At 40.2% G+C, this 144,179-nt stretch overlaps 1 protein-coding gene across 1 annotated transcript; it reads left to right on the top strand.

The window, feature by feature from the left end:
* Window positions 1–57,937: 57,937 nt before the first annotated feature.
* LOC134290339 (uncharacterized) lies at window positions 57,938–123,007 on the top strand. The gene is made up of 3 exons (XM_062857456.1): window positions 57,938–58,060; window positions 58,169–60,313; window positions 122,819–123,007. The coding sequence occupies exons 1-3, from the start codon at window positions 57,938–57,940 to the stop codon at window positions 123,005–123,007; spliced, it is 2,457 nt and encodes an 818-aa protein (XP_062713440.1).
* The last annotated feature ends 21,172 nt before the right edge of the window (window positions 123,008–144,179 follow it).

The following is a 144,179-nucleotide window of genomic DNA, read 5'->3' as shown; positions in this document are numbered from 1 at the left end:
CTTATAATCGGCATTGTGAAATGATTGACCTAAATATGACTAGAACGCAGTTGAAGAAACATTTTCAAAACATTCGAAATCGTAGAAGCTAAATAAAATAGCAGATAGATGTAGCCTTTATATGAAGAATGATAAAAAAAATGAACTAATAACAATTATAACTATAAAATATGTATAAATAGATATTAAGCATGAAATGTATTGAAACTGGTCTACGTTTGATTGACGACAATAAATAAATAAAAAATAAATAAATAAATATGGCAGATATATAAGTTAGGTTAAATATGTATTCTGGAATGCTGTTTAATCCTCTAAAGTTACGAAACCACACCCGGCGGCGCTTGATTGGTGAGGCTTGTTCCCAGATGGATCACGTGCTGGTCAATTATTTAATACACTGCGAAACTTAACCTCCAACATGTTTGACAGTTCTCAGGTCACTTTACATGATACTACGATACATAACATGACTCAAAAATTATTATTCGCAGTCCAAAAAATATGTGTTTATAGTACGAAATGAGACATGTATGTGGCTGAACACTAATATATTTCAATACATTAATATTTTTACCCACCAGATCATAAACGTCATCACAGTGCAAGGATCCACCCCCACATTTGCTTGCATCCTCCCTAGGCGAAGACAACTTGTTATTTACAATTTATCGACGGGAAAAATGTGACAGTTTTTGCTGCATTCTATAGCAGTGAAATCCATCATTGAAGTGTCACAGAGCTTTTGTGGGGGGTGAATTGAAAGTTGGTTTAAACAGTGAATCTGGCGAAGTGAAAATTGAACGGTGATTGGTGAGGATCAATAATTGAATTATTCGACTACCTGCTGCTTGCTCGTACGCAAAACGGGAAAAATTGTCAACTCGTAAGTGGAGTAAAATATAAACATAAAATTTAATTTGGTGTAAGTTTTAGATTTCCAGTGCTGGTTTTCGATAGTCTCCTTTTTTTTGTTTCCATCTAATGAAGCGCTGACAAAGGCAAGTCGGAATAGCTGTTATGATTAGCTTTTTTTCGTCTGATTTGACGAAAATTAGACCTATGACGAAGTAAACTGTTCCCGACTAGAAAGTACTAACAAAAATATAACATAATTATAACAAACCATGATATTTATAACTCATTGAGATATAATCATGTTCAACGGCCTTGGTGTTTTTCAAACACTATAACTCAATTATATCACATCTACATATATAAAAATGCAGTGGCATACGTGGGACCGCGCATAACTCACAAATGGAACGTCCAATCCAGGTCATCTTGGTTTTGTTCTGTTAGTTTACACCCAAGGAAGGTTTATAAGCCAAAAAACATAGAGATATAAAAAGTTTTTGAAAATCAACTTTTTATACGCTTTGCACAGGGGGAATTCGGACTTGAAACGTCAAACAACGCAGTAGGCAAGACAAAGTTTGCCGGGTACAGCAAGTTATGTTATAAATGTTGTTTGACGACTCATTGTAATATAATTTAGTTTTGATTTTTCGACATTTGGACAACAATGTTTCAAAATTGTATCAAATTTTGATAGAAACTAGAAATGATGAAGCTAATTTCCATAACATATTCTGTTATAATTTTGATCTGATTATAACAAAATAGGTTATTATCTTGATAAGACCAGTGGGGTTTTTGTTAAATTTTTAGTTATTTTCACGTCATCCTTCTTCTTCTTCTTTATCGCTCGACGTTCGCATTGGAACTTGGCCTGCCTCTCTTCAACTTAGTGTTCTTAGAGCACTTTCACAGTTATTAATTGAAGGGCTTTCTTTGCCTGCCATTGCATGAATTTGTATATTGTTAGGCAAGTACAATGATGATACATTATGCCCAGGGAGTCGAGAAAATTTTCCCGACTGGAACGGGAATCGAACCCGCCGTCTCCGGATTGGCGATCCATAGCCTTAACCACTAGGCTAACTGGAGACCACATCATCCTGCATCTAGTTTATAACACAATAAGTTAGGCCGTTACAAATGGGTGCTATGCCTTCCGGGTCGTTTGCTTGTGAGTCCGCCGGATGTTAAACCGCGTTTCCGAATGTTTTCCGTTACGTTCTGTGCTATGCATGGCAGCATTTTCAAGTGGCTGGTGACGTTACCGCTAGTGATTACGCCACCCGGGAAGTCAGTGTTGTTTTGTAGAAAGGAAAATTTCCCATTCGCCTTAAGCGATACGTTTCAAGTTTTGTTCGACTGAGGCTTCTTGTGATATATGTGTGAAAATGTTACTTATTTGGAAGAAAATCAAAACAAAGTGTTGTTTTATGACTACCGTTAAATGAAGATGGGGAAGATTGAAGTTTGTACCTGCTGAATTAAGGATTCGTCTTTCGATGCTGCGGCTGTAATTCATCGTTGAAACTCGGTGAGAATGTTCTTTTTGTCATATTACTTTCTGTTATGTACCCAATTCTGTGCGATAAATGCAATTTCAAATAGCTGTAAGCTGACTTTGTTAGTTTTACACATTAGTTTTTATCGAGTTCGGCTGATGCTTTTCAAGTCAAGCAGTTGCAGGAGACTTAACTTGACGAGCTCGTCCCAATTAAACGCCTTGTTTTGTTGCACTTCTTTGTGTATATTTCAAAACAACTACACTAAATTAATTTCATTACAATTCAGTCCCATAATTTAATCATACTCGACCTTTCCCGTACTAAAATCCCTTCTCCTTTCTATTTACGAGAGCGTTGTTGAGTCGCTGGCATCTCGATAAAATTGAAAGAGACGAACCAGCCAAGGGCTGAAAGTCTCTCTAATAAAGACAAATCAATCAATCAATCAAATCTCGATAAATAGATATCATCCCTTCCCTATTATCCCTTCCCATCCACATAACGTGTTTCTTATCGTTTCAGAGAGCGATCAATGGCGCTTAAGCCTAGGCTTGTTAGCCAGGACACATGGTCCAAATGCCTGTGCTCCATCCCGGAAGCAAAAAGGCCCATGGAGTGACAAATTTCTTAGCTATGTCACTCCCACTTACACTCACATCAACACATCTACATGATCAACTCAAATACACTTACACAATCTGAATCTTGCCGCATCACTCGCTTATAGTGAATCAACCCATTCCTAATATCCAACTCCTTGACACCTATGGGGGCGCCGGTGAGTCGCTGGCCTTTCATAAAGTAGGTGTCATATCATCACATCCTTTCCTTTCCACGTAACGGAGAAGATGGGCGTGGCCGGCAGTGAAAGTTTTCATGTCTTTTTTACTTCAACCTCTGATTGGATAGCTGTTTCTTCCTAAACAGCATTCCATAAGCAATTAGAATAGGAGTATTAAAGTTTTAACATGACAAGTTTCAGTATGCAATCTACGAATTACTCCGTTACAACGCAACGCAACGCAACGCAATAAGTTAGGCCGTTACAAATATTCCCTGGTCAAGTTCGCAGGGTTTGACGGTATCAAAGTGAAGAAGTTTTATTTTGATTATTGTAATGTAGTGTTCCTTAGTGAAACATATCACCTTTTTAACACTTTAATGCGCCTCCAACGGTTAATCACGAACCGGCCGCTGCAGATGGAGTATGGCTGATCATATGCAACAGACATGCTCGATAAACACGGAGGAACCGCTGGGGCGTAGTAGAGTCTATTCCCAAGCAATAGTTTAAAGTCGGTTGGATTTGAGAAGGTTTTGACGATCTTTGCAAATCCTAATAAAGGTATTATAGGATTTGTGACAGGTTTTGGAACCTTTTACAGCCAGCTGACTTCAAAATGTTGCTTGGGCTTCACGTTTCTTGGTTGATTTTGATTAGTAGTTTATTATTGTCATAGTCGCTTTTTCGGATTTTGACTATGTTGGTCATATTTTCTTTAAATAAAGCAATTAAAATCAACCGACGAATTAATAGTGGGAAGGAAATTTGCAGCACAAAGCTAACGTGCGAACACTTAAACGCATTGTTGACGTCAATGCGTTCGACGTGATATTTTGGACAAAAACTGACTGCTTTTTATTAACTGAACAACGTTACTTGTGTATGACTAGGTTGACATTTGCTAAGCTACGCTTGAGAAAATGACATGGCTTATCCAGGTAGGACCGATAGGACAATTGAACTAATTTGGAATGTTTTTCATAGTTTTTGTAGGGGGATTAAAACATAATAGTTGACAAGCAATCTTTATTGTTTTTAAATTTTATTGAAATCAGCTGATCAGCTTGGTGTATTTTTGTTTATCTCTTAGATGGTATTATGACACCAACAGAAACATATCAGGACTTTAGTTATATATTTCTGTGGGTCTTGGACCGATGACAATTTAAGAACATAAAAGATGATGAACACAGAGAAGTAGAAAACGATTAGCGAAATCAAGAAAACAATTTGACACAGGACCGACTATATTTTAACATACGGCACGGGGTTCGAATGGTTCGATAAAAAAAAGCAAACATACGACAATTGACTTAAAAAGCAGAAAAACATCTTGAACCATACCACAAAACCACACAAGAAGACAAATACAAACCGTGTGACCATAGCACCACATAGGCAAATCATGACTGACTGACCAATTGAAAACTTTCCAATCTTCTCCCGTAACTTTCTGAGTCAGTTTGCAACAGTGTCTTAATGGATATCATTTTCCGCGTACGTCTGGCAAACTGCTTCTGAAAGATTACGCACCCTTTCCTATCTTCAGGTCTAGTGTAGAGGTTTCAACTCTATTCAGAGTGCAGCTAGAAGCCTAGCGAAAAAAAATAAGTTAGGCCGTTACAAATATTTATTTCACTTTTTGGCCTACCAATCTTTGGTTGGTCGAGGGGGGGCATAAAAATAATAAAGTATTTAATTTGAAAAAAATATTAAAAACTCCTCGGATTTGTTAAAGAGTTTTTGCCAAGACCCGATATTTTGATAAATATTTTTCCATCTGCCCCCTCAAATTGCAAAATCCAGCCAAAAATATTCGAAGCCCAAAAAGTGAAAAAAAAAAATTGCATCAGCCTTATTGACAAATATTATAACATCATAACACAATATGATATATTTTGGCTTGCAGTCTAACAAATTGCGTTGATTAATTACATATCATCGCCGACGTTTCGGTCCGGCTATTGGACCACCTTCATAAAATTTCGTACAATTTGTAAACCGTGGGGTTGAAAAGGCTCACGCTGTCTGGTACACTTTTGGGCCATTCGTTCCGGTTGAGTTTGGGAATTCCCTAGCTGGTACACGGACACTACCTGCCGGTGCAGACTATCGCCTCTACTGATCAGCTGTTACTCAGAGTACCAGACCAGTAAAAGTGTACCAGACAGCGTGATCCTTTTCAACCCGACGGTTTACAAATTGTACGAAATTGTGTGACCTGTTGATTTGTGTATCGAGCCCTGAAGATGGTCCAATAGCCGGACCGAAACGTCGGTGATGATATGTAATTAATAAACGCAATTTGTTAGACTGCAAGCCAAAATATATCATATTGTGTTATGATGTTATAATAAGGCTGATACAAATTTTATTTTCACTTTTTGTCTCCCCCCCCCTTTAAATATTAAATTCTAGTTCAAATCAACCGATTTTTCAATTTACTATAGCGACAAACTGATTTCTAGTTTAAACTGAACTGTTCTATTCTTCATTACACCAACGAACCTAACCTCAAAATGACTGACAAATCTCAGGTAATTTTGACAGATGTAACATGAGCATGAAGAGGACGGCAACAAGATCGATAAAGTAGCAAATGTTATCCATCTTTTTCGTGCATGTGTGTGGTCTGTCAAAATGACCTGTGAATTGTCAAACATTTTCATGACTAGCTTTGTTGGTGTAATGAAGAATTGTTTGATAATACAAATATTTTTATTTGTTGAAATTTTTGACAGTTTGTTAAAACAAACAGAGATATGGTATATTCAATATGAATTAATGGATTGATTCAAACAACTGCACTTTTGCCACTAACAAACCCGGTATGTGATTGTGTTGGTGACAGCAGCAGCTGCGACAGTTCGGAAATTTATTTTTAGAGCGTCGGTAAGCGGATGGGGAGGAAAAAAAAGACAAAAAAAGCGAAACCGATAAACTTTTTGTGGATGCTGTCGTGAATACCTGCGCGTTATCTATCACGGCCAAAGCTGCAATTGGAAGTTGGCGTGATGGATTTGCTGCACCTTCTTCGTTGTGGCGATGTTGGGGTAAGCATTTTTTATAGATGTGTGAGTGCTTTCGGATTATGTTTATGGTTTTTATTTTGTTGATACAAATGAAATTTTTGACATTATATGAAATGATGGTAATCGGTTGTTTTTATCGATAAACTCTAAATGAAAACAATTAAATATAACTTTGGAATAAGTAAATTCTCAGTTTGAAAATCAACCATGCGTTTTATTGTTTTAAACAAGCGCCATTTTTCTGCGTGAAAAATAGGAAGCGCTAAGCGATGCCAATTCTTTATTGCACCAACGAACCTAACCTCAAAATGACTGACAACTCTCAGGTCATTTTGACAGATGTACGTACACTGTGGTGCATAATTGATCGGATAAACGCCGATTTTCATACAAATTGACCAAGTTTGAGATGCTGTAACTTTGGTTTGCGTTGATGGATTGAGCTCCATTTTTGACATGGACCTACTAATATGCTAAATTTTACGTATACGAAGTACAAAATGTTTTCGTTTACAGGTTTGGGCGTGGCAAGGCGTTCAAAATGTGCAAAAGTAAGCGGACAGCGGCACGCGTGCACTAGCGTGAGCAGTCTCTTTCTTTTCGGTCATTCTCTTCGATAAACACGAGAAAGAGCGAGATAAAAGAGGAGGCAAAATGCCCCCTCTTTTATCTTTCTCTTTCTTGTGTTTGTTTATGAGAGTGAGTGAGAAAAAAGAAAAGCTGCGCACGCTAGAGCACGCTTGTAAATCCAAAGGGTACCGCTGTCCTATCAATTTTGCACATTTTGAACGCCTTGCCACGCCCAAACCTGTAAACGAAAACATTTTGTATTTCGTATACGTAAAATTCAGCACATTAGTAGTTCCGTGTCAGAAATTGAGCTCAATCCATCAACGCAAATTAAAGTTACAGCATCTCAAACTTGGTCATTTTGTATGAAAATCGACGTTTGTCCGATCAATTATGCACCACAGTGTAACATGAGAATGAAAAGGACGGCAGCAAGATCGATAAAGTAGAATATATGATCCGTCTTTTTCGTGCATGTGTGTGGTCTGTCAAAATGACCTGAGAAGTGTCAAACAGGCAAGCTTTGTTGGCGCGATAAAGAATGTAAAATTCTGAGGTAATCCATGATGAAATCCAGGGAAAATATTCAAAATAATTTCCGGAAAAATCCCCGAAAAAAATCCCTTGAAGAATTCCTGAGGAATCCCGGAAGGAAATTCTGAAGGAATTCTGAAGAAAATCCTAAAAGAATCTCTGGTGGAACTCTTTGGAAATACCTCAACAAGAATCCTGAGTGAAATACCGGGAAAAAATCCTGGCAGGAATCCGCACAGATTTGAACCAGAAAGAAATCTGGGAGATCTGAGAACCCTAACCGTTTGAGGAAACTTGAGGAGCATCGACCAAAGATGGAACGTTTCTATACGATCGAATCTGGCGTATTTTGGCCCAGACAATGACCTGAATAAGTCTTTAATACTAAACTGGAAAACTTATCGTTAATCGGATCGAACGTGAAAAGTTGGAAATTTTACAAAAAAAATAAGCAGCGTCCTGCGTAACAATGAATTCCAAGTAAGGTACAGAGAAAAAAAAACTAGCACCCATGACGACCGCAGAAAACTTTGATAACTTCAGGAGAAGAGTCGACGGCAGCGATGAACAGCAAAAAGATATCGGACTGCACAAACTTTCGCAAATTATTTCCAACAAATTGCTGAATAATAACTCATAAGAAAGATGGTGGTGCTAGATACCAACTTCACCATCTCGATGCTTCCTGTGATGCTGTTGCCATTTGTTGTTGATTACGTTCGTAATGCCCAACAGACAAACAGTTGTGTGCCGTAGGTACCAACCTAGTGGAACAAAGACAGTCCTTTTGGTAGGTAGGTCCACAGTAGTGTGTCAGGAGGAAAACGAGTTTCCTGTTTCGGTTGCCATCGCATCGCAATGTTTTCCATTTCGAAGGAATGTTGCATCTTTTCCACTAGGAAGGAATAAACAACTGGAAAGTAAGTTTCCATTTCTTGCTTTTTTAATATTTTTTTTTTGCTGAATGTTTTTCCTCTAAGTAAATGAATGGTGTAGCAATGAGTCTAGAATTTGTAGTCTGAGCTTTTTCATGACTTTCGATGACATAAACTATTACGTTTGAATGAATACCTGTTTATTATTTCTGTTTGGATCGGGGACTGCGACCAGTAATTAGACCTATTCTAATATTACCTACCTGTAATCCTTAAATTAGTGCATGTTGCATTACTCCATTGCAAATAAAGGGTAATAAAATATCGATTTCGCTACAATTTTTGTTTTGTTTTCTTAAAACCTTCAGAAGCTATCAAATTTGATAATAGGGTCGCATTTTTTACACTAAGGAATTCCCGTATGTTTTCAGGGAGGAATTTCAGAAGAAATTCTAGGAGGAGCCTCCAAGAAACTCCTGGAGGAATCCATGAAGAAAATTCTGTACTAATCTCTGCAGAAAATGCTGTATGAAACCCTGAAAGAACTTCTGCAGGAATCTCTGGTAGTGCAAAAATCTCCCTTAGGGAGATCCCTACTCCTGCATAGACCTGTGCGCCGACTATATTTTGCTCGGCGCGGCGTGAGGGCCATTTTTGACCGGCGGCGGCGGCGTGAATCGGCGTGACCAAAATTTGACCATAATTTTAACATTGTCACTGCGTGATTAGACCTATTGCGACGTGCTTTTTTTTTTAATTTTCGTTTATTTGGAAGGCTCGGACGCCACATCCCAAGAAACGGAATTAGTTGAACAGCAGATTCTTAAACTAAAGTTTGCCCAAGAGTTACTGTACAGCAAAAATGTTTGTTGATATAGGCATAAATGAGCCGAAATGATTTGTACATTTTTGTTTTTACGTTGTTACATTTTTCAAAATTTTAACTGCCTTAATACTATATTAGTTTGGGAAGCCGAAGTACTCGCGGCTGTTTCGAGGTTAGGGATAACAAATGTTAATAATTGGAAAGGAATATTGAGACATTACCGGTATCCTTAGTGTAGTGAATGTTGCATTACTCCATTGCAAATGAAGGGCAATGAAATAATGATTTTGCTACAGTTTTATGTTTTGTTTTCTCAGAATCTTCAGAAGCTATCAAACTTGATAATAAAGTCATACTATTTACACTAAGGGATCCTCGAATGATTTCGAATGAATCTCAGAAGGAATCTTAGGAGCCTGAAAGAAACTCATAAAAAAATCCATGAAGAAAATTCTGGACTAATCTCTGCAAGAACTGCTGTATGAAACCCTGCAGAAATTTCTGCCGGAATCTCTTTCGGCTCAAGAATCTCTTTTAGAGATCTCTGCAAAAAATTCTGTAGAAATCCCTGATTGAAGTTTTCGAGAAATTTCCGAAGGAAATCCAGGACGAATCTACGAAAGAAATGCCAGGTGGATTCCTCAAATGAATTCAAGCAGGAATCCCAAGGGAATTACAGCAGGAATTTCCAAAGGAATTCCAGGAGGAATCCCCGATGGAATTCTAGCGGGAATTTCTAAAGAATTTCAAGAAGGAATTACCAAAGAATTTCAAGGAGGAATCAACGAAAAACAATGATAAGGAATCTCCGAAGGAATTCCAGAAGAAATTCCAGAGAGAGTGATAGGAGGAATTTCCGAAAGAATTCCATGAGGAATCCTCGAAGGAATTTCAGGAGGAATCCCATAAGGTATTCCAGCAGGAAATTCCGAAGGAATTCTAGGAAAAATCTTCGGAGGAATTCTAAGACGAATCCCCGAAGGAATTCTAAGCGGAATCCCTGGAGGAATTCTGTGAGGGCCCCCGATGGAATTGTAGAAGGAGTCTCCGAAGATATTCGAAAAGGAATCACCTGAGGAATTTCAAGATGGAATCCCGAATCCCTAAAGGAATTCCAGGAGGAATTCCCGACGGAAGTCCAGAAGAAATCGCCAAAAGATGTCCAGCAGGAATATCCGACGGGATTCCTGGAAGAATTTCTGGAGAAATCCCCGAAGAAATGGAAGGAGAAATCCCTGCTGGAATCCCGGGGGAACCCATAAAGAAAAACTGCAGGGTTTCCAAGCGCACTACTCGAGGATTTTCAAGAGGAATTCCCATAGGAAGTCCAGGAAAAATCTCCCAAGGAATTCCAGGAGGAATCCCTGAAGGTATTCCAGGAAGAATCCCTGAAGGAATTCCATGAGGAATCACTGAAGCAAATCCAGGAAGAATTTCCGAAGAAATTCTAAGAGCAGTCATCAAAGGCGGAAACCCCGAAGAAATTTCAGTGAAATCCACGTTAAAATATCGGGAGAAAGCCCCGATAGAATTTCAGGAGGAAACCATGAAGGATGTCTAGGAGGAATACCCGAAGAAATTTCAAAAAGAATCCCCAAAGGAATTCCAGAAGACATTCTAGAATGAATTCTAGGAGGAATCCCCGAAGGAAACCCAAGAGGAATCCCTAAATGAAGTGCAGGAGAAATCCCTGGAGGAATCCCATGAGGAATCCTGGTGGATTCTTCGAAAGAATTCTAAGAGGAACCACCAAAGAAATTCGACGGAATATTAGAAGGAATCCCCGAAAAAAAGTCAGGAGGAATCCTCAAAGGAAGAATCTCCGGAGGTATTCCAAGAGGAATCCCCGAAAGAATTCCAGGAAAAAGCCAGGAGGAATCCTCGAAGAAAGTTCAGGGGAACCCCTTTAGGAAATCTAGGAGGAACCCCCGATGAAATTACAGGAGAAACCCCGGCAGGGACTCCAGGGGAATGCTCGAAAGAATTTCGGTAAGAATATCCACAGGATTTCCAGGCGAAATCCTCGAAGGATTTTTAGCGGATCTTTCCGGGTATGGGGAAGGATTTGCAGGAGGTATTCTCTAAAGGATTCTCAGAAGGAAATCCTTGAGGAATTCTTGAAGCAGCTCCATGAAAGATCACTTAGAATATCCTGGAGATATGCCTGGTTATAATCCGAAGGGAATTATTGAAGAAACTCCTACAATATTCCCTGAAGGAACTCCTGTTGGAATTCCTAAATGAGCTTGTTGAGAAATCCCTGATGTTACTCCTGAAAGCATCCGTGAGTCTTCCTGAAAAAATCACAATCTCAATCTTCAATCTGAAAGAACCCCAGGAGCGATCCCGGGAAGAACTTCTCGAACAATCCCTTAAGGATATCCTGAAGAAATCTTGGAAGGAACTCTTGCATAGGAATCGTTGAAGAAACTTCTGGGGTATCCTTGGATCTTTGTATAAGATTCTCTGAAGGAACTTCTGTAATGATTTCTGATGAAACTTCTGTAGGAACCCCTATAGAAATTCAGCTGGAATCTCTGAAGAAACATCTGCAAGAATTCCTAAAACTCCTGGAGGAATCTCTGATGGAACTCCTGGAAAGAACTGCTGTAGGAATTATTATGATACTTCAGAAGGAATCCCTGCAGGAACTCCTAATCTAATTTCTTAAGACCTCCTGCGGGAATTCATGAAGAAACTTCTCACGGGATTCTTGATGGATCTTCAGGTGGCATTTATCCTCCTGAAAGAATATTTAAAGGGACTTCTGGAAGGATACCTGAACGAACTCCCGTTGAAATAGCTTGGGGAACTTCTGAAGGAATTCCTAATGAACAAATGGAGGCATCCTTGAATCCTCAGGGAGCTATTAGAGAAACCCCTGAGCGAACTCCTGGAGAGATCACCGAAGGAACTTCTGGGCAATCCTTGAAGAGCTCCTGAAAGAATCTCTGCAAATTTTCCTTGAAGCATCCCGAAGTAATTCCAACAGGAATCCCCAAAGGATTTTCAGGAGGCATTCTTGAACAAATTCTAGGAATTTCTGATGGATCTCCTGGAGGAATCTCTGAGGAAACTCCTGGACTAGATCCTAGAGAAACTCCTGTAGGAATTCCTGAAGAAACTCTCAGACTAATCTCTGAAGGACCTCCAATAAGAATTCCTGAAGGATCTTTAGGATGAATCTCTGATGTATCTCTAGTAGGCATCGCTGAATTCTCCTGAAATAATTTTTGAAGGTACTCCTGTCGAGATCTTCCTGAGAGCAATTCTGGAAAAAAATCATCCTGAAGCATCCCTGAAGATTTTTCTGGAGGAATCCCAGGTGGATCTCCAGAAGGCATCTCAAAAACATGTCATTTATTTAGGCCCATATCTCCGTCAATTTGCGTCCGATTTCAAAACCCTAGGTTTCATTTAGAAGATAATAAGTTATAGAAACTTTGAACAATAAATTTAAATTAAACTTTTCCAAAAATGTTTGCATGTAAACTTAAGCTAAAGATGCCAAATTTTCTAAAAAAAAATCAATATACAATTACGGCAGTGTCGCTGGAAATTGGGTCGACCAAATTTTAAGATGAGAGCGGTAATATAACCTATTTTCTATTAGCTTTCATTTTCGGCTTTTTGCCGAACTTGACTAAAAAATCTAGGAAAAAAGTTAATATGTAAATTAACTCTTGATGTCATCGACCAAAAGTTTGGGGTCACTCATCAGTATGACGTATCAGCCAAAAATTTGGGGTCACTATCGTAAAACATGGAAAAGGGATTTGGTGATATCTTCCATAAATTCTATTAAAATTTATTCCTGATATTTTTATGTCGATCTATAATTGATCCAAAAGTTTTTAGAGGATGTACTTCAATTTGGTAATAAAAGCTGTAGAGAAAATTGTGGAGTGATCATAAAACCGGAGGATCAGGCACTGTAGGAACTTTATTCCATAAAATTCTAACGAGTCCTTACTTTATTGGCAGTTTCATTGTAAATAACGTTTCAATTAAAATTGTACTAAAGTATATCACAGAAAACACAGTGACTTTCATTTCCTTTACCCGTTCTGACAGCTATCTTCCACTGCTTACGTTCCCTGCCAGTTCGTGATCAAAGAAACCAAAATCAGCTCCCTCAGATGACTGTAAAGCACCACGGCACCCCATATTTCACCCACACGACCGACGACGACTGATTTATAACGTTTCTGCTTCCCCTGCCCTGTTGCTTTGCGCAATGGAATGATTAAAGAATAAGGTGGGAGACGTTTGCCACAAATCCGACAAACTGCAGCGTGCAGCAATTCCTTATAATGAATCTTTGAAGAGCCGCCAATTCATCACTCGCTTTGCACTCGGCAAAGACGAACGACATCGGTGAACGATGATGACAACGACGACGACGACGACGACAACGCTCAAGTTGGCAATTTTGGACGACCCTTACCTAGAAACTGGAGCGCGAATCGTGACGATGTCGTCTAGCTGTACGGAAAGCATAATAATCACTCTGCTCCCAGACGGTACCGCATGTTTTCGTGGCTAACATTTGACCTGACCGAGTGCGCGCGCAAGCGGGAGCCGGATGATGGGAAGTCGTTAATTTGCAAACTTGGTTTGTTTGGTAGCGCAATCGACGACCACCACTCGAGAAGAAGACAGAGCGAGAGGGCTCCACGTTCACCTATTGTACGACGATGGACAGAAAAATGTCTTAATTAACTTTTTCGCAAACAACACTCGAGATTTACTGTCTGAATCAAAAGTGCGGTAGATACGCTGGTCGGGTCTACCGCAGAAACTGCCAAGAACTTGTTGTTCTAAGTTCTTGCGGTAGGTACGCAAAGCGGAATGAAGGATCGTCTAGATTTCATCACTTTTACGACATTTTAAGTGCCGGGAGCTTGTTCATGCATCGGACGAAGTTTTTTTTTCTCAACATCACCACCATCGAGGACCAGCCAGTCAATGAGTGTCCGGGTGAATCTTAATCGCGCTCGTTTGCTTCGTTTGACTGATTAACTTGTTAAGTAGATGCTGACCATAAAACTCGAACGGTGGCACACAGTGTGAACGAGAATGTTTTGAATAACAGATGGAGTAACATGATAAGCTGTGGCGTTGGAATTCGAACGACGAATTTAGACGAAGTGATAAAGTCCTGTTGATTGGGTACTTTACTACACTGGATTAACATACATACTCACTCTTATTTGTACTACACCCAGATTGTTACAACACATAATTTTCAATATCGCACAGACCATCCCACTCCCTCGTCAACTTATGTAAATGAATGGTTCGACGAGGAGTGCAGAGCGATTTTGGAGAAGAACGCAGCACGGGCGGTAATGCTGCAGCAAGGAACCCGGCAGAACGTGGAAAGTTATAAACAGAAGCGGACACAACAGACCCGCCTCTTTCAGGAAAAAACGCCGCCTGGAAGAAGCGGAGTTCGAGGAAATGCAACCGCTGTGTCGTTCCCAAGAAACACGGAAGTCCTACGAGAAGCTCAACGAATCCCGCAACGGTGAGGTGATCGAAAGGTGGAAGCAACACTTCGATCATCACCTGAATGGGGTGGAGAACATAGGCACGGGAGACCACGGCAACGAAGGATACGACGATGCCAGTGCAGCAGAGGACGGAAATGAACCAACTCCCACGCTGAGAGAAGTTAAGGGTGCCATTCACCAGCTCATAACCAACAAAGCAGCTGGTAAGGATGGTATCACAGCTGAAATCATCAAGATGGGCTCAGAAAAGTTGGACATCTGTCTGAACCGGTTGATAGTCAGGATCTGGGAAACCGAACGGCTACCGGAGGAGTGCAAGAAAGGGGTAATCTGCCTGCCCCATTCACAAGAAAGCGACCATTTGAAATGTGAGAACTTCAGAATGATCGCCATTTTGCAAGTGATCATCTTCCGTCGCCTATCACCTAAAACGAATAAGTTCGAGGGAAGTAATCAAGCCGGCTTCATCGACGGCCGGTCGACAACGAACGAGGTCTTCACCGTACTGCAAATCCTCCAGAAATTCCGTGAATACCAGGTGCCAACGCATCACTTGTTCATCGACTTCAAAGCATCACGACAGCATCGACCACACAGAGCTATGGAAAATCATAAACGGAAACGGCTTTTCTGGGAAGCAGACTAGACTGATAAAAGCGACATTGTGACGGACTCACAATCTTAACCTTTTAGTACTCGCGCCAATTTTTGTAACGCGAGCAGTCGCGCGTTGTACTTTGTACAACACCCATACATTCTGAAATATCTAAGGATCCTGATTGTTTAGAGGAGGACTGTCTTTGGCAAAGTTGTTGTAAATTTCTGGGCTACTTGATGCTGACAAAGTTGATTCGTAATACGTCCACTAGGCGGCGCTAGTGAGCAATATCATGTTATATCTTATATCTCAGGATCCTGATGTCTTAGTAAGATGGTGTCTTCGGCAAAGTTGTTTGGTAAGTCAACGGCTAACAGATTATTGGCCGTTTAATTGAAAATTCCACCACTAGGCGGCGCTAGTGAGCAAATAAACTTTATATCCTATGTATCTCGGGAACCTGATAACTTAGAAAGATGGTGTCTTCGACAAAGTTGTTTGGTAGGTCAAGTACTTACGGATGATTCGTAGTTTAATTTGAAATTTCATCACTTGGCGGCGCTAGTGACAACGTAAATATTATATATTACTAGCTGTCCCGGCAAACCTTGTCTTGCCAAGATGAGGGAGTTTGACAACTGTTGAGCTCATACCGTCACCGCACTCTAGATTGGTTTCATTTCGATCGTGTTGATTTCCTTCCCAGCTTACGAAAATCAGTACTTAATCAATTGTCTTACTTTTGTAGTTGATTTTCGTAACTTTTTGTACATATAAACACAGCCAACACGAATTCGAACCGGACCATGCGAGAGTCAAGCTGATCGGTTCATCCGTTCTTGAGTTTTGTTGCCTCAAAGGGACTTCAAACTCATTTTTATATATATAGATGTATCTCTGGACCCTTATTACTTAGAAAGATAGTGTCTTCGGCAAAGATGTTTGGTATAACAAGGGCTTATAGATGAGTGACAGTTGCGCTGGTGAGCATGTAAATTTTTAATCTCATGTAGCTCAGGATCCCGATTAAAAAGGCACGGGACACCGTCTTCAGCCAGAGGCTGTACAGACTGAACAGAACTTAACACTAGACCATGGACACGACATACATTACATGCATCAGTGGATAGCATGGTGCGGTTACACGCTTGGTAACGCTAACCGAAGGGCCACGAAGCTCCATTTTACTCAGAAAGATGGTGTCTTCGGCAAAGTTGTTTGGTAGATCAAAGACCAAATGGAAGAAAAGTTACCTCTCGTGCCGACCTTCTAAAAGATTGAAAACTTACAGATAGTTGTCCGTTTGAATCGTAATTTCACCACTAGATGACGCTAGTGAGCATAAAAAATGTATATGCAATAGTTCTAAGGATCCTGGTTACTAGAAGAGAGATGGTGGTTTCGGCAAAGTTGTCAAATAGGTTAAGTGCATTTGGTTGATGGGTCGTTGAAATCAATATTTCGCCAATAAGTGGTGCTAATGAGTATGCAAATTTTATATCTTATATATCTCCGAGTCTGATTACCTGGGAAGTTTATATCTTTGCAAAAGCATGAACGTGTTATTATTCATCTAGAAAAAAATCAACGAGCTGTAAATTTATATACTTCCGAAAGTTTTCAAAATTTGAAAATTACACAACTAGTTGATTATAATTTGTTTAAATTTGCACTTGATTGATTAATTTTACATGAAGTTAAAGCGCTTAGTAAAATATTCAATATCTGAGCGTCGTATTTCAATATACTCTATCTTAAGGTTGTCAATGTGACGGGATAAGTACATCCATCCTTTATCCATCAAACAACAATGTCGAAGACATCATCTTTCTAAGTAATCAGGATCTTGAGATATACGAGGTATAAAATGGGAATGCTCACTAGTGCCACCTGGATGTGAAATTGCACGTCATATTTGTCTTTATCAGTTAGTGTTTGATCTACTAAACAACTTTTCAGAAGACACCATTTTCTAAGTAATCAGGGTCCTGAGACAAATGAGTCATAAAATTTGAATACCCACTAGCGCCACCTAGATGTGGAGTTTCAAATCATACGGCTCTCCATCAGTTAGTGTTCGATCTACTAAACAACTTTGCTGAAGACATCATCTTTATAAGTAATCAGGATCTCGAGATATATGAGTTATAATATTTGAGTACTCACTTGCGCCACCTGGATGTGGAGTTCCACGTCATACTTGTCTTCATCAGTTAGTGTTTGATCTACTGAACAACTTTTCAGAAGACACCATCTTTCTAAGTAATCAGGGTCCTGAGACACATGAGTTATAAAATTTGAATACCCACTAGCGCCACCTAGATGTGGAGTTTCAAATCATACCCAACTAACAATTGCAAGTCACAAACAAGCAAGCTTGCTGAATTGTTGCTTAATAATGGTAATGAGAGCTGAACTAAAATAATGCTCTACACATTACTGTTTAAATGATTGTTCAATTGAAGAAATAGTCAATGTTCGACTTTCCTAATCGGTATCAACAATGATAAATTAAAACACTTTTCAAAAGTTTAACAAGAAATTTATTCGACAAGCATTGATTCCTTAACAAAATAGTTTAACAAAACATTTGTCTGCATCTTATTAAACTGATGTATCGATAAGCATGCTCCTGAACAATGTGCTTTTCACTTGTCAAATAAACGCCTTCAGCCCGTCATAGTTGGACTCGGAACTTTGTTCGGATAATGGGATAAATCATGGCTAAAACTGTTTAGACAACCAAGTTATCAATAAACCAAAATTTTAAACGAATCACATAAAATAAAACGGATAAGAATTATGTTGTTTAACATTGAGTGCCAAGAGACGTAATCAACGTAAAAATGAGGCATTTATTTATTAGTATTAGTCTGTAACATGATATCTTGTACCTTGATTATTATATATTTTTTATCTTCCGCAGCAGTTCGATTGTACGAGACGCTTGGATCGATGCATTTGACATTTCAGTGCTGTCGTGTTTACTGAATATTGTTCCCACATTTGTACATTTCAAGTATCCCTAAACATCCTTATGCTCTATTTATTGAACATAAATAATATCAAGGTTCCATGACAAAAACATCAATAAAAAATACCTCACCACATATTGTCATATATTTTTAAAGATCGATATTTATTAATAAAAATAAAAACATTTTCATATCGCAATTAGTTCATCTGGAAACAATATCTTCAATAAGGACCAACATTTTTTGGCCGCATTCGATACAAGTTTTCTCACCGTGCGATAAAAATATTGACAGCGAAATCAGAATGGAAAACACGTGTTTTGAGTTGAACAGCGGTTGAAGTATAAGGCGTTGTTCAGTTGATTACCACGTGCTGTGCTAATTCACCACTGCTGAACACAAGTTCAGGAGTGATCATTATTGAGTCATGGGAAGATTATGTTTTGTTTTGAGTGCTGCATCTCACCATCTCTAGGATGGTGCAGATAGGAAGGCATGCGGCTGGCAATCGACAGATCTCGAGTTCTAATCCGGATTTAGGTAATTTATATGTAATTCTTATTTCATAATAGGTGTTCTCAACATGAGAGCAAATTACTCGTGAGAGTTCAACATTTTTGCATTTTGTTTATTTTCAGTAATTTTTGCCAAAGCTGAATAACAACTTTCTTGTACATTTGTTAAACGCTTTGAACTACAAAAAATTAAGTTGCTGCACAACATGATGCTTTATAACTTCTCCAAATTTGTGTGAACAAAACCCGAACATAGGTTGTACGTGAAAATAATTCAAATGTTATTCAACAACATGCTGAATTAATTCGTCATAATGGTGCCTGTTAAATGAGTGATTGTTAGTTGGGTACGGCTCTCCATCAGTTAGTGTTCGATCTACTAAACAACTTTGCTGAAGACATCATCTTTCTAAGTAATCAGGGTCCTGAGATGTATGAGTTATAAAATTGCAATGCCCACTAGCGCCACCTAGATGTGGAGTTTCAAACCAAAGGTCAGTTAGTGTTTTTTTTTGTATTTGTATTAACGAGATTTTTAGCCCTGGGCTAGTTCATCTCGGGACCCACGCTTTACTTCCCTTCCGAAGGAAGAACTCACATTTTGTGAGTTTGTCGGGAGTGGGATTCGATCCCAGATCCTCGGCGTGATAGTCACGTGTTCTAACCATCCAACCACACAGTGTTCGAAATCAATGATTTTACGATCAAAATTAAATATATTTTTTTAGGTTCGTTCTAGAGGTTTGGCGTGTTCTACAAAGTTTTTCTGCATGTTAAAAGACGTCTTTTGATAAAATGTAATAAATGATTAATCCCCCTAGAAGTGAGATAAAAAAAATATTTTTTCGAAATATTTTTTTAGAAGTTTGACGTCTTCGGCAAAGTTGTAGCCCATAATAAGAGAACAAAAATCGTAGAACATGTCAAAGTTCCATCTCTTACGGTTTTTGAGATATGGAGCGTTTTGTGCGAAATACCCCTAAAACAAGTTTTTTCAATGTAGCTTCAACAGATAAAATCCTACAGTTTTGTGACCTTCTACAATCTTGTTCAGGACGACGAATTACACATTTCTTTTGAAGATGTCAAGTCATTATATCTTAAAACAAAGAAGTATTAGGTTAATTTATCATATTTTAAGGTGTACTTTCACCTTAAGTAACTATTTCCAGCGCAAAATGGCGCAGATGGCTCAGTCGGTAGTTGAAAGATTAGACTTTTTACTATCACTTGGGAGTGGAAACCCTCGTGGGCAATAGTGGGAAAGGTGGTTTAAATACATGACAAAAACTAATTATTTTGCCTGTAATACAAGAAAAATAAATAAAAATTAATCATTTAGCAGCCCACAGTAATTTTTACTGCATTGCGTTATTTCCAGCAATATTTTACAACATTTTTGAGCATGATTTATTTATTTATTTACTTAAATTAGCGACACTTTACACCAAAGTTGCATTCGTGTCGTTTTTGAGCATTGTTTTTACCAAACGGAATATTTTATTCATGATTTTGAATTCATATTGTTTACTATCAGATGGTCAGACAATTTCTGATAAAGTTACTTTCAAATTTCCTGTTTGAAGTTTTTTTTTTGGGGCAATATTCAAGTTAAGTAGCGCTAGAAATAGGAAGAAGGAAATATCAAACAGTTCAAGATGTGCTTCAAAACACATAGTAGATTTTTTTGTTATTTTTTCATGTATTTATATTTATATTTGTTGTTTGACTTTTCAACTACGGAATCAGTATCGGAAAACATCAGGAGAAGTTTTGATTCGTCCGATAGCAGATTTACAGCTTTTTCGGTAATCCACGAGTTTGACTTACAACTGGGAAGCAATAGAAATATATCAGATAAATCAATAAAATACAGGGGGTGCCGAGAAATAACGCGATAGTTTTTTTTTTAATTTCAAACATTATTTTTAATCTCTTGACGTTAACCAATTACATGTTACGTCCCATCGTCTGCATCGTGAGTTAATTGAAGTACTTTTCATATTTTTAACAGTACTTTTCACAAAAATCGGGTTGAAAATAAAATTTTATATCAAATTGATCATTTGATATAAAAGATTAACTTTATTTTCACCATTACAACTACCTTTATAAGAACTGCGAAGGTATTTATCAAAACGCATTTGATATTCTAACCACCGTAGCCATTCAGTTTTATGACTATCGAGTAGGTTGTCATTCATTTGGGCATAGATATGTTGTCATTATTTTGAAGAAATTCAATACTTTTATTTAGAACTAGCATTAGTTATAACTCTCGGGAACAATATTTTGTTCTGATGTTTTAATTTTTAGAGATAAAAACTCACTGGTTTTTGCAAAAACGTAGTAAAATATTGCCGTTAGTAACACAGTGCAGTAAAAATTACTGTGGGCTTCTTAATTTTTTTTTATTTTTTTTGCTTGTATTACAGGCAAAATAATTAGTTTTTGTCATGTATTTAAACCACCTTTCCCACTATTGCCCACGAGGGTTTCCACCCCCAAGTGATAGTAAAAAGTCTAATCTTTCAACTACCGACTGAGCCATCTGCGCCATTTTGCGCCGGAAATAGTTACTTAAGGTGAAAGTACACCTTAAAATATGATAAATTTGCCTATAACTTTTTTGTTTCAAGATATAATGACTTGACATCTTCAAAAGAAATGTGTAATTCGACGTCCTGAACAAGTTTGTAGAAGGTCACAAAACTGTAGGATTTTATCTGTTGAAGCTACACTGAAAAAACTAGTTTTAGGGGTACTTCGCACAAAACGCTCCATATCTTGAAAATCGTAAGAGATGGAACTTTGACAAGTTCTACGATTTTTGTTCTCTTATTATGGGCTACAACTTTGCCGAAGACGTCAAACCTCTAAAAAAATATTTCAAAAAAATAATTTTTTTATCTCACTTCTAGGGGGTTTAATCATTTATTCCATTTTATCAAAAGACGCCTTTTAACATGCAGAAAAACTTTGTGGAACACGCCAAACCTCTAGAACCAACCTAAAAAAAGTTATTTAATTTTGATCGTAAAATCTTCGATTTCAAACACTGTGAACCAGGTCCGCTCCACAGTTAGTGTTTAACCAACCAAAAAACTTTGCCGGAGACACCATCTTTCTAAGTACTCAGGATCCTGAGTTATATGGGATATAAAAATTACATGCTCACTAGCGCCGCCTATCGGTTGAAATCTGAATTTCTCAGATCACCTCGCGAAGGCCCTTGATATCCCAAGTAACTTTGCCGAAGACACCATATTTCTAGATCATTTAGATTTTGAAATACACTAATTCACATTCAACTGTCTATCTTATCTTAAATATAGTACGTTCTTCATATTGCGATTTTCAATTTTCCGCATTATAAGGAGTTATACTGTTTTCAAAAAAGGTCTTATAATATTCCAAATAAGATTCCTGTAGAATACATTTGGGGTTGACATCGATAGAAAAGATGGTTTCAAAGTAATAGTCGATAATTCTCATATGTTGTACACAGTACAACAGCGCGATTAACGGAAGGTTAAACAATCAAGCATTTCATGAATACTAGTTAAAATGTGAGGTTAGAAATCACTGTATTGATTCAGAAATGGCATTGCAGAGCTGGATTAAACATGTTTTGAAGTTTCGAGATATTTTTGCACAAGCCAAATATCAGCACTACTTTCAATACGTCATCTATATCTTCTTCATTTTTCGAATTTTACCAACAGAGAATTTCACTCTGATTCCGTGCATGATTGCAACAAAATTCTATTTACAATGCACACAATAACACTAGTTTACAAAATAAAACGAAAGTCGTGAACTTCTGTCAACGACCAAAATTTCTGGAGCATAATTTAGCGTTGATTTCGAAACCGTGCTTCAAAAAATTTTAAGTACATAGAACAGTTTTTGAGTTTTAGCTCAATATCAAGTTTTACAACTTTTTAAAATATGGAATTAATTAAAACTCAAATATCTTGCGTTTTGTTCAACCAATTTTAAATCTTTTTCCATAAATCAAAAGCTGAATATGATACCATTCGATCATCTGATTGCAGGTTTTGCGTCAGATTGATAAAATTCAAGATATTGGCGAGTTTTGGGAACGATCTCCTTAAACTTTAGCAAAATTTCCAAAAATATATGAAGAAATGTATTTTTTTCAATAAGAAAAAAACTATTTAAAAATTCTTTCTCAACGTTTTTTTGACATATCATATGTAGGCGAGATATAGTAAAAAATTCAGCTCAATCGGAGCATTGATTACGGAGAATGAGGTGTGTAAAGTGAGCGATTTTAATTAAAAATAGAACAAAAATCGATTTCAAATCATCAACCTTGTATGGAAAGTCGAAAAAATTTCCTCTCTACTGTATTTTTTTTCTTCGCGTTTTCGAACTCAGGGCATGATTCTGCACTTAAAACGATCATCTACATACCGAGTTCAAAAATGCTGTAAACTATTGTAATCATCATGGGTGGCTTAGAATGGATCACTTTAACTTACGAAATATGACCCACTGCACCGAAGCAAGATGTATCGTTCCTCACCGTCCCACACCGAACCAATGCAGAGAAAATAAAACAGCGATGATGTTGATAGAAAACAAATTTGTTTGTTTTTGACCGTCATGCTTTTAGAATCCATCAGCGGCCGTCAGCCAGCGCAGCGCGCAGCGTGGGTAGCTGTAGCTTGGGTACCCACCAGCTCACGTTTCGAAATGAGGTAGGTGGATAGCAGCTCGTGATGATACATCAGAGGAGTAGGGTATGGCCGCCGTGTGTTCCTTTCTTCTAATGGCAACATTGAACTTCCTTTGCGTTGTAAACGGATGGACGTCATGGTGGCGCTAGAAAACCACGCGATGATCTTTGACTTTTCCATTTTCCAGCTCCCGCTGACGAGGTGTTTTGTTTCTTCTTCTACTAAGACATAATGGATATCCAGTGGCGATGACGGCGCGGGATTTGGTTTTGAGTCGTCAGTTGAGCAACTTTTGATGAGGAAATTTAAAATACATATTCATTATTTTGCGTAACAATAATTCATAACAATTTTCAAAAGCCTTCATTCCGTTCCTTTTTCTGCTTACAGAAAGTTACAGCTAACTAGAGATGGACAAAACAGTTCAGACAACAGTTCAGACAGACTTATAGACTGTTTCAGAAATTATAAATACACTAACGATTAACTGCCATTTCAATTTGAGCATAATATCCAAAAAAGTTTTTTCTAGCTCTTAAAGTAAACATGCCAACGAAGCAAATAATACCAATTTTGTTGATGTTTCTGGTAAAAGTTAAAAAATAGGGCTCTGTAAACTAGATGATTAAAATTTGAAGTTGCACAAAGTGGTCAAAAAATGTAGCATAGTAGAAAAGAAAAAAATCTCACAGAGAAAATATTTAATTTCCAAACACAATAAAAATGGGTGTATTGATAATAAAAGATATTTCTCGATTGGTAAGAGTAATTTTTACTGGAATATATGATCAAGAACCACCAAAACGGGCCTTCGCAATACAATTTTTTTTTGTTTCAAATTTCTCAACAACACCAGTAGCAACAAACGTTAAGCAAACGAATGTTTTAATTACTGCTACTAATTCGTTTTTATGGTATGACAAGCTTTGCCATCTGAAGGATCGAAAAAGCTGAAAAAATAAGTTTGTTTAGATTAAATGTGTTCAGGAAAGCTAAGAAACTGTGTGGTAGTTTTTATGTTCCGTAGAAAACCTTAAAAAATAAGAAACTTGATCTCCGAAAAAATGTTGTGGGAATGCCTTTATCGATTTTTCCCAAATTTTGATCGAGGCATTATTTAGGCAACTTGTTGAGAAAGCGAATGTGATAAAAATTTAGATAATTTTTGGTATTTAGTGATAAATAATGTTGACATAATTAAAAAACACCTTTGTGCAAATGCAAATTTGAAAAATTAAGTTATTTGTTAGAGAACTCGACTGTTCTTTAAAATATCAAGACAATTGAAAGGAAATATGAAAATATGGAGTACAATATGCTATACTCTGAAACAAGTTGGTAAAAATCATTAGAACAGTCCATTTAATTGAATAAACAAAGTGTATTTATAATTTCTGAAACAGTATATAATAGCATCCCAAAATTGCCGCGTCAATTCTTTATTACACCAACGAACCTAACCTCAAAATGACTGACAGTTCTCAGGTCATTTTGACAGATGTAACATGAGCATGAAAAGGACAGCATACATACATACATTTATTTGTTCAACATCATTAAGACAAGACATAATCAACAATAGTACGCCACAATACTCGGTTTGTGGCTACCGCTCTCCTCGATCGCTAAGTGTAGAATTAGCATTTAAGTTAAAATACACGTTAATAAAAATGAAAAAAAAAAATCCTCGATCGCGCCCAATGCTCGCCAGATCACGCTCCACCTTGTCCTCCCATCGTGCTCTCTGCGCTCCACGACTTCTTGTGCCAACCGGATCAGTTGCAAACACCAGCTTTGCAGGGTTGTTGTCCGGCATTCTTGCAACATGCCCTGCCCACCGTATCCTTCCGGCTTTGGCCACCTTCTGGATGCTGGGTTCGCCGTAAAGTGCAGCGAGCTCGTGGTTCATTCTTCTCCGCCACACACCGTTCTCCTGCACACCGCCGAAGATCGTTCTTAGCACGCGTCGCTCGAAAACTCCGAGTGCTTGTAGGTCCTCCTCGAGCATGGTCCATGTCTCGTGCCCGTAGAGGATCACCGGTCTTATTAGCGTTTTGTACATGGTGCATTTGGTGCATGGGTGAATCTTTTTCGACCGCAGTTTCTTCTGGAGCCCGTAGTAGGCCCGACTGCTGCTGATGATGCTCCTCCGAATTTCACGGCTCACATTGTTGCCAGCCGTCAGTAAGGATCCGAGGTAGACGAATCCCTCCACCACCTCGAAAGTATCCCCGTCTATCGTAACATTACTACCCAGACGGATCCGGTCGTGTTCGGTTCCGCCTACCAGCATGTACTTTGTTTTTGAGGCATTCACCACCAGTCCGACCTTTGCTGCTTCGCGTTTTAGGCGGGTGAACAGCTCTGCCACCATTCCAAATGTTCAGGCAATAATGTCCATGTCGTCCGCAAAGCACACAAATTGACCGGATTTTGTGAAAATCATTCCTCGGCTGCTGACCCCGGCTCGTCGCATCACACCTTCCAGAGCGATGTTGAATAGTAGGCATGAGAGTCCATCACCTTGTCGCAGTCCCCGGCGAGATTCGAATGAACCCGGAACCTTTACGCAGTTTTGCACACCATCCATCGTTGCTTTAACCTTCCTACGGTGTTCGGGTCAATATGACCCGGATCGCACTTTTCATGCGCAATATCTTTTGATCCTGATTTGCTATAGCTTTGAAACTTTGTGACTTTAAATCTTTTGCCAAAAACTTATTTTTAAAATTTTGACCGATAATTTTGGCCGTTTCTGAAGGGCTGGACAAAAAAAGTTACGTTTAAGGTGTTCGGGTCATATTGACCCGGATTTGGTACAACGATTTCACAGTCATTTCTCAATAAAATAATAAAGTGTTTGTACTCAAAATTATCGTTAGGGCTTAAATTTTGTGGATCCGGCTCTAAACTAAGGTTCGGTTGGATGTGGCCACTTGGAACCGACGCCAGAGGGACCATGGTTTGGCCATTTTCGCAGGAGGGTATTTTTCGCAATAAGTTATGCGAAATGCAGCTGATTTGAATGTTTGGAGTGCTAAATGCACCGGAAAAAGCAGCATCAAACTGCCCCAACCACTAAGCTAACTGACCAGATGAGTTTTGGCTATCAGGTGGCCACGGGACTAAATCTTGAGGCCTCGGAACGGCTTCCCGGAGACCCCCGATAGGTGACCATTTTACAAATATGGTGAAACCATGCCGTGCGACATATCAAAAGTTGCAGAATTTTATGGAGAATACATCAGTGACCATGTCAGAAGCCAGAAGCAAGATTGGCCACTTGGTGGTCCCGGAACCGATTCCCGGGACCCCGGAAATGTGGCCAATTCTCGCAGTTTATATGAGCTTGCCGTATGGCACATCGAAATTCGCAGAATTTCATTGATAATTCACCAGTCATCAAACCAGCAACTGAAGACAACATTGTCCGCTTGGTGATCTCGGAACCGGTTCCCAGGGCCGGTTCCGAGGCCCCCGGAAATGTGGTCAATTCTCGATTTTTTTACTATGCCGTGCGACATATCTAAATTTGCAGAATTGTGTTGCGAATATATCAGTGGCCACATCAGATACGAAAAGCAGGATTGACCACTTAGTGGTCCTGGAACAGGTTCCCGGTAACCGGTTCCCAGGACTCCGAAAATGTGACCAATTCTCGCAGTTTGTATGACCTTACCGTATGGCACATCAAAATTCTCAGAACATCATGTGTAGGTAATTCATCAGTCATCAAACAAGCAACAGGAAACAACATTGTCCACTTGGTGGTCCCGGAGCCGGTTCCCAGGACCGGTTCCAAGGACCCCCAAAGTGAGATCAATTCTCGAATTTTTTAACCATGCCCTGCGAATTTTTCAGAATTTTGATGCGAATGTATCAGTGGCCACATCAGGCACGAAAAGCAGGATTGGCCACTTAGTGGTCCCGGAACAGGTTCCCGGGACTGGTTTTCAATTTTCTATAATCATGTTGTCTGATGCATCGAAATTTGCAGAATTTTGATGCGAATCCATCAGTGCTCACATCAGATATCAGAGGCAGGATTAGCCCTTTGGTGGTCCCGGAACCGGTTCCAGGACCCCGGAAATGTGGCCAATTCTCGCAGTTTGTATGACCTTGCTATATGGCACATCGAAATTTGCAGAATTTCATAGATAATTATTTAGTCATCAAACCAGCAACTGAAAACAACATTGTTCGCTAGGCGGTCCCGGAACCGGTTCCCAGGGCCGGTTCCGAGGACCCCGGAAATGAGGTGAATTTTCGTTTTTTTTTACCATGCCGTGCGATGCATCTACATTTGCAGAATTTTGTTGCGAATATATCAGTGGCCACTTCAGATACGAAAAGCAGGATAGGCCACTTGGAGGTCGCGGACCTGGTTCCGGAGGCTCCGGAAATGGTGCCAACTCTCACATTTTGTACGACCATCCCACGTGGCACATCAAAATTCGCAGAATTTCATAGATAATTCATCAGTTATCAAACCAGCAACTGAAGATAACGTTGTCAACCTGGTGGTTCCAGAACAGGTTCCCGGGACCTTTTTTCAAAATCCCGGAAATGTGATCAATTCATGCATTTTCTATGATCATGTTGTCTGATGTATCAAAATTTGCAGAATTTTGATGTTCACATCAGATATCAGAGGCAGGATTAGCCACTTGGTGGTCCCGGAACCGGTTCCCAGGACCCTGGAATTGTGGCCAATTTTCGCAGTTTGTATAACCTTACCGTATGGGACAACAAAATTTGCAGAATTTCAAAGATTATTCATCAGTTATCAAACCAGCAACTGGAACCAACATTGCCCACTTGGTGGTCCCGGAACCGGTTCCCTGTACCGGTTCCCGAGGCCCCGAAAATGTGACCAATTCCCTGATTTTGTATGACCCTGCTATGTGGCGCATCAAAATTCGTTGAATTTCATGGATAATTTTCCAGTTATCAAACCAGCGACTGAAGAGAACATTGTCCCCCAAGTGGACCCTGAACCGATTCCCTGGCCTCCTAGCATTATGCCAGTTCTCGCATTTTCAATAATCATGCCGTCCGATATACCACAATTTCCTGACTCTTTGGAGAATGCATAAGCTTTCGAGCCAGCTACGGGAAGCAACATTGTTCACTTGGTAGTCCCAGAATAAGAGGACCCCGGATATGTAATAAATTATTTTATTGACTATGGTAATACCACAGACAAATAGACGTAACACCTTGAACGATTTTCATGGAAATCCATCGCCCAGTTCACACTACCATCACCTGGTGGAAAAGTTGCACGAATCACTGTGTTGTGCAATATCGTCAACAGAAGGCGCTAATGTGAAACGTCAAACGCATAGAAAAACGATGCGCGAGCCTCTGGTTGTGAAAGCCACAACTATGAAAATTTGCCTATGTTCCCCTATGTTGTTTTGCCTATGTTCCCCTCGTTCTCCACATTGACCTGCAACCTGAGGCGCCATTCTCGCCAAAAACTAGGACCCTACCAACACTGAATATCCCGAGCAGCTATCTCATTGGTTCCTTGTGTGAGTGAAGCTGATTTGGCTATACTGGTGTAGCAACTGCTGGCGATTAATCAAGCTGAAGCTCATGGCACATCAAAATTTTCAGACTTTCATCAATATTCAGAATGTAAAAGAAAGTTAGCATGTTAGTACTACATGGAAATATTCGCCACCTAGCGGCGTAGGACCCAGTTTCCGGAAAGTTGGAAATGCAGCAAATTTGCACATTGCACATAAATGTGGGTTTCAGGTGAACTATCCATTCATTCAAATTTCGCTGGGAACTGCGACAAGGTGACGGACATTCGCCTGAAACACGAAGCAGCAAAGGTTGCAGTGGTAGTGAATGCGGCTCAAACAAAGTACATGCTGGTAGGCAGAACGGAACACGACCGGATCCGTCTAGACAGTAATGTAACGAAATACAGGGATACCTTCGAGGAGGTGGATAAATTCGTCTACATCGGATCTTTACTGACAGCTGTCAACAAAATTAGTCGAGCAATTCGAACGCGTACCATCAGTGTAAGTAGCTGCGGTCTAAAAGGTTCACTCACGCACCAAATGTACCCTGAACAAAACGCCAATAAGACCGGTGGTCCTCTATGGACACGAGACACGGACCATGCTTGAGTGGAACCTGGAAGTATTTGGAGTTTCGACCGTTGCGTACTAATCTTCGGCGGTGTGAAGTAGAAGGGTGAGTGGCGGTAAAGGATGAATCACGAGCTCGTTGCACTGTACGGCGAACCCAGCATTCAGAAGGTGGACAAAGCCGGAAGTATACGATGAGCAGGGCATATTGCAAGAATGCTGGACAACAACCCTGCAAATTTGGTGATCGGGTTAGCACAAAAATTGACAACATTTCTCCGAGAACCGGTTCCGGGACCATCAGGTGGACAATGATGTTTCCAGTTGTTCGATAATTGATGAACTATCTATGAAATTCTATGAATTTTGATAAGTCTCACGGCACATTCCAGGTGTCCAGGGAACCGGGTTTCGAACCATCTAGTGGCCAATCCTGTTTTTGGCATTCAACTTGGCCACTGATGTATTCGCATCAAAATTCTGCAACTCTTGATAGATCGGACAGCGTGATCAAAGACATTGCGGGAATTGAGCACTTTTCCGGGGTCCTGGTAATCGCTTCCGCGACTACTAGGTGAACAATGTTGTTTCCTGTAGTTGGCTTGAAAACTGATGAATTCATTATAAAATTCTGAGAATTTTGATGTGCCGCACGAGATGGTCATACAAAATGCGAGAATTGGCCACATTCTCGGGGTCCTGGGAACAGGTTCCCGGACCACCAAGTGGCTAATTCTGCCTCTGATACCTGATGTAAGCATCAAAATTCTGCACATTTCGATGCATCGGACAGCATGATCATAGAAAATGCGAGAATTGAGCTCATTGCCAAGGTCTTGAGAACCGATCCCGGGAACCTGTTCCGGAACCACCAGGTAGATAATGTTGTCTTCAGTTGCTGGTTTGATAACTGATGAATTATCTATGAAATTCTGCGAATTTTGATGTGCCACATGAGATGGTCATACACAATGCGAGAACTGGCCACATTTCCGGGGCCTCCGGATCCGGGACCTCCAAGTGGCCATTCCTGCTTTTCGTATCTGATGTGGCCACTGATATATTCGCATCAAAATTCTGAAAAATTCGCACGGCATGGTCAAAAAATTCGAGAATTGATCACACTTTGGGGGTCCTTGGAACCGGTCCTGGGAACCGGCTCCGGGACCACCAAGTGGACAATGTTGTTTCCTGTTGCTTGTTTGATGACTGATGAATTACCTACACATGATGTTCTGAGAATTTTGATGTGCCATACGGCAAGGTCATACAAACTGCGAGAATTGGTCACATTTTCGGAGTCCTGGGAACCGGTTACCGGGAACCTGTTCCAGGACCACTAAGTGGTCAATCCTGCTTTTCGTATCTGATGTGGCCACTGATATATTCGCAACACAATTCTGCACGGCATAGTAAAAAAAATCGAGAATTGACCACATTTCCGGGGGCCTCGGAACCGGCCCTGGGAACCGGTTCCGAGATCACCAAGCGGACAATGTTGTCTTCAGTTGCTGGTTTGATGACTGGTGAATTATCAATGAAATTCTGCGAATTTCGATGTGCCATACGGCAAGCTCATATAAACTGCGAGAATTGGCCACATTTCCGGGGTCCCGGGAATCGGTTCCGGGACCACCAAGTGGCCAATCTTGCTTCTGGCTTCTGACATGGTCACTGATGTATTCTCCATAAAATTCTGCAACTTTTGATATGTCGCACGGCATGGTTTCACCATATTTGTAAAATGGTCACCTATCGGGGGTCTCCGGGAAGCCGTTCCGAGGCCTCAAGATTTAGTCCCGTGGCCACCTGATAGCCAAAACTCATCTAGTCAGTTAGCTTAGTGGTTGGGGCAGTTTGATGCTGCTTTTTCCGGTGCATTTAGCACTCCAAACATTCAAATCAGCTGCATTTCGCATAACTTTTTGCGAAAAATACCCTCCTGCGAAAATGGCCAAACCATGGTCCCTCTGGCGTCGGTTCCAAGTGGCCACATCCAACTGAACCTTAGTTTAGAGCCGGATCCACAAAATTTAAGCCCTAACGATAATTTTGAGTACAAAAACTTTATTATTTTATTGAGAAATGACTGTGAAATCATTGTACCAAATCCGGGTCAATATGACCCGAACACCTTAAACGTAACTTTTTTTGAGCACCTTCGGAAGGTTAATCAGTCTAGTCAGCTTCCCAGGAAATCCGTTTTCGTCCATGATTCTCCATATCTCTGCGCGGTCGATACTATCGTATGCCGCTTTGAAGTCGATGAACAGGTGATGCGTTGGCACCTGGTATTCACGGCATTTCTGGAAGATTTGCCGTACGGTGAAGATCTGGTTCGTTGTCGACCGGCCGTCGATGAAGCCGGTTTGATTACTTCCCACGAAGTCATTTGTTTTAGGTGACAGACGACGGAAGATGATCTGGGATAGCACTTTGTAGGCAGCATTCAAAATAGTGATCGCCCTGAAGTTCTCACATTCCAAATGGTCGTCTTTCTTGTGAATGGGGCAGATTTTCTTCCTTCCACTTCTCCTGTCGCTGTTCGGTTTCCAAGATGCTGACTTTTAACCGATGCAGACAGGTGATCAATTTTTCTGGGCCCATTTGAGTTCAGCTGCGATACCATCCTTACCAGCTGCTTTGTTAGTTTGAGCTGATGAATGGCATCCTTAACTTCCCTCAGCGTGGGAGTTGATTCATTTCCGTCCTCCGCTGCACTGGCGTCGTCGTTTCCTCCGTTGCCATGGTCTCCCGTGCCTACGTTCTTCACGCCATTCAGGTGCTGATCGAAGTGCTGCTTCCAAATTTCGATCATCTCACGTCCGTACGTCCTTATCCCTGCATATTTCGGCTCGCGGCACGAAGCCGTTGCGGGTTGCGTTGAGCTTTTGGTAGAACTTCCGTGTTTCTTGGGAACAGCACAACAGTTCCATTTCTTCGCACTCCAATGTTATCCTATCTGTATCCAAGAAATAGTTTTCTCTAATGATAAAGAAACACAATTTAAAATGTGAAACGGCAACAACAAATGAATGAATTCTATGTTAGCGTACTGTGCTGTGAGCTTACTTTGTACCTACCGGAACAGGTGCAGTTGATGATCTGGTCTAATTAGAGAAAGGAAAGAATACATTTCGAGTGCTATTCAAACAGATGTGCACTGCGCAGTCATGACTGCAGCAATGCAATGCACCAAACGGATACCACTGCACAGTGTTGTTTTCAGCTTCTCAATTTTAAAACTGCTGAGCTCTGTTTTTTTCGGAAGATCGGCACATTTTCCGATTATGTAATAAATCCTGCACCAGCATCGTCATCATTTATCACAGGAGCAGAGTCATCAGCATTGCATATCCCGACTGCTTGCGATGATGCGGGTGCCAAAGTAAAACTTTGAAACTCCGATGATTGGGCAATGGAGGTGGGTCCTTCACGGTTCAAGGGACTGGCTGACTGGTTGTTCGTTCACACAAATGGAAATTAAGCCACGCTCAATGGGTCTTAATGGTTGCTTTCCTTGCCAAAAACAACATCCTCATGGTGACTCCCGAGAAGCGCACCATTCCGCTACATCGCCGAGCGAAACCTATCATTATCTTCCATTCAAGCTTGTTCATCATGTTTTAAAAGTCTAATGTCTTATTTTGGTGTTTCGCTTCCGACCGACCGACCGACCGACGACGTCGTCGTAGGGTGAAAGAACAACCATCATCGGAATGAATTGGGCGGCGGGCGGTGCCGGAAGTAATCCAAAAGCGATCATATCGCTTTTGCTGTATTTTAGGAGCCGCCTGCTCCCGCACGCGTTCTCATTCAGGCTTCTATTCTATTCACACACTGTGGCTGCGTTGATGATGGATGAATAACTGCCGAAAATTGGAAACAAATGGGCATGGCTATAGTCGCCCCTGACTGTCTGAGCTGGGAAACATCAGGGCGCCCGTCGCCCGATGCTGGCTTGAATGGGAACCTGAAACAAAAGAATTAGGCCGTATTCATACCTGGACTCCTTTTGTGCGTCAAGTGATACAATCTTTTTTGATGCTTTAAACGAAAGCATTACAAGTGAAAACATAACAATTAGTGGCGTATCACAACTACATCACAGTTTTTAATGATTTTTAGAATAAAAGCTAAAATGGTCCCGCTGTGCGGGAATCTGGAATGTAAAAACTACGGACCTAAAGATGAATTTATTAGTTGGTTTGATCACTTGAGCCCAATAGAGGCAGAAAGATATATTTCTTTGTGAATTTTCAAGAAACCCATTATGAAATTTCGATACAAATAGTTGATTACTATATTCACATTGAATTTGAATATGTAATTACAATCAATCTTCTACGCCAAAAAAAAAAACATCTAATCGTTGGCAATTTCCTATGGATCATCGACCGCCATGTGGACAAAGCAGCATAATTGTGTTGGTCCTATAGCTAGTCCATAGCTAGCCAGTATACCCGAAGAAAAGGAAGGTTTTTCTTAGCTTAAATTGCTTTCGTTAAGGTTTTTGTCATCAGAAACACAAAGTGCAGACACATTTTAAGCATATCATGCTTCTTCTACCTCATTCCCACCGGAACTTGGCCTGCCCCTCCTCAACTTAGTGTTCATTGAGCATTTCCACTGTTATGAATTGAAGAGTTTTCTGCCTGCCATTGCATAAATTTGTATATTGTGAGGCAAGGACAATGATACAGGGAGTCGAGAAAATTTTCCCGACCGAAACGGGAATCGAACCCGCCGTCTCCGGCTTGGCGATCCATAGCCTTAACCACTAGGATAACTGGAGACTCCTGGCGTATTAGTAACTTTCGTAGAATAAGTTTTAACTGAATTCAGCTCCGTTATGCCTATTGGCACATGAGCCTAAAATGAACGTTTATGTAAAAAAAAACTTCGTAAAATAATCAATTGGTTTCTAAGGAATTAGGCAACAATTTTTCCAATGTTGTCCTCAGCAAAGTACATGCATTACCCTAACGCGAAAACGCACTGGAACTCGGTCGTCGTGGCGCCTGTCAACCGGAAGCCAGTCTCCAATTTGAATCGCAAGACAGATTTCGGTGTCGGCCCCTGTCCGGGATAAAACGGTTTCGGAAGATCTTCCAGGGAGCTGATGAAACTGAAGAAGCTAAACAGCAGTTTTCCCAGCTGAAACGGTATGAAAAGAGGAAAAAGCCATCAACCACCACTATTCTGAAGAAGTTTTGGATAGATACGTCACCTACGAACGGCCTACCTAACAGCATCCGCCACCGATATGTACTGATAAGTTGATCTATTGGTCGTCACCAACGTCATTATTATTCAACTTTTCAGCAGAAACCGACAGTTTTTCAGATTCATACTCCTAAATTAGCTTGCAGATAAGATTTAGATGGCGCAAATGTCTTGTCTTCTGATACTGATCTCCCCAGAATTGCTCCGACAAGGAATGAAGGATGAACCACGAGCTCACTGCACTTTACGGCGAACCCAGCATCCACTCCTATAGTGGAGAACTGACACTGAGGAAGATTACAAGTGGTAGTCAAAATACGCGTATCTGTCAAAGGATAGGCAATTAGACCAAGCCCACTCGTGGGCTTCATACTACACACGCAACAGCACATCGTTAACGATTTTTAATTTCGTTATCCACCCATTTTCGCACCGGTCGTTCGTTTCCATGTGAGTAAAATAATGATCGGTCGCCTTTGCGCACCGGTGGTCTCTATTCTATCCGTACCATCAGTTTTTTGCACTTCTGTAAATCATCGCAATATTTTGTGTATTTCTATGGTGTTATTGCAAATCTTATTCAGTATGATAATCTGTGCTCACATTTTGAAAGAAGGGGTTTTGGATAAGACTGAAAACTGTTAGTAAAAATTGAACTCAAATAAATAATTCCCTTGGAGATTTGTACCAGTTTTGATGCGTTTAAAGATATTATTTTCTCAATAATGTATGATTGTATTTCAAGCAATCTTTTTTAAAATTATGTGTTTGTTGCTCACTGTATGACTTGTAGGTTGAATTTTGATCTAAAATAATATCCATCTCTTCGATATCCATGTTGCCTTTCTTGCAAGAAATTTATCTGAATTTGAGATTTTGAGCATCTTTTTAATAATTAGGTTTATTGAATAATTACATCCCTTGCATTTCCAACACATTTATAACGTAGTTGTCTCCTACTTCGCGTAGGTCAAGATTTTTGAATCCTGGTCATAGTAGAAGCTGTCTTCTAACAGTCTGCGATAAGTTTGCGCAATCTTTTTTCATTAACGTGTATTTTAACTTCAGCTTATTCTATACTCAGTCACAACCTTTTAGTTACAAAGCATCAATCGGAAATCTTAATATATATTGCGATCTTTTGGATGCTGGTATATGAATATTTTGTTGGAAGCAGATTCTATGCGCTTGAAGTAGACTGCGTATTTGTCAAAGTAAGGACTGTATCGGAAATTAACTATAAACATTCAAAATGCTCTATCTCGAAGCACGGTTGGTCTTTTTATTCCGGTTCTTCTCTGAAATCTTCAGAATATAGTTAAGTTTAGAACAGCTTGAAGAAATTTGGAAAATATTTAGTATTATTGAAAATATGGTTCTATGAGTATACCACACAAAATAACAATCTGTACAAACTGCATTTTTTTGATTTTTTTTTTTAACATTTCAATCATTTGCAGCGAAAAAAAATTGTACGGGGAAAAATCTGAAAAATAACGATTATTACTAGCAGTTATGTACACATAACATATCACTTAAAACCGATTTTTAAAATTCTTATTTTGGATAGAAAAACCTCCAACATTAAGAATACGGTCTTTCCCGAAAAACACCTACTTTTTGGTCGAACTTTGACGCTCTGTTTTAAATATCTTCAGAGGTTATAAAATTCCTTTCTCTGGTAAAACTACCTCTTCAATAGATATAAATACATACCCAATCGAAAAAAATGCAAATTTTCAACTTTACGTATTTTTTTATTTGCGTAATCGTTCTTTGAAGACGCATAAAAAAAGAGTTCCTCGAAAAATGGCCTTTTTTCATTTTTAAGAATTGCCCTAAATTGCGGAGGATTTTTTTCTTGATAAAAATAATTTTCCTATATTATAAGCATTCTGGAAAAGAATATATTTGCGCAAAAATGAGAGAAAAAATTGAATATTTTCCCACAGTTTTCGCCAGGGCTTGGCTGAATGAATCCGTGAACATGAACATACAATTATCGTTCCCAAAAACGTTCGTGAGTATACATGCCTCACGAGGAATAAATTTTACGGCACCCCGTGAATATTGATTCCTAACTGAACAGAGCAGCAGTGAACGAACCAAACGACGAACGAAAAATACAACACAAAGAAGTTGAAGATTGCTTGTCCCATGCCACAATGCTGCTGAGCTGCACCTATTTATTGGAAACGACGGCGTCGAATATTCTGGTGTGTGTTTGTTTATCGCCGTGAAGCAACACATGCGTTCTCGCTCTTACATGTGGCTTGGATATATCTGTCTCTGTTGCTGATAGTGTGTACGTTTGGTTCGTTCATTTCGCAACAAGCAAAGGAGAGTGGAACTGGCATTCCTCGCTTCGGCCAGCCCCGACGAGTGATAAACATTCATCGCCGCGGTTGGTCGTGAATATACTTCAGCATGAGGCATTCGCACCCACCGGTGGACTTGAGTGTTGTTTAGTTGCTTCTGCCGTTCTTCGTGAGGCAAGCGATGTGCGATGGTGTGCAGTCCAGGAGAGCGAACGAAAAATGTGATTCAAAGCAGCGTGAAAACTAGCAATTCGTTCATTTTTGAATGAATCTTCCAAGCTCTGGTTTTCGCAATTTTAAATTTTTAGGAGGTGTCCAAAATTTTAAAAACATATGTGCAATCTTTGAGATAAAAGTCCAAGTTAAATGATTATTTTTTGAAAATCACAACTGCCATTCTTTATTTAAGAGATTTATATAGTATCTCCAAAAATAAGGTAAGGTTTATTTCGAACAGATTATTTTTCAGGCAATTTTAAACGTTTATAGTTAATTTCCGATACAGTCCTTACATAATGAGCCCACTCTCCTTTTTGACACTTCATACAACAATTGATGTATTTTAACATCCAACACCTTGTCTTTTCTATAACGAGGAACCTACAATATGGCAGTCCTGCACACCACCTATTTTAATTGATGAAACTTGGCAGCTCGACTACATTTTTGTTAGATTATTATCGGTATGATTAAAGTTTGTTTTTACAAAAAAAAATACTGAAGTGTTTCTATGATATCTGAATTGAGTTAGGTACAGTCAAAGCATCTTCGAAAAATCGTAACTACTCTTATCTAATCTTATACATACGCAGCCAGTACGGAATCACCCTGGAATCACCCTGGAAAACAATCGTGTTACTTTTCTTGTCAATATTGATGCTTGCAGCATATCATAGATATGACACATGCATCAAAGCGGCCAGGTCGTTGTATTTACGCGCAAAAATGATTCTTCGAAATACTTGGAGTACAGAATATTTTCTTTTAGCAAGGTACCCAAGAAACAATTATTAATTTAAGAAAGGTTTCTCAAACCATTGTTATTAAACCATATGTGGAATAATATTTGGTTTACTGGAACTGAAACTTTTGTTCAACTCTTGTTAGCCCTGAAATGGCGAATCTGTTCAACAACGACCGTTGTATAAGCATTGAGAAATGCATGTTTTTTTTCAATGATTGTTCCCTGGTTATGCAACTGTTCAACGTCAAAATCATCAGCTATTTACAAAAATATTAGAAGCTTTTCTTCAACGTTGATTAAACCAAGTTGTATGATGTTTTTTTTGTATAATCGTCTAATAAAGATCATGGAAACCATTTTTACCATTTAGCTGCTAAGTTCATAAAAACAAGATTTCTACAACAATCATTCCATCACAATACAATCAAAACACGGATATCATGTCTATTTAAAGATTTGATAGAACAAATGCTGCAAACATGTTCGTTAAACGTTTCTTCAATATTACTGTACCAATTAATTGGAAAAAATGGCAATTTATTTTTCATTTTTTTTACATATAAAAACTTGAAACAACTTTAAATAACTTACAGCTGTGCATTTTAATTACATGTTTATGGAAAAATTTCAACAATGACAAGACTCGAACTCGGGACCTACTGATTCACTGTCATCTGCATCTGCTCTGCTACAATCCGGGATACAAGATTTGAAAAAAAAAATAGCAGTATTTAAATATTAGGTCGACGACGTTTCCTTTCATGCGTTGAATAAACATCGCTTGAGTAATATTATTCGACTAATTGTCTAGATCGACATCAATGTTTCATTAATCATTACCGCAACGTTTGTTCATGCTTATAAATCTTTTAGCATGGTTTGTTCATCTGCAGTGCTACTGGAGCTTAACAGTAGCTGTGTGTAGCTGATGTTGTTGTTTTGCAAAATTGCCAGCTGTCAAACACTTTTTAACCATTTTGAACATCCAGTCAATTGAGCTATACTTCTCGAATTTACAGGGGAGGAAGGATGCGTGGACATATTGTACCAAACGATCCAGATAACATGTTGATGAATATGTTTTAAATATATGAAAATGTGGATAAAAGAGCTGTGAATAAATGTGTAATATTGGAAAGATCTCCCCAATTGTTGGGTTGTTTATATAGATCTAATGTCGAACCTCCTATTCTGTATGATCGGTGTTATTCGCATGGGGTCTTCGCAGATTTTTTTTCTGCTTTGCCTTATTGTTTCTACAAGGGTGAAGTTACCCATTTCGCACACTTTCCTCCTAATGTCTCGTTTATTTAATTTGTATTTTTAAATTTATATTTAATAAACCACCCACTGATGACCACCATTTTCTAAAACAGCAATCAAACCAAAACTCCTTTGCCTTTTTCGAAATATTCACGACAAAACGAAAGGGGAGGCACAGCTCTTTCAAAGCGGGGGATCTCAGCCCGGAAAGTGAAGAAAGAAAACCTTGTGGTCACTTATTACCGTCAAATGGTATCTTTCCGGGTTCCGGGCAACCCCGGCTCAAACATGTACGTGTTAAAATATAGCAAAACTCACTGAATCACTATACATTTCTTCAAATATTAGTTTCGAAACGATTGGCCGAATCAAAAACTAAAGGTGTGATTATGAACAATCGTAACTATTTTTATAAGCAGATCAATACATTTTCGTTATGCATGATCCTAAAATTTGGCGAAGAAGGGAAAACTTTATTCATAACATACTTAAGCAAAGCTTGTCAATTTAAACCTATTATTTTTCTGCGTTTGTATTGTCATTCTATCACAATTGTATGTCAGACAATTTGTTGTGTTATTCGTGTAACGATTTATGATATTGTTTGGTTGAAAATTTCAAAGCAAGTAAAAATAAAAATTTTAATTATTTGATGCAAATTAAAATAAATTCCTACCTATACAAAACAAGAAAATCATTCTCTAGAAACTTTATACCTGGCAACAAATCCATACTCATGTTCTTTCGTCTCCTCTTTACGCTACCCAGAGAGCTAAACGCGAGAGAGCGCACGAGCCTACGGATAGAGACCGTACTTTGCGTGTCTCTATATTCTAAGCCCTGCTACGAACCGTACGTAAACTTTTCGCTTTCGAGCCCTACTTAGCAGCGACCGGTGCGGTTCGCTTCTTTGTTCGGGGCTCTACTTAACGTTAAAACGCTTGATTGAGCCCATGAGTGGGCTTGGTCTTAGGGCGGAAAAAAAAGGTACGAAACTTATTACACTCATTCGAAAAAAAAAACAAATCCTCTGACAGTTTCTCCAGTCATTTCTCCGAGAACTCCTCCTGGAAATTTTCCAGAATTTCTCAAAGAATTGCTTCGGGAGCTTCTCCAGGAATTCTTCCAAGAATTCCTCCGGGAATTTCTCCAAGAATCCCTCTTGGAATTCCTCCGAGATTTCACCAGGATTTCTTACAGGAATTCCCGCAAAAAAAATCCCGGGAAAATTCTTAGAGGAGTACTTGGAAAAATTCCCGGAGGAATTCAAGAGGGATTCCTGGAGAAATTCCCGGAGGAATTCTTGGAAGAATTCCTGGAGAAACTCTCGAAAGAATTCCTTGAGAAATTCTGGAGAATTTCCCGGAGAAGTTCTCGGAGGAATGTCTGGAGAAATTGTTAGAGGAATTCCTGAAGAAATTTCCAGAGAAATTCGTGAGGAAATTCTCGGTAGAATTGTGGAATAAGCTCTCGGAGGAATTCCTGGAGAAATCCCGAAGAAATCCCTGGGTGAATTCTTAGAGAAATTTCATATCGAATTCTTGGAGAAATTCCCGGAGCAATTGCAGGAGGACTCCCGGAGGACATACTGAAGGAATTCCAAGTGTAATTCCTGAAGAATCCTTAAGAAATTCCCGAATGAATTCCTGGAGAAGTTCCAGAAAGAATTCCTGGACAAATTCACGGAGGCGTTGCTGGAGAATCTTCCACACATTTCCGGAGGAATTCATAGAGAAATTCCCGGAGGAGAGAAATTTTCGAAGGAATTCATGAATAAATTTCCGGAAGAATTTCTGGAAAAAATCCAGGAGGAATTCCTGAAGAAATTTGCATAGGAATTCCTGGAAAATTGTCAGTCGATTTCCTGAAAAAAAAAATGCGGAGGAATTCTAGTAGAACATCCTGGAAAAATTCTCGGAAGAATTCCTGGAGAAATTTCTAGGAAAGTTCCCCGAATAATTCCTGGAGATATTCCCGAAGGAATTCCTGGAGGAATTTCTGCATAAATTGTCGGTGAAATGGTTTGGATAAATTCCCGGGAATGTTCACGGATAAATTTTCGAAGGAATTCCGGGAGAAACTCCCGGAGAAATATCTGGAAAAAATCCCGGAGGAATTCCTGAAGAAATTCCCCAGGAAACCTTGGAGAAATTTCCGGAAGAATTCCTGAAGAAATCCACAATATCTAGTGAAATTGTCGGGGGATTTCCTTGAGATATTTCCGCAGGAATTCTTGGAGAAAATCCTGGAGAAATTCTCGGATAAATTTCCAAATGAATTCCTGGAGAAATGCCTTGGACAATTACAGGAGAATTCCTAGAGAAATTCCAAAAGGAATTCCTGGAGGCATTGTCGGAATTGAACTGCAGAAATTACAGGTGGAATGGTTGGATAAATTTCCGGAGAAGTTCCTGGAGGAATACCCGGAAGAATTTGTGGAGAAATTCCTGGAGGAATTTCTGGAAAAATTCTTAGAGGAATTTCTGGAGAAATGTTCGATGTTATTCTTGGATAAATTTTCGGAGGAATTCCTGGAGAAATTTCCACAGGAATGCCGTGAGAAAGTCCGGAGGATTTCATAGTGAAATTCCCTGAGGATTTCCTGTTGAAAACCCCGGAGAAGTTCCTGGAGAAATTCCCGAAGGAATTCCTGGATAAATTACCGGAGGAATCCCTGGAGCAATACCGGAAGAATTTCCCGGAAGAATTTCCCGGAAGAATTTATTGACAATCTCCCGGAGGAGGTAAGACGGAGGAAATTCTGCAGAAATTCCTAGAGAAATTACCGGAGGAATTTCTGGAGAAATTCCCGGAGGAATTCCTGGAGGAATTCCCGGAAGAATTAAAAAAAATCCTGAAGAAATTCCGCAGGAAATGTAGAAGCAATTCCCGGAAGAATTCCTGGAGGAATTCCTTGAGAAAATCGTGAAGGATTCCTCGGAGGAATTACTGAAGAAATTCCCGGAAGAATTCATGAAAAAAAAAATCCTGAAGAAATTTCGCAGGAATTGTAGAAGCATTTCCCGGAAGCATTATGGAGAAATTCCTTGAGAAAATCGTGAAGGATTTCCCAGAGGAATTCCCATTTGAATACCTGGACCCGGAGGAATTCTTGGAGGATTTCCTGAAGAAATTCGCAGTGGAACTCCCGGACAAATTTCTGAAGAAATCCTTGGAGAAATTTCCGCCATTTAGCCTTGGTTTTATCATTATTATCATATATTCAATGATCTAAAAACTCACTTTTATTGGCGTTTCGGACATTTTTGTGTTCTACAATTTGTTTGAAGCTTAAAAATAGCTAAACCTGTGACTAGATTGCATTTATACTTCTCATGGTTCACTTGGCATCATACAACATGGTAATATATCTGCAAAAATGTCTGTCTGTCTCTAATAATTCACACAAAACAGTAAACTTTGAACGCTATTTAAAAAAAAATCATCAAATATCATGTCGGTGAAAAAAATTTACACGGAAGCTTATGTATTTTGTAGGTGATCGCCGATGAAAAAACTTGCCAGAACATGCCCGACTGCAAGAACGTCCTATATACATTTTGCGTGATTTTCAGGAACTTTTCATAAAAAATCAATGCATATTATGTGTTTTTTTTTTCATCTAATTTCTTTGATATATGTTTTATTTTAGTATTTTTCATTATTATTACTCGAAAACGGACATTAAATTTGTTCACAAACGTAGTTTATTGAAAAAACTCGATTTTTGGTAGGTATTTTATAAAACGACTAATATCTCAAGAACAGTAGGCTTTGGATATTTGACGTTTTCGGCAAACTTTTTAAGCATAAATAGCCGAACAACTTTGCCGAAGACACCATATCGCTAAAATGAAAGATGGCCAAAATGGCTTATAGGACTTTTATGCGAATAACGTGAGAAAAATATGCTACCGTTCAGAATATCGACCTTGTTCATAGAAATATTTTCTCTGAAGACACCAAGTGTGGATCTCGACATCTCAACGAGCTAGAGGTTTTTTCCGTGTATTTTCAATCCTGCCCCAGTGTGCGACGGTGATGAAATCGAGGCGGTTGAAGAACTCGTGCACTTGGGCTCACTGGTGACCGCCGACAACGACACCAGCAGAGAAATTCAGAAGTGCATTGTGGCAGGAAATCGTGCTTACTTTGGACTCCGCAGAACTCTACGATCGAATAAAGTTCGCCGTAACACGAAGTTGACTATCCACAAAACGCTGATTAGACCGGTATGGGCACGAAACATGGCCCCTACGTACAGAGGACCTACGCGCCGTTGGTGTTTTCGAACGGAAGGTGTTGCGTACCATCTATGGCGGAATGCAGATGGAAGACGGGACTTGGAGAAGGCGCAGCAGCTGCATCAGCTGCTGAGAGAACCAATCATTGTCCATTCCGCGAAAATCAGGCTGTTTGCGGTTGAAGAGGTCCTATGAGCGCTCAACGTCTAGTGGGACTGGACGTGATTGATCCAAGACGGAGTTCAATGGAGAAGGATGATTTATTTAGCGTAGATTCAGCGAAACAAATTATAACTCATCAAGCATTCGAATAAGTACACATTCAAAATTATTTTTTTTTCTAGGTAAGTCGACCTATCAAAAGACCCTCTTCAACCATTATGCAAAAAAACATATCTACCATCCAAGCGTTGGAATTCCCGATAACAACCATGTCTGTAGAAGACATTAGTTTGTTCAGTTAAGTTTGAAAAATGATATATTTTGAGTTATGCATGAAAATGATATATTTTGAGTTCAGCTTCAATTGAAACTTCCGGAAAGTTTGATACACAATATAACTTCTAATACTGATCCAACTTGAAACATGAAATGTATCGAATCGTAAAATTAAATTTCCACCCTCACTCCAGACTGACTGTCCTCCAAGTTTACGTCTGCCTTGAGAAAAGGTACGTAACTCTTACGCTCTCAATCCATCCCATGTGTGTACGTAGTATATCCCCAGAGCTCAAAGTTAACTCACCGAATCATCCTTCCCCATAAAGTGATGCGTGTGCCTTGTGTTCGTTGCTGATAAATTCCACACCCTAGTTTGACATATGTTCTTCGTAATTTACTCGAACCTTGCCGGAGTTATCTCTCGTAAACGTTTGGCGGCAGAAGGCAACGCCAACACACAAAGTCCAAATCCATCGTGCACAGGATCGCCCGTCACTCCGGAAGATGGGCCACAGGACGACGACGACGACATCACGACATCATGTCCCTGTAGTAGGAACCCTGGCTGCCGAGCTGAGTTATCGCATACGCCTGTCTTCGTGCACTCAGTCCTATGTCCTGGTTGACTTGTGGCATACAGTTGTGTTACGGATTGTGCGACGCGTTTCCTGGAATGTCGGAAACCTGGACAACTATTAAGAACTTTAAATAGCTTTTTTTTTTAATTTTCCGACTTTTAAGTCCACCACAAAGCTGCAATAAAAAAACCCAGATTAATCCACCTAGTGGTGATAGTGCCTTTCTCGTCGAATATGTACTCATAGACTTTTCTTCGACGTTAGCCAAAATGTTCCTGAATCCTGAAAACACTTTACATTAGCAACAATTTTTTACTTAATTAATGTAAACACTTTACATTAGCAACAAAGCCATCATCGATTTTCGAAACTTATTGATGATACATATTCCGATAATATGTTCAACAACAAAACAGAGCAGAAAAAGATCAGACCTCTCAGTTGACTGCTTGATCACCTTAACCCTAGTCGTGTATTGGGGTTATTGTGTCCCCATTCCATCCACTACGGCAGCGGGGTGAGCGTCAGCTAATGCTTGAAGAAGGTTAACTTTATTCACAATCACAGATCACTTTGTGATCTTCGCCAATGTTTATTTCAGCACACTTTAGGCTATATTTTATTATCATTGGTAACACGATTCATGTAAAATTTGACCTTCCTACGAGGAAAATGCAGAAAATGTAGATTTTCCATTCAAATTTCAATCACAATGAGAAGAATGAGGGCTCAACCAGCCGCACCCAAATTGTGAGCAGTAATTTTAGAAGCATAAGGAGATTGGAGATTGAAAAACTGTATAAGGTTGATGCGATTAAATTATATTTTTATATAAAACGTTGATCCATCCTACTATACATTTACACCGCAGGAATCTGAAATGGTGTGATTTGAAGAGATCGCTTTGGTCACGATTTCGTTTTCTCGCATATATGAAGACTTTGATCATTTCTTCATTTATAATCTTACCCAACGTTTACATGCTATCAAAAAAGCCACAATTTGATTTATCGCTTTGACATTTATTTTGTTAACCCATTTTAATTCCGCTATTTGATGTGCGGCTCGCATGGGTTTGGTTAAATTTTACGTTTGACTTCTTCCGGCGGGACACCTGGAACTGATTGCGGTTGTCTCAAATATGGTCTTAGACTATGTTTTTGTCAACTGTTCATCACGTGACCTGAAAAGCCGAAAATTGATGTGATTTGAGGCTATTTTCTTGCTAACCGTTCGGCAAATTTTTGAAAATGCCGCGATTTTATGTATCGCATGCATGGTTTTGGTTCACTTCTATCAAATCACACCCCCAACCGATTCCGAACTACTGTAGCCTGAGACTATTTTCTTGTTGACCGTTCATCAGATTATCAAAAACGCCGCTATGGTTTAGTTCCTTTCTATATTTTTGTAGCCGTTCGTAAACTATTCTTGAGGATTTTGTTAAAGCACGGTGGCTTAAGCGCCACTCTCAAAGAGAGACCACCGGTCGTGTTGAAATTTGCCCGACTTTGCAAGAGACTATTTCACTCAGGGACGGTTTTGAACGGCTCTTGGTAAACGGCAGAATTTCTTCGAATGCAAATTTAACTCCAACTCTTTCACAGGCTAAACGATACTTAGGGAAAACCGAAGGGATTCTTACTCATCCGAGCGAAGTAACGGGACTAAAACGTAACGTAAGGTAGTGAGTATGTTTATTTAATTAAGCGATGTGAAACGTAACGGAACTAAACGAAATTTAAAACTTTCTACTATTTATTCTAGGAATTCATTCGTGTTGGACGAAAGGTATTTGTACGGAATGGGAAAGAGCAAACATGGCCATGTATAAAAAAGCTCTTCACGTACCTGCGCAGGTTTTTCGGCGATCCGATGCTCGGTGACGGGACGTAGCTCGAAGATGGCGACGACTTCGACGTTCGGAGATGGCGGTCAATAATAGTGTTTGCCGGCGTGACCGTGCTGCGATTTGGCGCGCAGCGACGACGAAGGACCCGTGTGCGGTATGGCCGAATTACCGGTGCGGAGGGAGTGGCGGCTGGTTGGAAGCTTCCGATTGTCTACTCGAGAGGGAAACGGCGGAAGCCGCTTGTACCCGGGAGGATCCTCCTCCGGTCAATAGGAAGGCACTAAAGAGCCCAGCGACCCGGCTTCGCGTACTTAGATTCCAGCTATGACCGAGCGGGGAATAGTACGTTTCCTACTTTCCGGAATTGGATCGGATTCGTGGCGTGCTATTGACGACACGCTTCAGCGAATCGCCTCTCGTACTCCGGTCCACGGGGATTGACGGACGGGACCTTACCTTCGGCTTTTGGCGACCGACGGGAGTACCTCGCTACGATAATGGACGAGCGACTTCACTCACGCCTCCGTTTAACTGCCTACTGGAGGCGGGCCTTCGCTGGGCACACGGGTCGCGTTGATCCAAACGGAAATGACGGTACACTCCACCTGAAGTTCCCCGATTCGGCGATGACGATTGCCGAATGAAACTCACAAAAACCAGCCGTACGAAAAAAGCGCCACAGCGCTGGAATGTCCAACGCGAAATCACATTAAAACTTAGAAGTCGAGCTCATTTAATTATTTATAGTTACCTTTTTCGATATTTATACAAAAATACAATAAAACTGGCAGAATACGCGAATAAAAACGGACCTCAGTCCTCTATGTACAAAAAAAAACAAAAAGAAACGTTTAACACTATTTGCAATAAACTCACTCACTAAACTTTTTACCAAAACTGCAGAAATTCAACATAAAACTCAAACTCAAATCAAACGGAACTAAACTTTTTCTTAAATCGCGCACTTCTGCTCTCCAGCCGATCTCGCAGCAAAATGGCAGAGTCGAAGTTGCGCTTCGTCCAAGAAACTGCCTCTTTTCAACATGAATTCCATTCGATTAGTCAAGTATGGCCGCAAAGAATATTCCGCGCCATCAAAATATCTTATAAGCTACGTTTCTTATATATACGTTACATAACTTAGTCAGGACACAAACCATACACGAACGATATTCTCAAATGTTCAAATTCAAAGTTGAAGAAATTCCAATTGGATTTCACTTGAAAAGATAAAAACGTCAAAAGCTACAAATTAACAACAACTTTATTTTGCTTAAAAAGATAAAAAACGTCAAAACGTTACATTTTACCACTTCCGACGCGTTACTCGTCTTGTCACCAGTTCTGGAACACTACCGGTTCTCCCAAATATAGTCTGAGATTATTTGTTGGTTAACCGTTTATCTTGTTACTGAATAAGTCATCGATATGTCGCATGTATTGGTTCTCTTTTACATTTGATCATTTCTGTCGGGACACCCGTAATCAGTTCCGTAACACACTGATAGGGCTTGCGTCTATTTTCTTGCAACTGTTCATCATGTTACCTAAAAAGCCGTGATTTGAGGTATCGCATGCATGGGTTTGGTGTCACTTCCGGCCCGGAACCGGTTGCGAAACACTACCGATAGTCTCTTAAATAATCTGAGCCTATTTGCTTGCTAAAGTTTATTAGGTTATCAAAAAAGCCATGGGTTTGGTTCAATTTTATTTTTAGCCTCTTTCGGAGGGAACTAGTTTCGGCACTACTGACAGTCCATAATGTGGTCTTAGCCTACTTCCCTAATAACCGGTCATCAAGTTGTCGAAAACGAAGTGATTTGATTTGCCGCATGCAAGAGTTTTGTCAACTTTTATATACGGCCACTTCCGGCGGAACACCCGGAACCGGTTCTGAAACACTACCGGTTCATATAAGGTCTGAGACTGTTTTCTTGCTAACTGCTCATCAGGTTATCAGAAATGCCGTAGTTTGATGTGCCGCATGCATGGGTTTGGATCACTTTTATATATGACCACTTCCAGCGGGACATCCGGAACCGGTTTCCGATACACTGCCGGTTCAGATATGGTCTGAGTCTTTTTTTATGCCAACCTTTCATTGGGTTATCAAAAAAGTCGCGCTTTGATATATCGCATGCATGGATTTGGTTCACTTTTATATTTGGCCACTTCCTGCGGGACTCCCGGAACCAGTTCCGGAACACTACCGGTTCAGATATGGTCTGAGACTGTTTTCTTGCTGACTGTTCATCAGGTTATCCAAAATGCCGCAATATGATGTGTCGCATGCATGGATATGGTTCACTTTTATATTTGGCCACTTCCGGCGGGACTCCCGGAACCGGTTCCGGAACAGTACCGGTTCAGATATGGTCTGAGACTGTTTTCTTGCTGATTGTTCATCAGGTTATCCAAAATGCCGCAATTTGATGTATCGCATGCATGGATTTGGTTCACTTTTATATTTGGCCACTTCCGGTGGGACTCTCGGAACCGGTTCCGGAACACTACCGGTTCAGATATGGTCTGAGACTGTTTTCTTGCTGACTGTTCATCAGGTTATCCAAAATGCCGCAGTTTGATGTGTCGCATGTATGTGTTTGTTACATTTTTATGTATGGCCCCTTCCAAGGGTACTGGTCCGGAACACCTAAATGGCCATAACTCCGGAACGGCTGGACCGATCCGAACCATTTTCAATAGGAAACAATGGGACCAGATTCCGCGTCGAATGAACCGTCGGTCATTAAAATCGGTTGAGGTTTACTGCCAAAAAGTGATGTGAGTTTATTTGTACACACACATACACACACACACATACACACACACATACACACACACACATACACACACACAGACATCACCTCAATTCGTCGAGCTGAGTTGATTGGTATATGTGACTTGACTCTCCGAGCCTTCTATCAAAAAGTCGTTTTTGGAGTGAACATATAGCCTTTCCAGTACACCTAGTGTACGAGAAAGGCAAAACCATTCCACCTTTTCTCAAACCGATTTTTTTAACGCTCTAAGCAGAGTACCCTCTTCGAATGAGTGTAATTAGTTTGTACTTTTTAATTGCGCCCTATTTTGCTTATCATCTGACAGATATGCGTATTTCCACTACCACTTGTAATCTTTCTCAGTGGATAACTGACACTGAGGTAGATTACAAGTGGTAGTCGAAATACGCGTATCTGTCAAAAGACAAGCAAAATAGGGCGGAATTAAAAGGTATAATCGGATTACACTCATTTTAGTCTATTCGATAAGTGATGATTGAATAATCAATAATATTCTGACTTTTTTTCGGGCAGAAATATTCATAAGAATAAGCATTATTGAAGTGCCACCTGTATTCGTCACTTGGGGTATTTTCCATTTACTGGGCTCCTAGTCTCATACTCACTCATTCACTCACGGTTGAGCGGACTCAAAAATTGTAAAATTTGGTGATGTATGTACCTACTACCTACCTACGTATCGTTTTCCTCATGACTTTACGCTGACGAAGGATGCTTTTCTTTTTGCGTTCAGCTCCGGTTGGGCAGCGCTCTATCATGCCCTTGAATAGTGGAGGTTTTAGGTGTAGGTTAGATAGGTATGCGCCCCCAGGCATGCAGTGCATCCCTTTCGTTTGAGTAAGCCAAAGCGATGTGCTTTTTCGCGGTTATAAGTTTTTGTCCTTGTATTCATGGAACAAACAAACGAGTAAATGTGGCGTTTGGTTCATATGAAAGTCAAACCGTAGAAAAATTAAGCGGTGGTATCTGGCAGCCATTGTCTGATGTTTACAGACCATTGCTTTCGAATAGAACAGATTGCTGTAACTTATGATTATGGCAAGGGTAGATAACTTCTAGGAGGACCAATCCAAAATAATAATGTTTTTATTTGTTGGTATTAACGAGGACCCATATAACCGATCCGGTAAGCGCGCGGGTGTTCAGTAAGACTATGCTGAGAGTACGATTACCGGTCAGTCCAGGTGCTTTATGTAAATGGGATTTCTTATACACATGAAAAATGGTCATTGACAGTGGAAGCTCTCAGTCTCTGTTAATAACTGTGTAAGTGTCAAAGAATACTAAACTGAGAAGCAGGCAGTGTCCAGGTGCAAATCGATTGAGTGGGAACTTTATAACTTCGCTCCTTTCAAATCTCCTGGAGCAGATGGGATTTATCCTATTTTGCTTCAGAAGGGATTTGATTATTACAAACATATTTTGTTCCCGAAGAACGGCAATACGGTAGAACAGATTTCCGTTAATTTAAACAAACTAACCCTTTCACAAAATCAGAAACGGGTGTTTATTGTGGTTCGGCTTGTAATGTTCCTATTCCTGTTAATATAAATCATCATTCCTGTTAATATAAATCATCATTTTACACTTCTTCATCTTATACAGGGTGTTAGGTTCCTGAGTGCAAACTTTTTAAAGGGTGATAGAGGACCATAAATGATGTAATAGTAGTTTACGCAACAAGGTGCAGAATGAAGATTTTTACAGCACGAGTCGTACATTTATCCAACGAGGCTTGCCGAGTTGGATAATTACGACGAGTGCTGGAAAAATCGAGTTCTGCACCGAGTTGCGTACAACGTTTTTTGCAATTTCATAAATTACCGCTTGAGGATAGTTTTTAACAAAATTTTTCATCAAACTGTACACTGATGTTCATAGCCATGTTTAAGAAAGTGTGATCATAACAGGTTATACTGTGCATTTGTCTTTTGTCACATTTTTTCAGAGCTGCGTCCAGAAATCACCAAGAAGTTGATCAAAACTGAAAACAGTGCTGTAATGGTTCATTACGCAACGCAAATCAGTGCTGTAATGAACCATTACAGCACTGCTAATTTGGTGTGGGAAAGTAGGCCTTTTCCTGTCAGATTTGCGTGAGGTAAAACGGCCTATTACGATGAGAAATTGCAAAAAAAAATATTCTACGCATATGGTCAAATCTCAACCGTTACGTAGTTATTAAACTTCCCATGTTTTTGATTCTTATTGCCTTAACTGGTTATAACTTTAAAATGGTCAGACTTATTGCAGTGTTTTTTTACCCTTATTCGAAAGATTATTGAATTTTCTATCAAATGGCATCTTTGAATCGATTGGTTTAGTTAAATAACAAAGTTTTCTAGAGCAAATAGCTCAAAAGTAGCGTGTTTTAATTTGTTTTTGTCAATTATCTTTGAAAAATGCGTAATAAATTAAAATTCTTTCTTTGGCAAAGTGGTTGCCCCTGTTCTACTCTACAATTCGTTCTTTGGCATCAAACTTCTATCTCTTATAGCTTTCTTGCAATTTCGATTTAAACATCGCATTTTAGGTCATAAATTTGCAATCATCATGGTAAGCACTTTTTTGCGCACTGTGCCGCACATTTAAATCAAAATTGCAAGAAAACGATAAGAGATAGAAGTTAGGCGTCAAAGAACGAATTGTAGAGAAGAATAGGGACCACAACTTTGCCAAAGAGAGAATTTTAATTTATTACGCATGTTTCAAAAATTGACAAAAACTAATTAAAACACACTATTTTTAGCTATTTTGCTCTAGAAAACTTAGTTATTTAACTAAACCAACCGATTCAAGGATGCCATTTAATAAAAAATTCAATAATCTTTCGAATAAGGGTAAAACAACTGCGATAAGTTTGACCATTTTAAAGTTATAGCCAAATAAGGCAATAAGAGTCAAAAACATGGGGAGTTCAATAACTACGTAACGGTTGAGATTTGACCGTATGCGTAGAACAAGTTTTTTCACCATTTATGGTCCTCTATCACCCTTTAAAAGTTTGCACTTATGAACCTAACACCGTGTATAATCGTTTCATGTATACTTTTGATATCTACTTACGTTTAGTGTCTCTTTTGTTATTCCGTTACGTCCGGAAAGCGGTACCGTACGGTAGTTGAGATTCCTGCACATAGGTTTGTCACATACAATATCTGGTGACGTCGGGGCCCGTAGCGTAGTGGCTACACGTTCACTTCATAAGTGGATGGTAATGGGTTCGATCCCAGCCCCGGAAATTGCAATTTTTCGTCAGTTGCCCTTCCCCCCTAGAGCGGCTGGTACCTGACCCTGCTCCAACGGACCCGGAAACCTGGATATTGGCTAACGGGAACTCATAATGGACCCCCAATCTGACTGGAGCCACACATCAACATCATCTGCTCATCATTCTATCATAGACAGGGTAGAAAAGTGACAGCAGCGCAACGGCAACCAGTTCGATATAGTAGAATAAGAATAGAATACATTTAGGCGCTGTACAAGTAGTAAGTTCCAATTAGAGTCGCTCACGCAGTGCCCTAGTGGACAAAAAGAGCTGTAAATTAGGTTAAGTAATTGAAGAATAATAGAAAAAAAATATCTGGTGTGTTTCGAATGTAATCTATTATAGTTTACCTTAGAATACTGCCTGCTATGGTGAAATTGACCTCAACAACTACCAGCTGCGATTTCCAACTGTGATATGCTAACAGCAATCTTCTCCAATCTGATGTTTTCTTGAGTAAAATACTAATTTTGGTTATGGTATACTTCACCAATTATTTAAGTTCAAATTTCGATAATTGCTCACAGTATAGGAATGACTTTCAATCTAGCTATCAATTATGGTTTTGTTTTTCTCTGCTTTTTTATCGTTCCTATCACTTTTTCGATTTGACGTTTCTCCATCGCTGTGTTCTGCACTGCGCTGCGTCAGTGGCAGCGAGTCTCGGTGGGGGCACGTTGGTAACAGAGGCGCTTCCGCAGATTGTGGAACATGTTTTGAAAAAAAAATACTTGTTGCAGTTTTGCTACAGAGTATATTCCCAAATCTTGGCGGGATATTGACTGTGAAGTTAATTCCGAAACCGGGTCATGCGTCGTATGAAGAAGCAAAGAGTTTCAGACCCATCAATGTGACCTCTTTTCTTCTGAAATGCTTAGAACGCATTGTGGAACATCACATCCGTGATGTTCATCTGGCCAACGTGCCTCTTCATGTGAATCAACATGCCTACCAATCTGGAAAGCCCACTGAGACTCTTCTACACAAGGTTGTTTATGATATCGAGAAAGAATTCGCTCAAAAACAATCTTGTTTAGGTGTTTTCTTAGATATCGAGGATGCCTTTGACAATGTGCCTTTCGATCAATATTGGAAGCTGCACGGAGTCATGGTATATCTCTAATGATTTCCAATTTGATTCATCAAATGCTCAAAACCCGATATCTCTTCTCAACATTGCATCTAGCAGGGATTAGGAAATTGAGTGTTTGTGGATGCCCCCAAGGGGGAGTCTTATCACCGCTTTTGTGGAATCTCGTAGCAGATACGCTATTGAGGCAACTCAATAATAGCAGTTTCCCTACTTATGGTTTTGCCGATGACTATCTAACATTGTTAGTAGGTATGTGTATTAACACCCTTTTCGACCTGATGCAAAGCGCTCTTCAGGTAGTTGAGGGTTGGTGTTGCCAATATGGCCTTACGGTAAATCCGAGTAAAACATCTGTTGTTCTTTTACCGGAAAATCGAATCCGTAATGGATACATTCCACGCGTTACGTTTTGCGCGAGAATCAAACTTTTGCTTCCAATAATTGTAATGTTGGTCAATTCATGCTAACCAGCATATCAAACGATCAGATTTGAATAGAAGATTCAATTTAAGCTTTCTGTCTGTGAGGACCACCCTAAGCCACTCATCGTATCATTTGGTCAGCAGCAGTACTGCTATCTGCGTATCCCATTGTTCTGCTGATCGCTCTACTGCTGGCACAGGCCAGGTCAAGTGGATATCACTTTCGCTTTCGACCACGCTAGCGGTGACGTCATCGATGTTGATAAGAGAGGCGATTTGGAGAAACTGAGCGGGAGAATTGGATCACCCGAACTGCAGATAGCTGATTAATTTCACCACAGGGCTATTGGGGACTACGAAGCAAATTACCACAGTTGACCATGTGCGTGAAGCGCCGATTTTTTAACATGGGGAAGCATAGGAAGTCAATTTTAAAATGCTTCTAAAAAATTCAAAACATTATTTAATTAAAAACGGATTGATGTACGGGTTAAGAATATTCGTTTTCTACACAACCAGTACTTAATCTGGGAAAAAGCTTTTTAATCAAAATTATATGCTAAAAAGTTTGCTAATTGAATTTCTCATCACGTACACCAACCCACTTTTAATTAAATATTGTTTTGATTTTTTTAGAAGCATTTGAAAACTGGCTTCCTATGCTTCCCCATGCTAAAAAATCGATCCTTCACGCATACAGTAAACTTTTTCCAGGTGGCAGCAGCGTACCTTCGAATTCTCGAATTGGGATCAGAATAGGTTGTTTGTTGAGAGTAGGAATAATTTTAGTTAGTTAAGTAGAGAAGTCGGTCGAAGACGGTCCTGTGTGACCAATTTGCTAGTTTAAGATGTTTTGTTAGTGATAAGTGTCAATAAATGTAGAGTGTTAGAATCGTGTTTCCAATTAAATTGCGTGTTTAAATGAAATGTCGCGCGTTTTCAATTACCGTTGAAGAGCCCCAGTGTCGATCCAGCCCATCGAGTTCCACCAAGTTGTTCTTCGATTCAGGTATCCTACAAATTGGTCCTTCGAACCGGATACCTGAGGACCCTGCCAATGTTTAGACCGAATACTCGATTGGCGCCACAGGACGACGAAAACACGCCATCAATTGTTCCATTATGCCCCCACTGAAGAAAGGAGTGTCGCCATCATCTCGCGGGATAATTAGCGAGTGATAATTGTACCATCGCCATCATCAAGGAATCCTTTGTCAAGGAAATTACGCACCGCTTGGATAAGCGCCATCTGGATTCCGGACACTGCCTAAGGACTTCGGGACATTTGGAGTTTCGGAAAAGCTTTCGGTTTGGACTGGACACTAACGTCGGATCGGATTCCTGTTTCTCCAGGTAAATATACCTTTAGTGTATGTCCTACCGAAGCTTCACATACCGTGATTCTAACATTGCTTTTCGACCACTTTCTCTGGACATCAACTCTTCGATCACGAATTTTGGACCTCTGATGACCAACCGATCCTGGGAAGCCGGAATTCCCACGCTACTGTGCTACATCTGCAACAATTTCCGACAGCCGTCCCCACTCGAGCTGTGAATGAGATTTGAATCGGAGTATACAAACCACGGTCAACTGTATCCTGTATCGAGAGCATCGCCCGACCCAGATTCACGGCCAATTGAGCACCCGAGACAACTGAGGACTGAAGGAATCCACTAGAAGAGGAGGCGCCGTTGTATTTTGTCCAGGTTAGTGCAAGAACTAGCTATATGTCTGTCTAAGCTTGGACAGCAGAAATGCACGTTTTTGATTGAATTTTATCCTCTTCGTTTGTGTGGACGGTTACCTGATTTCCTACCGAGCATTTCGGTGAAATTTGACGATTTGATTGGAGTACTGGATTTCGCTGGGTCTGTACCGCTGTTGGTTTCTCTGGGTGAGTTGACCGCAGTATATGCCCGGCCGAAGCCGAATATATTTGATGCTACATTTGGATTTTCCCCTTTTTCTCATCCCATACCATAAATTGAGTGGAGTTTAACGACTGGCGATTTGAAACTGATGTTGCCGATTTTGAACTGTTGTATTTGGAGTTTAAGTTTTTCAACCGATTGGACTACAGTGAAGCTGTTGGTTCCTCTAGGTGAGCGCCTCAGTATATGTCCAGTCGGGATTGGACGAAATTTTGATTACTACATGCTGGTTTCCTTTCCTCTTCGTTCATCATTCCTACCAATGAGAATCGCCTGGCGTCAATCCTGAGAACTGCACCGCTGAAGCTAAACCATCTGGTATCGTTGAACATCTTCTTGATTTGCGAAGTCGTTCGTTGTGAAGGTCAGTTAATTTAGAATAGTGTATGTCCGTCGAAGCACACGGACTCCACGGAATACTACATCATCTCTCTTTCCGTCTCGCACTACTACCGCTGCATTGAGGAGAGATGGCGCCAACCAAGAAGTCGTCCGTTAAGAAGAAATCGAGTCTGAAGTTGCTGATGACCAAACTGAAGCAGATTGAAGCAGCCTTCAACGAATTCGTCGGTTTTCCGAGAAAATCCAGGAATCTACTTCAGCAACCCAAATTCTCCTTCGGTTGGAGAAAATCGACGACTTGTGGGAAAGGTATGGTGCAACTCTCGTTGAAATCCAATCCCACGAAGATTTCGACGATGATGACGAGGACGGTGATCTACTCGATAAGCAGAGGCAAGAGTTTAGTGACCGTTACTATGAGGTTAAGTCTATTTTAACTGATCAGGCTAGGAGTAGGCAGGAACCAGCTAATTTAAATCAATCCATTCGCGGTGATCCTCCGTTGCCAGCCACACTCGAACACGTCCGCCTTCCGCAGATTAAGCTCCAAACATTTAACGGGGAAATTGATGAATGGTTAAGTTTTCGGGATCTGTTTACTTCCCTGATCCATTGGAAGACAGATTTGCCCGACGTAGAGAAGTTTCATTACTTAAAGGGTTGTCTACAAGGGGAACCAAAAACAATGATCGATTCGCTCCAACTCACGGCTGCCAACTATCAGGTCGCTTGGGGAATGCTGACCAAACGGTATAACAACAGCAAGGTGTTGAAGAAGCGGCAAATCCAATCCCTCCTCAAGTTGCCTGCTCTTCCCAAGGAATCCGCCTCTGAGTTGCACGGTTTAGTAGAAGGCTTTGAGAAGATCGTGCAAACGTTAGACCAGGTTGTACAACCGGGGGACTATAAGGACCTACTACTCGTGAATTTGCTGACGTCTCGTTTGGATCCATCCACTCGTCGTAGCTGGGAAGAGTTCTCCTCCACCAAGGACCAGGACACGTTGAAGGAACTCATCGAATTTCTCCAGCGCCGGGTACGCATTTTGGAATCCCTACCATCCAAGGCTGCAGAGGTTACCAGATCGTCCATCCAACCTCCATCCAGGCAACGGAACCCTGCAGTGAAAAACAGCTTCAACACCGTTCAGTCTTCTGGAGGAAGCTGCTTTGCTTGTACTGGTAATCATCCGCTTTTCCAGTGCAGCACCTTTCAACGAATGTCAGTGACAGATAAGGATTCGTTGCTGCGGTCTCATTCGTTGTGCAGGAACTGCTTCAGACCGGGTCATCAAGCCAAGGAATGTCAGTCGAAGTATTCCTGCAGGAATTGCAAGGGTCGTCATCACTCGTTGGTTTGCTTCAAACCGGAAAGGGACTCTAATGCGAAGGCACCAGCTAAAACCAGCAACATGGCCAAGGAAGCGCCACAGTCCTCGAGTAATCCCACTCAATCGGCATCCAATCCCACTCCACAAGTAGCTAACTGGGCAGCTACTGACAGTTTGGTGGCAGGCACAGTTCACCAATGCTCGTCAAAGGTTTTGTTAGCAACCGCAGTTGTCGTTGTTGAGGATAATAACGGCAATAGGGTCCCAGCTCGTGCTCTTCTCGATTCTGGGTCGGAGAGTAACTTCATCACCGAGCGCCTCAGCCAGCGCATGAAGGTTTCTCGTAGCAAGGTGGATATTTCGGTTCTTGGAATTGGGCAGGCAGCAATCAACGTCAACCAAAGGATTGTAGTCACGATCCGTTCCCGGCTGTCAGAGTTCTCGCGCTAGATGGGTTTCCTGGTGCTTCCGAAGGTAACAGCCGATCTCCCCACGGCTAACATCGACATCTCCGGCTGGACCATACCGAAAGGAATCGAACTTGCTGATCCGTCGTTCTGCGTTTCGTCAGGAGTTGATCTCGTTCTTGGTATAGAATCGTTTTTCGACTTCTTCGACTCTGGTAGGAAGATTTCGCTTGGAGAGCGACTTCCGTCCTTACACGACTCCGTTTTTGGTTAGATCATTAGTGGAGGATTCGACGAAGGACTTCAAGGCTTGCAGATCAACTGTAATGTCTCTACTTCGGATCGTTTGGAGGATCTACTCACCCGGTTCTGGTCCATGGAGGAGGTGGATTCTACAAACTATTCTCCTGAAGAAACTCGCTGTGAAGCTATCTTTTCGAGTACTGTACAGCGAGGGGCGGACGGTCGCTATACCGTAGCACTTCCCAAGGAAGAAAACGTCATATCTCGGTTGGGCGAATCTAAGGAGATCGCATTCCGACGTTTTCTAGGCACCGAACGGAGGCTTACAAGGGACGCAAACCTTCGGAAACAATACGTCGACTTCATGGAGGAATATCTGCAGTTAGGTCACATGCGGAGAGTCGAAGAGGATCATGAACCCACCAAGCGGTGTTTCCTACCTCATCATCCGGTGGTCAAGGAGGCCAGCACCACCACCAAGGTCCGCGTGGTGTTTGACGCATCCTGCAAAACGGCTTCAGGATTGTCGTTGAACGATGCGTTGCTGGTAGGGCCTGTGATTCAACAGGATCTCCGCTCCATTATCCTTCGCTGCTGTACTAAGCAGATTATGTTGGTGGCTGACGTAGAAAAGATGTTTCGGCAGATTTTCATCCATCCAGAGGATAGGCCATTCCAATCGATTCTCTGGCGTTCATCTCCGGTGGAGGAGATAGGTGTGTATGAGCTGAATACGGTTACCTATGGAACCAAACCGGCTCCGTTCTTGGCAACTCGTACACTGAACCAATTAGCCATGGACGAAGGAGAAAGATTCCCGCTGGCAGTGAAAGCGATTACAGAAGACACGTACATGGACGATGTCATCACAGGCTGCAATAACTTGGAAGAGGCCAGGAAATTGCAAAATCAACTGGACGAAATGACAAGCAGTGGAGGTTTTCGGCTCAGGAAATGGTCATCCAACCGTGCAGAGGTCCTGCACGGTATTTCCGATGACAATTTGGCGATTCGTACGGCCGATGGGATCAATCTCGATCCTGATCCGTCTGTCAAGGCTCTAGGTTTGACCTGGCTACCCGGAAGTGATGTTTTCCGATTCCAATTCCATATTCCACCTGTCGATCCCGATGAAGTTCTTACGAAACGCAAGGTTTTGTCGATCATCGCTACGTTGTTCGATCCGCTGGGATTCATCGGCGCTACAACGACAGCTGCAAAGGTATTCATGCAGCTTTTATGGACTTTGGAGGATGAGAAGGGCAAGAAGTTAGACTGGGATCAACCGTTACCTTTGACGGTGGGTGAGTCCTGGAGAAAACTACATGTCCAGTTACCGATTCTCAACGAGATTCGTATAGATCGTTGCGTAATCCTTCCAAATGCAATCGAGGTGGAGCTACACTGCTTTTCGGATGCGTCGATGAAGGCATATGGGGCATGCCTCTACGTCCGCAGTCTAGACGAGGCTGGAAATGTAAGAGTTCAACTACTGTCGTCGAAATCGAAGGTCGCTCCCCTGAAAACCCAATCCATACCGAGGTTGGAGCTCTCTGGTGCCTTGCTTTCTGCACAACTCTGCGATAAGGTTCGCCAGGCTACCAATCTTCAAGTTCATACAACATTCTGGGTGGATTCTACGTGTGCTCTACGGTGGATCCAGGCTACTCCATCGACGTGGTCAGTATTCGTGGCAAACAGAGTAGCGAAAATCCAAGCGATCACGGAAGGTTGCGAGTGGAGACACGTGGCAGGGACAGACAATCCGGCTGACTTGGTTTCGAGGGGAATAGGACCGAAAGAGCTCATCAACAACGATTTCTGGTGGCGCGGGCCATGCTGGTTAACCGAAGCACGGAACAACTGGCCAACCTCAGAACTAGCCCCGTTAGAGGAAGGCGAGGAAGAAAGGAGGCGCACAGCAGTTGTCGTGACTGCAACATCGGCAGTTGCAGATTTCAACGAAAGATTTCTCTCCACGTCGAATTCCTACACGACGTTGATTCGTCGTGCCGCCATTTGGCAACGGTTGATACGATCACTTCAGGTACCAGAGAATCGTCCGAAAGGATTTTTGAAAGCAGAGGAATTGCGGAAGGCAGAGTTTGTGCTGATTCGAAAGGTGCAGGAAGAAGTGTTCCCGGATGAACTTCGAGCCATCCGCAAGAAGGAACCTGTCAGTAGAAGGTCACCACTACGTTGGTATCACCCCTATATTTGCGAAAACGAAATTCTACGAGTGGGCGGTCGTTTGCGGTATTCGGACGAAGCTGAAGACGCTAAACACCCTATGATTCTCCCAGCAAGGCACCGCCTAACCAGAATGGTTTTTGAGCATCAGCATCTTCGATTACTCCACGCTGGACCGCAACTTCTGTTGGGGACAGTGCGACAGCGTTATTGGCCTCTTGGAGGAAGGAACGTTGCAAGGCAGGTCGTTCATCAATGTTTGACGTGCTTCCGGTCGAAGCCACGGCAAATACAACAATTCATGGGAGAATTACCGAGTTCAAGGGTTTCAATCGCCCGTCCGTTTTCCAAGGCCGGCGTAGATTACTTTGGCCCAGTGTACTTACGACCAGCACCACGTAGAGCTGCCGTGAAGGCCTACGTAGCAATTTTTGTGTGCATGTGTACCAAGGCGGTGCACATGGAGCTGGTCTCCGACTTGTCCACGGAGAGGTTCTTGCAAGCACTTCGTCGATTTATCTCACGCAGAGGAAGATGTACCGATTTGTTTTCGGATAACGGTACAAATTTCGTTGGAGCCCGAAACCAACTGCAGGAACTGTTTCACCTTTGGAAGGAGTCTGAACATCGTCAGGGCGTCGCTAGATTTTGTGCCACTGAAGGAATAAATTGGCATTTTAACCCTCCTGGCTCCCCACATTTCGGAGGTTTGTGGGAAGCAGCCGTGCGTTCGGCAAAACACCACATACTTAGGGTTGTCGGCTCAAGCCCGGTGTCTCAGGAAGATATGTCTACGCTGCTGGTTCAAGTAGAGGGCTGTTTGAACTCCAGGCCACTGACTCAGATGTCAGAGGATCCAAACGACCTTGAGCCGCTTACCCCCGCTCATTTCCTGGTTGGTAGCTCTCTACAATCATTACCCGAACCTGATCTTCGATCGATACCCTCAAATCGTCTGAAGCAATATCAAGCGGTCCAGCAACAGCTTCAACATTTCTGGGATAGATGGAAGCGTGAATATCTGTGTCAATTACAGGGCAGGTTCAAGCGTTGGAAACCACCTGTCCAGTTTGAAATTGGAAGGATGGTAATAATTCAAGACAAAAATCAGCCGCCAATGCGTTGGCGTATGGGTCGTATTATTGATGTACACCCTGGTTCTGACAGTATCGTTAGAGTTGTAACGCTGAAAACAGCGACTGGAGTTCTAAAACGTGCAGTCGAGAACCTTTGCCTGTTGCCTGTTTCAGAATCAGATGCCTGTGATAAATGAATCCAGCTTCCCACCGTTCCCATCCCAATCGAAGAGGAGTTTGTTTAATTTCAGGTTCAGAAAGAAGATTTCTGGGTGGGTGAGAATGTCTGTGAGGACCACCCTAAGCCACTCATCGTATCATTTGGTCAGCAGCAGTACTGCTATCTGCGTATCCCATTGTTCTGCTGATCGCTCTACTGCTGGCACAGGCCAGGTCAAGTGGATATCACTTTCGCTTTCGACCACGCTAGCGGTGACGTCATCGATGTTGATAAGAGAGGCGATTTGGAGAAACTGAGCGGGAGAATTGGATCACCCGAACTGCAGATAGCTGATTAATTTCACCACAGGGCTATTGGGATCAGAATACGGTTGTTTGTTGAGAGTAGGAATAATTTTAGTTAGTTAAGTAGAGAAGTCGGTCGAAGACGGTCCTGTGTGACCAATTTGCTAGTTTAAGATGTTTTGTTAGTGATAAGTGTCAATAAATGTAGAGTGTTAGAATCGTGTTTCCAATTAAATTGCGTGTTTAAATGAAATGTCGCGCGTTTTCAATTACCGTTGAAGAGCCCCAGTGTCGATCCAGCCCATCGAGTTCCACCAAGTTGTTCTTCGATTCAGGTATCCTACAATTTTTTTTTTTTTTTTAACTGGCCTGGAATTGAAGCTTTTTAATTTGAAAGAAATCAAGAAATACAGCGACGACAAACGGCAACCGGACTCCTCCAACGACGACCCACAAAACAACAACCGTCACCGCGGACAGACAGAACGGACAGCCCCGCAAACAGGCCACACAAGACCCTTTTAAGCTCTCTATGTTTTGCATGTTTTCATTTTTGCCACACTTTGCAAAACAGAAATGCAAATGGGCATATCAAGTTAAGCAAGTTTAAGTAAGGTAACGTCGGTTGTTGGGAAACAACGAGCGACCTTGCTGAGACTGAGGGATGGCTGAGCTACAGTAACGGCCGCAATAAGCGGGTCGTTACACTTGCTCCAAGTGATCTTACAATTGCTTGTAATTTCCCTTATAGGACATTTTCCACGAAATTCCCTTCCCGAGAAGAGTGGACATCTGGATATCTGGAAAGAAGTATTTTAGACGGCATCGTACACTTTTGGCTCCCTTCTCGAAGGTCGGTGCTGGTGTTTATTCTCTTGAGCTAAGGCTGTATCAGTCTTACTCACTTGGTAGACACTGCACCGTGTTTCAAGCCGAAATATTTGTTCTTATATGAGGAGTGCAATCGACACTTCAACAGCACGTAATGGACAAAGTAATATACTTCTGTTCAAATAGCCAGGCTGCTATTAAAGCACTTACTTCGGCAAACTCTAGGTCGAAGGTAGTTATCGCTTGTCGAACTCAAAACGAGGAGCTGAATTCAGCAAACGCTGTTCACCTTGTATGGGTACCTGGCCATTCTTTCATCACTGGAAATGAATTGGCTGATGAGTTAGCTCGCACTGGAGCATCACTTGACTTCATTGGCCCTGAGCCAGCTATTCCGATATCGAAGTGTTGGGAAAAGCTTCAGATTCACACCTGGGCTGCCACTCAACACAGATAATATTGGAATAGTTTGGAGTCATGTCGTCTAACCAAATTATATTGTACTGAGCCATCTCCAATAATGGTGGCGAAGTATCTTACAAATCTATCAAAGCAGAACTGCAGCATTTTGGTCAAAGCATTGACTGGCCACTGCCGATTCAGCAATCACATGGCGCATATTCAGCAAGCTGATTCATTTGCATGTCATAGCTGTGAATCCGATTATGAACTTCGTATCACTTGATATGTAACTGTCCAGTGCGCAACTGCGTTTCCGAATATTCGGTAAACACTTATCAAGTGAAACTGACTTCAGAGACCTGAATATTCAGGATATTCTGTTGTTCTTAACCCGCTGTGGTAAAGAGCTATAGGCTCTCTTTCGCTTTATGCGTTATTACAGTGCCCTTTTCAGAGCGTTGTTTGAACACATTGTGGTACGCTTATGCGTTAGTATCCTTTTCCAGGGTTCTTTTTCTATTTCCCTACCTGCCCTTATCCCCATCCTTATCCTTATTTCCTTCTTTTTCCCTCAGGTAGATGATGAAATAGGCTATTATTACGGCGATGGCGCAAATGTCCCAAATGGAGGACAACGTGCCTCTTAGTCGGCTTCTGATACCTGATTGCTCGAGGCTTCTGAATCACTTTTTCTACTGTTCTAGTCTTAACTTCCCCTAGGTGAAAAATAAATACCACATGCGACAAAAATTTACATACCATTTCCCAATCAAGCAACCGCTACAGCTCCACGCTCTAATTGAGTTTTTAATAAAACCAACAAAACGAGGAAACTCAGCGGTAATTTATGGTTTTGATTAAATGACCGACACATTCCGGACAGTCTGGGCGGACTCATCCAACCAAGCTAAAAAATTCTACACGCGGAACCCCTTTTTTTCTGACGAGTACGATTCAACCACGCTTGTCCTGCCTTTCTGCCCATCTAGACAGAAGAAGGACTAGCAGCAAATATTCGTGATAATAAATTCTTCATTTGTCTCACACGTCACCTCCCTTTTCCTATTACCATCCGACCCGAAGTCCACCCTTCCAGTATGTACTTGATCCTGGCGAAAACGAATCGTGAATCCCGACCATTTCCGAAGTTAACTTTCTAATGCGACGTCGTTGAGAGCAAATGGTCACAAATTGGGTTCCATGGCGCACCTTGGCATGAATCAAGGCCGGCTGGTCCTCCGACCCATTTCGGGGTGTAGAACATGACTCGAGCGATGATTGATAAAGGACATGCTAGGTTTTCCACTTCGTTTCCCCGCAGTTTATCGCTAGGTTGCCATCAGTTTCGGACACCCCCTCTGCTAATGCTGCAGAATTTAATATTGTTCGTTTTTTCCGCGTTGATGAACATATTTCAAATTCAATGTCAGAACTTCTTTTGGTGACTGTATAACAAATGATACCTTTATTGCATGCCAGGAAGACATTCCCATTTCGGGACAGTTAGTTCACCACGCACGGGTATACTTCAAGTGTGACCATTATTGTATCACAAATTGAAAACAATAAGGCACAAATGAAATATGACATCATCTGCAGCGCCGGTGGGAGGTGAAACGGTGGAATGTGCCGTGCATGTGGTGCGTTACTATCCACCGAATGATTTCCGGTTTTTGTTTTCTGGCAGGGGAGAAAGGGATTGAACGCGTCTCTTTGCTTTTTACTATGGATAACATTTCAATACAGTACTAGGGGACATGCGTTTAGCTCAATCCGTATTTTCAATTGCTATTGTGGAATAATATTGTGCTAAAATAGCAAAGTTGTTTCAAAATTACTCAAAGCAATGAGTGACTTACATTTTATGTATTACAATCTCCCGACGCATTTTACCCCGCCATCACCTACGGGTGGATCTCTGGAAAACTTTCAAACATTATTACTAGAGCAGTAGGGCCCATATAGCCGAGGCGGTAAACGCACGGGTATTCAGCATGACCATGCTGAGGGTGACGGGTTCGATTCCCGGTCGGTCCAGGATCTTTTCGTGAAGGAAATTTCCTTGACTTCCTTGGGCATAGAGTATCTTCGTGCCTGCCACACGATATACACATGCAAAATGGTCATTGGCAGAGGAAGCTCTCAGTTAATAACTGTGGAAGTGCTCATAGAACACTAAGCTGAGAAGCAGGCTTTGTCCCAGTGAGGACGTTACGCCAAGAAGAGGAGGACTAGAGCAGCAGCATGGCGAAACTGTACATGGAAGCACCGGCTGGCTGGTCCAATATCAAACACGTGTTCACCTTTTATCGTGCCTTCCTGCCAGCAAAACTTCCTCGAATTCATTTTTATGTTGAAACCTACAGCTAAACCAAACACTACCGAAACTACACGATATGCCGGGTTGCCTGTGTTCGATGGTGGTCTTCTTGTCTATGATCCATCATCGTAGGCGCTTAGGTGGCAGCTGAGCTGCTCAGAGTATGAGGGTCGCAAGGTCGAAACTGTTGTTGGTGAGAGGAGCAGGACGGGCAGGAGATAGGGTCTTGTACCATTTGGGCAGGTGTACCTATTTTGGGCACTTGCCGCTATAACTAAGTCAATTTCAAACCAATTGATTTGAATTTTTGTACAGTGTTGGGCACGTACAGTATCTAACTACATACAAAAATTCAAATCAATCGGCTTGGAATTGATTTAGTTATAGCGGCAAGTGCCCAAAATAGGTACACCTGCCCAAATGGTACAAGACCCTAGATATCGAGTGGTTGGTAGGTAGCAGCGGCAGCAAACAGCAGTTGTTTGTATCGAATTAGGGCGAAAACAAAACAACAAGGGAAGTTGGACCAGCAGCTGTCGATAATAATAATATAATATTTCAGAATTTTTTTCTGTTGATCTGAGGAGAGAAAGGGGATGGGAGCATGTTTCCGAAATTCAGGTGTAGGAGAGAGTAACAATCAGTTACTATATTCTTGAAATTAACATATATGATTTCGCTCTGGAAGGTGTCGCGATGAACCATGCTCAAAAGGCTGGTCAATGCTGTTTTGGTAAAATCTGAGCTGGTTACACACACTTGTCTTGATTTTCGAAAATCAGTGCCCCTTACTGGTAAGCCACATAGGGATAACTTCAATATTATGCCTAATTAAGAATTATTCCGAGAAAACCACTCCATGGAGGAACAATTATGTAATTTTTGTGCGAGAGGCATTCTTGCAGCTATGAGTTCAGCAAAAAATCTTCTCAAGATTCTTCCAAAAAAACTGCTTAAGAATTTTCTCCATGATTACATCCAGGTTTGCCAACAGAAATTCCTTTACGGTTTCTTTTAAGATATCTAGACCAATGTAAAAAGGGCGGAACAAACATTTGCAAACACCTGCTTGTTCCGTTTCTCCTATGCGTATTTCAAATTATTTATCAGAACTTGTTCCGTTAACAGATAGAGAAGAGTAAGCTCTATCTACTACATGCTGGTAAGAGATTTCATGAAAAATTATCAATACGCCTAGTAGGGACGAAAGAAGCTGAAATTTGCAATGGCTATTACGTTATTTTCACATGTTAGTCTAGATGTATCATTTTTTCCGGATTGTGGTAAATATATCCAGTATTCCTGACAACACTTGTCATGCCATGCTGCTGCGATAAGCATTCGATGGAGTTGAATGTTTATGAACTGATCGAGTTTCGTCGTGCCAGCATTGCATGTGCGGTGCGGTCCCACGGTCTGGTCTGACCGCAGTTCTAAGACACATCGATCGTATGATCGTCCAAGCCCCTCCCCAATCCAACTTTGTATGTGTTAGTAATTAAGTAGGTCTAAGAAATATCATGAATAAAGCACAAGCCATTATTGTCAGAACCAACGTAGAGTGAAGTCCGATTCTTCAAGAGAACTCCTGTGGAAAACTTAATCTACCTCAGGATTGTTTGATAGTAAGAGGATTTATGCAGGATTTCTTAGAATCAATCAAGCAAGAATTGTCCCAAAGATTACTCCAGTATCCCTATAAAATGCACGATGCAGGGTCATTAGGCCGAATTGTCATCAGGATGAATCGCAATTAAGCAGGAAACTGGAAACGGATATGTTGTTTTTATCTTTTTCAAATATTGCCAAAAACTATTTTAATAATGAAACTAGAAAGAATAGCCTGTTTAAAAGAAGGAAAAAATTGTCGTTTAAATACACTAGTTTACAAAATAAAACAAAAGTCGTGAACTTCTGTCAACGACCAAAATTTTTGAAGCATAATTTAGCGCTGATTTCGAAACCGTGCTTCAAAAAATTTAAAGTGGAACAGTTTTTGAGTTTTAGCTCAATATCGAGTATTACAACTTTTTAAAATATGGAATTAAATAAAATTCAAATATCTTGCGTTTTGTTCAACCAATTTTGAATGTTTTTCCATAAATAAAAAGCTGAATGTATTACCATTAGTGTGAGACACGCTTGTATGAAAAATATAAATCCTCGCTCCAGTCGACTTTTTGGATCCCATTTAGGCCCCATATGAACTGTACAAAATTTCAGCGCAATCGGTGAAACTATAATTTAGCGCAAGCGGTTCAAAGTTTGCATAGGATTTACTATGGGAAAAGTTACACTTTCAAACAAAAAATCCCAGAGGTCGCCCTTTGTCTCCTTAATTCAAATCGGTCAATGCTTCTTGTAGAAATAACATTTACGAAACTTTCCTTCGAAGACCGCAAAACGATTGGATGCTTGTGGAAAAAGTTATTGATTTATTACCGATTAGTGATCCAACGAACGGCTTTTTGTTTTGTTTTATCAGCAGCACTGCTGCTGTCGTTGTTGCATGGGGTGGCGGGAGGCATCACCACCCCCAGAAACAGCAGCAGCCAAGGCAGCAGCTACAGTGCTGCTAATAAAACAAAACAAAAAGCCGTTCGTTGGATCACTAATCGGTAATAAATCTATAACTTTTTCCACAAGCATCCAATCGTTTTGCGGTCTTCGAAGGAAAGTTTCATAAATGATATTTCTACAAGAAGCATTGATCAATTTGAATTAATGGGACAAGGGGCGACCTCTGGGATTTTTAGTCTGAAAGTGTAACTTTTCCCATAGTAAATCCTATGAAAACTTTGAACCGCTTGCGCTAAATTATAGTTTCACCGATTGCGCTGAAATTTTGTACAGTTCATATGGGACCTAAATGGAATCAAAAAAGTCGACTGGAGCGAGAATTTGATGTTTGTCCCATACTAATTACCATTCGATCATCTGAATGCAGGTTTTGCGTCAGAGGGGCTGTCCATAAACCACGTGGTCATGAGGGGGGGGGGTTCGGCCAATGACCATTTTGTATGGACGAAAAAAAAAATTTGTATGGACTAATGACCACGGGGGGGGGGGGGGTTTGAAAAGTCCCAAAAAAATGACCACGTGGTTTATGGACAGCCCCAGATTGATAAAATTCAAGATATTGGCGAGTTTTGGGAACGATCTCCTTAAATTTCCAAAAATATATCAAGAAATGTATTTTTTTTTCAATAAGAAAAAAACAATTTAAAAATTCTTTCTTGACGTTTTTTTGACATATCATATGTAGGCGAGATACAGTAAAAAATTCAGCTCAATCGGCGCATTGATTACGGAGAATGAGGTGTGTGAAGTGAGCGACTTTGCTTAAAAATAGAACAAAAATCGATTTCAAATCATCAACCTTGTATGAAAAGTCGAAAAAATTTCCGCTCTACTGTAATTTTTATCCGTCGCGTTTTCGAACGCAAGGCATGATTCTACACCAAAAACGATCATTAGTTTACCGAGTTCAATAATGCTGTAAACTAGTGATATCAGCACTTTCAGCACCAAAAACTATTTTGGCAATTATACTAGAAAGGACGGCCTATCACGCAAAAACGGCTACGCTCAAAAATGTGTTCCGCCACATTTTTAGTAAACATCCATGCCGCACATGACTGTGTTGGAAACACACATTTTTTTAAAATTGCTAGTACGCTCACATGAACATGTATTTTGCAATAATTTCGACATGGCAACCTCACTGGGTTTATAAACCACCTTCAAATACCGAAAAATATTGATATTTTGCAAAAATGTGATCGTACGAGCAATTTTAAAAAATGTGTGTTTCCAACACAGTCCCTGTGCGGCATGGGTGTTAACCAAAAATGAGAGTTTTTATTTTAGAGAGATGTTTAAAAGAACGGAAAATTCATGCTGAGGATGAGAACTGAGTGAAATCTTTGGTCGATCCAGGAAATTTTTTGTAAAGGTTATAGTTTATCTTCGTGCCTGCCATACGATATACAACATGTATACAACATGGTCATTATCAAAGGAAGCCCTCAGCTTATAACTGTGGAAGTGCTCATAGAACACAAAGCTGAGAAGTAGGTTTTACCCAGTGGGAACGTAACGGCAAAAATAAGACTAAATGACAATTCGGCCTAACGACCTTCGGCCGAATGGCCATTAACCTAGTGACCTTCGACCGAATGCCCTGACACCAAAATTCATTCCTGTCCATGCATATCATTGATTTTTTTTCAGGGATATCTTTAGAATTTATTTCCGGAACTCTTTCTGGAATTTTCCTTGAGTCTTCTTCAGAAGTCTCTCAATTAAGTTTTTAAATATTCATCTTGAAACTAGTCCATGACTTCCTTTAGAGGATTGCTACGGAACTTCGTGAATGTGTTCTTTCAATTGTTTATTCAAACATTTCTGTAGGAATTGCCCCGAGAATATTATCAGAATTCATCCAGAAATTTCTCAAGCATTCTAGAAATTTCCCCAAGGGCTTCTCAAGGAGTTCCTTCAAAGATTTCTTCAAAAGAAGCAATTCGAGAAGACATTTTTTAAACATATATTTGGAAATAATTTCAGAGTTTCATCCAAAAATTCCTCTTAGGGGTTTCCTCTAGAAATGCAGATTTTTTTTCCAAAAACTTTTTCAGGAATTTCCCTTCAGGCCTTATTCCATATATTAAGTACAGCGGTTTTAAGATCGTGCACCGCGGTGCACTTGGTGCACCGCGAAGCCATGTCAAGTGCACCGCAACACTTCAGAAAAGTGCAAGTTTAGGTTTAAATTTAAATTGATTACCTATTTCATGAAAAATAATTCGTCTTAATTAGAAAAACTGAACTATTGTAAGGTGCTCCAAGGGTTTGAGAGTAATATTTTCATTATTCCAGCCGGTGAGTTAACCTTGAATCCAGCAAAAACTGTCTCAGATATTCGCGAAGAATCATGTAACAAGTCTGTCAAAGCTTTCGTAATAAATATCATATTTTTTCAAGTACTTACCCTACAAGGCATCTGCAATGTATCTTCTATTAATGCGCTAAAAAAATCTTGGAAGAAATCTTACTAATATTTCTGTGGCTTTGCTTAATACCAGAGAAGGAATCTATCACTGATCTCGAAATCACTGAACACACATCTCCTTCCGAATTGACAAGAGTGCATGGAAGGAATTTATCAAAAATATTGTCCGTATATGCCAAAGTACTGAAAAAAAAGCTGCCAAGTGTCTTGCTAGAAGTTTTTCACAAATCCAGTAAAAGTCTTGGAAAAACGTCTATCAAAAATTTTCTGGTGGCGATTTCCTAACCTCAAACCTACCTGTCCAACGAACGTAAATTCTTGAATTTTGTCATCAAATTAGCTCGTAGTATGTATAAAATAACGAGAATTGTTGTTTCCATCCATTTCCAGTTTGCTTCAGGTCCTAAATTCTCCGCAAATTCCAGTTTTAGAGTCGTTGAAGAGGTAAAAAGAGAGATTACGAAACGCTACTGCTAGAAATAATTCAGTAGTCTTGGAAGAACTTCACCGAGGTTCTTAAAAACAAAACACCACTAATTCCCCTTCTGGTGTGGAGTGTCGTTAATAAATAATAATAATAATAATAATAATAACCACTTATTCGGCTCAAGTTCATTCAATATTTATAAAGATCTTATCCAGAAACATTCTAAGCAAGAAATATTCTAAGACGAATAACTGTGTCACTCCACTATGCTCCGATAAGTGATGAAAAAACGTAAGACAGTGTCATGTCATAATTGGTGTTGGAAAAACTAATGACGAGTGTATGTATTGGAATTGTTTTTTTTTTAACAATAATGAGCATGTGCACCGCGGAGCGATTTATTTCCAAAAAGTGCACCGCGAGCCGAAATGTCTGAAAACCCCTGTATTAAGAGATTCCCTCAGGCATTTATTCAAAACTTTCTTCAAAAAAATTCAAGTGATTCTGAAAGTTCCTCAAGGGGTTTCTCCAGACGTTCCTCCAGGGATTGCTTAGGGTTTATTCAGACCTTACTTCAGGGATTCTTTCATATTTTTCCCGGAAGCTTCTCCAAAGAACCTCTAAGCAATTCCTGAAGAAATAACTCCAAAATCTATTTCTTGTCATTTTTTAAAAAAATTTATCAAGAAATCATTCTATGAATACTTACAGAGGCTTCTCCTTTTTTTCACGTATATTTCATAGATTATTTTAACCCTCCTTGTGCATTCCTAACCCAAATCGTGTATACTACGTCAGTGAGCTGTGGTCAACGTATTGCGTTAGGAACGTTAAAATTGTTTTTTTTATTCAGAAATTTATTCAGTAATTCTCTAAATATTTTTCAATATGTTTTTTTTTTGTTTCTGACGTATTTCCGTCAGAAAATTCTCTTTCAGGATTTTTTATGTAATACTCCCGGAAGAAATTGTTAAAGAAGTGAATTCTTCCAAAGATATCTCCGGGAGTACTTCTTAGGATTCCTTCAGAAATTCCTGCAGGGATCCCTCTAAAATTAATTGATGGATATATGCAAAAATTCGACAGTTCCTTTGTCTGCAATTTCTGCAGGAATTTTGGCAGACATTTCTAAGAGTTTCCTTCCAAGGTTTCCTTCACAAATTTCTCTACGGATTTCTGCTGAAAGCCTTCCATAAATATCTTAGGCAATTTTTCCTTGAAATTACTTTAAGATGTCTACAACAAGTTGCTCATGTTATTTCTTGAAATTAAAAAGGTATCTTGAAGAGCTTCTTCAGGTGCTTTCCCAAGAATGTTTGTCCAGGAATCATTTTAGAAAATTTTCATTAATTTCTACTTGGACTCTCCAAAGCTATATCAAGGAGTCTTTTAACCCGTAAAGGACCAGGACGAACCAAAAATTTTGAAACTGCTCGTTCTCAGCAGTGCATTGACCGATTATCAAAAACTTGGACTTTTATTCAAGGGGAATAGTTGTACTAACTTTAACTTTCGGTGCCGCCCCGCGGAACCCTTCCCCCCTTTCGGGGGAGGCAAATATGTCTGTGTTTTTTTCCTATTTTTCTGCTAGTTTGAGCAAATGATTCAGGTTTTTCAGTAATTTCGATAACCAGCATCCAAAATCCCACCGGAGAAGTATAATTTAGTTGCATGACAGCGTCCAACATTGTTGGGGACCATTTGGTTTCGATGTAAGAGTACCAGGCCCACCGGAAGATCCGGAACATCCGTAAAAATGGCCATTTGATGAAAATTCCTCTAGAGCTATGCGATTTTTTCCAATACAATCAAAATTCTTGGTCTAAGACCATAGTTGATGATTCGGTCCTCTTATGGATCACAGTGGCCACTTATTAGCCCATCGGAAGATCCGGAACATCCGTAAAAATGGCCATCTGATGAAAATTCCTCTAGAGCTATGCGGTTTTTTCCAATACAATCAAAATTCTTGGTCTAAGACCATAGTCAATGATTCGGTCCTTTTATGGATCACAGTGGCCACTTATTGGCCCGCCGGAAGATCCGGAACATCCGTAAAAATGGCCATTTGATGAAACTTCCGCTAGAGCTATGCGATTTTTTCCAATACAATCAAAATTCTTGGTCTAAGACCATAGTCGATGATTCGGTCCTCTTATGGATCACAGTGGCCACTTATTGGCCCACCGGAAGATCCGGAACATCCGTAAAAATGGCCATTTGATGAAACTTCCTCTAGAGCTATGCCATTTTTTCCAATAAAATCAAAATTCTTGGTCTAAGACCATAGTCACTGATTTGATACTCTTATGGACCACAGTGGCCACTTATTGGCCCACCGGAAGATCCGGAACATCCGTAAAAATGGCTATCTGATGAAAATTCCTCTAGCGCTATGCGATTTTTTCCAATACAATCAAAGTTCGTGATCTAAGACCATAGTCGATAATTCGGTCCTCTTATGGATCACAGTGGCCACTTATTGGCCCACCGGAAGAACCGGAACATCCGTAAAAATGGCCATTTGATGAAAATCCCTCTAGAGCTATGCGATTTTTCCAATACAATCAAAATTCTTGGTCTAAGACCATAGTCGATGATTCGGTCCTCCTATGGATCACAGTGGCCACTTATTGGCCCATCGGAAGATCCGGAACATCCGTAAAAATGGCTATCTGATGAAAATTCCTCTAGAGCTATGCGATTTTTTCCAATACAATCAAAATTCTTGGTCTAAGACCGTAGTCAATGATTCGGTCCTCTTATGGATCACAGTGGCCACTTATTGGCCCACCGGAAGATCCGGAACATCCGTAAAAATGGTCATTTGACGAAACTTCCTTTAGAGCTATGCGATTTTTTCCAACACAATCGAAATTCTTGGTCTAAGATCATAGTCAATGATTCGGTCCTCTTATGGACCAAAGCGGCCACTTATTGACCGGAAGATCCGCAACATCCGTAAAAATGGTTAGTTTATGAAAATTCATAAATGGATCAATGTGGTCACTTATTGGCCACTGGAAGATCCGGAACATCTGTAAAAAATTTCATATCATGAAAATTCATCTAGAACTATGCAATTTTTTTTCAATACAATCAAAATTGTTGGACTAAGACCGTAGTCAATAATTGGTTATAGACCGAAGTGGCCACTTATTGGCCCACTGGAAGATCCGGAACATCCGTAATGTTTATTTCATGAAAATTTCTCTGGAGCTATGCGATTTTTTTCCAATACAATAAAAATTCTTGTTGTGATACCATAGTCAATGGGTATGATCCAGAGTGCATGCACTGTGCAGCTTGTATTTTGCCAACAGGAAGAGCAGAGGAACTCGCTTAAGCTCATGCATTGGCCGTGTGTGCAACACATTTCCTCGAGAAGCTCTTTCTCAGATATTTTTTCATTGCTTCGGCAGATCATGTTCCGGGGGGCTTGTATTAGTTTTCTATATATTCCTGCCTGAAATCTCTGAAACTGAACGAATTTCAGTTCCGAAATTCCTCGTTATTCTACCAGGGATCACAAATTTGTTGTGTATTATTCTTGTGAAATTCCTTGAGAAGTGCCTCCAGAAATTGCTCCAGGAGTTGCTTGGGAAGTAGCTCGAAGCGCTCTTCCAGAATTATTTTCATTGATTAGTTCAGAGATTCCTCTAAATCGAAATTTGTGTAAGCTTAGAGAAAGCTTACTCATTCTGTGGGTCGAAGTTCCCATAGAAATTCCTCCAGATAATCCTTACTGCATTCCTACGGAAAATGCTCCTGAAATTCATTCACGAATTCCTCCTGAAATTCATAAAGGAATTCTTCAAGAAAACCACCAATAACACTAGTTTACAGCATTTTTGAACTCGGTAAGCTGATGATCGTTTTTGGTGTAGAATCATGCCCTGAGTTCGAAAACGCAAAGGAACGCAATATCTTGAATTTTATCAATCTGACACAAAACATGCATTCAGTTGATCGAATGGTATTATATTCAGCTTTCAATTTATGGAAAAAGATTTGAAATTGGTTGAACAAAACGCAAGATATTTGAACTTTATTAAATTCCATATTTTAAAAAGTTGTAAAACTCGATATTGAGCTTAAACTCAAAAACTGTTCTACTTAAAAAAATTTGAAGCACGGTTTCGAAATCAGTACTAAATTATGCTTCAAAAATGTTGGTCGTTGACAGAAGTTCACGACTTTCGTTTTATTTTGTAAACTAGTGTAATCCTTCCAGAAATCAATCCACAATTTCTTCCGGAAATTTGTCTATCAATTCTGACAGGAATTCGTACAGAGATTCTTCCAGAAATTCCTCCAGATATTCTTCGAAAAATCCTCCATAAACTCTTCCGGGAATTAATCCTGAAATTCCTCCGGGAATTTTTCTAGAAATTCCCCCAAAAAATCCTTTGAGAACTCCACCAGAATTTGTTCTGGAAACTCCTCCAGAAACTCCTCCGGTAATTTCTCCAGAAATTTCACGAGGGCTTCTTCCCGAAATTGTTCCTGCAATTAATTCAGAAATTTTTCCAGAAAATCTTCAGGGAATCGAGAAAGTTCTTTAGGAATTCCTCCAGAAATTTCTCCGGATATTTTTCCAAAAATTCTTCGTGAATTTCTTCTGGAATTCCTCAAGAAATTCCTGTGGGAATAATTCCAGAAATTACTTCGGGAATTCCTCCAGAAATTCCTTAAGAATTTTTTTTTTCTGATATTCCTCCTGAAATTTTTTCGTGAATTCCTCCAGACGTTTCTTCGGAAATTCCTCCAGAACTCCTTCAAGAATTTCTCCAGCATATCTTTTGAAAAATTCGCCAGAAATTCTTCAAGAAATTACTCCAGCCATTCCTCCAGAAATTAGTCTGGGTATTTTAGAAATTCATTTGGAGATCCATTTAGAAATAGCTTCGGAAATTCATCATATAATTACTCTGGAAATTCTTCAAGAAATATCTCCATGAGGTCCTCCAGGAATTCCTTTAAAATTCCTCCGGGGATTTTTCAAAAATTCCTTTTAGGATTTTTCAGCAGTTTCTCCAAAAATTCCTCGGATATTCCTTCTAGAGTTCCTGCACAAATTCCTCCGGTTACCCTTCCATAAATTACCCAGGAATTCTTTCAGAAGTTCTTCTGGAAGTTTGTCGGTAAATTGCACTGGAAATTCATTTAGAAATAGATTAGAGAATTCCTCAATAAATTCCTCTGGAAATTACTCCGAGAAATTTTCCAAGAATAGTAATAGTAATAGTAGAGTAATAGGGATTTCTCCAAAAATTTGGCATATATATCGACCGTATTTTAAATTCAAGTTATTGCTATGGCTCTATCATTTTCTACTCAGAATGTAAGGGAGTTGAGATCAAAGTGTATAATGAAATGATAGATATGATAGTATTTGCTAGGTTGCGAACAATTGTGAAAGATTATAGAAGGTGAAATTAGGTATGAAGGCAATGTATTGAAAGAATACAGAAATTTTGCTGGGAATATCTCCATAAAAAACATTATTGAATTCCTCCAGGAATACCTCCAGAAATATCACCAGAAATGCCATCGTGAATTCCCCCCAGAAATTTATTCCGGAAATTCCTCCGGACATTTCCCCAGGAATTCCTTCGAAATTTTCTATAAATTCCTCAGGGTATTCTTCGAGAAATTCCTCTGAAAATTCTTCAAAAAATTTCTCTAGATATTCCTCCGGAAATACCTCCAGAAGTGTCTCTGGAAATTCTAGTAATTCATTTGGGAATTAATCCAGAAATTTCTTAAAAAAAATCATAAAAGAATTATTCCAGGAATTTCTCTAGAAATTCCTCCGGGAATTCCTCAAGAAATACCTCCACAAGGTCCACCAGAAACTCCTTCGGGTATTCTTCCAAAAATTTCTCCGGGGAATCCTTCAAAAATTTTTCCGAGATTCCTCCAGAATTTTCTCCGGAAACTCTTTCAGAAATTCTTCCAGAAGTTACACATGAATTCCTCCATAAGTTCTTCTGGAAATTTCTCCAGAACTTCCTTTGGGAGTTCCTCCAGATATTGTTTCTCAAATTTCTTCAGAAACTCCTCCAAAAATTCCTTGGGGAATTCCTCCAGAATTTTTTTCAAGAATTTCTCTAGAAAAATTTCCTCGAGAATTCCTTTAGAAATTCCTCTAGAAATTCCTCCGGGAATTCCTCCAAAAACTTCTCTAGAAATTCTTCCAGATTTTTTTTCAAGCATTTCTCTAGAAAAATTTCCTTGAGAATTCCTTTAGAAATTCCTCCGGGAATTCCTCCAAAAAATCTCTAGAAATTCCTCCTGGAATTCCTCCAGAAACGGAAGTATATTTCTTATTCATTCTTCCGTCATGAACTTTGATAAAAAAAAAACATGGTGTTCTAAATTTTGATTAGACGGAAATTCTTACGAATGTTCCAATATTTAGAAAGGTATAACACCGGTTACTAAGATTCAGAAATATGATCACCATCGGGTCTTACTTTTGTTTTGTTCGTAGATCATGAATTCTTTATTACACCAACGTACCTAACCTCAAAATGACTGACAAATCTCAGGTCATTTTGACAGATGCAACATGAGCATGGAAAGTACAGCAACAAGATCGATAAAGTAGAATATATGATCAGTCTTTTTCGTGCATGTGGTCTGTCAAAATGACCTGAGAAGTGTCAAACATTTTCATGACTAGCTTTGTTGGTGTAATGAAGAATTCTGGCGGTCTTTGGAGAAACAAAACCACAGTATTCTAGATCAGTTTTCATAAGATGACTATTTTACGGATTTTGCTGGTCCTACGATAGGTCTATCGCACTTCCCAAGTAACACAACTTGTTATAATAATGTAAATAATACATGATCCATACAAACAACAATGTTTTGTTCCAAATATAGGAAACGTATTTTCGTACACTTATATCACCGAAAAAGCGCAAAAAATGGCGGCTTATAAAACATCTTCGATGTTACCAAAGATGTTTTTCAATACATAGTTATAACATAAAACTAGTATTGATTATGTTTTTTGCAAACATCGTAAATACTTACTTTTTACTTGCAGAGAAATCATAATTGTCCAAACTCACGCTGTGTAAATAAATATGTCACCTATTATGGTGCTATTTGAGCATAGCTCAAAATAAATATTAAGCCACTAATTTGATTTATTATTTACCATGTGGATGTTTGATTACTATGAACTATTTCATATGCCATTCAAAATTTATGGTGAAATAAACACATTCACTCTTCATTAATGCATGCGCTTTCCATCGGGATGGAAACAAGAAGAAAGATTTTTGCCATTTTCCTGGTTTGCTTGAGAATTTGGAACAAATTTTCAGGCATGCAACATGGTGGCTTCCTGACACAGTACCGTCAGGAAGTTTTGGAATGCTATTTTCATTTATCTATCTATATATATAAAAATGTGACGGGTTCGATTCCCGGTCGGTCCAGGATCTTTTCGTAAAGGAAATTTCCTTGACTTCCTTGGGCATAGAGTATCTTCGTGCCTGCCACACGATATACGCATGCAAAATGGTCATTGGCAGAGGAAGCTCTCAGTTAATAACTGTGGAAGTGCTCATAGAACAGAAGCTGAGAAGCAGGCTTTGTCCCAATGAGGACGTTACGCCAAGAAGAGAGAGAGAGATATATAAAAATGCAGTGGCATACGTGGGACCGCGCATAACTTGCGAACGGAAGGTCTGATTTTGGTCGTCCTAGTTTTGTTCTGTTAGTTTTCACCCAAGGAAGGTTTATGAGGCAAAAAACGTGGAAAAAATGAGAGTTTTGGAAAATTGTTCAAAATGTGTGGTATGACCGGGGACTTGGTCTTGGCTAGAAATTTGAAACGTCAAATAACGCAGTAGGCACGTCAACCTTTGCCGGGTATAGCTAGTGTTGTTTAAAATATAGATAAATCAGCAGCTGAAGTGTCAGTGTGAAACTTTTTAACAGGCACTGTAATTCATCTGTCCTGATAAAGAAAATTTCAAAATATTAGAAATACGTTCAAATTACATCTTATGGACATCTTAATAACATGTTTCTCGAATACCTTCAAAAATACATTGAAAAAATATCATTGCAACGTATTTTGAACAACCATTTGCACATAGTATACATGGATGCGATTTTAGTTTTGAATACCTATTTTGAACATTAGTATAACAATAACAAACTCAGTGTTCAATTTGCGAAGCCAGTATCAGTAAATTGATTATTAATATTTCGTGGGGTTAATTTAGTGGCTTTTCAGGGAGATTGAGCCGCAAGTAAGTATCTGAAGTGATTATCAGGAGACAGCAGAACTGATATTGTGGTGAAGTAAAAAGTGGTGGCTTTCCTCTTCGCCTATAGTGGTTTCCACAGTCGCCAACCGTTGTAAACAGTATTTCAATACCTCTGTTTACCTGTTGAGTAAATGGCAAAGCTAACAAGTGTGAATGTTGCATGCTATTATAGTATAATTTCTGGGTATTTTTTGTGTAAAAGATATTCAATGATCAAGACAGTGACGTTCAAGAAGAGACTGTGAAGTGATAAACAAATTACGTAATTAATACTTGAAAATAACGTTTTAGTAACACATTTGGGAGTAAAGGTTTTAACTATGTGCTGCTAATGTTTTACAAATCATCTTTAATTGAATCAGATGTTGATACAAAATCTTGTGTTATCAACGTTAAATTTACGTCCTTCTAACTTGTGATGGGTTGATTAGGCTGTGTACAAACTTGTTTTTGCCAAACATAAATAAAACACGATTTCAACACAAGATGTATTCAAATATGATTATAGTACTGCACTATAACATCTTTCTCAAACATTTTTTTCAAAGATGTTTTCTGTGTTACTTGGGTTTGCCCTTGGTTCAGAAAACATTTCAACCACTTTATTCGTTTTTGGATCTTGAATGAAAATAAACGAAGTATTCTAAGGAATCATTCATACAGTTCATTCATACAAGGGTAAATAAAATTGCAGCGATTTAGACTCATTTCTGAGATGATCTTTTTACACATGTACAGGATCAACCGTAGAGTCTTCCATTACTTATTCCATATAAGAATCGAACCATTGATTTCGTTGCTCGAACATGGATTAGAATAATCTTTGTAAAACCGGTTTGATGCAGTTTTCGTTAGATGACTATTTCCACGGATGTCCAGGTCTTCAGATAGGCCTATATGTGTCCACATTGGTACAGAGGAGAATAGATCGGATATTCCCGAGAACCAATATGTGGCCACTTTGGTCCATAACACGATCAAACCATTGAGTACGAATTAAGTACAAGAATTTTGATAATTTTGGAAAAAATCGCAGCGTTTTAGACGAATTTTCATGAAATGACCGTTTTTACGGATACATATTTTAGATTTTCGGTGAGCCAAAAAATAGCAATTTTGGTTCATAACAGGATTGAACCATTGACTAAGATTTTAGATAAGAAATTTGATGTTATTGAAAAAAATAACTTTCTAGGCGAATTTTTATCTAATGATAAGTTTTACGGATGTTCCGGATCTTCCGGTGGGGCATTATGCAGCTGCTTTGGTCCAGCCATTGACTGCGGTCTTAGATCAATAATTTTGATAGTTTTGGAAAAAATCGCACCGTTGCAGAGAAATTTTCATCAAATGACCATTTTACGTATGTTGCAGATTTTCTGGTAGGACAAAAAGTGACCACTTTGGTCCATAAGAGAATCAAATTATTGACTACGGTCTTAGATAAAAAAAAATCGCAAAGTTCTAAAGGAATTTTCATCAAATGACCTTTTTTACGGATGTTCTGGATCTTCCAGTGGGCTAATACGTGGCCACTTTGATCCATAAGAGTATTCAATCATTGACTACGGTCTTAGACCAAGAATTTTGATTGTATTGAAAAAAAAATCGCATAGCTCTAGAGAAATTTTCATGATATAACCATTTTTACGCATGTTTCGGATCTTCCTGTGGGTGAATAAGTGGCCATTTTGGTCCATAATAGTATCCAATCATCGACTACGGCTTTAGACCAAGATTTTTTGTTGTATTGGAAAAATCGAATAGTTCTAGATTATTTTTTTTATGAAATGACCATTTTTTACGGATGTTCCGGATCTTCCAGTGGACCAATAAGGAGCCACTGAATAAGAATTATAATTGTATAGGAAAAAATCGTCAAATGACCATTTTTATGGATATTCCGGATTTTCCGGTGGGTCAATAAGTGGCCACTTTGGTCCATAAGAATATCCAATCATTGACTACGGTTTTAGAGCAAGAATTTTGATTGTATTGGAAAAAACGCATAGCTCTAGAGGAAAGTTCGTCAAATGGCCATTTTACGGATGTGCCGGATCTTCCGATGGGCCAAGAAGTGGCCACTGTGATCCATAAGAGGACCGAATTATCGACTATGGTCTTAGACCAAGAATTTTGATTGTGTTGGAAAAAATCGCATAGCTCTAGCGGAAGTTTCATCAAATGGCCATTTTTACGGATGTTCCGGTTCTTCAGGTGGGCCAATAAGTGGCCACTGTGGTCCATAAGAAGATCAAATCAGTGACTATGGTCTTAGACCACGAATTTTGATTGTATTGGAAAAAATCGCATAGCTCTAGAGGAAGTTTCATCAAATGGCCATTTTTACGGATGTTCCGGATCTTCCGGTGGGCCAATAAGTGGTCACTGGGATCCATAAGAGGACCGAATCATTGACTATGGTTTTAGACCACGAAATTTGATTTGGAAAAAATCGCATAGCGCTAGAGGAATTTCCATCAGATAGCCATTTTTACGGATATTCCGGATCTTCCGGTGGGCCAATAAGTGGCCACTGTGATCCATAAGAGGACCGAATCATCGACTATGGTCTTAGACCAAGATTTTTGATTGTATTGGAACAAATCGCATAGCTCTAGCGGAAGTTTCATCAAATGGCCATTTTTACGGATGTTCCGGATCTTCCGGTGGGCCAATAAGTGGCCACTGTGGTCCATAAGAGTATCAAATCAGTGACTATGGTCTTAGACCAAGAATTTTGATTTTATTGGAAAAAATGGCATAGCTCTAGAGGAAGTTTCATCAAATGGCCATTTTTACGGATGTTCCGGATCTTCCGGTGGGCCAATAAGTGGCCACTGTGATCCATAAGAGGACCGAATCATCGACTATGGTCTTAGACCAAGAATTTTGATTGTATTGGAAAAAATCGCATAGCTCTAGCGGAAGTTTCATCAAATGGCCATTTTTACGGATGTTCCGGATCTTCCGGCGGGCCAATAAGTGGCCACTGTGATCCATAAAAGGACCGAATCATTGACTATGGTCTTAGACCAAGAATTTTGATTGTATTGGAAAAAACCGCATAGCTCTAGAGGAATTTTCATCAGATGGCCATTTTTACGGATGTTCCGGATCTTCCGATGGGCTAATAAGTGGCCACTGTGATCCATAAGAGGACCGAATCATCAACTATGGTCTTAGACCAAGAATTTTGATTGTATTGGAAAAAATCGCATAGCTCTAGAGGAATTTTCATCAAATGGCCATTTTTACGGATGTTCCGGATCTTCCGGTGGGCCTGGTACTCTTACATCGAAACCAAATGGTCCCCAACAATGTTGGACACTGTCATGCAACTAAATTATACTTCTCCGGTGGGATTTTGGATGCTGGTTATCGAAATTACTGAAAAACCTGAATCATTTGCTCAAACTAGCAGAAAAATAGGAAAAAAACACAGACATATTTGCCTCCCCCGAAAGGGGGGAGGGGTTCCGCGGGGCGGCACCGAAAGTTAAAGTTAGTACAACTATTCCCCTTGAATAAAAGTCCAAGTTTTTGAGAATCGGTCAATGCACTGCTGAGAACGAGCAGTTTCAAAATTTTTGGTTCGTCCTGGTCCTTTACGGGTTAAAGAAGGAATTTCTTTATTTTTCTTCGGGGACTCTTTCCAGAGTTCAAGCAGGCATTTTTTTTGCACAATTTATGGAAGAACTTCTTCCAACATAAATCTTTGAAGAAACCTCAGGAAATATCTCTGACCAAGCCACAGGAACAATTTCAAAAAAAAAAAAAATGTGTAGGAATTTCTAAAAGAGTCCCTAAAGGAATTTCTCGTGGAATTCTAGGAGGAATGCTTATAAGAAATTCCGATTTTTTTTAAAGTCATTTTTCGAATGCTTTTTTGTATAATTCCATGAAAGATTTGTCGAAGAAATCCGCCGCCAAAAATCCTGAAGAAATCCTTGTAACTTTTCTGAAAGAATCCATAATCAACAATCAGAATAAATCCGACCGGAAATTTCTAGGAGAATATCTGATTATATTTTTGTGTGAATCTCCTGTAAATTTCCTGTTAAAATCTCAGGAGGTATCAGTAGGTCAGCTCCAGAGGCACGTTCTTCTCCTTTTTCGAAATTAGTGCCAAAGGAGATCTCAGGAGGTACTTTCGAATTGATCTCTAGGGGAATTCTGAAAAAAAAACCTCTCGGAAATTCTTCAAGAAATCCCAGCAGGAAATTTTAAAAACTTTTTAGGGAAATACCTAGAGTTATTCCTCGGACAAGTCGTTGGCGAGTTTCATAGAAAAGACTTTCAAGTAATCTTTAAGAAAATTCCTGAAGAAATCCTCTAAAAATTCTAATTTACATATTTTTTGAAGTAATTCGTGGAGAAGTAGGAATATGTAGGAATTCTGAACTTTTGATTTGATAAAGGAATCGATGAGAACATTTATACTTCCTAAAGCAATTTGTGGACATATTTCCTAATCTTCCAAATCTTCTGTAAAGAATCCTTGAAAAAACTCTTGTGATAATTTTTTTTTTTTTTTTTTTTTTTTTTTTTTTTTTATAAATATAAACAAAAAAAATTCTAAACGAATCCCTGTAAGAGATTCAGGTAATTCGCGGAGAAACTTTTGGGACTGGAGAACTTTCTGGAATCGAAGCAGGCCTTGCTGTGGCCGGACGAGTTTTGCTTTGCTTGTCACTTTTTTTTCGAGCCCCAGTTTGTTTTTGTTTTGCGTTATGATTCGACTGGTGCTATGCATTCTGGATCGTTCGCTTGTGAGTTCGCCGGATGTTGAACCGCGGCTTCTGAATGTTTTCCGTCACGTTCTGTGCTATGCATGGCAGCAATTTACATGTATCATGGCATGTAACGTTTCTGCTGGTGGTTCGGTCGACGTCGTCAGTATTGTTTTGTGGAAAGAAAATTTGCTATTCTCTATCTGGGGAGAAATACCTGGAGGAAATCCGGAAGGAATCTCTGTATGAACTTCCGGGGAAATCTCTGAATGAATTCCTGCAAGATTTCCTGGATGAGTCCCTGTAGAAGTTCCAGGACACATTCTGGCAGGAATTTTCATTGGAATTCTTAGAAAAATTTCTGAACAAATCTCTGGTGAACCTCCTGAAGAAATCTTGTACAGTTTTTAATGAACCTCTGGTAGATTTTTCGACGAAACCACTGGTATAATTTTTGAAAGAATCATTGGAAGAATTTCTGTAGTTATCCTTAAAAACAATTCCTGAAGAAATTCTTGGAGAAATCATCGAAAGATTTCCTGAACGAATCCCTAGAAAAAAATCTGAAGTAATTCCTGGCGAATTTGCAGGAGCAGCTCATACAAATCCAGATAAAAGAATTTCTGGATGAATTTTTGAAGAAAATCTGAAGGAAACCTTCTGAAAAATCTATGAAGCAATTTTTAAAGCAATTCATGAAAGATTACTTGATGGAATCATTGGACGAATTTAATGTCATAAAGAGTTTCTGAAGAAACATCCAGTATAATTTATTAAGGAACCTCTGGAAAGATTTCTGAAGCAAACTCAGTAAGAATTCCTCAAGGAACCGATGGAAGAATTTCTAAAGAAATTCGTTCATGTATTTCTACTTTAAGTTAATTGAAAATCATCAATTGACAACACGGTTTTTTATAATATTATTTTCAGATCTTAACCTGCCTTAGACCCTAAGAAAAAAAAAAAACAAATTGGACCTTGGAGTGGCGTAGTATCATAACGTCCGAGGCCATAAAAACTTTATGGCGCATTTTTTCGGGGCATAACATCCGAACTTGCAGATACGCCACGAAGTCCAAGTAAAGAAGGCACATAGGATATTATAACGCATCCAAACTTTTGGACGTTATTTTGCAAAAAAAAACGCGACTTAATGTCTGGGACTGTATGGCCTCGGACGTTGTGATCTAGCCCCTCTTGGAGTAGTTTTCGACCCCAAACTTCGGAAGCTAGCAAAATTTAGTGGCTTGTTCGATTTTGGATCTTTTTGGTTCAAACTAATTTGGTCACTGAGGCCATCCGGAACATGCATCAACTGAAAGAAGTCGCTTTAGAGTCCATAACTTTGGCAAGTTTAACTTTGCAACCTAACAAGTAATTGGGACCGTTCAAGAGTCGTTGGGAAGGTATTCACGTAGACTTCGGTTAAATTCGGTTAAATAAACAGGCACCGGAGAAACCCGAATTGGGTTAATTATTTGTTTTTTTTTTCTGCGACAAAAATATATATTCAGTAGCTCATCATAGCATTAAGGAAGCATTCCAGAGATTGAAAAATGTGAATTTCAAATTAAAACACGTTATAAAACCACCACAGAAGAGGCATTTTTACAGGAGTTTTGCTGGGAGTACCTCCAGGAGTTTCTTCTCGAAGTTCCAACGGGAATTCCTTTAGGAATTCTACCGTTTATTCCTCTTAGAATTCCACAGGAAACTCTTCAAGAAATCCCACCGAAAATCTTTCTTACCTCACTCCACCGGGAATTCCTTTAACAATTTCACCGAAAGTTCTTCCAGGAGTTCTAATAGGGATTCCTTCATAAGTTTCACCGGAAATATTAGACATCTTATAATCTTACAAACAAATTCCACCGGAAATTCGTCCAGCAGTCCTACCAGGGATTTCTCTAAAAGCTCCCCATATAATAGGGTTTTAATTTTTTGAAATATTAAGTATTTTTTCAACTTCATACAAAAGAGCACTTTTTTTCTGAGCCACTATGTTTTTTTTTATAGATTTTAAGAACTTTATTTTGATATCTAAAATCATTTTCATTTTTTTTTTAAATTACTTTTTGACAGCTGTGCAACTGCTTCGCCCAGTACAAACACCAACGAGGGGTGATTCAACAAATCGCTCTCATAAAAACTTCAAACTGATTTTTAAGTAAGTTCCCGGGCACCTAAATTCATGAAAAATTGGATTTTGGCCCTGTATTCCGTGCAGATTCTTAATATGGAGTTTCAACATCGTAAAAGAAGCCAATTCTTCAGTCATTTCCACCAAAAATTACTCTAGGAGCACAAAATAGAATTTATCATGGAGTTCCACCGATAATTACTCTAGAAGCTCCATGGCACCACCAGAAATTCCTCTAGGAGTATCGTCGAAAGTTCCTCAAACAGTTCCATCAGGAATTTCTGTAGAGGAGATCTACTGGGAATTTCTCTTGGATTTCATCAGGGAATTCCAGTAGTAGTTCCATTTTCTCAAAGCCACAACGAATGCTATTTTAGAATAGATTTTTGTTTTGCTGAACAGGAACTGGAAAGTTCTCTAGAAGTGCCACTGTCTCTATGGATAACTGTAGGAGCTCTAACTGGGTCTCCAGTTAGCCTAGTGGTTAAGGCTATGGATCGCCAATTCGGAGACGGCGGGTTCGATTCCCGTTCCAGTCGGGAAAATTTTCTCGACTCTCTGGGCATAGTGTATCATTGTGCTTGCCCCACAATGTACAAATTCAATTAATAACAGTGGAAACGCTCAAAGAACACTAAGTTAAGTTGAAGAGAGGTAGGCCTAGTTCCAATGCGAACGTCGTGCTATAAAGAAAGAAAGAAGAAAGAAAGGAGCTCTACTGATCCACTGTGAATTTCTCGTACCGGGCCTTCTTCAGAGCTCGATAAAAACCGACTCGTCAACTTTCGATTTTTGGTGTAGCATATCATATATGGTTGTTGGATTACATCGTGGTCAGGTGGCTCTGTAAAGATGTGTTTAGTCGGACTAGGAATGGGTAACTCTCACTGAGACCGTCCCACTATTTACACCAGTGGTCACCAAACTGCGGCCCGCGGGCCGCATGCGGCCCTCGACCAGGTTTTGTGTGGCCCGCAAGCTGATTTTGAAATGTATTGGGAAGTTTTTTTTTGTATTTGTGAATTTTAACTTAATGCTAATTCTTCACACCGCATTTTTCTTCATTGGCTTACTCAGAAGATAACTTAAAAAAAAACTCCAGAAGTTCCACAACAGTATCTCCAGACAGTTTATGTGAATTCCGTCCGAGAACCCTGAAATCCCTACAAATTATTCTGAAATTTCTCAAAATCCACGAGAAGTCTTAAAAAACCTCACAGTTCCAAAATTGTTTTTTTTAATAAAGGGCTCGATATACTGTTCAGGAAATCCCTAAGCTGCAGAAAATTGTTTAGATCTTTAGATCTTATCTATTTTCAAAAAATCGACAAATGGATTTTGTGTTGAATCTTGAAAATTGTTGATAATAAACTCTTGAACGACTTGCGGCCCGCAGCCTCTATTAAAAATTCAATTTTGGCCCGCAAAGACAGTTAGGCTGAGGATCACTGATTTACACCATGTCTTCAAAAATGTTTAAGGTGGCGATTTTCTGAAAGTCCCCCCAAAAAAAGTAAGAAAAATGCATTTGGTTAATCAATTTGATGGACCCCCTGTTAGTTAGAGCCACAACCATTTTTGCGAACCCCTCGATTTTGATCCATTGTTGGTTCATTTAAACCATTATAACTCAAAAGTTTCTCCAAAAACCACCTTATAACAAAATGTTGTTGAAAAGAGGAAAGATAGGACTACTATTTACAGTTATAAAAAGTTGTGTCGGCCATATTGATTTTGGCCGCCATCTTGGTTTTTTATACCAAAACTGTTTTTTCACCATGTTGGCAACCACCGATTTTCAAAATGTTGGCGTCAATTTAAAGCGGGGACATTTTTACACAACATATCAAAAATTTGGAGATGTATCTTTTTCCTATCAAAGGTATCTGCACTTTCGGTAATCATGACACTTTAGCGCACTGGGCCAGGTGCCGGTTGTTTACATAAATGCAGCGTTATTTCACAGTGTTAACGAACATTTATTTAAAATCGGAATCCACTAATGAAAAGTTGAAAGTTTCAGCTTTTCAAAACACCGAAAAAGTTTAAAAAGCAATGTCCGCATCATTGAGAAACAGTTAAAAACGGCAACGAACCTCCAAATTTCCCTAATTTTCCTGCAGGTGCCGTTGTGTATACATGCAGGCGTATTCTCTGATGCTGTCGGGTATCCTTGCCGGTGCGCGTGGAAATGTATGAAGAAAACGTGTCATGATTAATAAAAGTGCAGATAACTTTTGATAGGAAAAAGATACATTTCTAAATTTTTGATATGTTGTGTAAAAATGTCCCCGCTTTAAATTGACGCCAACATTTTGAAAATCGGTGGTTGCCAACAAGGTGAAAAAACAGTTTTGGTATAAAAAACCAAGATGGCGGCCAAAATCAATATGGCCGACACAACTTTTTATAACTGTAAATAGTAGTCATATCTTTCCTCTTTTCAACAACATTTTGTTATTAGGTGGTTTTTGGAGAAACTTTTTAGTTATAACGGTTTAAATGAGCCAACAATGGATCAAAATCGAGGGGTCCGCAAAAATGGTTACCGTTGAGGCGAACCTAAGGACTCTAACGTTCAGGATGACTGGAAGCGATTGGCGCTAGACCAAGACCAGGCTTACCATTACGATTTGTAGCTCATCAAATTACGAAAGCAAGGAAACATATCTTACTAAAGCAACATTGTTCGAAGCTGAACTTCGGTACAAAATTGTTTGACATGTGGATGATTTTTGATGAATTTTGAGCAACTTTGTTGGTAAAATGCCGAAAATGCTGAGAATCACTGATCTACGAGCCACTCGTGATTCCGGATAACTGAAATGCCTGCTATTGTAGCTGACATTTCAGGTGTTTCTATATACGAACACCAGAAGCCTTCTTAGGAACTTACTTATTTGTATCAGTCATTACCAAGTATATCAATTTTCATTTCCAAAAAAACGATGTTTCTTTTCGACATCAGAATTTACAGTACACAACACCAGAGCTCGTCGGCAACGCAACAGTAAACACAATAACACTAAACAAATGTGCCGAAAAAAAAACACCCCTATTATTTCCATTTGGCAGTAAATTTCTCAATTCCATTCTTCGCGAAAGCGCCTTGTTAGTAATATTGTTATTTCCATCATCATCACCGTCTGGCAGCCAGAAGCAGATACCCAGCTAGTACCCACCCAACATGCACCCTTCCATGAAGGAACACGATTTTCAACCCAGTCCGGGGAGGACATCCTCATACATATTTCAACATAACACGAAAGCATTCTCGCGGCTCTCTAGCATTTCGCGCGTATACGCAACACCCGGCCCGGTCGGGGTGCGGTGTGTGGTGATTCCAATAATGGACTGAAATAATAACTTGGGTTTTCCGGCCCTCTTCATCTGGTTGTTGTCGGGATTTCGGCTTTCGGCTCTGGCACTTTTTATCAGCGCGTCGGCAAGGGGTGAAAGAAACTCATTTCTTGATTCCTTGATTAGGCACTCACCCCTGCCGCCTCTGGGTGGAGGAGAACGAAAAAACGGAGAGTGTTTTTTATTATTTGGTGTAGGATCCGAAAAGAAAACAGGAAAGAATTTCCCCTTGCGTGTTGTTGCGAAGAATGGTAGCGCACAGGTTTCATGGTGTAACTTCATGTAATTTATTCTTCTTATATGCAAGAAAAATGCTCGTTAGGAGTCGACGTGAGAAGTTTCCATCCTGGGCTGTGACCAGCAAACTCCAATCTAACACTTGTTAACAAGGACGGAGCCAGAAGATATTTCTTGAGGAATTCCTGGAGAAAATTTTAGAGGAATTTCAGAAGGAATCCTTAAAGGAATTCATAGAGAAATCTCTGCGGGAATTGCTGGAGGAATCCCTGGAGTAATTTTTGGGAAAATCTTTAGACAGAATCCTGAAGGAATGCCTGGAAAAAATTCTGAACAAATTCCTGGCGTAATTCCTGGAAGAACTCTTGAATGAGACCCAGCACGAATTCTTTAAGAAGTTTCTTGGACAAATTCTTGGAGCAATCCCTGGAAAAAAATCCTGGATCCAGAAATCTCTAGCGGTATTCTGGAGGGGTAATTACTGGAGAAATTTCTGAAAAAAATTATTTGAGAAATTGTAGGAGGAACTCCTGGAAGAACTCTTGGAGGAATCTCTGCGAATATCCCTGGGGAAATTCGTGGAGAAATCCCTGGAAGAATCCCTGAAGCAATTACTGGGCGAATCTCTGAAGGAATTCCTGAAAAATGCCTGATAGTATTCCTAGAGAATTTCCCGGAAGAATCTCTGAAGAAATTCCTAGAGGATTTCGTGAAAAAAAATCCTGAAGGAATTGCTGACAAAGTTTCTGGAGGATGTCCAGAAGCAATTCCTGGAAATTCTGAGGTATTTTCTGACAGAATTCCTGGAAAAAATCCAGGGGAAATCCCTGGATAAAATCCTGGAGGAATTCCTGTGGGAATTGTTGGAGGAACCTCTGGAGGAATTCTTGAAAGAATTACTGAATGAATTTCTAGAGGAATCTCCAGAGGAATTCTGGGAGATTTCTATTGCTATTTCTGTTATTTTTTTTTCTGAAAAATTCATTTAGAAATTCCTGGAGGAATTTCTGTAAGAATTCCAGGAGACATCCTCGAAGGAATTTCTTGAGGAATTCTTGAAATAATTTCTGGATACATTTCTAGAAGCATCTCTAGAGGAGTTCTGGGAGATTTTTATGTTTTTCTATTCCTGAAAAAAACTCTTAAGAAAATACTGGAGGCTTTCCTTGTGGAATTTCTGGAGGAATTCCTGTTGAAATCCTTGAAGAAAGTTCTAAAGCAATCCCTGGGGGAATCCTGCAAAAAAATTGTGATGAAATCCCTGGGAACATTCCTAGCGGAATCCCTGAAAAATTGCTAAATGTTTTCCTGGAGAATTTCCTGGAAGAATTTCTGAAAAAATCCCTATGGGATTTGCTGAAAGAATCCTTAGAGAAGCTTCTGGAGGAATCCCTGGGAAAATCCCTGGAGAAATCCCTGTAAAAATCCCTGAAGCAATTCATGAAGGAATCTCAGGAAAAATTTGTGGAGAAATTCCTAAAGAAGTTCCTTGAAGAATCTTTAGCAGTATTCCTAAAGGAATCCCTGCAGTTATTCTTGGAGGAAAATATGGAAGAATTTCTGAAGCAATTCCTGAAAAAAATTCTAGAAGGTATTCCTAGTGATCATCCTGGAAGAACTTTTGAGGAATTTCCTGGACGAATTGCTGGTGTAATTTATGATGGAATTCCTCGATTAATTCCTAGTGAAATTCCTGGAATAGTCCCTCAAGAATGAATTGAGGGGATTAGAAGCAAAGGGGTGTAAGTGACGAAAACCCACTTTCGAGTAAATGAGGTTTGAAGTTTTACGCAAATTTTTCATCCCAAACAAAATGTATGGAGTTGCAAAATCGACTCAATTTTCTCCGATTTATTGTATTTTTTCTAATCATCGTAAAAACAAACTTAGAAAGTTCCTGAAAGCTTGAAATTTGATGATTTTTTTATATGCTCAGCTCAAAATCGATAAAATGGTCACTTACACCCCTTTGCATCTGGGCCCCTGAATTATAAGAATTATAAGAATCACCCCAAGAAGAATTCCTAAAACAATCCCAGGAGAAACTCCTGTAGGAGTCCCTGAAGCAATTCCTGGAGGAATCTCTGCAAGAATCCAAGGAGGAATCCGTGGAAGAATGTCTGAAAAAATTCCTGAAAGAATGCCTAGGAGAATTCCTGGTGGAATTTTTAGGGGAGTTCCCGAAGTAATTCCTGGAGAAATCTTTGGAGGAATTCCTGTAGGAGTCTCTGGGAAAAATCCCTTGAAGATTTCCTGGATAAATTTCTATAGGAATTCCAAGTGGAATTCTTGGAAGAATGCCGGAAGCAATTATTGGAGGAATGCCTGGAGGAATGCCTGGAGGAAGTCCTGAAGGAATACATTGAGGAAGCCCCGAAGGATTTCTTGGAGGGATCCCTGGAAGATATACTAGAGAAATGCCTGTAGAAATTACTTAATTTTAGAGGAAATCTCTAGAGGAATTTCTGGGGGAATCTCTTGATGAATTCCTGAAGGAATTTTTAGAAAAACCCCTGAAAGAATTCCTGAAGAAATTCGTGGATTCTTAAGGAATTCGTAAAAAAATACCAGAAATAATTCCTGAAGAAATCGCAGATAGAATTGTTTGAGAAATTCTAGAGGAATCCTTAGAAGACTTCCCGAAAAAACTCCAGAAGTAATTTCAAGAGGAATTCCTAAAGGAACCCCTAAACAGTCTCTGAAGGAAGTACTAAACTAAGTTCTGAAGGAGTTCCTTAAAGAGTACAAGGAGGAATTCCCGCAGGAATCCTAAGAAGAGTTCCTGTGAGGCTTTTTGGAGGAATATTTAAAATGAGTTGTTCCAGAAAGAAACACAGAAGAAATTACCGAGTTATGCCCTGCAGAAATTCTTGGAGGAATCCATGAAGGAATCCCTGGGGGATGTCCTTGAGGAATACCTGAAGTGATTAACGGAGGAATCTCTACAAAAAATCCTGGAGGAATATCTGGAGGATTGTGTTGAGGCATTTCAGAAGGAACCCCTGGAATAATTACTGGAGCAATCTTTGAAGAAATTAGTAGAGGAATCCCTCGAGAAATTCCTGAAGGAATCCTAGGAATAATTTCTGAAGAAAAATTCAGATGGAATCCTTGGAGGAATCCTGAAGGCATTCCAAGAAGATTTCGTGGAGGAACTCTTTGAGGAATCCCTGTAGCAGTTTCTGAACGAATCCCTGCAGGAGTTGCTAAAGAAAACTCAGGAGGAATCCCGGAAGCAGTTTCTAGAGGCATTCCTAAGGAAATCCCAAAACAGTCCCTGGAGGAAGTATTTTCTGGAGGAGTTCCTGAAAGAATTCAAAGAGGAACTCCTTGAAGGAATTCTAAAAAGTGTTCCTGGGGACATCATTGCAGGAATTTTTAAAATAATCTCTGGAGTTGTTTCTGAAAGAAAAAGAAAAGAAATTCCCGGGAGAATCCTTAAAGAAATTCCTGAAGAAAACCTGGAGGAATTCCTAAAGAAATCCCATGAGGAATCCCGGAAGCAATCCCATGAGGAAATCCTTTGGAAATCCCAGGAAATCTTTCGTATCAAATTCCTGGAGGAGTTTCTGTAGGAAAAAATATTCATGTCTGCAATAATTTTTTGACTAATTATTGTTGGAATCTTTGTATGGACTGTCATAAAAATGTTTTGTACAATGTTTTAAGGAACTTCTGGATTAATGTTTAGCTTATCTCTGGTAAAATTTCCTATTAGGGATTCTGGAATTATTCCAGATTGAATTTTTGGAGCAATCTCTAATGAAATTCTCTAGATATTTTTTCTGGAACTTATTATTATGGAGTTATTGATAATGTTTAAGTTAGCCCGATTTAAAAAATAAATCGGACACCCCCCTGCAACCCTCTGGCTACGCCCATGCTTGTTAAAAGATTTTGTTCGCTTCGGAGTTGCTTTCAATAAAAGCAGACTCACAACAGTGTATGTTTCACATGTTGGGAGCGGCTGATATACGTTCAAGTGCCATGTAAGAACTCTAAGCTCAACGTGAAACACAAAATCAGCAACAGAATAATAGGAACCAGGGAATGAAATTATAAGTGAATTGAGACGAAAAATGACATTTTACGAGCATCCGATCATACTTTTCCTATGAGAAATGTTTTTTGGTCGTTGCTGTTTGTCCACGATCAAAAAGACAGTCGAAAACTGGAAATCGTTTTTTTTTCATTTTTGCTATCTTACTTTATCACCTTCAAAGTTATCGCGATAACTAGCAGAAGCCAAATAACATAAAATTGCCGCCAACGGGATTCGCACCTACACCCTCTACAAAAACGTGTATTGCCGCGCACCATAACCACGCGACTACGCAAGTTGCTCGAAAGGAAAAGGAAATTTAATACATAAAAGCTTCAGCCGGTGACGACGACAACACGGAAAGACGAACACAAAGCAGAAAGCAAATCAGTCAAATTTTCATTGCTGATGATAATCCATTTTCGGCGCTGCGGAACGAGCGTGAACATATTCTCTGAAGAAACTCGGGTCTGAATTTATCACGCGTCTTTTTCCGCCGATAATGCGTGTGAGAGAGTTTACAACAATCGCAATCCTGATCGATAATTTCATTCCCAGGCACATTGGGCGGGCTCCAGATAAAGGGGCGGCCAAAACTCTCAAAAAACGAAATTGATATGTTTAAACTTTATTAAGCATTATAACAAAGATAATGTATTGTAGTTTTATGATTCTTATTGAAAAGCATAGCAGCTTTTGTATTTCAATGACATTTTCACTGCCAAAGTGGCCTAAGTCATAAAATTGAAAAATGAATTATTCGAAAAAAGTAAAATAATATTTTGAGAATGGAATATATGTTTTATGGTATCCAGCATATAAAAGCTTGTTATAGGACTGTTTGAATGCACGTATGGTGCAAAATTAATATGTCACAAAACTTTTCAAATTATCATATATTGTACCTTAGGAATTTTGGTAATTTTTAAGTTAAAAAACGGTTTGTGTCGTCACGTGTCGCCGCAATTTCGAATAGTACATCTTAAACTTCATGCTTAGGACTGCATAAAAACGTTTAAATATTTTGCAGAAATTCGCAGTTTTTCAAATTAGAGCTATTTACACATTTTGATAAACTTTATTGGATTTGATCGAAAGATGATCATTAAATTAAATTCAGATTGATTTTCTAACCAAAAAAAAACGCAAAAAAAGTGTGGTTTACTGATTTTTACCGTTTTTAGAATTATTGAAGTTACGTAATTTTTGAATACCCTTTTTTAAACACTAAAAATATTATATAACATATCTAGACAACCTATAACTTCGAATAAACACATAAAAAGAGTTTTGGCCAAACTTTATCTTTTTACGACCATTGTGCCAGGAACCAAGATCAACGGCAAAAACAAATCTGAGAAACTATATGGAATGTGTGTAACAGTGTAACAAAATCTCGAGGCCGCATTGCCAGACGAGGGCGGGCTCGATAAAGCCCCTTTGCCTCTAGAAGGCTGCTGGAGTTAAGTGAATGCATCCATCAACGACGCAGCCGAGAGCACTATCGGGTACGTGAACAGAATTGCCGGAACGAATGGTTCGACGAAGAGTGCAGAACGGTTTTAGAGGAGAAGAACGCAGCGCTGGCGGTAGTGCTGCAGCAAGGTACTCGACAGAACGTGAAACGTTACAAACATAAGCGGAGACAGCAGACCCGCCTCTATCGAAAAAAAAAAATACTGCCTGGAAGAAGAACCTGGAAATGAATCAACTCCCGCACTGATGGAAGTTAAGGATACCAAGGATGCCATTCCTCAGCTCAAAACCAAAAAAACAGCTGGTAAGGATAATACATATCGCAGCTGAATTCTTCAAGATAGGCCAGGAAAAGTAGGCCACCTGTCTGCATTGATTGATAGTCAGGATCTATGAAACCGGAGGATAGAAGAAAGGGGTAAGCTGCTCCATTCACCATTTGGAATGTGAGAACTTCGGAGCGATCACCATTTTGAATGTTGCCTGTAAAGTGCAATCCCAGGTCATCTTCCGTCGTCTGTCACCTAAAACGAATGAGATCGCCAGAAGTTATCAAGCCGGCTTCATCGACGGCCAGTCGACAATGGACCAGATCTTCACCGTACGGCAAATCCTCCAGAAATACCTTGAATACCAGGTCATTCGTCTGTTGGTGGCACAGGTGTAATGGTCATCATAGAGGAGATCAATGTCGTCGATATCAATACCCAGTAAAATGGTGAGAAAGTTTCGTTTCGAACTCAGATGAATCAACCTCCCCTTTCATCACAAAACATTGTGCTTTCCCAAACGGCGTTTATGTTATTATCTCTTTCACCACCACCACCGCACCACCGGAGAAAGACACGCACTACTGCCACTCTGACGGGTAATGTTTGCTTGCAATGCAAGTCGGTCCGTTTGATGGGGAATTATGTTTGACACTTTAATTTCAGTTTGTTCGCGGCAGATTCGACCGAAAAAAAGGGTCGCAAATCAAAGGATGAAAAATCGAATTCGACGAGTTTTTTTTCGTTTCTGCTATTTAGGAGGGGTATATGTAACTGCAAAGGGTGAACAAAAAAATCTGCAAACCCAAAGTAAATGTAGTGTTGTTAGTTTGCACTGCGTCTGATTGCGAGGCGAAATTGAGTTGACGTCTGTCACTATTTAGATAAGGATTTTTTGGGTTCCGGTGGCTGACACCAAAGCTCCGGTCTATTGACTGTCGCGGCTGACTGCGTGTGCGGTGGCCGAGGGCAAGGATCGATAAAAAATAATTAATTATTTTCCATTTATCACACTTTTTCTCTCCGGGGTTGGTTGTGAATTTCTTTGCGGGCTTTTGCAGTCACGCATATGTCAAAATGCGTTTTAGTCATATGTGCCAATCAGCTCGTAAAAGCTAATTACTTTAGAACTTGGTTTTTACTTCCTATCATATGGCGTGAATTCTAATTTCAATTATAGAAATCGTAAAACAAATGAGCGTGAGCAGCGCATCCGGAGAGGTGGATATACATACATAGGTATGTAATACACAGTGTAGAAACATCCTCTCAAGCAATTACTCTAATGTGCGCATCTGTTGCCAGGTAATTAGGGATTCATAACTCGAATAAAAACATTTTACGACTGTTTCGTAATAAAACTTCTACAGTATGCACCCATATGTTTACTGAAAGGTTGTTCTGTGAGATAGATATATTTGCTCGTATTATGAATGTTTAATTGATAACGCAATTTCCTCTATTTTAGATATTTGCAACTTAGAATGATATTGCATGAGCCATGCTTTAGGAATCTAAGTGATGTGTTGCGGAATAATTATTTGAACGCTAAATCTTGTTGGCAAATGCTACAAGCTAAAATAAGAATATTTATTCAAGAGTAAGGAACATGTAAAGCATAATAACCTATTACTTACAATTTCAGTGCGTAAATGTAATTCAACCGTTATTCCCAACAATGAATGTATCTTCGCTTAAACAACCTTACGAACTATAAATAAATAATTAATATTTAAAATTAAGAAAATAAAAGAAATTTGCTCACTTCTTGAATCGATTGCAATACATATATCATTCTAAGCTGTTTTTATTTTTTCCGAAATACTTTTGGCTATTTTAGAACCGATATGCGGATTTCACGGGAATCGGTTCTGTTGGTTCCGGGGTCCATTTTTCGAATAATATCACGAATAATGAACACCATGATGCGACATGATTTTTTGAAAATTGTAGCATATTATCATTAAAATTGGTCACTTATAATACATTTGGCCATTTTGGAATCGGTTTAGGCCATAGTTATGGCTATAGCACCTCAAATTCGCCATTGTTGATTTTCAACATCTAACGAAGCAAATTAACAAGAAAAAAAATATGAACAAAAGATCACGTTCATAAAAGATGATTGTAGTCATTCAAACTTCACTGTTTGCTCAAATTATCATAAATCATTTTCCTTTAAATATCGGCTTCCTTGCATCCTATGTCGGCATAGTGTACCAGTTATGGCTAATCCTATGAGGAATGCATATAAATAGTGCGAAGTGAAGCCGAAATTAAAAAATGTGTCTAAAACTGATACATGGTTCCTTTCATTGGCACACGCCGTAATAAATACGAAAAAGTAGTTTTGGCTCCGTTTCTATATTTTTCCCGTAAACCAGTCCGGGTGATTCTGGCGATTCATTTTTCGAATGTTAGCAATTATCTTTAAGTGACACCTCAAATTTCGTGTATTTTTTTTTCAGAATACATCATTCTGAGCTATTTTTGCGCTATTCGGAATATTTGCTCCTGCAACTTATTCAGCGACTCCTCCAGTAATTCCTCTAGAAATACCTCTATCAATTATTCCATGGATTTCTCTTGGTATTCATTTATGGATTCCTCCCGATACTTCCTCAATGAACTTCTTTAAGAATTCCTTTAGGAATTTCTGATGGGGTTACAATAGAAATTTGTGCTGAGATTCCTCTAGCAATTCCTCCTAAGATTTCTTTAGAAATTTTTACTATTATACTTCTCAGAATTCTTCTAGGGTTTCCTCAAGTAATTTCTATTGGGAATTCTTCAGGAATTTCTGGTGAGATTATACAAGACACTCGTTCTGAGATTCTCCCAGAAGTTCCACCGCTGATTCTTCCAGAAATTCCTCGTGGGATTCCTATAGGAGCTCCTATTGGCCATCCTTCCGGAATTCTAACTGGGATTCCTCAAGCAACTCCTGCTGCGTGTCTTCCAGAAGTTTCTGCTAGAACTCATCCAGAAGTGGTACCTTCAGGAATTCCAGTAGAGATTTCTTCAAGCGTTCTTGCTGGGATTCTTCCGGACAATCTTCCTGGATTGTTTTTTCTTGAAATCCCTTCGGTGATTCTTCAAGGGATTTCTTCAAGGATTTATTCAGGACTTCCTCCTGCGATTTTATCCAGGGGTTCTTTCAGAAATCCCTCATGGGATTTCTCCAGGAACTCCTATTAGCCTTCCTCCATTAAATTCAGCTGGGATCCCTCAAGTAATTCTTATTACCAAAAGGAATATTGCTGTTAGGAATCGACTGTAATTTTGACTCTATAAGCGTAGCCGTTAATCTATAGACTTATTACCAAAGTTTACAAAATAAAACGAAATTCGTAAACTTCTGTCAACGGCCAAAATTTTCGATGCATAATTATGTGCTGAAAAAGAAAAAGAAAGCTGAATACAACATGTTTCGATCACCTTAAAACAGATTGATGGAAGTCGAAATATTGGTAAGTAAATGAGAAATAGGACGTTTGCTCAAACTTTTGGAAAAAAATAAAAGAAGATTTGTATTTCTTTAATTGGAATAAAAGCAATTCAAAAATTCTCTCTCAACGCACATTTTAAATAATGTTAGCGAGTCACAGAAAAAATTGCAGCTGAACCGGAACTTTGGTTCCGAAGAATGAGATGTATGAATAGCGACTTTGCTTAGAAATAGAACAAAAATCAATTTCAAACCGTTTCAAAATTCAATTTCAGCCCTGCATGGGAAGCCGAGAAAAAATACGCTCCACTGTATTTTTTTCATTCACATTTTCGAACTCAAGGCATGATTCTACGCCAAAAAAATGATAATCACCTCACCGAGTACAAAAATGCTGTAAACTAGTGTAATTTACTCATTTTTTATCTGTATTACCGAGATTTTTAGCCTAGTTTTTAGCCTAGATTTTTAGGCTAGTTCATCTCGGGACCCACACTTTACTTCCCTTCCGAAGGAAGGACCCGCATTTTGTGAGTTTGTTGGGAGTGGGATTCGATCCCAGGTTCTCGGCGTGATAGTCAAGTGTTCTAACCATCACACCAGGTCCGCTTTACATTCACCCATCTGTACATATGTACATACATACAGGGGTAACTCAAAATAACTGGGACAGGTAAAATTTTCACTTTTCAAAAAATGATAAACTAGCAGTAACTTTTCGAAAAGGTCTTCAAATATTCCGATTTTTTACTGTAAGTTCATCAACTAGTTGTGTATCAGTGGTCGAAATTTGGAAACGATCGGGCTATTCTACATGAAGTTATAAAGGTTCTGGAAAAAGGTATAATTATTCGATAGCCAACTTTGAGCTGTTATATCTCCGGATTCAATGAACCGAATGCAATGAAATTTTAATCATTAATGACTTATATAATGAGCAATTAAAAACTTTTGACTTAACTTAAAATTCTTTACACGAAAGCAAATTATAACGATTTGATTATTTTTCTAATACAACACCAATTAATCCAAAACTTCATCATCGTTTCAAAATTCGAGATAGTAATTATAGGTTATTTAAATTCCCTCTTATTGACTTGAATATATTTATGTTTAAAAGGAAAGCAACCAAATAGCAGGCATTAAATTGAAAAAGTAATGGGATGCATATGAAAAATAGATAAATTTACTAAAAAACCATAGAATAAATGAAATCGCTATAACTTTTTTTCTTATTAATAATTTCAAATTAAGTCCACTGATTTTTAAAGTTCATTATAAAGTCATAAATGATCAAAATGTCATTGCATTCGGTTCATTGAATCCGGAGATATAACAGCTCAAAGTTGGCTATCGGATAATTATACCATTTCCTAGAATCTTCATAACTTTGTGGAGAAGGGCCCGATCTTTTCCAAATTTAAACCACTGGTACACAACTAGTTGATGAACTTACAGTCAAAAATTGAGAATATTTCATGCCCTTTTCGAAAAGTTACAGCGAGTTGAACATTTTTTGAAAAGTGAAAATTTAACTTGTCTCAGTTATTTTGAGTATCCCCTGTACGTTGAGTTATTTGATGATCACAATTGACCACACGGATTGATATCACTGAAAATTTGCACTATGAGTGAGAAAGAAATTGATTTTTTTTTTTCGGTTGCTTAATTGTAAATAGTTTGTTCAGCGATTTCTTTGGTAATTCATTTCTTAGAAATGAAGTACGTTAATGTTAACAATAAGGTTCACAATGAAAAAGAAAATAAAAAAAATCCTAAAAATCCTACAGCAATTTCTTTAATATTGTTTTAAATAATTGCATTTGAAATTCAAACGGAAATTGTTTTAGGAATTCATTTTGCGACGCTTTTGAGCATTTTTTTTTGGCAGATTCCTTCAGCCATTATTTCTTTTAATCGAATTTATGTTTATATCATCGAAAACTGCTGAGGTCATTCTTTTGGGGATTCCTTCTAGGAAAGTTTTTGGAAAATAAAATTGCGAATTGCTTCAATGAAATATTTCCATTTTTTTTTTGTTATTTCCTGTAAATCCTGTAATTCTTTTATTTTTTTTTCCCCAAAAATGCCAACGCCAATTTAGCTGCAAATTCTATCAGCCATCTATTTGTGATTTTCACATGTGATTCTGATAGGAATCCCTTCAACACTTCTTTCGCAATATATTTTAGGAGTCTCTTCAACACAGGCCCGTGCACAGAAGTGGCGCCCAAAAAACTCCCGTAAAGTAAAACAGAAATTTCCGGAGAAATGCTCAAAAGAATTTGGAAGAGATTTTCGAACAATTGAAACGAATAATGAAATGTTGTTTTGCATAAGAAAATGTAGTAATGACGGAAACTATGGCAACGGCGGCCAGGGGCGTGCATATCAGAGTAGCTGATGTACGCGTGCTGTAATCCCATGTACATGAGCCGCATTGGAAGTGAGCTCCCAGGAGCACTGTACATTTTGAGATTCATTTGTGCCTCTAAAGATGTGCCCCATGAGCCTAGTCTCATGCGCTGGTTAAAGTGGAAAAATTCAAGGCAAAAGCTTCCTGAAGAAGCCGGGGCCCGTGGCGTAGTGGCTACACGTTTGCTTCATAAGCAGATGGTCATGGGTTCGATCCCAGCCCTGGCACATTCGTCAGTTGCTTTTTCCCCCTGAGAGCAGCTGACACTGACCCTCTCCTGAGCCCATGGCTCAAATGAACCCGGATACTTGGACATCGGCGAACAGTAACCCATAATGGACCCCCAATCGGACTGGAAACAGGAACAACCAACAGCCACACATCAACATCCTCGGCTCGAGCTCATCATTCTACCATGATAGGGTAGACCAGTGGTCACCAAACTGCGGCCCGCGGGCCGCATGCGGCCCTCTGCAAGGTTTTGTGCGGCCCGCGAACTAATTTTGATTCCATTATGAAAATCAGAAATTTCACCATATTTAAGAACTTTCATGAGAATGAATACTAACTACTGAGGTTTTGCCAATATCCTGGAGAGTTTATCAAATGAAGTAAGATTTTCGAAAGTTTTACAAACTGTAAAAGACTAGTTTTTCGAATTTTGTTACGAGAGAATTCGAAACGGTAAGAACGGTGTGTTTCGCTTAAATAATGAGTTTCGGTTAAATTTACAGGTCCCCTGCCATGGATTTTTAACTTGTGGCAAAATTCGTGATAAGTAATTTATCTAATTTCACGAAAATAAAATTAAAATAATGTCCCTTTTGTTTTTATCGGCGAAAACATTCCTTGTATTCGATATACTTCATATTCAGCACTTCTACCAGTTATTCCAAATATTACAAAATATTTTGCAGATTTTTTTTAAAGGAAAAGGTTGCCCAAATTTCGCCAAAAACTTCAGGGATTTGGCAAGATATTTTTCATACCCCTTGCATAATATTTTTGGGGAATTCCTCTTTAAATATCTATCCTAAATTGACTACAAATACTTGCTCACATTGCTCAGAAAATCATATCTGCAGGTTTTTCTTCATTGACTTCCTAAGAAATTACACAAAAAAAAACTTAAAAAAAAGTTATCAAGGATTTGCATAACAGTATCTCCAGGCAGTTTTCGGATTTTTTACGAGAATCCTGAATTCGCTACAAATCATTCTTAAATTCCTCGAATTCCACGAAAAGTCCGCAAAAACTTGGAACTTTTTTAACCCTCTAATACCCAACCCCGCCTTTAGACGGGGTATAGTTTGAGCATTTTTGTAATTTTTGTTTCGTGGGGAAATCAATTTTTTTATATTTTTGGCTGATACTTAGGGCTGTTTTGTATATCTCAAAATGGTTTTTGGTGTATTTTAAAACGCATTTACATTTTTTAAAAATAATTGAAAAATTGATGTTTTAGTCACCTTTTAGAAGTCATTGTTTATTTTGTATTTAATCGCTACAATTAACATATTTTAAATTTTTCTCAAATCATTCTACCCTTGTTAAACAGTTTAAGGGAATCGAATACACTCTCAAATTATTTTCCTTAAAATTATACGGAAAATAAAATTCTCTATGAAAAAAAATAAAAATAAAAATATTTCAACAATAATCATAAAATCTCAAAATGTTTTCGTCTCAAAAAATCCGTACCCCAGATAGGCTTCCACGAAAAATATAAAAGTGTGGGGATGTTAAAAAATATTAATTACAAAAATCAAAAACTGAAATTCACGAAATCGAGAATTAAAAAGAATCATCTTCCAAAACATGTTTAAATCGATTTTAGATGACGAAAAATTATATTTACATCAAAATAAAAAATTTGGATATTAGAGGGTTAATAAACGGGTTCGATATACTTCTCAGCAAATACATAAGCTGCAAAAAGAAACTTCATTCGGAAATTTGGCAAAATTGGATCCAGAAAAATCCAGAAATCTCCTGCTATTGGTCAATACATATTTTCAAAAAATCAAACAAATGAATTTTGCACTGAATATTGAAAATTGTTGAAAATAATGACTTGCGGCCCGCAGTCGCTTTTCAAAATTCAATTTTGGCCCGCAAAGACAGTTAGGCTGAGGATCACTGGGGTAGACAGTGAAAGCAGCGCAACGGCAACCAGTTCGATATATGTAGGTCATTAGGCTGAATACGTCATTGGGCCGCAAAAATCGTTAGACCGTAAAAGTCATTAGGCCGAAAAGGTCTTTAGGCCGAAAAGGTCTTTAGGCCGAAAAGGTCTTTAGGCCGAAAAGGTCTTTAGGCCGAAAAGGTCTTTAGGCCGAAAAGGTCTTTAGGCCGAAAAGGTCTTTAGGCCGAAAAGGTCTTTAGGCCGAAAAGGTCTTTAGGCCGAAAAGGTCTTTAGGCCGAAAAGGTCTTTAGGCCGAAAAGGTCTTTAGGCCGAAAAGGTCTTTAGGCCGAAAAGGTCTTTAGGCCGAAAAGGTCTTTAGGCCGAAAAGGTCTTTAGGCCGAAAAGGTCTTTAGGCCGAAAAGGTCATTAGGCCGAAAAGGTCTTTAGGCCGAAAAGGTCTTTAGGCCGAAAAGGTCTTTAGGCCGAAAAGGTCTTTAGGCCGAAAAGGTCTTTAGGCCGAAAAGGTCTTTAGGCCGAAAAGGTCTTTAGGCCGAAAAGGTCTTTAGGCCGAAAAGGTCTTTAGGCCGAAAAGGTCTTTAGGCCGAAAAGGTCTTTAGGCCGAAAAGGTCTTTAGGCCGAAAAGGTCTTTAGGCCGAAAAGGTCTTTAGGCCGAAAAGGTCTTTAGGCCGAAAAGGTCTTTAGGCCGAAAAGGTCTTTAGGCCGAAAAGGTCTTTAGGCCGAAAAGGTCTTTAGGCCGAAAAGGTCTTTAGGCCGAAAAGGTCTTTAGGCCGAAAAGGTCTTTAGGCCGAAAAGGTCTTTAGGCCGAAAAGGTCTTTAGGCCGAAAAGGTCTTTAGGCCGAAAAGGTCTTTAGGCCGAAAAGGTCTTTAGGTCGAAAAGGTCTTTAGGCCGAAAAGGTCTTTAGGCCGAAAAGGTCTTTAGGCCGAAAAGGTCTTTAGGCCGAAAAGGTCTTTAGGCCGAAAAGGTCTTTAGGCCGAAAAGGTCTTTAGGCCGAAAAGGTCTTTAGGCCGAAAAGGTCTTTAGGCCGAAAAGGTCTTTAGGCCGAAAAGGTCTTTAGGCCGAAAAGGTCTTTAGGCCGAAAAGGTCTTTAGGCCGAAAAGGTCTTTAGGCCGAAAAGGTCTTTAGGCCGAAAAGGTCTTTAGGCCGAAAAGGTCTTTAGGCCGAAAAGGTCTTTAGGCCGAAAAGGTCTTTAGGCCGAAAAGGTCTTTAGGCCGAAAAGGTCTTTAGGCCGAAAAGGTCTTTAGGCCGAAAAGGTCTTTAGGCCGAAAAGGTCTTTAGGCCGAAAAGGTCTTTAGGCCGAAAAGGTCTTTAGGCCGAAAAGGTCTTTAGGCCGAAAAGGTCTTTAGGCCGAAAAGGTCTTTAGGCCGAAAAGGTCTTTAGGCCGAAAAGGTCTTTAGGCCGAAAAGGTCTTTAGGCCGAAAAGGTCTTTAGGCCGAAAAGGTCTTTAGGCCGAAAAGGTCTTTAGGCTGAAAAGGTCTAAATACGACGAGCAAGCTTTCTTGTACATACTTTTTAATGACCCATTCGGCCTAATGGACTATTCAGCCTAATAACCTATTCGGCCTAATGACCTATTCGGCTTAATGACCTATTCGGCTTGATGACTTATTCGGCTAATTACCAATTCCACCTAATGACCTGTTCGGCCAAATAAACACTTTGATGTAACAATATGTTTCGGCTACACGACCTTTTTCCGACCAATTGATATATCGGCCTGATGACCTCTTCAACCTAACAACTTTTTCGGCCTAATGGCCATTTCGACCTAACAACGTTTTCGGCCTAACGGTCTAGTGACTTATTTCGATAATACTGTAAATATTTTGACGAAACTGCAATGAAAGAGCATGAACTCTATTTAAGTCAAAAACAGAATCCATTTACGTAATGAATCCATTTACGTAATGGATCCATTTAAGTATCCCCGACTCATTACTTAAATGGAGGTTTGAGTGTATTCGGCCTATTGTTCTGTTCGGCCTAATGACGTGTTTAGCCTCATGACTGGGCCGAAAAGGTCCCTTTTCGGCCTATTCAGCCTAATGACCTTTTCGAAGAACAGATGTTTTCAAAACCGTTGCATATTTACATTTGTTTTGCTGTGAATACAGTCAAATTCCATTTAAGTTGCGTTACTTAAATGGAGGGACTTTGATAGAATTTACTTTAATGGATTCGACTTAAATGGAGGTTTGAGTGTAGTACAGGTCGGACTCGATTATCCGGGGATTCTATTAACCGGGGGCCCGATTATCCGGGGCTCGATTATCCGGCAAAAATGGCTCGATTATCCGGGGAAAAGTTTGTTTTTGCTTTGTTTACAAATTTTTTAATGACCATATATCGAAAAAAACGTGATAAACATCAAATACAACACCTGTAAATAGGATTTAGCCTATTAGAAAATTGTTTTTATTTTTTCACATTTTTCATCCAAAATTTCATTTTCAAAAAACATGGTTATAATAATACCAGACGTTGAGTTTAGGCCCTACAACGTCACGTATGATAGCTTCTATGTTTAACGAACGGTTTTTGATTGAAGAACATCAAAAATAAAAGAAAAAAAGCTGGTTCGATTATCCGGGTGATTCGATTATCCGGGGTGAAATAATTTTGGAGTCACCCGGATAATCGAGTCCGACCTGTACAAGTAGAATAGAATACATTTAGGCGCTGTACAAAGTGTATGTACAGCTTCCAATTGGAATTGCTCACGCAGTGCCCTAGTGGACAATAGAGCTATAAATTAGGTTAAGTGATTGAAGAATAAAAAAAGCTGAACGAGAATTGAAACCTTAACCTTTGCATTCAGAGTCCTTAGTTATTGACCATCATCGTTAGAAGTTGTTTTTTTACCTTCGATACCAAATTAAGGTCACCCATCGCATGAGACGAGCTCTTCGGGAGCTATGCGCCTCGCTCGCACCCACAGGATTTTCGTGAGCCTTCTAGTAGCGCACTACACTGCGATTTTGGAGAACTAGGAGACAATTTGGAGGGAGGCTTGTTGTCACATTCATGTACACGTGAGCAATGGGAATTTCTTGTGTACAGGGGCAAGCAAAGAGAGGTTGTAGGAGCGTTTCAGGGGGTACAAACAGATCTCAGGAACGTTTCAAGAGGGTCAAGAGGGTTCCTCTGGAGGTTCCAGGGGAGTTTCAAAGAGTTCCTGGGATGTTCCATGGTCGTTCCGGGGGTGGTGGAGTTTTGGCCAGGAGATCTCAGGGGCTTTTCAGGGTGTCAGAGCGGTGCTTCAGCGTCGTTTCAGGGGTTTCAGTTGGCTGATGTGGGTTCCATGGTGGTCCAATATTAGGTAAAATTTAAATCACCCAACATACGATAATGTTAAGGTCAGGTGGAATTTTCCAAGATTTTTCGTGTTTCGTTCTCTGCTAGTCTCTCTCTCTCTTCTTGGCGTAACGTCCTCATTGGGACAAAGCCTGCTTCTCAACTTAGTGTTCTATGAGCACTTCCACAGTTATTAACAGAGAGCTTCCTCTGCCATTGACCATTTTGCATGCGTATATCGTGTGGCAGACACGAAGACACTCTATGCCCAAGGAAGTCAAGGAAATTTCCTTTACGAAAAGATCCTGGACCGACCGGGAATCGAACCCGTCATCCTCAGAATGGTCATGCTGAATACCCGTGCGTTTACCGCCTCGGCTATATGGGCCCTCTTCTCTGCTAGTAGTTTGGGTAATTCAAAATTGTTTTCAAAACGTCGGCCACAATGTAAGGATATTCAAAAGAAATATGCTCATCTGATATATTTTCTTTCATATTTTATGAACTCAGGGCATGATTCTATTCAATTCTATTCTAGTGCTTGCACAGCCAGTATTGAAAAGCGTCCTGGAAATATCAAAATTACTTCTGGTATTTTCTTTGTCAACATTATTATTTGCAGCATATATTATACCTGATTCGACACTAAAAATGATCATCAGCTTACCGAGTTCATAAATGCTGTATACTAGTGTCAGTGGTGATTTTTCTCCCCGGTAAAGCTTTTAAATGCAAAATACTGGCATCAGCAAGAAGATTTACAATCGGACACTGTATTTGCATTATAAAAGAAAAGAAATCTTCAAGTGCATCTTTGAACTTCAGCACGACAAGTTCCGCCGTCAAGAAAAAGGAATCTTGTCAAAGGTCTCGTTTTAAGGAGAGATCCGTGCGGAATTATGTTTATTCACATTTCAAATGAAACGCATAAAATAAAGAGGTTAATAAAGGAGAGCAGAAACAAATTTAATTCTGCTTTCCTAATTGAGTTGGACATTATCATGTCTGAGAGCAAATCTGACTTCTTTTGAGCGAATGGATTGGCAAGTTGATTCGCATAGATCTGTTTTCTGGTTTAGTTTGTTTCAGGATAGCTGTTTGTATAGCAGCGTAATTTCAATTCATATGAAGATAAATGGGATTTTGCCTGAGACAAATCAATTTCATTTGTTTCCATTATTGAAAACTTCATTAAAACCCATTTCCAAATGATGGAAACAGAACCCTTTCCGCCGATTTGCCCAGTCCTTGTTGTACAGTTTTGTCTCATTAGTCGCAACAAAGGGAGCTGAAACAAATCGCATTAGCTCCACCCGAACGCACTTGTACCAACAAATGTTGGTTGCTGCTCAGCTTGCCTTTCATGTTCCTTCGTCAGAACAGAGCAGTGCACGACACTGACTCCGCGCGCGGAGGTAAAAATGCAAAACAATTGTCAAGTCAGACATTTGGAGCACGGTGGAACCGACGACACTTTGAGACCCGATCCCGGCCTTTTTCCGCACACCGCGATTCTTGTCGTTGTTGGGCGCAGCTCGTCGGAAACGACTCCGGGCCGCAGGGAACCCCGTGACAACCGCGAAACATTCATTTGAATCGCTCGTTGTCGTAGTTACTGTCACAAATGTTGGATTGAGTTGTGAGTTCTCCCGGTACCTACCACCACCAATCCTGCCCTGCCATGTCCTGAAAGGCATTCCCGCGAAATTTTAAACCGCAGTACATTCTGAGTTGTATAGTTACTGAACTGCCGACTGTCGAAAGGAGCAGCACTGTTAACAGCAGACCGTCATGTCACACTCAAAAGCTGTGCAGTGTGCAGGAGTATGAAGGAGAAATAGGCATAAAATGTTACATTGGATAAATTATTTCCGAGTAAAGTGGGACCAACGTAGACAATAAATCCTCCTGGGAACAAAACAATATGCGCAAATTTCACGCAACTTTTAATGAAGTGCGCAGAAAAATAGCGCCGTCTCATGAGTCATGTCATGTACATTGACTGTAAATGTATGATGCTGGCCGGTAAAACAATGGAAGCTGGAGAGAGGAGAGTGTACCTCATTACTTTGTTGATGGATAGAACAATTACCGACCGATAACACTCCTGAACTCAGCGTGCAAAATTATATAACTGATTCTGTTCAACAGATTGCGACCGTTAGATGAGTCCTTCGCCGGTGAATAACAAGCTGGTTTTCATGAGCCGATCAATAACGGATGATGTTTATTCTGCGACAAATCCTAGATGAATTTCGGAAGCTTCTGTTTATTTATTTCGATCTAGAGCGACTGAAGCAACCGGATGTCGCCACCGCATACGCGCAGAATCTCGAGGCAGCGTTGCCGGACGAGGGTGTGCTCGATGTGGCCCATCTAGAGGACTGCTGGAGTACAGTCAAAGCAGCCATCAACAACGCAGCCGAGAGCACTATCGGGTACGTAGAACGGAGTCGACGAAACGATTGGTTCGACGAGGAGTGCAGAACGGTTCTGGAGGAGAAGGATGCAGCGCGGGCGGTAATGCTGCAGCATGGAACCCGACAGAATGTGGAGCGATACAGACAGAAGCAGAAACAGCAGACCCGATTCTTCCGGGAGAAAAAGCGCCGCCTGGAAGAAGCGGAGTGCGAAGAAAAGGAACTGCTGTGCCGTTCACAAGAAACACGTAAGTTCTACCAGAAGCACAACGCATCCCGCAAAGGCTACGTGCTGCAAGCCGAAATTTGCAGGGATAAGGACGGGAGCCTCCTGACGGACAAACGTGAGGCAATCGAAAGGTGGAAGTAGTACTTCGACGAGCACCTGAATGGTGAAGAGAATGTAGGCATGGATGGAGGTCCAAGGCAGCGGAGGAAATTACTATGTTGGTGCAGCAGAGGACGGGAACGAACCAACTCCCACGCTGAGGGATGTTATGGATGCCATCCACCAGCTCAAAAACAACAAAGCGGCTTGTAAGGACGGTATCGCAGCAGAACTCATCAAGATGGGCCCGGAAAAGTTGGCCACCTGTCTGCACCAGTTAGTAGTCAAGATCTGGGAAACCGAACAGCTACCGGAGGAGTGGAAGGAAGGGATAATCTGTCCCATCCCCAAGAAAGGCGACAAGTTAATGTATGGGAACTTTCGAGCGATCCCTATATTGAATGCCGCCTACAAAGTGCTATCCCAGATCATCTTCCGTCGTCTTTCACCTAAAGTAAACGAGTTCGTGGGAATTTACCATGCCGGTTTCATCGACGGCCGGTCGACAACGGACCACATCTTCACCGTACGGCAAATCCTCCAGAAATGCCGTGAATACCAGGTCCCAACGCACCACCTGCTAATCGATTTCAAGGTGGCATACGACAGCACAGAGCTATGGAAAATCATGGAAAATCATGGACGAGAACAGCTTTCCCGGGAAGCTTACCAGACTGATAAAAGCAACGATGGATGGTGTGCAGAACAGCGTAAGGATTTCGGGTGAACTATCCAGTTCATTTGAATCTCGACGGGGACTACGACAAGGTGATGGACTTTCCTGCTTACTATTCAACATCGCCCTGGAAGGTGTTATGCGACGAGCCGGGCTCAACAGTCGGAGTACGATCTTCACGAAATACGGTCAATTTGTTTGTTTTGCGGATGACATGGATATTATTGCTAGAACATTTGGAACGGTGACAGAACTGTACACCCGCCTGAAACGTGAAGCAGCAAAGGTCGGACTGGTGGTTAATTCGGCTAAGACAAAGTCCAGGCTAGTAGGTGGGACTGAGCGAGACAGGACAAGCCTTGGCAGCAATGTTACGATAGACGGGGATACTTTCGAGGTGGTAGAAGAATTCGTCTACCTCGGTTCCTTGCTAACGGCTGACAATAACGTGAGCCGTGAAGTACGAAGGCGCATCATCAGTGGAAGTCGTGCCTACTATGGGCTCCAGAAGAAACTGCGGTCAAAAAAGATTCACCCCCGCACCAAATGTACCATGTACAAGACGTTAATAAGACCGGTGGTTCTCTAAGGATACGAGACATGGACGATGCTCGAGGAGGACCTGCAAGCACTCGGAGTTTTCGAGCGACGGGTGCTAAGGACGATCTTCGGCGGCGTGCAGGAGAACGGTGTGTGACGGAGAAAGATGAACCACGAGCTCGCTGCACTTTACGGCGAACCCAGCATCCAGAAAGTGGCCAAAGCCGGAAGGATACGATGGGCAGGGCATGTTGCAAGAATGCCGGACAACAACCCTGCAAAGTTGGTGTTTGCTAACCATCCGGTTGGTACAAAAAGGCGTGGAGCGCAGAGAGCACGATGGGCGGACCAGGTGGAGCGTGATCTGGCGAGTGTTGGGCGTGACCGAGGATGGAGAGCTGCATTCATTTTGATGATTCAGTATTATCATGAATTTGATGTTAACTAAATAAATGAAAATGTTTATTGATTTGACCGTGGTGTACGACTCAGTGAAAAAAAATGTTGACGAGCTTAGAAAACATGATTTTCCAACAAAACTATTTAGGCTGAATCGAGAAGACCAGTAGGTAGTTTGCAGGCAAAGACAAAATTTGCATTATATAAGACACTGCACTAATGCTTTTGGTCGCTCTACGGTCACAACGACTCTTGGACGTCATAGGACATCGACCGGAGAGCTTTATATGATACGTCAATTAGCGTGCTGCCACCTTGTATGAATGCTTCAATCTAGCTAAGGAGCGCAATTCGCCCCACTCTCCTCTACGATAAATACTGTGCTTGCAGGTAGACCCCGCTTCAGATAGAGAGTTAACCAAGTTTTCGAGACCCAAGAGCCGACACGCCACCACCACCGAGGGTAGGGAAACAAATGACGAAAGTCGGCAAAATTTTTCAGCCAAGTCAGCAACTCAATTTAGCGAACACAAGAATACAAGCAATCTAACAGAAGGACATAAATATTGTTTACCTTGAACGAGCCGGGTACCGGTTGAGCGGATATTCCTTGGATTGTTGTCTCTAGGTATACTATGGTGGCGGTAACGGTGCGGTGGTAGGGACCCTCGAGCAAGCGATAGTCAGAGTTTGACTGTTTGCATTTGAACGAGCGGGTTCTCGTTGATGGTTTCGTTTACATTTGCAGGAAAAGACCTCAACCGAAAGAGGATGCAATTTTGATTCTACGGTCAAGCAGTTTTCTTTTGTGAGCGGATGAATACCAGAGTGACATTGAATAGGCAAATAATAATGGGGGTATGAAAAGTTTCTTCATAACTGTTTTACTCATGTATGTCAAGTAGAAAGGTTGAATTGCGAGGTATCATAGACAGGCTTTTTAAAATGGATTGCAACTCATATTATGCAATACTATTTTAAAACACATTCTAAAATAGATCGATGTTATTTGATTTGATTTTACAGTAGTATAAAACGAAAACCGTTCTGTCAACGACCACAATTTTTCAAGCATTTTCACCTGCTGATTTTGGAATCGTGCTTCAAACTAGATGGTTTCCGTTCTCAGTCCCTACAAATTGTGTTTAAAAATTGGAAATTTACTAAATTCTAAATCTTTTCCATATAGTGAACAAACTTAAAATTTTTGGCATGGATAAGAAACTGAAAATCAGATCAATATCTTAAGAATTTCAGATACAGTCCCAAGTAACCAAAAGTTCAGATAAAAGGGTACTTTATAGGCTAAGCAGCTCGTTCGAGGTTGCTCATTAGCCTTCTAAGAAGCTTCATTTTTAAGTAATTTTGGAACTTGAAAGTTCACATAAGCACGCTGGATAGCCGTCTAAGCAGCTTCTGACAGAACTTTGACAAAATACATGCAGGAACAAAAATGTGGTGTTGGTGGGTTGGTGAGGTTGTGATTCATGTCTGGAAATTACTTCTGATAATTATATTTTCACACTTGTCGCTGCTATGTAGATTTGATCTGGATTCTCCTGCGTGATAGCCTGCCGACTTACCGCTGCGCTGCTGAAGACACTTGACAAAGGCAAGTTAACTTCACTACTGTACAAATGTGCAAAACTAGCTGCCGGCAGGAAATCGATTCAAATCAGACTTTAGCCACTATTCACTCAATCGCAACTGTAGTACTGTGGTAGAGCGTAGGGTTCTCACGCAGCGACTATCGGTTCGAATCCGATGGGCGGCAATTTTTTTTTTTGCTCAAGCCTAGTATTCATTGATTTGATAAATTCATATTTGTCTTTTATTCGTGTATGCTTAAACAGTTGTTTTCTGTAAAAGAAATAAATTTAATCTCCATTGAAACACAATGCTACTGAACTGAACTTCTATGAACTTGAAAGTTCCGACAAAGTTCCGAGTAGCATCTTAAGCAGCTTTGAAGTTCAGCGAAGTTCAGATAAAGTTCCGAGTGGAACTTTCTGGCTGCTTAAGAGGCTAACAATGAGCCTTGCCGGAACTTGCGACTGAAGTTCCAGCAAGGCTCATCGTTAGCCTCTTAAGCAGCCAGAAAGTTCCATTTGGAACTTTATCTGAACTTCGCGGAACTTGAAAGTGCATTTTGTCATGGGAAGCGGAACTTTTGGTTACTTGGGAGTTTCTGCATCAGATTCATAGAAGTGGCATGGCGAGTTTATCGGACGATCTCCTTTTTTTTTTTTTTGAAAGAATTAAAAAAAAATGCTGAAACAGGGAAATTTGTGTATTTTCCGTAGTTTTGTTCTCTTCGTGTTTTTTTTTTTTTGAGTTGGTGAATCCAGAGCTGGCCGCAAATCCTACCCAACGAAGCCGAATTATACGAAAAATGTTTAGGAGATTTGGCCGACACCAGATTGCGTTAGATTTTGTGGACATCGGTTTTCAGAGCAGGCTTCAGAGGCCTTCAGCGGTATGGGTATGGAAGGCATTGCATAGTATTTCAGAGGATTTTGGGAAGGGGGGAGGGGATTGTGGAAGCATTTCAGGAAGTTTCAGAAGATTTCCGGTGGGTTTAATAGGCGTTTCAGGAGCTTCGGATGGTCTTAGGTGCGTTACATGGGAGGTTTTAGAGGGATTGTGGAAGCATTTCAGGGTGTTTGAAGGATTTTCAGAGACCCCTTCACAAAAACCCTTGAAACCCTTTGAAACGCCACTGCAGTGCCTTGAAGTCCTCTGGTACATCAATTAGCCCTTTAAATTGCCCTTGAAATCCTTGTATTTGGAATGTCCCTGAAAACCCCTTTGATTTAAGGGAGTTCCTAAACCTCCACATGATGCAACCTTAACCTGAAAAGCAACGAAACCCCCCTGAAATCTCCGTAGTCCCATTGAAACGCCACTGAAATCATGTCAACTTATAATGCCCCTGAAACCCCTTGGAATGCCGAAAAAAAGCTCCGAAAATCATCCTGATCACAAACCTTTCAGAAATGCCACATCAATACCTCCGAAATGCCTTGAAACGCCCTTTAACCCTTATGTGGCCGACAGGGTACCCGGGTACCCAGCAACCATTTAAAAAGCACGATGTAGAAAAAAGCAAAAAGTTTTTCGGACACATAACGGTTAAAATTCCTTGTAACGTCCCTCAAACCCTTAATAGTATGTATTGGAACGCATTGCATTAAAATGCAATCAAAACCTGACGGAATGCCCTTAAAAAGCTCATGAAATTCCCGAAACAACCCCTTGAAACACCCCTGAAGCCTTTTGCAGCCCACCTTTTTGGCTCTCTGGGAACTTCTGGGAAACCCCCTTGGCCCCAACTCAAAAACCCATGAGCAAGATCTGTTCTTGCGAGCTAAGTTTCCTCATTACAATCTCAACCTAATTTATGCACAAAATTCCCTGTATTTATGTTTTTTGAAATTTATGCTCATTTTTAATGTATACAATTCATGCACCCCCAACCAGGTGTATAAAAAGAGGTTCCAGTGTACCAGGAAATCTCAGGAGCGCTTCAATTAGGTCACAGGGGGTTTCAGGAGGGTATGTGGAGGTTTCATGAGGTACTTGGACTGGAGGTCGCCGGGGCGTTACAGGAGATCCCAGGGGTGTTAAAAGGAGTACCTAGAGCTTTCAGGAGCGTTTCATGGGGTACTTGTAGGTCTCCGGGTATTTCAGGAGGTCCCAGGGGGATTCAGAGGGGCTCCAGGAAGTCTCAGAGGCGTTTTACAGGGTCTCGGGGGCGCTTCAGTGAATCTCAATGACGTTCAAGGAGATCTCTCCTTCAGTGATTCCTTCAGATATATCGTCAACATTTCCTGTTGTGATTATTTTAAGGATTTCTACTAAGATATCTCTAGATTTTGTTTCTTTAAATTTGCCCAGCGACTCCAGCTGGAAATCCACTCGATTGTTTTTTCGAAAATTCTTGCAGGGATTGTTCCAGGAATGCTAGTTTCTAGTATTTTTTTTTTAAGTAATCACAGAGGATTTGTATAACAAAACTTGGAGAAATCGCAGCAAAAATTTTCCGTCAGGCATTTGTAAAGAAATTGCAAGTACATTTTTTTCGAAGGTTTCTCTATGGATTCCTTCAAAAGTTCTTCAAGGCGCGCCGAGATGAACTAGCCTAGGGTTAAAAATCTCGTTAATACAGAAAAAAAAAGTTCTTCAAGGCATTTCTCCACAGATTTCTCCAAGAGTTGTTTCAGGAATTCCTGTAGGTAATCCTCTAGGAATGTTCATAGAGATTCCTGCAGTAGCTACCTCCGTGATTTCAACATGATTTTCAAAAAATTTCTCCACAAATTCCTTTTAAAAATTGCCCAAGAATGCCTGCCCAGCTAACACAAAGTCCTATATGATGTTGAATAGGATGCCCAAGTGGAGGCCATATGCGTACCTGCTTCCATTTAACCGCGTGTAAAGTGTGCGTATATCGCCTCCACTTTTGCATCCTATCCAACATCATATACGATCGTGTGTTGACTGGGTGCCGCATTTACTCCAAAAATGTCTGATGGGGTTCCTTCAGAAATTTTCCAACGATTTCCAATGAATTTCCATAGAATTACATCTAGATTCTAGAATTCCTCCAATTATTTTTGATGGGATTCATCTAGCAATCCTTGCTATTATTTTCTGTGGATTGCTTCAGAGTTTCGTCAAGAGATTTTTTCGGGGATTCCTTCAGATGGATCCTGTATGGATCTTTCTAGGAATTTTTATTTGTATTCTTACTGGAAATCCTCTTCAGATTGTTTTGAAAATATATTTTTTTATATTCCTACACGGAACCAGAAATCAACCCAAATATAGGTTCTTTTCACTCATATCGGCTCATCCGTGTGAGAACCTAAATTTGGCTATACCGCGTTAAAGCTCTGAGTGGGTAGTTTCCGTTTGATCTCGGCAGAAAATTGCAACCCAAAGTTCTTTCTACCTAGCGTTGACTTTCGAAGTACCCTAGTGGGTTGAAATAAATCCACTTTTGGGTAAAAGGCAAAAAAACCCAAATTTGGCTTCTCGCACGGACATTATCGGCTAGGTAGCTGCTTCTCGCTTTGTTTTTGACAACATTGCGAGTGAGAGAGCGAGGAAACAACCCACTGCTGGGTAAAAAGTTCAAGCGGTTTACTTATTTTTGCGTTCTTTTAACGTATTTTTTAGGTAATCTGTTTTTTTCCGTGTAATCACATAACCTGCAGCTGCACTTACACTTTGTGCAGCGCCCAAATGTATTCTATTATGATTCTACTATATCGAACTGATTGCCTTCGCGCTGCTGTCACTTTTCCATCCTGTCCATGGTAGAATGATGTGTGACTCTTGTTCATTTTCCAGTTTGATTGGGGGTCCATTATGAGTTGCCGTTTTCCGATATCCAAGTTTTCGGGTCCGTTAGAGAATATGCTCAGAAGAGGGTCAGGTGTCAGACGCGGGCGAAAAGCAACTGACAAAGATTGGCAGGTGCCGGGGTTGGGATCGAACCCATGACCATCCATTTATAAAGTGAATCTTCCGAAAAGTCTTGCTATAGTTCTTCAAACAATTCCTGCTGGGAATCCTCCATGAAATCCTGGAGGACACCTAGAAGCAATAGATCAGAAAGAATTTCTAGAGGTAATGCTAGAAGAATTCTTGGATGAATCCTTGCAGAAATCTCTAAAGGAATCTCAAGAGGAATTCCTGGAGGAAACTTTGAACAATTTCCGAAGGAATCAATCGTTGAATTTCTGAAGGATTTTTAAAAACTACTTCTGAAAGTATTCTTGGAGAAATCACTGTAGGAGTTATTGCACGTTGGAAAAGAAACCGGGAGGGATTCATGAATGGACAGATCACAGGAAGTATTTTTGGAGGAACTTCAAGTGGACTCCCAGGAAGAATTTCTGGGGAAATTCCAGGAAAAATCCTTGAAGGTATGTGTTGCCGTAACTACTGCGTTACGTAGCAAGCTGATGAAGCTGGTGAACCAACCTACTTTTAATTTGAGAACCCCTGAATGTCCAACAAACATCAATGATTGATATTCCAATATAACTAGCTTTGCTCGAGAACTGCACGCAACAGTTTGTAGAGAGCACGTATTGAATTCCATCCCCATTGTTCTGATTCCAGTCATTTTAGTTCTCTTCACATGCGCAGTAAGCATAGAAGAAATCCCTGTAGTAAAGGGACTTGTTTAGTTAATTGTTTTAGTTGGAACAGTAGTAGGGAAATCACTTAGATAATACAAAAATGTAGGTAAAATATAAAATAAAATTTGAATATGTACTATATTTTGAATAAATTTGCAGCTTTGAAGCTGCGAAGTTCAGCAACTCCAAGGACTGTGTTTTCACCGTGAAGTTACATCAACAGTATGTATTAGCAATCCCAGCAGAATTTTCTAGAGAATCCCATCAGGTATTCCTGAAGGTAATCCTAGATAAATCTGTTAAGAAATACTCTTAGAATTCCTCCAAAAATGCCAGATGGGACGCCTCATAAGTCACAACATTCTTGATAAAATTGCTTTGGAGGTGTCTGCTAGAATTCCTACAGATATTTCTCCAAAGATCATCGAAGCTCTTCTTGCGATACCTCTAGAGATTTCTTTAAGGATTCCCATAAGAATTACTCATCGAGTATCAGCAGATATTTCTACTAGGATTAATCTATAAATACTTGTTTGGGGTTCTCGAGCATTTTCAGGTGAGTTTTCTCCAGTAGTAACTTTTGGGATTCGTCTTAAAATTCCAGGAGGATTCTCAGCAGGAATTGCCTGAGGAATCCCTGCACAACTTCCTTGTTGATTCTATCAGAATTTTTTGAATTATTCCCAGCAGGATTATTGCTTCAGGACTAGCGAGAATTCCTAAAAAAAAATCAGTTTGTTTTCAACAGGAATTGAGAGAAAATTTCTGTAGTATCCCTTGAGAAAATCACTTAAGAGATCACTGCATGAGTTTCTGAAGGAATCTCAGCTGAAATTACACGTATTGGCAGCTTCTTTTCCTACTCTTTCTCTAATGCATACACGAGAAAAAGAATGATGGAAGTAGGGGGGACTTTTCCCATCTTTCATTCCGCTCTTTCGTGTTTATCAAGAAGAATGAGTGAGAAAAAAGGAAAGTTGTAATTGTAAGGTATCCCAGCAATAACACTAGATTACATAACAAAACAAAGGTCGTAAACTTCTATCAACGACCTAAATTTTTGATGCATAATTATGTGCTGATATCAAGATCGTGCTTCAAAAAATTTTAAGTAGAACAGTTTTGAGTTTTTCCTGAAAATCGGGCTCTACAGTTTTGAAAATATGGAATTTACTGAAACGTAATTATCTTGCGATGCTGTCAACTGATATTCAGTCTTTTTGCATAAATAGAAAGTTGAATATAATATTTTACGATTATCTGAACATATTTTTTGCATGAAATTAGTGAGATTCGAGATATTGGTGATTGTATTGGCCAATTTTCTTAAATTTGAGCAAGGTTTTCAAAAAATAATGACGATTTGTATTTTTTTCAGTAGGAAAAAAACAATTTAAAAAAATTACATCTCGAAGGGAGCAACTTTGCTTAAAAATATAACAAAAATTGATTTCAAATCGACAGCCTTGTATGGAAAGTCGAACAAATTTCCGCTCTACTGTAATTTTTAGCCTAGTGGTTCAGGCTATGGATCGCCAATCCGGAGACGGTGGGTTCGATTCCCGATCCGGTCGGGAAAATTTTCTCGACTCCCTTGGCATAGTGTATCGTTGTGCTTGCCTCACAATATACTAATTCATGCAATGATTGGCAAAGAAAGCCCTCCAATGAATGTGCTGCAGTGGAAACGTAGAGCCATACAGAAGAAGAAGATGTAATATTTTTCGAGCATAGGGCATGATTATACAATAATAATGATCATCAGCTAACCGAGTTTAAAAATGCTGTAAACTAATGTAATCAATGCAGGAATCCTACGGTCCCTTCTGGAATTTATCCAAAATAGCGCCTGTGATTCCTCCAGGAAATTCCCCATGTTGAGATGCAAGCTCTGTTCCACTAGTAGCGATATTACGGCAATCGGAAAGCAAAATATGGTGGATTATATCACGAGGAACAATTTTACAGAACAAACAAAAGTTCCCCAAAATCCCAAGAGAAAGTTACAACGGAAAAAGTATTTTAAGTGGTCGTCCAAAACAGATGGCACATCGCTCTTAAAATTAAGCAACCTACCTAGTTGGTACGGGAAACTTTCCGAAAATACATTTTTTTTGCAACTATGCAGAGGACACCGTTACTCATTTTTATATAAAATCTCAGTATCAGAAAAACTCCGGCCACAGGAACCAATTCGACGTTATCTGTCCACTTTTACAAACTTGACATCCTATGACGAGTAAACAGTAAAAGAAATCAAATCCGATGGATATTCACAGAACGGTGAGGTTTAAGTTCGTTTGCGCTGACTCAGGCCGAAAGGGGTGAAAAATAGTTTGCGTAATTTTGGAAAGAAATAATGTTCTGCTTAGTTTATTTGAAAATCAGTTTGATTGAAAATTGAGAAAGGTATAACGCTTACAATAAACGCATATTTTTATTACTCCAAAATTTAAATCAAGCGTGTGTGCTACCTCTATATTTAAATACTGCTGGCTCTCACTCGGTTGTTTCTCGTTTTAAGTGATTTTAATTTAAAAAAAAAAACATACGAGTCCCAGGTTTCAACAACTATTTAAAATGTTCATGTTTTTGACTAAATTTTTCATTTTTTCCTGTTAAAATAGTATTACTTATAACATCCATTTCTGTTTTCAGACATTGATTTTTTTGTAGAGTTTTCAGCAAGTGTCCCGTATTTAAACGGGACAAATTTGGTCTGCCTACTCATAGTTTTTTTTTAATGTACAAGCCTAGTTGATTCTGTAACTTATCTCTCTGCAACCGAAAAATAAACTCTAGCTGCTGTCAATCTGTTCATTGAACAGTGTTCAAGCACTCGTAGTTTTCCAGCGACGCGTATTAAGGACAAACGTCTTGAAATCCCGCTTCAATATTGCATCAGAACTTCAGAAGCACAAATCTTAAGAAGCAAGCTTAAAACAACAGTGTATTTTATTATTCTGTTCTTGCTCACTTGTAATAAGCTTAAAATAAGAAGCGCAGGTGCGCTGCTGGTTTTGTTTACAAAGAGATTTGTGCTTTTGAAATCGTGAGTAGGTGCCAAAGTCGGCCATTGTGGCGGCCATTTTGGGATTCTAACAAGTCTGTCCTTAAGGACGATTTTCGGCGGTGTGCAGGAGAATGGTGTTTGGCGGAGAAGGATGATTCACGAGCTCGCTGAACTTTACGGCGAATTCAGCATCCAGAAGGTGGCCAATGCCGGAAGGATACGGTAAGCAGGGCATGTTGCAAGAATGCCGGACAGCAACCCTGCAAAGTTGGTGTTCGCGACTGATCTGGATGGCACAGGAAGGCGTGGAGCACAGAGAGCACGATAGGCGAACTAGGTGAAGCGTGACTAGGCGAGCAAACGATAAACAGCTTTACCCTTTAAAAAGGCCAAATAAATCAGGCCGAAACGTGGGGCAATGCAATTTTAATCGTTTGGATTCCATGGACTGAGAAAGCCAGAACCTCCATAGCAAACAATTTCCATTCGAAAACCTCTAGCAAAATCAATAATATTATGGAAAACCTAATCGCAAATGACACTTAAATGTTTATTAGGCTTTCATAAGATTCACAGAACATTGTACATAACATAAACGAAACTTCGTATAAATAAAAAAGTTACAATTACAACCGTAGACTTTATTTTGTAAACTTAAGATCAATTTGAATAACCTAGCATATCCGAAAATAATATCTTAAGCCATCTTTTACCATTTCTATGTATTCGGTTTCCAAAACTTTAGAGATAGTAAGAATTCTAAGATCTACATCTCAAAAGAATCAGATCGGACAATTATGCTTCCACAGCATCCCTTCAGCACGGAAACGTGTATCGGTTTGCATAATCCTCCGATCCAAGACTGAGGAGCTTCCCAATTACGCGATTCAAACTATTCTCCCGTAACATTCCCACAGTGCGGGATCGTCGCGTCGTCGTCGGATGCACTATGGGGCGGCTCCATACAAACAGGTGGCCAAAAATATTTTCGCGTCAATTTCATAATGTCTTGCTCCTAATCGTAGGGTTTATGCCTGAAAAATATGAAAAACATGTTGAACAGGTTGTTTAAGGCCGCACGGGACGACGTGTAATTTTTCCTATCTTCCTTCTCTTTCTAACAAAATGCCTCACGATTTTGAAGATGCAAATATCAATTTCCACTGCACTGACGTAGCTGAAACTTTAGTCGATTGTGCACTGCAAGTGAGCAAATGAACGATCAAATTTCTAGCCAATGATATGAAGTAGAAGATGAGATTTCCATCTTACTAACAACAGAGCAATGGCGGACGATTCAACCACCGTCCCGTCCGGCCTTAAACACGACAGTTTCAAACAACAAGGCATTGCATACTTTTAGGCGTTTAAGGATTTCTGTTTCTATTTACAAAATGGATTCTAATTCATACAAAAACGCTTCGCTAAGAGATCCAAGACCAGATTCAGACTACACTACGATTGATCTACCGATAAAAGTAGCCATGACGACCAAATAATTCTTCAGAGGTATTTAATGGCCAATAGAGTGATTTTTTGTAGCAATATCTCAATCATCGCCGACAACATGATTGAAATTGCAGAATAGCAGCTAGTAGCAGCCAAATTTGATTTCAATGCCTCCCAGGGATCCTAAATAAAGACATAGAAGTAGTCCCGAAGCGAAACTCAGCGAAACTTTTTTTGTATGGAACGGTTTGTATGAGAAAAATTCTATTTTTTTTATGTGGCATCATTTAATAGTTTTACAATCAACATTTCTACGTCTGATACGTCATTCGAAAGGTTTATAAGCAATCTTTTAGAAACTTCTTCAAAAGTTTGACATTTTTCATTTAAGCCGAAGATATGCTAAGTTGAACATTTCATTAATTTTACCAAAAATTGGCAATGGTCTCATTCTGCTGGCAATATCTCGATAAGTATAGGGAATAGCAAACCAATATTCTAGAGTTTACTGGTCCAAGTGGTCTACTTCCAACTACCGAACCTGAATCTCAAATTGAATAAAGTCAATTTTCGATTTTTGGCCACCTGAATCCCCTTAGTGGGATGAGATGCGCGCTGCTGCATTTCGAATGCAACCAAAGCGAGGAAAATTTGCATTTATCAGTGCTTTCATCATAAATACTTGTCTCCGTCTTTGGAAATGCATCCTTCAACTCAATCCGGTGTGATTGGTGGTGGGGTGGATAGCGGATCCAGGGTGATGGATCCGATCCGGTGATCTTGAGGAATAATCAGTACGGGAAGCGTCTTTTGTCTCGGGCTACACACCGGGGCGGGAGCTACTTTGGCGCTCATTGAATTTGTTTTATGAATAATGTCCCCCGAGAGAGGAATTTCGCTGCGCCATCCGCCTCGGAGCCGGCCTGGCCGGGTTGGTTGTCGTCTTCGTCTCCAAATGAATATTAACCATTTCGCTCGTTCTCGACAATGGGGCAAATGGGGAATCAATCTTGCCTCTTGCCGGGCTGTCTATTCCGGATGCCTACATGGCTGATGGCTGCTTTTCTCCGCGTGCTGCTCCGTGGATGTTTGTTTGCTGCAATCGTCAATCAAAACCCGTCCGAAGGGAAAACAATGGGATCTACCGTTTGCCGCAGGAAATGCCATCTATGGGGCCCTCCGAGAGCTGCATCAGCATCAGGAACATTACTCAATGCCATCGGCAATTGGAAGTCTAGTGACATGCGACGGCGACGACGACGATAAGGACGAAGAGGATGGTGTGAGGGTTGAATCCGAAGAGGGTATCGATTAATGTGCCCGAGGCTTAAGATGGGGAAGGAAAAAAAAACTAGGGGAAATGTATTCAAGAGCAACGAACTTCTTTATATTCATGTGGAAATCATGCCACCAGAGTTGTTTGCACTAAGAGGTGTAATGAATGACATGGGCGATGGAACCAATAATAACGGTGAGCCTTAAGCGGTTTACGTAAACCACAATCAGAATGCATAATGAACTTGGTAGATCATTGTTCATGAAGTTGAATAACTATGGCGCTATAAGGGACAACGCTCTAATCTTAACAAGGGATAGGTGACGTCAAATGGTGTCAGCAGTTGTGTTAATTTGTAATCAAGATTTGACTTGAGAGCTTGCTCTATTTTCTCGTGAATTCATTTTGTCATTTTGGGCACAAACAAAGATTTGGGACAAATTAGTTGGAACGCTAGCACTCTGAAATCCCTCGAGGTGGACCGGCTTTAGCAGTCAGTTTGCATTTGTACATCTACACGGATTCTGCATTGCATCAGAGGCATGCTTGCCTGTACATACTTGTGGTGTGAAATCATTGAAGAATCGATCACCCTTGAACAGCTTTTTTTGAAGTCTCGAGAAGCACCATTAGAAAACCTCTCTTACTAGTAGCAAAATTTAGTCGATCCCGCGGCTGTAACTATCATCAGCCTTACTTCTCAGTTACCTCTACAATAAACTATGCGCTTGTATTCATCTTCCCGCCAATGGGTAGATTCTTGGATAGTTATTATATTTCATGATCCTCTCCACCGTCTGGTAGTGTAATCTTCGTTGCATTCCAGCTTTCAGAAATACAGTATTCCGTCAAGTCTGGAGTATGAAGTATGTCGTCAGCACCGAAAACTAAGCTACCCAGCTAGCGTATCGAGCTTTTGAAAACCCCTTGATCCGGAAGAGTGAAACTGTAGCTGTGAAGGCTCTCCTGCAAGCATAACCCAGGAGAGTGCTGCTCCGACTTTAGGTTGTTCATAACCATCACCTCAGCTTTGTGATGAGCCAATTCCAGTTTCCTGGGAGCTCATTCACTCCTCCACAACGTGTGGGCAGCAGCCAATTTCACTTCTTCGATCGATTCATCGTACACCTTCAGTATCGTATTGCCACGTACTGAAAAGCCGACGATTGCCCACTGGAAACTTTAACTTCAACACCTCGTCGTACAGTACGACAAAACACCGGACCAAGGATGGAACCTTCCAAGACTCCTGAGGTTATGTGAAAGCGCTTCCGACCCACCTCTGTGTCGTATTACTTAGTACTCGATTCTAGAAGTAACTTCCGAGAATCTTGTACCGGTACCCGAGTATCCCTAGACACAGGCCTAGACACAGGAGCGCATCGGCATCAACCAGTCAACTGGTGCTATTGAACGAGTTTCTTACATCTCCCTTTACATCTCGGCAGTTTTATTACCGACAGGATAGCGTCTACGGTCGACCTTCCCTTCCAGAAGCTGAGCTGGCAGCTCGAGAGACCATTTACACCCTCGGTGTTCCTCAACATTCTATCGAGGGATGATCTTTCCTAGCACCCTCCCGCCGTGTCGACCTAGCATATTGGTCTACAGGGGATAGACAAAATGATCGGGACAGGCAAAATTTTCACTTTCCAAAAAATGTTCAACTAGCTGTAACTTTTCGAAAAGTGCATCAAATATTCTCAAATTTTTACTGTCAGTACGTCAACTAATAGTGTATCAGTGGACAAAATTTGGAAGAGATCGGACAATTCTTCACGAAGTTATAAAGATTTTTGGAAAAGATAAAATTATCCGATAGCCAATTTTGAGCTGTTGTATCTCCGGATTTGAAATTTTGACCATTTATGACTTATATAATGAACTCTGGAAAACATTTGACTTAAATTGAAATTTTTAACAAGCGAAAAAGTTATAACGATTTTATTTTTTTCACGATTTTTTTAGTAAATTGGTCTATTTTTAATAAGCAACCCATTACTTTTTCAATTTATTTTCGGCTATGTTGTTACTTTCCTTCAAAACGCATTTACATATAAGTCAATTAGAGGGAAACTAAATGAACTATAATTTGCATCTTGAATTTTGTAACGATGTTGATGTTTTGGATGATTTGGTGTTTTATTAGAAAAATAATCTAATCGTTATAATTTTCTTCCGTGTTAAGAATATTAAGTTAAGTCAATGGTTTTTCATAGCTCATTATACAAGTCTTAAATGGTCAAAATTTCATTGCATTCGGTTCATTGAATCTGGAGATATAACAGCTCAAAGTTGGCTATCGGATAATTTTACCTTTTTCAAAAATCTTTATTATTTCGTGAAGAATTGTCCGATCTTTTCCAAATTTTGTCCACTAATACACAACTAGTTGAAGAACTTACAGTAAAAATTTGTGAATATTTGATGCACTTTTCGAAAAGTTACAGCTAATTGAACATTTTTAGAAAAGTGAAAATTTGCCTGTCCCGATCATTTTGTCTATCCCCTGTATATGCCAACGGGTGTCCGGGTGGTTTCCTCGTCTTTGGCAATAGAACCAGGCTTTGCCTTTTCTAAACTTCTGCGAAAACTCCCTCGTCCAGGCATTTCTGCATAGCAGACCTGAACATCTCGGGAGCCTGTGCAATAGCTACTCTTAAGGCCAGGTTTGGAAATCCATCCGCACCTGGGGCCTTGTCTACGTTAAGGGACTTTGCTATCCCCGCAAGATCCACATTGGTGACCCTCTCCTCATCGCCAGCCCCAGTCTCCGGCTGTCATACGAAAGGAGGCCAAGGACTAGGACCATGACGTGGAAAAAGCCCTTCGATGATCCCCTCCAACATCTCTGGAGATTGCTCTGTACGAGCCATTACACCTCTCGCTTGGCCATACCGATCCTGTAGGCGTCACCCCACGGGTTCGCATTAGCACTCTGACAGAGACCCTCAAAGCAGGCCTTTTTGCTTGCTCTTATCTCGGTCTTCAGCGCGACCAGCGTTTGCTCTTTCTCTGATCGTGCTCGCTGCATCCGCCGCCTAGCCCGTAGCCACAGGCGCGGGGGAGGTGTGCAATCGTATCAGTCCACCAGTAAGCCGGTGGTCTCCCATTTTAGGGTGGACTCGCCTAGGCATGGTCGCTTTGCACGCAAGCGAATGCACCGCTACCAGCTCGTCGCCGTCTAAACAGAGTAGGTTTCGCTCACGGCGGAGCGCTTCCTTAAATACCCCTTCGTCAAAGCATGATGTCTTCCACCTGCGATGGCATGGCCTTCATCTACCCGTTGGCTGCCTGCTGTTGTTGTAGTCGATACTGTAGCGAACCGCCTGGTGATCGCTGTGAGTGTAGCTATTGTCTACTCTCCAGTTTTTTTTTTCTTCTAAACCATAGGGGGATAATCTGCTCAACAGACACCCTAACAGAAGGTTAGGGTAGTGTTGGTCTGAGGCCGTCTTCCACAACAAAAGTAAAAGCCAGGACTACTCTCTCCGCCCGCGCCCAACTGCTTTGCAGACATCAAGAACTGATGCCCACGTGCAACCCGATCTGACCTGCTGAAGGCAAGGGTATCACTACCCTTCAGGCACTATCAGCTGCACCAGAAGGTTGCTGACAGCAGGGTCTCCACCTGCCCCGACCCTTGCCGGGGACTCCTTTCCAACCGCGGGCTCGGATCCAACCCAGTTGACTGACGCCACGACAGCACCGCTACCGGGACTTCCTCTCCGCGGCCACTTAATCGCTGTAAGGGTCGATCTCGACCGCAGGGCACCGGTATGACCTACGAAGCCGACTCCGAACCCCTGGACCACCTCTTGTACTGCATCTGGACTAGCCATTCTCCGAGTCCACGCGCCACCTCCTCTGTAGCTCCCAGACGATATGGGCGATAGACGTTGAAACGGCGTTCCAGCTAACCTCATCCCTACACATCCTCTGGACCAAGTTGTCCGGAGTTGTGTCCTCCCCGCATGTGGCAAGCATGCGGTCACGCATTGTGCGGAAAAGCGGGCACACGAACAAAACTTGTTCCGCCGTTTCCTCTAAACCATTGCACACTGGGCATTCGGGAGAATCCGCATGCCCGAACGGTGTAGATACTGTCGGAAGCAACCATGACCTGTAAGGACCTGTGTCAGGTGGAATGTAACTTCCCCATGGCGCCTATTAGTCAAACTATCTACCCTCGGTATCAACCTATGGGTCAACCTACCTTTGGTGGAACTGTCCCACGCGCGCTGCCATTTGACCATAGAGGCCATCCTGGCAGTCCTGCGTATGCCTCTTGTGCCGCGCATTTCGAAGCACTCCATGTCCTCACTGATAAGAATGCTGATAGGCACCATACAGTGACCCCACAATTTATGAATCGGCAAAAATGACCACAGTTTATGGATCACTCATTTGATTAACATGATGATTCATAAATAGTGTACAAAATTAAGGTGATTCATCGGTGTGGGGTCACTGTACCAGTAATGACGCAGAGAGCGTCGTGTGACACGGTACGGTACGCGCTCGCAACCCGCAGGCACATAAGCCTGTAAGTACTTTCCAGCTTCCGTCGATAGCATTCAGTACTTAGCGCGGTACCCCACGCCGGGCCGCCATACCTAAGTATGGACGTAGCAACACTAGCCAGAAGCTTGCGCTTACTGGCGTACACCGCAGAGCTATTGGACATCATCCGGGACAGTGCCGCAATAGCTGTGGAGGCTCTTTTACAGGCATAATCGACGTGGCTACCGGAGGTAAGCTTATCATCGATCATCACGCCCAAGTGCTTGACGAAGCGCTTTGACAGGATAGTGCACTCTCCTACACTGATCTCCGTCTGCTGCTCCGACTTCCGGTTGTTAACAACCGTCACCTCTGTCTTGTGGTGAGCCAGCTCCAGTTTCCTGGATCGCATCGTCTACTCTCCAGTTCAAACTACTTGTTCGTTAGGCCAGGACTACAAAAATTAACGTCAATAATCGACTCCGCGTCGTTCCGACTAAAGGTACTCTTTGTGTCGACCACCCCGCTTGGGATCTGACCCCGCTGTTTTGTGAATCGGCTTCCCCATTCCACGGCTCAGGCAATGAAGTCACCGGCTAACACCGCTGTCCTTCGCCCTGTCAGCACGGTAGTCATACAGTCCAGCATCTGCGTTAACTACTCGACCGACCACCATGGACGTGTATTACAGCTACAGCAGAAGAACCAGTTTACTTTGGCAACCACGAAGCCCTTATGGGTAGTAGACACCAACTCCTGGACGGGGTATCTACCCGGCGTACACCGTGTAGCTGCCGGCTTAGAATAGCACTACGGACCCCCTGTTCCGGGGGTAAAAGTCCACCAAACAGGGAACCCCAATCCAAGGTGTCAGGCGACCCGTGCTGATGGATGAATGATTGAGGGGGTTTCAAAGATGCTCGATCGTTAACGGAGCCCGTAACGTGGGTAGATCACCTTTTCGTGTTGAGTTACGGAGTAAAATCTACCGAAACCTAGTGTCGACCTACTTTTCCAATTTTGGAATATGCGTTCTGGCAATTCAAGGAATCATAGTATTTAGTCCTTGTCACTGGTATCGTGGTGGCTTACGGTCTCTGAATAAAACTAAGTTAATTAACTTTACTTTGCAGATAGTTAAAAACCTCGCCGTTCGAGGCTAAACTTGATGCAAAGGACTTCAAATCGGGTTAGGGATCCATGTATGTACTAACTCTTCAAAGACAGGTAAGTGCTGGTATGCAAGGAACATACTAGAATCCTAATTACGAAACATATGTTCCATTATTGGAATGGTATTGCTGCTAATGTTAAAACCCGGGTTCTAAACTTCTTACTGGGGAGAATTTAGCAGTAAATAAAGGCTGATGCTAGGTTTCCGATGCATGGCCAATATCAGTACTCTTGTTTTGGTTTCTAAGAAAACAAAACAAAAACTGTAACAAAATCGATACTTTATTGTCCCTCAATGGTAATGGAGTAATGCGACATGCACTACACTAAGGATACGGGTAATGTCACAATAGATCTAAAAACTGGTCACAGTGACAATCCCGAACAGGAATAAAATCTACCCGGCGTCCATATCACTGCCATTTTTTCAGGCCCATCTGCGATCCACAACTGTTCCGGCGGGTACTCGATGAGGGTCTGCTATGATGGCGTGACGAGCTCTTCCGCTTCGGTGACCTCGTCTAGGTTTTTCACCTTCAGAGTCGCCTCTACTGTAAGAGCCCTCACCTCGACTCCTTCGCCGAGGATCTCTTCTGCCAAACTTTTGTAGCAGGCGCCGTTTCGTTCCTTGTCGCGCTTGAGCTCTAGGGTCATTTCACCCGTACGAGTACATCTAATACTGCGCACGTCTGCTCCCAGATCCACGAGTTTTGCAGCACTCCACATTCACTTTTTCCTTCTTCCTCTTCCACTCAACTGTCGTCCATGGTGATGATTCCCTTGTTGATTCGCCCTACTCTGTGGTTTCTGAGAGCCTAACAACGGTCGCAGCCCCCTGTTCCCTTCCATCCGGGACGGGCCTGCATTTTCAAGCACAGTATTCCGGGACGTCCCACAGTGGCGGGCCTCCATACAAAGGTCGGACAAAACCTCAAATGTCAACCGAAATTGTTAAAATTCACAGGTTATGATGATTTTAGTGCCCTAAATCTATGTCTGATATGGAACTTTTCATAAATTTTGATTTTACTATACTAGGGTGGTTCAAAATTTTAAAATCTACTTATTATGGGAAGCATGTAAAAAGTTTTCAATAATAAGCTATTACGATGCGTTTTTGAACGTAGATTTTCCTTTTAATTTTGGGGGTCTTAAATCATGTATTGGTATTGAAATTAACTATAATTGTGTATTTTTGCCGTTAGGGTGATCCAAAATTTTCAAAACTACATATATCATTAGACAAATTCGATTACCTACGTGTTCTTTTAATGGATCAATTCTGATACAAACCAACGTTGACTGACACGATGTGGTCTATTCTCAGTGACCGTCCATAGGTAAGTTAACGATTTAAAATGGGGTCAGATAGCCTCATATAGTGAACTGCGTAAAATTTGAACTTGTTTTTATCAATCTCGTTCAAACGACTTCATATGTACTCGTCCGAGTTTGGGTTGTAGTGTACATAGAACTCTGTTATCACTTGTTGAAGCAACCAAGACGATCCTATCTATAAAGAAGTGGCAATACATTTAATGGAGTTGTTTATAACGATCATCAGAGATCGGAAATCATATTGATGAACAGTAGAGCTCCGACAAATATTTTCAAAAGCTTTATAACTATGTGTGTCGTTAAGTAGAAATGTGGTCTACGAAATCGCATCATTAACATGCAATGAAACATAAGCTTTAAAAAAATATATATATAAGGGGTTTCACTCAAGATCGTAAAATGTTCGTTTCATAAAATTGCGATTAAAATAACCAAAGATTGCCTTGATTATCGCGTTGTTAACGCGAAAAATATTTAACTTAGCGTTTTACGCCGTTTAGTAAATTCTTTTTTATCTTTTATACATAGATGACAACTGCTATGAACTGTAGCGATGTGCGTGTAAAGGAGAAACGCGTACATGTCGATGAATTTTTGTCACTATATATTGAAACTACGATAATGATCGCGAATAGATTGCTTCCAAGCTTTTTGAGCAATTCAAACGATTTAGATGTATCGAAGAAACGACCAGTTTCCAACCAATGAGCAATGGTTTGTAGTTATTGTAACATGTTTTTAACAATTTTTTTTGCCATTATTTTTATGGTTAAAAGAGTTGTATTTGGTGAAGCAACACCATCTTTAACCCTCGGGATGTAGATAGTGTCTAAGTAAATAAAGACCTAATCATTCTTAGTCATCACTCCCCTCTCCTGCGGCTCAATGTTTTTCAACTGAAACACCTATCTTGGTGTGATTTTCTGTTAAAAAATAAAATCATATTGAAAAAAATAAATAAAAAATGTCAGACAGTGACCACCACCCATCACGTTATCAATCAACCCCTCTCCCCCTTCATATTCCGCTCCCCCTCTCCCTATCACCACGTGCCTTAGTAAAGGCCTCTTACTAGAATGAGTGAGGATTTCCTGAAGTCAATTTGAATTATGTGAAGATAAAATATAAACTTCAAACAATATCACTTCCTGCGCAACCATGCGGCTCCATTGTGACCTGATAGAGAAAAATAATTTTTTTCGTGCTTAGCGCAAAAATGCGCAAACAGTGACCTATATTGCCAAAAACTAGACAAAATTGCACGTCAGATCCGGGATACGGCGTCATTTTCTGATGTTTCCTAAACAAGTACTGGATCTCTTTAATACGAAGTTTTTCTTAAAAATTTCACAGAAGTCAAAATTTTTGCATACAGTTTCTTACCGATTTTGGCAACACCCGTTTTTGTCTACTCCCGATTTTGGCAACACCCGTTTTTGGCAACATTTCCTTCCCGATTTTGGCAACACCCGTTTTTAGCAACAATTTCTTACCTATTTTGGCAACACCCGATTTTGGCAACAATTTTTTACCGATTTTGACAACAAAAAAATTTGACCAAAAATTTTTGCCGAAAAACCGTTTATATTTGTAAATGTATTGTTATTTTAGCCTTACTTTTCTTTAAAAAATCAAAATTCATTAAATTTTCATAAATCGACAATTTTACAAATCATGACGTAATTTATGAACGTCACCTACAGGGATCGTTTTATAGCTTATGAATAGTCCATATTTATAATATAAGCCAAATTGACGTATAAAAGTTAAAAATAATCCACAAAAACTTTTTACCGATTTTGGCAACACCCCATTTTGGCAACATAAGATTCACCTCGTGTTGCCAAAATCGGTAATAAACTGTATTGTAAAAACATAATAATTTTGTGATCAGATTCCAAACAAACCCTGAAATGTAATGGTTATTTATGCCCAAGAACACCAATAATATTGTTACATCATCCAAATCTTCCTGAGTTTCACAACAAGCTCATGAAGAAAGCTCATAAAATAAAGACAAATAACACTAGTAAAATACCACACAAAACCTCAACTTTGAAAAAATCTACAAGACTCAATTTTTGACCGAATGACTTGAAAATTTGAGGTTTTCTTAGTTGAAGTATCTATAATGGAAGAAAAATATTAGAAAAATGAAAAATTGAAGTCGATTTTTGAGGTTTTGTCCGGCTTCCGGCCACTGTGCGTCCAGTTGGGGTCCGACTTGCCGGTATTATTACCGACCTTCGGGGTTAGTATCCGCCTAGTCTTGCGGGCACCCCAAGACAGCTCCTCACCTGACGGCAGGCTCACCCACTACTGCGAGTGCTTATCAACAGCAGTCGCATCGACCACACCTTTTGGATTTCCTGCGAAAGTGAAGGCCTCCGTCTGGGTAGGCTTCGTAACCTTTGCTTTCGCCGGTTCTGCCACTCAGTTTCAGCTGACGCGATACAGCATTTCATACTCGGCCGCTGGATACCAGAACAGACGCTGTTCGAGCCACACATTAGTGAAAACTGCACGCAAAAAAAATCGTTCCGATATACGTGCACTCCCAATCACGGCAACGGGAACAAACGAGAACTATGCATAGCAATGATAACAACAATAAGAAATGCACACCGTGAACTAGATTTCACGTTTTCTAGAACGCCCATATTGACAGCTGGAACTAGTTCCAGTTCACGGTGTATATTTGCTTGTTCTCATATTTGCGTTTGTTTGTTCACGTTTATCAGAACTGTTTTCTGAGCGTGTGACGCTCGGGACGTGCCTCCTCAAGCAAGCAGAAGTCAGAAGGACTAAAAATCACTAAATGTATTCTATTCTAATTCTACTATGTCGAACTGGATGCCTTTGCGCTGCTGTCACTTTTCTACCCTATCCATGGTAGAATGATGAGCACGAAGATTTTTATGTGTGAAGCCGCACAAGTGTTCAAAACAACTTTTACACGCAGACGGGTGCACTTCGGCAGCACAAAGATGGGTGCCGAAGTGATTTCCCATTTGATGTTGCTTGAAGTTCGGCACTGGTGCCAAGAATTGGTGCTGGACTAGGAGCAGTCAACTCTTTCAAAATCAACTTTCCAGCAGAAAATCTTCACAACAATCACTGTTAACAACAAGTTCACGCAATAAGGTATCTGAATCAAATGAAAGAAGTGGACAAAAACGAACGATTCGTTGTAAATTTAGGTATTGAAAAATGTTGTTTACATGTAGTGCCGGGAATGGGGTCAAAAACCCTATATAGTTATAATACAACCCGAAGCATAAATCTTGCTGCCACTTTCATTTATTCTGGGGTGTTCGACAGCATATGATAATTCAATTACCCGGTCGATTTGGATCAAAAGACGCAACTTACACCAGCAAAGAACCAATTTTGTCAAGTAGTCGCAAATACTACCAGTCAATCCCCACTTCACCGCACCGCGCACGTCTTTCAGATTTCAAATCACCATAATGAAGCACTTCGCCACTGCGGTACACATACGACCTACTGAGAGTTAGGGTGATGGCCGTCTTCGAATACAACCCACTTACCTTTAGGCGGCACTGCCCAAATGCGTACACATTCTCAGAGATTAAGATATTGCGAGGGAGTTTCTCGTTACAAATCGGTTTAATGGGCTTCCCCATTTATTGTCCTCCGTTCGGGAAATGGACAGAGGAATTGATTGGTTGGTTGGTTGCTGGCGGCTAGGAGGAGATGTCCACACCAGAATGGGAGTGAAAATTGGTCTGTTTCTCGGGGGGAGAAATGCGAACAAAAAAGAAGGCGATGATGGTGGTTCTTGCAGATTGGCCTTTTTGTATCGTTTTGAGAGAAAATTGAGTTTTGATCAACGGTAATGGATGTTTCGTCTTTCAAGGGTCGCCGGGAATCTGTGGGGGTTACAATGTTGGACAAGATGCCAGAAAAATCTATTGTTTGCGCCCTTGCGAGCTGCACTCACACTAGTTTATTTTTCAACCATGACATGTCTTTCACAAACTAGAGACGAAACTTATCAGCGCAAAGTGGAAAACACCCAGCTAACACAAAGTCTTATATGATGTTGAATAGGATGCTAAAGTGGAGGCCATATGCGTACCTGCTTCCATTTTACCGCGTGTAAAGTGTGCGTATATCGCCTCCACTTTTGCATCCTATCCAACATCATATGCGATCGTGTGTTAACTGGGCACTGCGCCCATTCGATCAATGCATTCTACCTCTATGCTACCACGCAAGAGGATAGTGGGGTAAAATGTGCATTCGAAAATTTTGACTGTATGAGATACCAACACCACGTATCTATTCCAACGACGCATTTCCGACCAACTCCCCCAACAGGTAACTGGAACCTTCGGATGCTTTTAGCTTTCATTTGAATTGCAGACAAGTTCCGAAAAGTTCCCAACCGATCTATAGGTAGGGTTGAACTAGGTACAGTATTCTGCTTTTGCACCATGTCGAATGATTTCCCCAACCAGCCCAGCAACGTCATGGAGCTAGCTGGGGCTATGCTGATGGGACCGAAGTTGAAGAAAAAGTGCCTGCGAGAGAAAGTTCATCGTTGTCTCCGATTGTCCATTTAGATAAATAAGTGATAGCGGGTGATGGTCGACGGTTGAAAGTTCTGCACCGAGCTGGTGTTGCACCACACAGCTCGACGTCGTTGTCGTACGAAAGTTTCGCCGCTCTCATATGTGGTATAGGGCATAGAGCATTTGGTTGGTTGGCTGGTTGGTTGACAGAGTCGCAAGCATGTGTGAACCATTTGAACCTCGGATGTCAGGGTAAGTTTTGCGCTTTCTAATGCAAATTTCATGTTACTATGGAAATTGATTTTTATACTGGAAGTTTTTCTTCTCCACTGAGTGGCTTGTTCGGCATTTACTGGGAAACTATTTTCAGATTTACTCGTGGAAGAGATGAAATTGAACTAATTTAGATCGACACCGGACGGTGTTCCATTATCCTATTATTGAGCTGTGATTAAATCTTGGATTTCATGCAGTTTAGATTTTGTATATTGACTCTGTTGATCAGAACAGAAAAAAATACTAAAATGGGCTATGCCACAAATTGCTCAGTGAAATTATTTATTTGGCAGATATTTTATTGGGGTTTTAGCGGCGATTATAAGAAAAACTTCTAATAGAATTCTGGTTTGACTCCTAGCAGTATTGATTTATGGGTATCAAGATATGGATTTCGATGCTGGTTTTTTTTTAACCGCCTGATATTATTGAATTGTGAATGAAGCCTTCATTATTTTAGGTACTTGCCATACAGCACTTTTGGTATTATTCAACAGAACGCGATTACGACCGTTGCCAAAACCACGATGTCAAGAAGACCTAAACGCTCAGGTAGGCCAGGAGGAGGAATTCAGACCTACGATTGGAAAGTTATGCGGCCACTAGCTACGAAACCTACAGTTTCTCGTTTTGGCCGCCTCCAAGAATATGATCATTTGTAGCACCTTCTTCAAAAACGTTCTCCCTCATCGTTACACCTGTAGCTCTCCACAACAAATGGTATCTTAATCGCCCACGTTTAGACAACTGCGACGTCAAGACCAGTAAAGGCGCTTAAATCGATACTATAAGGTTATGGCCAAACTGCTTCCAAAACTCTTCGTAATCAATGATGTACGGTATCGATGAACGCTTCGGTACCACTTTTGGAGCTGCAGCAAGCGGATATCGCCTCAGCATACGTGCAGAATCTTGAGGCGTCCCTCTAGAGGTCTGGTTGAGTAAAAATAAACAACCGTAATCGACGGAGCCGATAGCTCTAAAAGGAGCATTCTAATAACGCATAAAGGGTAAAGAGAATCCATAGCTCTTTACCACATCGCGTTCAGAACAACAGAACATCCTGAAACTTCAGGTTTCTAAAGTCGTTTCACTTTATAAGTCTTTACCGAGGAAACACAATTGCGCAAAAACTGGACAATTAGATATCAAGAGATATGAAGTTCCATAATCGAATTTACAGCTATCACATATAAATAAAACAGTTTGCTGAAAGCTGAGTTAGCAGTGGTCAGTCAATGCATTGACCAGCATACTGCAATTTGCTCAGACAGGTTTGTTAGATACTTCTACATCGTTACAGATAGCTCAGGACAATACAATTTTGTTTAACGATATGACCTTAAAGTATTCCAGTATTGTTTGCGCTGCGTGGCAGCCCAGGTGTCAACCTAAAGTTTTACCTAACCTTGTGATACCGGAATGGCTGGCACAGGGCCAGTGAAGTCATGTGATGCTCCAGTGCGAGCTAACTCATCAACCAATTCATTTCCAGCGATGGAAGAATGGCCACATACAAGGTGAACAGCGTTTGCTGAATTCAGCTCCTCGATTTGAGTTCGATAAGCGATAACTACCTTCGACCTAGAGTTGGCTGAAGCAAGTGCTTTAATAGCAGCCTGGCTATCTGAACAGAAGTATATTGTTTTGCCCATTACGTGCTGCTGAAGTGCTGATTGCACTCCGCACATAAGAGCAGAGATTTCGGCCTGAAAAACGGTGTAGTGTCCACCAAGTGAGTAAGACAGATACAGCCTTAGTTCACGAGAATAAACACCAGCACCTGCTTGACCTTCGAGAAGGGAGCCATCAGTGTAACATACGATGCCGTCTGAAATACTTCTTTCCAGATATCCAGATGTCCACTCTTCCAAGGAAGGGAATGGAAAATCACCTATATGGGAAATTTCAAGCAATTGTAAGATCACTTGGAGCAAGCACAATTTTGTCCCAACTCACCAAAAGTGGAAACAACGAGTTGTGTGTTGATGTGTGGTTCATAGGAGTTTCCTCTAGTAGACCGAGTACCCGTAGACGGTAAGTGTAAGAAAGTGCTTCTTGTTTGAGATGAATGTGTAGTGGAGCAACGTCAAAGAGAACTACGAGCGCTGCCGTGGGAGTTGAAGAGAACGCTCCAGACATCGCCATTAAGCACATCCTTTGGAGATGGCCTAACTTTGATTGGACCGTTCTCATTTCGCCCTTTTGCCACCACACAAGACATCCATAGGCCAATAATGACCGACCCACAGTTGTGTAAATCCATTTGATATACTTGGGTTTTAGACCCCAAGTTGTACCAAAAGTACGCCGGCATTGCCCGACGGCCATACAAGCTTTCTTGATTCTGAACTCAATGTGAGTTGTCCAGTAAAGCTTGGAATCAAGAATGACTCCAACGTACTTAACCTGTTCAGTCACATCGATTTCAGAATCAAAGAGACGCAAAGGTCGAACGCCATTACGGTTTCGCCTTTCCGTAAAAAGAACAATAGATTTTTTAATCGGATTAACCGAAAGGCCATATTGGCGACACCAACCCTTAACAACCCGCAGGGCGCTTTGCATCAGGTCGAAAAAGGTGATGATACACATTCCAACTAACAATGTTAGGTAGTCGTCGGCCAAACCATAAGTAGGAAAACCGCTATTATTGAGTTGCCTCAATAGCGTATCTGCTACGAGATTCCACAAAAGTGGTGGTAAGACTCCCCTTTGTGGGCATCCACAAACACTCAATTTCCTTATTCCTGCTAGACTAGCCCTAGACAGGCCTAGTAGTCATCATCAAACTACTAGTACCTAGTCGTTCAACACGAGGACGTTAGGCAAAGGGGTCGTCGTTGTGATTGTGTTGTTCAATTATGGCCCTCTGTTAATTTTCAACTTCTAATCAATTTCTCTCGTCGCACACTTGTGATTCTATCCACCGTTTCTTTCATTACTCCCTCCTTCTTTGAGTAGTATTAGGTTCACCGAGAAAAGCCAATACAATTCAATTATCATAATCCAAGATCTGTACTACTTAAGTATTCCATCAAACTGGAGCCTCTCAAATAGATGTCAGAGCTGCCCCAGATTATATGGTGAGCATTAGCATCACTACCAACAATTAGCGGATGGCCTTTTGAAGTGCAATATGCAATGATTTGCTTGAAAGCATCCGTTGGGGATGGTTCATCATGCGGTAAATAAACCGAACAATAAACGTTCCTATTTCCTGTTGAGGTTTCCAGCAGATACATCGATTGTGATAGCACATACATCTCTAGTAGTTAGTTCAGAGATGAGTGTAGCAACGATTGCGTTGTTGACAAGCACACATGCTCGAGGCATGACACGTGAGTTTGCCATATCATTTTTACTGAAAGTAGCAAACATCGAATTCGCAAGATTTCCTAGATAGAAATTCCCCTTACGAAAGTAAGGTTTTTGGACTAACGCCACTTGGGCTGTACCATTTTGCATAAGCCTACAAAGATTGATCGTTGCTGTTCTTTTGTGCTGAAGATGGATCTGAGCTATCCTAACCATAGCCACTACCCAAACTAGGCAAGATCAAACTCTTCTCAATCATAGCACAACAAAGAACAGCAGCAATAAAACCAGATCGGTATCAATTGGAAAACGCCAAAGGCGAGGATACACAGAATACACTGTGTAAATCGCATAATGCGAAACCATTTAGGAGACAATTTAAACTAATTAATAACATCTTCATAATGCCGCCCTTATTTAGCCTCAAGTTTGAAACTGAATAATGGCAGCTGATTGTCTCGGAGAAACAATGTCCACTGCACTATTGCTCCGGTTAGCGCAGTAAGGGCAAAATACTGTGGAGAGCGCCCTGGTACTCCACAGGCTCCGTTAGTGGTACGGTTTTAATTAGACCCCCCTAACCATTCATTCCTAGGCACGGATAGCATATAGCCGCATCACACCATGAATTAGGGGTCACCTGCTAGTGGACTCTTACCACTGGAACAGGCGATCCGTAGTGTTATTCTTAGCCAATTGAGACAACCGCTACTGACACTACACAGCTATCTAGGCTGATCGAGAAAAGAAGCTAATATTAATGATCAACTTCATACGGGCTCGAACAGCCGTGGGTTCTGTCAAATTTTCACCAAAATCGGGTAAAAATTGAAGAAAATTGATTAAATGAAGATCAACATTTGAGTACGCAAAATACGTCAGGGACGTTAAGGTTAAGGAGAAGCGAGGAGTCAGGAGCGGGAAGCTGCGCCGGTGGAGATATTGAACGGAGCGTGGTTGATGAGGGTCATCAACCAAAAAAGAGAAGGGCTGTCCGCGATGGAGGTGGCTGAGCAGCAGCTTTGCAAGATCATCGACTTTGCGTCCACGAAGTCCTACATAAGTAAGGAACTGAAAACGGCCCTGTGCGACTTCGTATGTCGATGGAGAATACTAACCCCGAAGGTCGGCAGTAATGCCGGCAAGTCGGACCTTAGCTAGACGTCCTGGAAAACTGGATGGGAAGGGCCGTCCGGATAGAAGGGTACCGTTAACCGGGGTCAAATTGATCAGCGGGGTGAAATTGATCATTCGGGAACTACATTGTAATTCCATACTAGTAACTCTTAAGCGTCGTAATGATCTTAAACTTTTTACGTCATCTGGTTCCTAGATGTCTAGAGATGAGTATAGACTTTTATTTTTTTTAGAAAAAAGTTAGTTTTGCCTTATTTTTTAAGAAATTTGCCATGTATTTCTCATTTAGCTGAAATCATTACTGCTAAACAATCGATTGCTAAAAGGACTTCCCGTAAATTCTCTGTTTTAACCTTTTTGTGTAGCCTTGGTTGGGAAGGTATGTAGCTAATCAGAACATGACATAGTTAGAAAAGTTAATGTTATGATTAAATAGTCATTTATTGTGTTAGAAATCACTTATTTCGGATGAAATTGCCTACCTTTAGGCGTTTAAGAGGAAATTTCAAAATTTAATTTTGCATTTAAAGTATTAAATTCACTAGTTGTAAGATTTTAAACGCGTTATTCGGTTTTAGAAGAGCAAAATTAAGTGGAGAAGGAAGTTTTCCTTTCCAACCGATGCTTAATTGTATACTGATCAATTTCGCCCCAAAGTGGCATTTCCAATTTTTTGATATTTGGAGTTATTTAACTTAAAGTTTAAATTTGTTGAACGAAATTCTGTCACATGATTCCATGCAGATCTATAGGGTACTGGTTTTACAGAAATTCTTTTGGCAATATTTGAACAGGCACTGATGTTATCCGCAAAAGTTGTTTTAAAGTGATCAATTTGACCCCGGATTACGGTACATAGGATTGTGACCGTTGTTAGGCCCTCAGTAACCACAGAGTAGTGATACGTTTCTCTTTGATTCAGGTCTTTTTTCTGCTCGGCCCCAGACGGAAACCTGCGGGAACTCAAGGCCTCTTACGGTGACCTGGATCTCAGGGTCGTTATGTTAAGCTTGGAAAGTTAGCGGAATCACTTCCCACGCTTTAGGCTCCAGTTGGACAAATAAATTGTAGATGGCGGAAAAGGGATTACGTGTGGTTAAATAAAAAAGTATCTAATTCAGAAAAATTCAATATTTAATTTTAATTCAGGTTTTAATTTAGTCTCAAAATGAACAGGAAAATAGAAAATATAGGAAACAGGTATAAATAACGAACCAATTCTGCTCGGGTAGGTCCGGCAACGTACGTGGATGGTCGTCGTGCTACGCGCCGTTTCTCGAAGCTCGATCTTGGACGGATGATCGTCTTCGGTGCTCGCTAGCCGTCGCTGTCGTCGGCGTCGTCGGTGGCGTCGGTGGTCACTGAGGTTCGCGGGTAATTCACGCTAGCGTGCGTCGACCCAGTCCTACACGGCACTTCTTCCACACTAGGCACTTGGTTGTGGTCCAGGGCACTTTTCTCTCCCCGGCGGTAACGTTGTGCGGTAATATACTTGCACGGAAACTTCGAGGCCGTTAAATTTCGTGGTACAGCTCACTGCCACACCGACGTAGATTTCGTCACTGTTAAAAATATACTTATGTGGCCTACTACGGACTGTTAAGAGCCAGTTCGCGAGAGCCGCAACCCCTTCTTGTATCGATGTGCTCCGATTGAGCTGAAATTTTCAGGGTATGGTTTCCCATATAAAAGATGATATCTGGCCGATTTTCAGATTTTTCCGTTAGGGGGAAGTGGGGTAAAATAGCCCTCAAAGATTTCATGTCTAAAAATAGGTAAAATCACTCAAATCGCAATAACTTACGCAAAAGTTAATGGATTCAGCTGAAATTTTTCATGGATACTCTACTCCTATGGCACTTCCATTTGAGCCAAGCGTTGGATATTGTTTGATATTTAATTTGAAGAAATAAATTATTTTCATAATTTTTTTGACGATTTTCAGGGCGAATGTTTCCGTACCAGCAGAACTAGGATGAAAAACTGAGTACTACGTTTTGAAGGACTACCCAAAAGCTTGAAATTTCGCCAAGTTTTACCAAAGCATTTACCAAAAGCTACATTTGAAATTTTTATTATTTTCAACATTTTTTTCTGAGAATTGTTTTACCCCGTTTTCCTCTCAAGAAAAAAAAATATGCGATAAAGCATCTATTCTTGAGTAGAATAAAGAACTCTGAAAATTCAAGTCCAATCAGTGAACATCATAGCAACGTTATTTCGAAAGGAGGTTGAGTTAGTCCGTTTTACCCTACTTTCCCCAAATGAAAAAAATCCAATAACTGCATTTCTCAGTCATCATTTTTCTGTTGAATTATTATTGAAGAAAACCCCTTGAAAGTTAAATAACGTTGTCATAATTTGCGATAACAATACTTCTTTTTAGACACTTAAAAATATGGGGTAAAATGCATACCCCGAGAAAAAAAAAAAATTTTCGAAAGTTTTTAAGTTGGCGCATCTGGGTCACATATCAATTGAAAGCTCTTGGGTAGTCCTTCAAAACGTAGTACTCAGTTTTTTATCCTAGTTCTGTTTGTACGAAAACAGGCGCCCTGAAAATCGTCAAAAAAATTATGAAAATAATTTATTTCTTCAAATTAAATATCAAAGAATATCCAACGCTTGGCTCAAATGGAAGTGCCATAGGAGTAGAGTATCCATGAAAAATTTCAGCTGAATCCGTTAACTTTTGCGGAAGTTATTGCGATTTTAGTGATTTTACCTATTTTTAGACATGAAATCTTTGAGGGCTATTTTACCCCACTTCCCCCTAACGGGAAAATCTGAAAATCGGCCAGATATCATCTTTTATATGGAAAACCATACCCTGAAAATTTCAGCTAAATTGGAGCACATCGATTCCACTTCCTTTGGAAAGGGGGTCGCGGTTCTCGCGAACTGGCTCTTAATACTTTAGAATTTCGTTACCGAATAAGAGAGGGATCCATCCATGCATCGGGCTTTTATTCCAGTCGATGTCCTGGTCCCGGGATCCATGATGGGATGACGTGGCATTCATACTGAGTATGGTTAGTATGAATTGAATAGTCGTTTGGTGTCAGGGGGTATTGGATCGTGTGGATTATGATTTTTAAATTCAAATTTTTATAGGGTTGTAAAGGGCATCTGACACCAAGGAAAAGGAGTAGGAAAAATGATAGGGATAGACTAAATTTAATTCAAATAATTTTTCAATTCATTTTCTTAAGTTCTATTTTTTTATTCAATATTATTTTAGACTTTAATTATATTAACACGAACTCATTTCCATTTACTATCTACAAAATATTTACATATTGGAACCTAGTTGACAGGTTACAGTAGGGTTGGACGAAAGTAGAGCGGAAGAGGAAGAAGAAAAAAACGCAGGTCGAGTAGATCAGGGACAGCACAAGCGATTCTGAAGGTGAAGAACCTAGACGAGGTCACCGAAGCGTAAAAGCTTCGGCACTGCGGCAACAGTGCGGGGCGCACGTGGCCACCGCAGCCGTTCGGCTACGAAAAGGGAAGGCAGGGACACAGGTAGCCTTGGCTCACCCAAGTAACACAGCTTGCTATATAATAGTTTGAAATACACGATTCATACAAGTTCTGTTGTATTTTTCGTGTATTATTAACGTTATATTGAACACTTATATATTCAAAACAGCGCAAAAAATGGCGGCTTATAAAACATCTTTCAGGTTATATAAGATGTATCCAAATACACTAATAGTACTTATAAATGCGTTCCGTCCAGCTTTCATGTATTGATAAGCTCGAATTAAGTTATTAGTCAATAAAAAATCTTGTAAAATGCTTTAATAATACAATTATATTCATTGGCTTTAATTAAGTCACTTCAACGTTATATAACGGATGCACAACTTTTATATAACATATCACATGTATAAGTTGTACTTAGGCTATATGAAGGTAATATAACCTACGGATATCATTTATTTAACAAACCATGTTTGATAGAAACTATATGGATACGTACACTACGTAACGATTGGCAAAACAAAGGTGAAAATATACTCTTGCAAATTTGGAATAAAAATTAAGTGATATGTGGGAATGACCAAGTATGACATTTTATAACCAATTCTCATAAAAGTTATGACATTGCATTGTTAACACTCAATAACAGTAGAGACATTCCACTTGCGGTTCGAGATTTATGGTGAAACAGTGGATTTTACTCATCCAAAATTCAACCGCCATTGCATTTAATTGTAAATTATAAGTTTAACCTACTAAATGGTACGGTTTGATGAAATCTTTTTCTCAATCCACACGAAAAGCAATATGGCAGCTCTTCTATGTGGCTAACAGTGCCGTTCAAAAATATCAAGATCAATTTCAATTTCTAACAAAGTCCGAAATATAAATTAATCTTAACCAGCCAGCCGCTCACTACTGGCTATGACTCAAGTAAGATTGAAAAATATGTAGTCAAAATAAAAATAGTATTCTTTAGTTCATAAAAAAACAAGAGAAATGTTCCAATTTGTTACATATTTTTATTTGTATATACATACTTTTGATCGGTACTGTAATCTGAACAAAATATACAAAACATTTGTCAACAATTCCAGTGTTTGGGTTTAGAAATAAGTTGAGATTACGCTTAAATTACATTCCGATAGCAACTCCACAACAGCTTGTGGAAGACAGTTTTAACAGCATTGATAATACATCAAAAATACATGTTTTCAACCGTACATATTTTTGTTTAAAGAAAACCATATTTTTGTTTAAGGAAAATCTTTACAACGTCAAAATAACTTATATATAACTACATTCATAAAAACATAACAGCTGTGAAAATATCAAAACATTGCCAACAGTAACCTCACTATCGTTGCGAGTTGGTCACGGTGGTTTGTCGGAGGATTATAGTTAACGGAGGACTTCGGATGGTCCATGTTTACGAAGAATTA

Source organism: Aedes albopictus, chromosome 3 (genome assembly GCF_035046485.1).
Source record: "Aedes albopictus strain Foshan chromosome 3, AalbF5, whole genome shotgun sequence".
Taxonomy (NCBI): Eukaryota; Metazoa; Arthropoda; class Insecta; order Diptera; family Culicidae; genus Aedes; species Aedes albopictus.
This window is presented reverse-complemented; position numbering and strand designations above follow the sequence as displayed.

Bases quoted from the DNA above. Each gene is read 5' to 3' on its own strand.
- LOC134290339 (XM_062857456.1), top strand. From the start codon at position 57,938: ATGGGTTTCCTGGTGCTTCCGAAGGTAACAGCCGATCTCCCCACGGCT. The intron at 58,061-58,168 runs GTTGATCTCGTT...GTTTTTGGTTAG, and splicing joins CGTTCTGCGTTTCGTCAGGA to ATCATTAGTGGAGGATTCGA. The intron at 60,314-122,818 runs GTCAGTAGAAGG...ACCCGTCCGAAG, and splicing joins CCATCCGCAAGAAGGAACCT to GGAAAACAATGGGATCTACC.